The 144,179-nt window shown below is 32.3% G+C and overlaps 1 long non-coding RNA gene across 2 annotated transcripts; it reads left to right on the top strand.

Moving 5' to 3' along the window:
• The first annotated feature begins 34,969 nt into the window (after positions 1-34,969).
• On the top strand, positions 34,970-141,178 carry LOC119685718. Of its 2 annotated transcripts, none has more exons than XR_005252822.1 (7): positions 34,970-35,048; positions 60,027-60,064; positions 83,519-83,561; positions 97,238-97,394; positions 110,345-110,393; positions 124,366-124,652; positions 140,594-141,178. It is a non-coding gene; the product is annotated as an uncharacterized LOC119685718 (long non-coding RNA). The 2 variants fall into 2 exon arrangements; XR_005252821.1 differs by lacking the exon at positions 34,970-35,048 and adding an exon at positions 41,000-42,302.
• Positions 141,179-144,179: the final 3,001 nt, after the last annotated feature.

Here is a 144,179-nt window from a genome sequence, read left to right as displayed (position 1 = left end):
CATTTTTTTACATAAACTTCCCGTATATATGAAATATGTATGTAACACCATGGTAAGACTCCAGAGAAAATAATGCTGTTTCAAATTTTATATAATAAACATTAAGTGTGTCATTTTATATAATTTGTATTCACTGAGAAATAGCAGCTCCTGGATACCAGTATTCGACTTCATACTGCCGTCATATTAAAAGAATAATACATGATCAACTAATTTTCATAAATAACTACACTTGTAGTCTAACTCAATGAATCTCAGCCCTGTTTTTGTTTAAGGAAAACTTTCGACAAGTCCAAAACTGGGCGGTACGCTAGCAATAAAATAAGTTCAAAAGAATTTTACTTGCTTTTAAGTACACTTTGTAAAATAGTTTATGATAGAATGAATCCTAAGCAAGAAAAAAATAGCTTTTATCGTTTCTACTTCTAAAATTTGGATACACACTTCAAGAACACAGCGACACACAAAAGTGCTGAGGTACTTTTGGTTAACCAGATCAAACCAGAGAGCAAATAATCAAGATGAAAATCATTATGGCTGTTTTTAAAGTATCCTTCCATCCAAAGGCTTAGTTTCCCTTAACACTTTGAATAGAAATATGATGTTCAAATATGTTTTATATTTTGGAATCATAAAGAGGACCATCAAAAAGACTAATCTTTTTTAAAAATATATGAGTTCTACTTGAAGTTTTAACCTTATATATTAACATACATTCATTTACTTTAAAGCACTGCTTGGAATTAAGTAAGTTGATCCAAACTGAAAACGGCAATAGTATCATTCAGATTTGTCACTTTCGTAGATCAAACGGAACGTAGACCATTTGCGATTCATTTTAATGAAATAATAAACGTTAATAATATAAAATCAAGTCCTGCGGCATTTTATACGGTAAGTAACCAAATAAAATACAGTATTTAAGATCGCCATTCAGAAGTAAATAATTTCTGTTATGAAAGGCAAAGGATATGTATCGTTGGGTGTATGTATGCAAAATACATAACATATTTGCGATTTTTATTTAAGAATGAAATGGATTATTTGCTCAACCGAATCGTGCGAGCTTACGCCGCGGTAAATACGATTACGGCGGCGTTCGAGGGGTTAATTAAATGTTATACGTGATAAAAGTGTCGCCATTTGGTAATTTTCATTTATTTATTATTATTAATAAATTTTCATGTCTGTGTTGTTCATGTTGCCGTTGTTGTTGTTGTGTTTTTCGTTTTAAGTAATTTGCTTTTGAAAAGTTTTTTTTGCATCTGTGCACAAGTATGCGGTTTAATGCAAATGTGTGTGTTTGTGTGCGCAGCATTGACTTCCGTTTGTCGCAATGGCTTCGAATTTGTGTTGGCGTCTGTGCATGAGTACGTGTGTGCGTGTGTATTGGTCTTGCTTTATGTGCGTTGTTGCCAAATTAATGAGCAATTTTTTTGTTACTTGTAAGTTAAACATGCAATTTCAATTTTACGATATGTGAAATAATAATGATTTTTTGTAAATACACATTCGCCACGTATACGATATGTGCATACGAAATGATTGTGGATTGTGTGTTATAGCAGATCGGTGTAGGTTCCGCTTGTGGGTATTTTCTTTTAAGTTCCATCAAAAAACCTATCCGAGTACTGTAGTTTTTTTTTCATATGTTTAATAACCTTCAAGTCGTCATGAGTGAAGTACACCCACATTTCGAACGATTCGAGTAGGCATAATACTGAAGTTGATAATAATGCTCAACAACAAGGATAACAACACTGTTGAATATAGGCGAAAACAACAATTCCTACAACAAAACACAATTCCTTCTCGCTAACATAATGGAACGAAATGCCTTCAATTGTCGTAGTAGTAGTTCATATGTCAAATTCTGGCACATGTCCAAAAATTACCATAAAATATTCTTAACACAAATTTTGTTGTTATTAGCTACGTTACTGGAGTCAAGTATGTTCGGTTCGCAAGATGTCATTCAAGGAAACAAGGAACGATAAGCACTTTCTGGTGACAGTTTTTTAAAAGTTAAATGTGAATCTTTCTAATAATTTCCCATTCAAAACCATATTTCCATTCACCATAAATATTCCATTCCATAGATTTTCAATAATATGCGAGAGTTAAAAAACATTATTTGGTAAAATATATTTGATATCTGTCAAGGTCTGCAAGACCGACATCTCACTCATATTTCCATATCGTAATTATGTCTTCATTATTGTCGGTTGTTTGTTTTTGTAATTTTTTCTCAATTTCTTCATTTGTTAAAATTGGGCGAGCTTTATTTGCTTTTCTTCCGTTTTTTATTTTTATGCCAATGGCTTTGTGAGTAATATTTTTGTTGTTGTTGTTGCATTAATTTACCAATGCACTAACACATATGCACTGAAAATGAAGTGATGCAACGGAAGCGGAAGTTTTTATTTGCACTTTTGCATTTCGCTAAATGCGCAATTTTGTTATGCGCCAGTAAATAAATAAAAGCCATAAGGACTACTTAGAATATCCGGAAAATCCTGTAAAAGGCAAGCAAACAAAAAATAAAAGAAAAATAAAAAAGGTAATTGAAAACTAACAAAATAAAAGAAAAATCAAATTTCGGGGTTTTCCTTAGTGGAAGGGATGCACTATCCATTTAGATTTCTAATTAGCTGAAAGGATGCTGCAATTTTTTCTTTTACTGACGAAGGGCCTAAGGGTTAAACGTTTGTGGTACATACACGTACATTTGTGTGGTTGCATTTGAAGTGGCAAATCATATCTTTATTTTTATTTTGGATTTTTGGATATTACATATCAGCTTAATTGAAATTACGTTCTTGTAATCAGTCATAAATGTGCGGTTTCTTTACTTTTGCACTTATGAAACATTTTCAACACAAGACCATAATTCATCAAAAAATCTTTTAAGCCCATAGCATTCCTTTCATGTACTTATGTAACTTTTTCAATTTAATTGAACAGAGAGAGGTGCCAAATTTTACATAATACACTGACTAATAATGAAATTACTAATTGAACCTAATTTCTTTACTAATCTTGCATACCATAAATAACTAATCTACAATTGAACCGTCGCAATCAGATTTTTAGAAAACAGTTCGTTATAATGCATCAAATTTCAACAAATTCCTAAAACTATTATTCATAATCAATAATTTAAAATGTAAAAAAAAGTATGTTATAAAAAAGAGAAAAGAAGAAGCTTTGGATTTATCAAGACTCAATAGTTATTACGCAGACAGTTTTTTTATAAACCAATCACTTGCCATATACGTATTTACATTTTTCAGTTTTATTTCTTAATCCATATTTTCATTATTAATTACAATACAAATTATTTCAGATATATACTGATACTGTTCCGTGTGTTAAGAGCACTGTGTTGAGCTTTTACGACAGGTAATTGTGTTAAAAAAACTATGAACTCTGACATTACATAACTCGCAATAGCAGTTAAAAAATTTTCAAATGTGAAAAGCATGCCTAATGTGAAAGGTGACTATAATCTATTAGGCAGTATCTGTACTGTTTTGAAGTATAACTGGTAGAACTTGAGTTGACTATGCGACGTCCAAGCAAAGAAGAAATCTGGTACTATATCAATTTATAGCGGCAGAATTTTCTCCAATGGGACGTTTATTGGCTCATTAGCTTAGCACGTGTTAACAACATCTTAAATCCACTTAAATCCAAGCCGCGATTACTTCCTTTTTGCAGACTTTAAAAAATAGCACTGAAGGGAAAGAGACTTTGAACATATTTAGCATATTTAAAGCATATTTAGGACCTACGTATCTTTCAAGAGAGGTGTCGAAATCTTATAGAAGAGTTGGGATGATTGTAATACTATTCAAGGAGAGTACGTTGATAAATAAAATCAAATTTTGCCAAAATAATTTTTTTTAATGATTATCCTCAGGACTTATCAGAACATACTGATTGTATAATTATAACAATTTAAATTTTTAGTTATCCAAAAAGAATTGTTTATGTCTTTTAAATATGAAATATGTACCAGAGTATTCAAAATTAAGATATAAGGTTGACATTAATTGTCTTTGTTTATTGATCTAAATTTGAACTTTGAACTAAGAACAGAAACCATCAGATAACAAAGATTCGTCCCTTAATCGATAAATTGTACCTACTCTGATCACTTTTATATGCCCTTTAACTATAATGCCTAAAAAATTATTGAAAATATAATAATATTTATTAAACTATTGAGTCAAGTAACACTGAACTAAATGCACTCACTAAGCTTATTTTTTTTAATATAAATAAAGTTTTACAATATCAAAAATTTACTTTTTCCTTCCACCTTGTCATTATATAAATGTCAATATCCCAGATTCGCTTGTTTATGTAATTTAATAAAAATATATATATGTTAATTTTCTACTATTTCAATATTAAAAATAACATATTAATAAATATAACAGACAATAGCTCAGGTTTCATTAGTTCATAGATATATTTTTGATTATTCGAAAGTCATCATTAACTGCGGATAAACTACAGTTGCTTCTTTATATTTTAGCATTTTTCTTTTCTCTGGAATCTTTAAAGTATCTGCTTACTGCTTCTTCTTCATTTATACAAAAATTCCACACGTTTATTCAATTTATTTGGGAAAATAACTTTACGTCAAGATGTAAGCTAAGCGTGAGTTGCTATTTTTAGTTCACAACTTAACGGAATTAATGCTACTATAATCACTCCAGTACGTCCGCTTATCTAATGACTGTGTGTGCACGAGCTTGCGAATGTATGTGTGAGCATGTCTGCAGCTTTAACTGTAATTTACAGTCAAGTGCAATTAGACTAGTTTCTATGCTTTACTACAACTTTAGTTAGGCCTGTCAGTTACTGACATAGTTTTCTGCATAAAACAATTCTTATTGTTAATCTTTGATTTTTAATTTGCAGTAGAGCAACAAAGTGTGAAAAAATTAATTAAAAGTATATCTTATCAGTGATCGTTCAAGAAGTATCCGTACAAAAGTTGTTCCCAGCAATCAGAATGTTGGTTTTAGAAGACTAGAAGACACTGCAAAGATGTCCGTTAGTAGAGTTTTCATTGCATTAGTAATACAGCATTTGTATTATAAAGAATTCTGTTACATACATATATATAAATCAATAAATATCTACAGCGGTTTTTCTTAATTGTAGCCATTAACAAAAAATGGTTTAATCTCCTACAGAACTGCGTTTCGAATTGCTAATAAAATGTTAAATAATAAGAAATCTATATGAAATACACATTCGTAAATTTTAGTATTTCCATATACATATATCTTTTTATGCAACCTTATAAATAGAGTATGACATATTCATAGTCACTCACTACTACCGGAAAAATTTTATTATATCGTCCCAGCTTATTAACTGGACTTCACGCTTTGGTTGCGCGTAGATCTTTTTTTGTGTATTTGTGTGCATGTGTGTTGGCAGCAAGTTGAGTCTCTTCTGAATCTTATTCCAGAGTGCACACCAACTATAAATCAACACCAAACAGCTGCTGCAACTGAACTGCAACTTTGAATGAGCATTTACAGTTGCTTATCCCCATGCAAACTAGCGAAAATAACAACAATAAAAACAAGAGCAATATTGAGAATAAGCAAAAGAGCACAATCACATCCATACAAACAAGAAGAAAAAGAAGAAATCCAAAAAGTCAAAAAATTCTGATGATAAATAAATCAAAGCAAAAACAATGTGTGTCAAGTTCGTTTGGAAGCACGAAGTTACATCGCACTGTATATCGCGTTGTGCTCATTACAAAATTCCTACATTGCGAGAGACATGAAGCAGACAAAAGCTTCACTGATCAGTTTACGCTGAAGTCGTCTCTCAGGGTCTCACTCTTATGTGTGGTAGAGAAATACTTTTTTACTTAACAAAACAATTGTGTTTGCTTCATTAAAAACAGCTGAGCGAGATTTATTTTGATTTGATTTTGTATGTTTTTTGGAAACTGAGTTTGGGAGTCGTATGTGTGTGTATGTTGGCTTATGAGTGTGTTTTTAGTGTATATATTTTTCGAAATGTTTTTGATATGCTCGTTTATCAAATTAAACACAACTTTTAAAAGGTAAATGAACTTCCGGTTCGCCAAATTATGCTGGAAATTCCTAAGCAACTAAAAAACTAGCCGCTCTGCTTGTGTTGATCATGTTTCTCTCGTCTAATTTATATCACCGCCTGCCTAGCGACTGCTCTCCCCCTTTGATCCACTAACTCATTATGGAGTAAAACTCACAGCTGCTTTTAAATTTTTTCATCGAAACACATTCACACGTATCTATGGGCTGGAATAGTTTTTTCTATCATTTGCTCCATTTTATTTTATTTTCCCATTTTTAGTTCTACCTTGAATTTTGCACACAAATGGCGTGTGTCTTGTATATTTACACTAAACAAATTTTAAGCAGATCTATAAAGAATAACTTAATACAATTAACGCGCTTGAAAAAAACGTTATTTTTTTAAATGTAGGTAAAATTTAGACGATACAGAATGTATACTCGGAGAGAAAACGGACTGTTATATTATATTTTCAACGCCTTTAACGTCACTTAAAATTTAGAACATATTTAGTCTTCTTGCTCCTACATAATTATGTACAATCATCAAACACAAAATGAAATCAATTATATCAGATCACTATCAAGAAGTATTATGAAAACCCAATTGTACCATCAAATTGAAAAAACTGTTGTCTTTATAGAAGTACGGATTCGAATAGCAAAGAAAGAAAGGACAAAGACAAAATTTTATATCCTGTTTTATATTTATTTCATATTCATTTCATTTATAGTCAACTAAATACGTCATTTATTCACCTGCTCACATTCAAAAATATCTCTGTCTAAAAAAATTTTCGTCTCATCAAGTTGACCAAGAATATATAGGGCTTATATCTCTATAGTTTAATAATTTTGAATGCAATTTTCTGCCACTGACTGTGCGAAGGACATGAAAATAGGATGCTAGAGAGAGCAATTAATTATCTGATAGAAATTCTGATTATAAACAAATTCAGATTTCATCCAGTAAATGTAGTTATACTTTCAAAACGTAAAATTTGTATAAAGCTTTCATGGATTTATTGCATGTTTCTTCAAGCATATAATTTTTTCTGTGGGTGAACCCTTACTTATAATAAATTATGTGTATTAAATTACCTTTATATGATGTTTGATGTAGGTATCAAGAATTTATCCATATATCGCAATAACTTCCTTAACTAAATTAGATTTAGATTTTTTAGTACTAGAAGCGTATCAAAAAGTTTCATCGCCTAATCTTTCATGTACTTTTTTACAATGTCCATTTATAGATTCTATTAACGAGATGATTATTTTCATATATATTCTTATCATTATCTTTATCTTTATCATTATCTTATTGAAATGTTTAAAATTCATTAATGGTAATTTTGACAGTCTTACTATTCAACACCTTTGTGTACACACCTGATGGTTCTATTGCCTTATAAATGTGTGGATGAGTTTTGCGTTTTCTATATATAGACGGTAATCCATATATATACATATATAAAATGCTCTTCCTTTGGGTTTTATTTTGCATTGCCATTGTATTCTGTTATCTATAAATTTCTATAAGCTCTTATAAAGTATTTCAAATGCATTTACTAGTTCTAAGTACAGGTTGCTTTTTCATTTGCACACTATGACTGTGTTGGTGGTTCTTTTTTGGTATGTCAGCGTGTTGATATTGTACAGACTTGGAGATAGTGAGAGTTTTGTAGAAGTAGTGCTTCTATTCATCTGGTTATTAAAGATTGGTTTTCAATTCAATAATTTTAAGTTCGAATTGTTAACAATGCAATAATTCTAGATAAATAAATGGATAAGGTAAATAGATAAAATTATCTTCAATTTTGTAACTTATTAAGATGAGCTTAAGAACACCATGACCGTCAAGCAAATGTTTTGCAATCAGAAAAAATAATATTAAGAGAATTTAAAAAAATAAAGGTTCATAAATGAAAAATTTGGATGTGATATTCATATAATATGTGAGTATCAACTCAATATTGTTGAAAAAATCATTCTTCTTTGAAAACAAATGGTTTTTGTTTAAATTTAACTAATTGCCACCACCTTCAGGTAACTGAAATAGTGACAGTTATAGAAGAAACAAATATATAAATATAAACCAACTATAAATAATATGCTATGGAGAATAATTAGTTTTCAATATACGTGTTCTGTACCCTTCATTTTTGTGTCACAGCATAACAGGAGTAGGCAGTATCCAAAATTATGTGACTTTAATTGGAAGAGCCCACGTTGCTCTTTGCTTCATTTAGGAATAAGAAAACGTTTGAGTTCAATTCAGAACTAGTGTATCTCTGCGGTTCTATCTTTTATCTGCGCAAATAATTACTTGCTTACATAGATACTCGTATGAACGCGAAACTATATATAATAATTGGTATCTTTTATTGTATTTCATTTCTTTATTGTTATTGTTTTTTTTTTTTGTTTAACATGTATTTTATTTGCTTTATAATTTACTTAAGCTCTTACGAATATACACAATTATGTCGTGCACTACATAGTTTTTGTGTGTTTTTTTAGGTTTTTGCATGTCGTATTTATACATTTTTATCTCTCATTTCACATGAAATTTTAATATTTGGAAATTTACTGTTTTGTGTTGTTGTTCTACTTGCTTTCTCGTACAATGCGAAATGTGAAGTTTGATTTCGTGCACGAGTTCCTTTGTCTGTTGTTTTATTTGTCTGTATGTCCAAAACATACAAGATTTAACATACATACATGTATCTCTCCGTATGTTTATCAGTTTATAAGAAAGCACTCCGTCAGTCCAATCTATCGTCTGTTTGTCCACTCATCTAACAGTCCATTCGCATGGGATAGTACATTTGTGTATCTCTTATTATGGCCCACATGCGCTTCGAATTAACTTTGTTGTGTGTTTCGCATAGATAATGTTCGTACTCATTTCCTGCCCCGCTTCCCCACTTGAATTCAAATGTTAGCACTCTTTTAATGGCTTTGCATTGTGCTTCTAGCGTCTTACCTTTTCCATTTCTTAACTTTTTACTGCTTATGTGCCAAAGTGATAGCGAGTATAAGTGCGATTGTGAGTGCGAATCGAGTCGAATTCGAATTCATTTTAACTTCAGTTCTCTTACAAATGCCATATGCCTCCAATATAGCCATAAACTAAACGTTTAGGCTTATTAACGGTTTTGGTTTCGCTCCTCCCGCTAGCCATAAGCCACGGTACACCGTCACCAGATAAGCACAGTTACGATAACGCGTATCCAGCGCAAATATTTCATTTCGTACTCGCTTCTGTGGAAGAGGGAAGTTCGGTGTGTAGTTGCTTTTTGTCTGTTTGAAAATTTGAAGTCGTAAATCATAAAAGCGTCTACACGCACGCGCAATTCAAAATCATGTTCAGTTATTTTTAACATTAAGAAGAAACATTAAAAGCGAAGATTCGTAACGAAATTCCGCGGAAATTTAGATTTTCTAATTAAAAAATTTTAGAACAAATAACGCATTTCACTTAGCTGTTTAGCCGCCTTGCCGTTTCATTTTTCGTTGCTAACTGCCGTTTACCAAAAGTTATTTGATTTATGGAAACGGTTTAATATTTTTAAAACAGTTTAATTGCACTTTAATTCAAAAAACCGTTAAATTTCTGGATGAAAAGACAAGAAGCTACTGACATTACAAAAAGTGCAGCAATTAGCAGTGAAGATAGCATAGCAGAGTCAAAATAAATTCGACTAGACTGTACCAAATACACGAGTTTATGCATGCATAAGAGAATTCAAGCTCTGGAGATGAACAAATGAATCACTTGTACATAATGGCTTGTTGTAATGGTAGCACAGCTTCCTCTTTTATCCAACTGGCGCATAAGAGTCATTTCTTCACCACACGCACAATGAAAAGATTTGAGAAGAAAGTGTTCAAGTCAACCTGAGTTGTTTACAGAAGAGATTATTTTTCAAGAACTATATTTGGGATATTAGCCAAAGTTGCTTATTGACTATCAAATACAACTCCTTAATCTTCCCAAAACATGTAATGAGGCTAGACATGTAATAAAAATGGAAGATAATCACTCTCAACAGCGGGTTATAGTGGACAAAGTTTTGAACAATCTATATAAAGATAGTCGAAGCAGCCCGTAGAATGATTTCGTTAAAATAGATTAACGATAAATAGAAGTCCTTTCTAAGATGTAGTACACATTCGAGAGTGATAGAACAGCCTAATTAGCCTGATCTCATATTAAAGATCATCCGGTAACATATTACTATAAGATATATTATATTATACTATAAGACTAATAAAAACAAGTTAAGAAATTATAGCATTAAATGCTTTATGCTGAATTAATGCTTATTCATATAAATGCGAATACAATAAATACGATAAAATATTTGTACGAATATGTATGAGACTAGCATCTCTCAAAATTCAATCTATTACAATCAAACTATATTAACAATATATATCAGTTCTTGAATAACACTAATAAGTAAAGAATAAAGCTGAAAGTAAGTAGATACTTTTGACTTGTCTTTAATGTGATAGTAAAAAACAGATTTATTGAAACAATTTTTCTTCTAAAACTTGATACAAATTGAATCATTTCAGTATTTATGAACTTGAAATTAATTCTGATACTTAAAAATCAGTTAAATTTCGTTATATTATTTTTACTATTATGGTGAAATTAGCTGTATTGCTTCCACCAAATATACTTAAAAACTTTTTTACTTGAAGTTCCTTGATGCGATTATATCGTGCCGAACTTTGCATTACGAGATGCTTAAAGTGTTTGCAGAACCAGAAAAGATTCATGGGCATCAATGCCCAAACGAATAACCTTGCCAAGTAATGGTACTGCTAATAAATAAAAATAGTAAATTGTGAATAGAACAAAAGCAGAGAAAATATTGTAGTTAAAAATTCAGTAAAAAATTAATCCAACGCGAAACAAATCCAACCGCTGCTGTTGCGGTAAGTTTACCTCAGCTTCTAAATGCCATCACTTTTTACTGGCTTCCAAACCAATTAATGCCAACGCAGTGTTGTATGCCTCATGCTGAATAATAGAAAGCAATGAAAAAGCATCTGAAAATCCGTTTTCAAACGGAATTAACAGCAAATAGCGAATTCCGAATGTTTGCTGATAGCCGCAAATACGAATACCAGCGCAGATAAGCCGTAATACTCGTACGTTCGAAATGGCACAAATGCATGCAGTAGTTGCCACATGCAAAGAGTGCTGCATGCTGAACGCTGAACATGAAATGTTGAATGCTGCATGCACGCGACAATGCGCATCGCATCAGCTGCTGCCACTGCCACTACAAATGCCACTACCAATGCCACTACCACTGCCATTGCCAGTTATAATGCCGATTCTGCTTCTCGTCGGTGCAAAGTGAGCCAACGTTCCAAGGTGATGCGCACAAAGTGTCTGAGAATTTGTGCGCGGCCTACTTTCTCCACATTCCTAGCTTACAAGTAAAATAAAGAAAAACTCAAAGAAACCGCGCATAGACAAAACGGCGATGGAGGTGAGTATTACAGACCAATGCCGAAACTGTGGGCAATTGAATTGGCTGTACTCATCGCAGCGTGTTAGGCAACGCCGAATGATCTTCATATTGCCATTACTTCATTCGAAAGCAACATAGACCAGAACTCTGTGATTTTCAGTTTCTGTTTGGAATTCATTTAGTCTTTCATCTGTTGAGCTCTGTTTTATTTTTGGAAATGTGCTTTGACCCTGCTTATGAGCTGCTAAGCATGCGCAAAGGCGTGTATTCAGCCTCTTAATTTATTAATGAAGTAGCTCGTATGTGAGTACAATTATTCCAACCCAGTCACACTCCTAAGTTAATGTAAAGGTATGAGCCAGAAAAGAGGACAGCCATGAATACGCTACTTGCCTGTAACCATCAAAGCGGTACTTTGCGGCAAAGATTAAAAGACAGAATTTCTTTGCTTATGTAATATCATCTCTCTTTGCAGTTAGTCACACATTTACGTAGACCTATGAATCTATTGATCGATACATTCACTTCAATTTTTTGCGCACAATTGCGGAAACCCCAAGCGACACAGTTTATGATTTTTCTTTAAATTTTTTTATCAAATCTGAGCAAAGTATTCTCTATTATCTCATCGTATATAAAATACAAGTATTTTTTTCTTTAGTCTCTATGACATAATAGCTCTGCTACTTAAAATAATATAACATATAGAATATTTATAGAATAGCGAAATAAGAGGAGGAGCACATCACATCAAATAAAATATAAGTCAGAATAGAAATCACTGCTATGATTAACTAATTTTAAGAGACATCGTCTGTCTTAGCATTTATACTTCTTAGTCTATAACTATCGAAATTGACATCACAACCAGGGATAGGCATAAAAAGGCTACTGGTTTAAAACAGAGCAAATCATTGTCTCCATTGCTGCTCCTATAGGTCGCAACAAAAAGTCAATACGAATTCTACAATTTAGATAACATATGTTGTTTATATTGGAGATGCCTATAATTTTAAAGGATTGGGTTTTACTTTTAATTTTCACAAGTGAAAGAATTGTTGAATCACACTTTCAAATTATTTTAAGTTGATAATTATAGAATAAAAAATTATTTATTAAAACGTTTTAAAATGTGTCTTATATAAAGCTAACAACAGAGAGAAAGGATTTTTTAAACTTTTGACCGTTCAATTTATTTAATAAAACTGTAAATAAAAAAAATCTAAATGAAAAAAGGAGATATCCCATAAATTTAGCCAACACAAATTGGAGATGATGCTTTCCCAACAACTTTGTTGCATCGCAAATTCAATGAATTTCCATCAGGCACTGCGCTAAGAATGACTGCTCAACCGTGCAGGACATTAATGCCAAACAGCCATTTTGAATATTGATGGTAACGGCAGTCACAACAGGCAGCATCAGCATTGGCCATGGCACCGGCATCCGTATCGGTATCGGTATCTGAATCATCAACTGCAACAGTAGCAACATCAGGAATAGAAAGCCCAAGCGATTGATGCTGGCACTGTTGTCACTCAATCGCATGTCCTGCAATGTAGATGACATGTCAATTTTTGTCACAAGTGAATACTTAAATTTTTAAAAAATTTTTGCGAAATCGAATGGAAACACTAAAGAAGCCGCGCAAAGCAAAGTGAATTGGTGGTCATTGCCAGCAGGCAAGTCAGCTGCTTATTTCTCTTTTTAGTTACCATAAGAGATTGGATGTTTGTGTGCGAAATGCTCAGTGAATTTGATTAAAGAATTTTGGATTGTATGCGTTGAAAAGGGTTGAGGTGAACAAAAGAAAAAGGACAAATTAATTTAATATATTTGATACCCAGGCATTTTATATTTCTGTTAGAACAAATCTACATATTTGCTTTCATTGGCAGTTCTTTTAATTTTCATTGCTTCGCCACTGGATGATTAATAGCATAGCAATTGCAATTTAAATTTATTCCAGTTTTTCTGCAAAATTCTACTTTAATATTGACTTTGGTGATAAACAAACGCGAGGCACTTCATCATTTGTCAACGGGCTCACAAAAGATACTGTCGCCAACTGCACTAAATGAGCAAAATGGTAAAAAACTGCATCATCAAATCACTGAAATTTAGAGGAAAAAACACTACTCGTAATAAAGAATAAGGATTCGAAAACCACAAAGAGCTCAGCAGAAGCAGGCAGAACCCATTTATGAATTAAAATGCAAATAATTCATGTCCAAGTTAGAAACTCATAAAATATGCAACCAACTAAGACATTTCAATTTATTATCCTTTCAATTTACACTAAAGTACAAAATCGACAAAGAAATAAAAACGAAAACGAAAATGTAAATGTGAATGAAAATGAAGAAAAACGATTTTCAAATACACAAAAATTCTGCATATTTTTAAATGACAATAAATTTAAGCAAAAAAATGGAGCCCCATCCTTCGAATGCCAAAACATTCCAGAACTCAAAACTCCCCAGCACTCACACAAGAAATGAAAGTGTTTATGTTTCACATTTAAAATTTTAAATTCGCATAACCACAAAATAAATTCAGCTTTGACTACATTAAAGCAAATCAGGACGCAGGATTTGCACTTTCTTAAAAGAAAATTATTTGTTTACGCAAAATTCCTTAAGGACTGGCCAAGAAGGCACATACAAGCTAAACTTCATTTCACATCTGCACTTTCTGCAATTTCTTCAACAATAACAACAAGCCAACAACAATATAAAGCACAAGCAACAAGAAATCTATAACGACATCAGCAACAACAACAGCAGCAATGTTAAGCAACAATTCCCAATTGAGGTGCACTCCTAACAGCATCTTTTCTGGACAAGCTGTCAGTTTGGCAATAAATAAATCAATTGCTCGAAAATTTGCAGTTTGAACAACATTTCATTTGTGCATTCTGGGACTTTGTTTGGTTTAATATATCAAGTATTTGGTGCAGACGTAACCACAGCATCGTATCTGATTTAGGAGAGCGAAATTCTCTTGAAGTGGTCCTTAAATACTCGTACTCCTGAAGACACAAAATATCTTCTGGAAATCAATTACTGCACAAGTAGACATGAAATTTCATCTTCATATAGATGCGCTTTAATACGTGTTCATTAAGAAACCAACTAAATGGGACATGCGATCAATGCAAGTCCATAACAAATGTCTTGAACACAAAATCTATTATTGTCTCTACTATAATTGCACTCGAGCGTAATGATATCCTGTCATATACCCCAATCTTACTGCTTAACGCAATAATAAAATTATCCTTATTAAGTTTATTAGTGCCGAAAAAAAACAGTTCTAAAAACTGAATTATATACATATATATGCCTATATGTTTTTTTTATATGTTTTCATTTGTGGCAATAAGAGAACATTCTATGTTTCTTCAAACCGTATCATCTTATTAATAGAAAAGCATTGTCTTAAGATCATAAACGCAAAGAATCCTAATAATCATTAACTGTTAAAATTCAATCACAACACTTGTTATATGTTACGAGTATTTTAAGCGCAATGGACAATGTAAATGTGTCCGTATTGCGATGAAAAGATTTAAGTTATCAGGTTCTGTTAATGTTGAACCAAAGTCAGAGAGTAAGAAAGCTGCTCTTTTAAATGAGCGGAATACTAGTGTTCGTTGAAAAGAAAGTTCCTATACTAATACTCTCAAAACTTTTAACACAAAAAAGTTAAAACCACTTTCACTTTTTTAAAATTTCAACTACTTTTCTGGCTCTCAACTATGTATTATTGTTAAGGAGTGTGGCAAAATTGTGACCTTGCTTTATGGAAATCTACGGGCTAATGAGTCTGTCGTAAATTGCAATCATTAATTTCTCAAAAATAATCTTTAATAACTTTAGAATCTAAAGATCAGATGTGTAGTAACAAAACGGAGTCTATGCGCTTATTAAACAGAGCAGGAAGCTCTGTCACTACAAGAGTCTCACCCTAACAAGAGTCGGAGAGGACTTAGCTTAAATTGCACTTAACATAAGCAATAAATTAATTTCTCCCAGCATATATTGGCATCGAAACAAAAGGAGCATAATCTACATTATACAAAATATGCTCGTATATAATCTGTTTATTTCAGGGTTGAACAGACATTATTCTTTACATATTTATTCTATAAAAAGCTTTAATTTTGAATGCTTTAATCTTTAATACTTGGTAACGACAAGTGGAATGAAAACTTAAAGCAATATACAAATTACATTAAAATGTAAAATACAACAAATGAGAAAAGATGCAACTTCAGTCAGAGTATAAAATTCAATTAAGGCTTCTGTGGCCAGTATCAGGAGTGCAACTAAAGTGGACACACTTAAGGCCAAGTTTATTTGTTATTTGTGGTAAATAAAACAAAATTTGTTTGTTAATAATTTAAGCAATCGAGACTAAAAATTGACATCGTTGCAGTTGCAATGCACAGGACCTCAAACATTGATAAGGATATATTTGTTTGTTTTATGTGTTCAATTCATTAGAGGTCTAGCGAGCAGTCTAAGGTGTAGGGATGTGAATATATCAGTTCTTGGTATTTTAATTTGCAACTTTATATTTTGCCATTGAAGAGAAAAACATTGATTTAATAAAATAGAAAAATGGCAACCCAAGTGACGAAATGTGAAGTATTGGACATTGAACACAAAGTAGTGTCATTAGATGAAAATAGGTGGTTTTTATATACGATTAAAAAGGAATTCGAATTTATCATATATGTTAATTATTGAATCAAAAACTTTTACTCGTAATCGAACCGAGTCAATTCAGTTGTAGTGTAGGATAAGACTTCTTAAATTCTTGAAATCTAATACAGTAAATTTTAACAAATTAAAGCAAAAAATCCTAATACAATTTTATTAGTAATACAAATTTATTTATTAAATTAAATTGTTTAAATAATATTTTTATTCGAAACCTTTCTAGGAAAATAATTCGTTCATAATTCATATAATTTCTTACTCGAAACCACTTTCGGTAAACAACGTCCTCCAAAATTTTAATTTGTGGAATTTAACATCTTCAAGAGTATCGAATTCCATATTAATTTTAAATAAGCCATCAGCTAAGTGTCACTTGCTTGACTCAATGAATTTTATTCTATGCATTTCACTTTAAAAAATTTCATGAAATATTTTAAATATTGCAATTAATTATTACATACCCTCAGGTGAGTGTCAACACATCGAAACTAATGGCACATGGCAACATTTGCAGTTACTCCAACTACAGCAAGGAGTAAGTGTGCCACGCTCCTACCAAACGTACTCAGGCTTCTTTCAGCATATTTGAGTGATGTACCAGGCGCACGTACGTGGCGCAGTGTGCGAATATATTACGCCAGCATCTTTACAGATACCGCTAGATACGCTGATGATGAGTAATGATGTTACTAAGCAATGTGTACTAGAAAATATGTTAAAATATGCATGATGTCCTTGCGGCCATCTGCCAAAAGGCAACAAGCAAGAAACATTTTTAAAATAAATTTTTTGTGTAAAAATATACGAAATGGAAATTTGCATAAAAATCTACTCATGAAAACTTTCTATGCAGACACTGTGGGTTGTTTCACTATTAACAGCATTATTAGCAGCTTATTTCTTCCTCCTGGCTCTCATTCACTTGTAATCGCAATTAGGTGTATGACTATTGAGAAAACATAACATCACTTGACCTTATTTCCTTGAGCTGTATCCTCAGATTACAGAAGAGGCGAAAAAGAAATTCATGCTAAAAGTACAATAATTTTAACTTAATTAAAGCCTCGCTTTGTGCAAATTTAGTTCCAGTATAGAAGACGAAATGAAATATGTACACTTTAATTAGCATACATAAGTAATTGGAAGCCATTTGCTCAGTCGACTACAGACCCACACATTCGCAGTCTCTGCCCTAATCATAATATTCATTCTAATGATAATAGCTAGTTCCATAAGTGACGCAAAGTGCGTCCTCTACTCAGAAGTTTCTGTTCAATGTTTTCTTAATTTTCTTTAATTTTCTTGTTCCAACGCCAGTTGCAACTGAATAGAACGCGCCGTACAGCCCAAGCAGCAGCTCATGTTCCAACATTTAATACTGCTGGTGTACGTTCCTGTATTTCAACGAAAAAATCACTGTAAGAATGTGAAACCCTTCGTCATATTTAAAGGCGTCAACTAGTCAGTTGGGCAATCTCGCAGTCAGGCAGCCAGGCAATCAGAAAGCAACTCTGTCACCAATGCCACCAAAGTCAAGTCAAGAGCCGCTATTCATAACAGAAATTCATCACTCGACCCTGCAAGTGGAGTCGGCAAAACGTGAAAAACAAGAAAAAAGTGTTAACACTCAACACCGAAAGGAGAACATGTTCAGGAAGCAAGTTCAACATGCTTCCATGTCTGCTGTAGTCAGCAGCAACAGCATTAGTGGCAACATGCATGAGTTGCATCTTCTATTTAGGAAGCAGCACTACTTCTGCCCGAATAAGATGTGAACATATGGAAAATATGAAGCGCAAAATTTTATCAAAATGCCTTGATGAGTGCAAGTTTTCTGTTTAAAATTTTTAATACCAACAATTCTTCTCTTCTGTAACATCCCTTCCATAAAACTTAAGTTTCCTAAGCGGAGAGAGTGACACTTATGAGTTTTTATTTGATTCTATGCAATAAATGAGGGTCTGCAATTATAGATATACGAGTATGGATGACTGCTTCGAACAACCTTGCTTCTTATGCACTATAAAATTTCTGGCCATTATATTATCATGTTTTAATTTATATATTCTTTGTAGCTATCACTACACAAAGTCTCTTAAACAATTATACACAAATTATTAATATTTATCCTCTCTCAAATATCAAACCATATGTTTTTTTCCGCAAAATATGTGATCGATTCTTTAAATTAAATTTTTTTATTTAAATTAGGAATACTATATGTGGCCTAATTTCCTGGATTGAAAGATCTTTAAATCATATAAATAATTGGGACAACTATGATATGAAATACAATTTAACCATGATGAAATTTTATTGACTTATAAGGATGAAAATTTTTAAAATTCTTTTGTGTTTGATGTTTGATTTTCTTCAAAAATATAGAATTACGGATTCTAGAGTCGAAAAGTTTCTTTTTTAATGTTTTATTTGTCAAAAGGTAAAAAATTATTTTCAATATCTACAGTAAAAAGTAAAAAAGATTGATTAGCATTTTCGAAACAAGTTATTCTTAAGAAGGTTATTAACCTCTTGGATTTAAAGAGCAACAAATTTTTTTTAATAAATTGCTATTTTACTATTCGTAAGAACTATGTGTTATGTTCTCTAACTTCCGAGGAGTCCTCATTCACAATTACTTCCTCACGACTTATTCTCTGGTTCTCATCTTGCCTATCACATCTTCAAAAATCGAACGTAAGGCAAATGACTTATCGAAGAAGATGGTGGGATGGAAGGTACTCTATGAAAAGAGTAACGATTGAAACCTAGGATTCTGTGCTATAAAAGCGAGATGAATAAAGGACTTTTTCCAGCTTCCATTAAATAAAGGAACAGATATTGAACTTATGTGGAGAAGGCTAGGAGAATTCAAAATTTTAAGTAATCTCTATAAATAAAATACTGAACTAATAACTTATGAGCAATAGACCACTAATATTCGTATTGTAAAAAATTAGTATAATCACCCTAGTCAAAAAATAGAAAGAAAAATATCGCATGTGACAGAAAAGTAAGAAAAGTCAATAACGCTTATTATTAATGATGAAAGTGCTTAGAGCAAAGTTGAAATGTGTTAAGGTGACTTTAGTTTATTGTCTTTTAATGTTTATGCTGGCAGTGGCTAAAAGTTTTCAATAACAACACAGCAACACAGCAATACAAACAAAACAATAAGAGCAGCAATAAAATATTATGATATATATTCATTTAAACTTACATCTGCAACCGCGTGGCAACATCAAAGTTGGAAGTTTAAAGTTGGGATACTTGCAGCAGTCGGCAATCACAGCGAATAGCAACAACAATGAAAACAATCGCAATTGCAACATCATCATTTACGAATACTGCAGCGGCAGCTGAAACTTTTTTCTCAAACCACATTTTTTGTATTTTTTTTATTTGTTTAACTATTTATGAATTTTTTATTTCACTGCTAACCGACGAGGAATTCCAGTGAAGAATTTGGGTGGGTGTTTCTGGCAAAGGTGAGAATCACAGTCACTACAACAAATCAGCAAGTGCGGCGCAGTGGCAACAGCAAGAAAAAAGTGGCAAAGCAGACGAAGAAACTAGAATACCGTTGGTAACTGAATCAGTGTGTAGACGGTCGAGTTTGCCGAGACAGTCCAGGTAGTAGAGGCAGACGAGGTATACGAAGCAATCGTGGCACTTGTAGATGCAAATCTCGGTGCAAACTTATGCATGCTTAAGTGGCTCATATTTTTTAACAGTTGATTTGCATGAGAGCGTCGTAAGCGGTGTGGTGCTGCAAGTGCAGAAGGCTTGCAATTCATTTCGTTGAGCTACCAGCAATAAAATTGGTGTAAAGGATGTGCATCGGTGTGAAGTTGACTTTTAATTGCTTTTTAACTGATATAAAATACAAAGAAACGAGGCAAGCCACACTCCTGCTGAAAACTGCAACGAAAGCTTTATTGCTCTGAATTTGATTAAACTTGAGTTAAATAAACAAAACACAAAAAAATTGTTTGGTTTTGAGAGGTCGCAAGCAGAACAAGGACAGCTCGGAACACCGCTCGTTTACATTGTCCTGCGAAAATAATTCTGAACTTCAACAAAAACTCAAATAAATCATTTAATTTTAAAATAAATAAAAATAATCCTTTTTGTTTTTAATTGAATAAATTTCTGACTTCAATTTCCTCTACTTTACTCAAGACAAGAAGATAAGACTATCAAGAATATGTAAATAAAAATTTCTCAACTAAATAACAATCTGAATAACTAAATAACAATCATTTGAAAAAATTTTTCTTTAATATTTACTTAATAAACTTTTCTCCTAAGTTATTTTGCTAATATTGAGTGAAAACAATCTACCTAATTCTCAATTTCAACAGATATTGTTGATAAACATAAGACTGTCAAATATCAGATTAAATACTTTTTCCTCTCGACCCACTAACCATTTGCATTGGTCTATGGAGATTATTCTTCTAACAACAGCATGGAATTAAAGATATAAAATATTTTAACTTCGTATGATATTCGTATGATACAATTTTCCATCATAACAATTATATAAACTCATTATCGTATATTTCATTATAATTTAAATATAGTGAAAAAACCGAAAGAAATTTTCGTATAGAAAGTATATAAAGTACGTAAATACATTCAACAGGATAAAACGATCTGGCGAAGTCTGATTTTTCAATTTTTTTACAATAAGGATTTTTGACCACAAACTTTTATGTTTCAAATACTGGTTATTTATTGGAGTAACCAAAACCAATTAACAATTCTTCGATGAATATGTAGAGCCGTATTAAGCATTTATAGACTAAATACATAATAGACTGACATTTTTAGGTGGAATAGGCTAGGGTTGCTAATATGACGAGGGTTAGGAGAGATATATGAAATGTTTTAGAAATTTTCAATTAGTATTTCTGCCAGAATGTTTCAATGCGCTGATTGAGTAAAGACAATAAAATGTAGTAAAAAACCACAAGTACTCATAAAATTTACCAAATGAATCTAAATTTATAGTTTCAATTGCGACAGATGTGACAACAACAACTGTTCATAGACTCTTTTTACATATTTAATATGTAAAAATTCAGCCTCTAATTCGAAATAAGAAGCAAAATCATGAAGAAATGCAATTAATTTAATTAACGAAACTTAACAGATAAAAATTCGGACCCTTACCTGTATCGCTAGTAGTTAGACTTCACGAAGCCAAATCCACTTTCCCTGATTGTCGTATTTATTCCAACACTTCTCTGCTCCTTGTATTCTTCGTGCTAGAATTATATTTCACCTTTTTCACTGCCAGTGAACATTTTATACAGTTTAGTGGTTTTTATTAGACAAAACTTTTTCGCTGAGTTTTCGGTTGCAATTTCAAGTAAAATAAGAAAATGAGAATAACATCAGCGACCACAAAACGCGCTCTAACTGCGGTTAGGGGTCGCAGAAATACAAAAATTTACACTGCTAAAAATAATAGCGAAAATAATTACACCAGCCGTGTTACATCCGCTGTATCAACACATGCCGTTTAAAGGTAAAAACATGAATTCTTAACAAACATCCGACTCCACCTTCATTAACCCCACTTCCTTCACCTCCACTGCCGAAAGACAGCAATAGTATTTGTTATTGTTATTTGTACAGAAAGGTAAAGGGAGAAGATTAAATGTTTCCGCATTTATGGCACATTGTGGCTGGGCTCTACGATAATACTAGAGATAAGTACGAAAATATAAATAGAAATATTTTTTAAATATAATTACTTTGTGTAGAGGTACATGGCAAAGGGTGGTGTAAGTCTAAACTCACCCATTGAAAAACAACAATATAAAAACTGAACGTAAGACAACTAAAGTTATCTGAAAAAGCTTCCATTGCTCGTATACAGTCTTAAGCAACAGCTGATTTTCAAATTCAAATTATATAACTTAATCTACTACTTATTATTTTGGTACTTTTATTTGACATGCATTCGTATCTGTATCCAAACATCTATTCTTCATGACAGGAATAGAAACCATCTCCGTAGAGATCAGTAAGATTTTTCCGTGTTATTCGGAGTTGGATTAAAACATCACTCATCAAGAACTTGATAAATTTGTTTTTCTGTATTTATATTATTTAAATATTTATTTATAAGACAAATTATTTTTAATTTGCCTTTCCTATGTTTTAAGAAATACGAAAATATAAAAATGTCTAGATCAAAAATCTAAGGGTTTCAAATGATGTGATCATGTTGGTAAAAAGAATTAATACAAATAATTGTGATTGGTTTAAATTGCGTCCGTTATACCCGTTATAAAATTTTGTATATGTAAGTACAGGTTGTAACGACACGGATTCTCCCGTTTCATTATAATGTATGCTGTCTCTTCCAGGGGTCGCTACAATAAATTTGTATTTGCAAGAAGAGGACTTCTCAAATTAAAAGTGTTATGTTTAATGTATTGTTTATTTAAATTATTTATTATTCATTCAAAATAAAATTTATTCATGCCTATTTATTTAAAATTTCATAAAAATATTATATAAAACAAGAAAAGAAATTAATTAGGTAAAGCTTGGATGAACAGGTAATTGTTTCTTGACTCGGATGACACGTTGACCATGGAGGTTGATAATTTGAAATTGATGGCGTGGCTCCTAAAAGAACGTTGGCAATATTGATAATTTGGGATTGATGGTGTTGGTCTTATATTCCTGTGATGTGACTTTTGATTCTACCTGTGTGAAATAAAAGGGTTAGCAAAAATTATGTTTTTATTTATGGAATAATTATATAATATGACTTTTGATTCTACCTGTGTGAAATAAAAGGGTTAGCAAAAATTATGTTTTTATTTATGGAATATTTATATAATGGTGTTCAAGTACGTTGACTTAAAATCACCTTCGTACTTTTAAACAATTATATAGATATTTTTTATGTACTATACACCTAGGCTTAAAACCGCCAGTGTGTCAGACAACTTTTAATACTTAATTAATTTATTTTATATGTTGACATATAATGCCACTGAGTGATCATACAAGACTCACTAAATTCTTAGAAAATTGCGCCGTCTTTTATATGCATCCTCTTGAACTTTTTGTGTAAAGTATACAAAGCTTTGAGTTGATCTTAGTTAAACTTAATGCAATTTAACACTTTTGCACAAAAGCTTCCTTGTGCATGTTTTTGCAGCGAATTGCATTCTGACGTTTTTTTACGTTTGCAAATGTTTGTTTACATTTTTACTTTTTACATGTGCGCGTTTTTTAAATTGAATAAAATTTATTAAAATAAGTAAAATTAATTAAAGATATCGGAGTTTTAATAATTAATTTAATAATATTATTTCTATAAAAACCGCGTTTCCTTTTTATTTAAATTACTCCAAGTGACGTGCGTAAAATGGTAGTGTCAAGGTATTTATAATTGTTTTCCAATTTTCTAAATGATAATTATATTTAATAAATTCATTTATAGAAACATCCAACTATTGAAGTATGCTGTAGACGGTAACTATTTATTTATTATCTCGATGTAAATTTTAATGCACTTTATTTCTTACAGATGATTCACCAATAACAATAAAGTCATAATATGTAGGTTGAAAATTTGTACAAAATTTCCATCCTTACAAGGTATCACAATATTTTATTGAGTTAAACTATATAGCAACATGGAAATTCTTGCATTTCTACCTGAATTAGTTTTAGATCCCAATTTATATTAGGTATAGTGTCAACGCCTATGCATTACAGTTCGAACTCAAGATTTCCGAGTCCATTAAACTTTTGAGGTTACTTTGCTTTGATATTATTCGTAAGGACACTGTTTTTGAGTTTTGTTAATTCTAGTAGTGTTATTACTGTGCTTCTTAATGCCCGTTTCATTTACTTTCACAACGATGAAGTTTCAACATTTCTACAGCTTCATGCCCTGACAATTACTCTTGTTGCTTTACACTCGGTTGGCGGTTCTGCGAATAGCGCTAAACCTGACATCACTTTCGTTAACTCATTGAATTCAATGATTTTATCTAGCTTACGATTTCACGATTTACTAACAACAATACAGTGTTTGCAAGTGCATGTGTATGAATCTAAGATTTAATAAATATTTTGTATGTGTGTGTTCGATAAATTGACAACGATGTCATTTTAAGCCTTTCGGTACGCACATATACACTGCAACGTGCGTATATATGTGTGTGTACACTTAATTTAGTATTAAATGGCGCCTAAATCAACGCATTAGCCTTGGCTTTTGTGTGGTTGCCAAAATCCACTTATTTTGGCACATGAGTTGCCATGACACTCATTATCATTTGTGTTGTTGTTGGTGTTGTTGGTGTTGTTGGTGTTTTCGTTTGTGTAGTTTGTGTACTTGTCATATCATAGCCACAATCTACAACTGTTGTCCTTACTTTTGCCATCACTAAATTTCCTTTTTCAGCATTGGTGGTGTTGTTGTTGTTGTTATCATTGCTTTGGTGGTAAATTTTATTTAAGACCTTTTCTTTCTGAAGGCTTTAACGGGTTCAAAACATTTGCTAAGCCCAAAATGCGATTTAATTTAATTTTATATTTGAATTTTCCATAACGCACAGCGTAATCCCGTTCATTGGGATGTAGGGCACCATGATCCCGCTTAGTATAAAACTCACCTGCGTGTGCTTTTGTTGGTTGATTTTCATGGTTCACATATTTCCATAAATTTCCAAATTAACAACGCGGAAATTCCCAAATTTATCCACAAAATTATCTTCGCTAATCAACAAATCAGTTCGATGCCTTTTGGCAGCATTTGTTAAAATTGTTATTTGGACTTTTCCCAATCAGCAAAAATATTGCTAAATTTTTTTTCTCATAACATTATTGAACTTGTATTTGTATTTGCATTTGAATCTGCTTTTGCCTTTGTTGTTATAATTGTTATTATAAAAGTGGTATAAGTATTAGTAGTAGTTGTTGTTGTTGTTGCTGCTGATGTGTACACGAATTGGCTCAGCTGATTAGTGATGCTAGTTGGTGGAAATTCTGTCACTCATGTATTCACCTCAATGGTGCCTTGGGAATAATCTGGTTCGCGTATGTACGTGTGGTCAAGCCTTTTACACTATTGTGTGCAATTAAATAAATGCACATTTACACACCATGTATGTAAAGATGTGTATGCAAAGTACGCGGTTGCATTTCATATGATTACGTTAATCCTTTGCGTATAAAACTAATAAGAACACAGTTTAATTTAAAAATTCTAGTTTTGCAATAATTTTGCATTTTGTTTAGGCAAATATAAATTAGTTTGGTACAGTTAAACTCCGAAAGCATGCATTTCGGAATTTACTGAATACCCAGCCACTAATAACAATTTTTGCAAAAGTCGCAAAAAATCAAATTCATTTAATTTTGTAATTTTTCCTTAATAATTTTTAACAAACCACTGATAAAAATGAACACATCACAAAAATGAAACCTGTTTATTAATGAAACTTAACTTCTAATATTGACAAGATTACTAGTTCTTTCAGAAGTATCTTAGGCCTAGAACAGTAGTGAGGCGGTATATCCTTAACTTAAAAGTATGTGTTAAATAAAAAACTGCTACTATCGCATTAGTAGGTTGCAATCTATAAGATATACTATGCTGTCGCAGAAAAATTTAACCTCTTTCAATTAATATAAGATTATATATGGTTAACTGACTGTTTTACTTTCTTCTTTTAGTGCATATAGCATGATGCAATTTCAGAAAATTTTTGTCTAAGTAATTCAAAATTGCACAACTTTAATAGCAGTCCAGTTTTTTGAACTAATTAGGTGTTAGTACTTTCATATCACGTACTTATATATTATATGGCGCAGTATTGTAAGGAAGATATTTAAATCTTGAACACTGTATTTTTTTAATGGAAAATAGTACTTAATTGCTGCTACCATCTTATCTAATTCTCTTTATATAAGGTCCTGATAAAGAACTACCATTCTTTGTAGTATGGATTTATATAACACCAAAATAAATCAATTCCTTAATTGGCGTGATTAAACCAAATGTCTATCTTGAAAACAAAAACTGCTTATATACAATCACAGATATATATATATATTCCCGACACTTCCCGACACTCCAAACGGCTCCCGTAGCCTCCCAAACCACTTCCCGACACTCCAAACGGCTCCCGTAGCCTCCCAAACCACTTCCCGACACTCCAAACGGCTCCCCTACCCTCCCAAACCACTTCCCGACACTCCAAACGGCTCCCGTAGCCTCCCAAACCACTTCCCGACACTCCAAACGGCTCCCCTACCCTCCCAAACCACTTCCCGACACTCCAAACGGCTCCCGTAGCCTCCCAACCCACTTCCCGACACTCCAAACGGCTCCCGTAGCCTCCCAAACCACTTCCCGACACTCCAAACGGCTCCCCTACTCTCCCAAACCACTTCCCGACACTCCAAACGGCTCCCGTAGCCTCCCAAACCACTTCCCGACACTCCAAACGGCTCCCGTAGCCTCCCAAACCACTTCCCGACACTCCAAACGGCTCACCAATACTTACTTGCCATGCATCAATACTTACCTATGCTCTATGACCTGATCTATAACCTGGCCTATGACCTGATCTATAACCAAACCTATGACCTGATTTATAACCTGACCTATTACCTGAACTATGACCTATACAATAGTCATCAGTCATAGAATTTTAACAAACAATAAAAAATAAAAACTCTGACCTTATTTGACCTCATTTAACCTCATTTAACCTCATTTAACCTCATTTAACCTCATTTAACCTCATTTGACCTTTGACCTCATTTGACCTATGACCTATGACCTATAACCTTTGACCTTTTTTAGCTTTTTGAGCTTTGAGCTTTTTTGAGCTTTGAGCTTTTTGAGCTTTTTGAGCTTTTTGAGCTTTCGGAGCTTTTTGAGCTTTCGGAGCTTTTTGAGCTTTCGGAGCTTTCGGAGCTTTCGGAGCTTTTTGAGATTTTGGAGCTTTTTGAGATTTTTGAGCTTTTTGAGCTTTTTGAGCTTTTTGAGCTTTCGGAGCTTTCGGAGCTTTCGGAGCTTTCGGAGCTTTTTGAGCTTTCGGAGCTTTTTGAGCTTTTTGAGAGCTTTCGGAGCTTTTTTGAGCTTTTTGAGCTTTTTGAGCTTTTTGAGCTTTTTGAGCTTTCGGAGCTTTTTGAGCTTTCGGAGCTTTTTGAGCTTTCGGAGCTTTTTGAGCTTTTTGAGCTTTTTGATCTGATATATTTATTTGATACAACAAACCAGTTTGTTTCTGTTATCTTCTAACTGAATATACCTATATTAGTTGTTATCTATTCAGCATATGATGTCATATTTAGCAAAATTCTTATATTTCAGACACTCCTACATTCATCTGCCGATCATATTCAACATGAACGTTTGCACAGTTGCATCGAAGACGAATCACGAAACTAATGCCCAGAATTAAAATATCATGTAATTTGTACCCCGAAATTTACACTACGCTACTCAAATAGTTCTTTTTAAGCGTTTTAAGCTTTTATAGCACACGTAAACTTCGGAAATTAGAATGGAAGAATTTGAATCCAGTATCAGTTTGTTTTCAACTAACAGGATTATTGACAACAAATAATAAAATGTGATTCATCAGTTCTTTTAAACATTGTTATTATCAATTTTCGTTATACTGAATGTACTATAAATATTGAAATATTTCTCATTATAATATTGAAACAATTAGTTTCACTAAAGATAACAAATTCTAGGAGATAACTCTCGTGTATAATCCTGCCCTAATCCTAAAACTAAACTAAACAAACATTTTTTGTTTTCGAACTCATCACTGTTACATAAATTGTACTTAAATCTAATCATAGATAGTATTTTAAGCTTCAATATACACGGTTTTGTGAAGTTTATTCTTTTATCTGACACGTTACGCACATTTTGCAACGAAATTTTTTCAATGATATTAATTTCCTACGAAGTTCTAATGGCTGCTGTCCCTCACATTTGCAAGCGAAAACCAGTGAGGAGGTGGCAGCTCTGGTGCCGCAGGTGCTTACAGTCGAATATAATATCGTATTTGTTAATATATATGCTTCTATTTATGAGTGCCTGACTCTGTGTGTGTGCAGACATGTAGATGTGTGCGATTGTAGTAGTTCACCTTTACATTTATGCGTGTTGTAAACAGGAAATTTATATGACAGCAAACATTTTATTTGCTGCAAGCCTCCGATGCAATTGCGATTCGATTGGGTTTGCATTGAATATTTGCGAGGAGAATTTTTATCGAAAGCCATTAAAATGTTTAATAATTTTCAAATTTTGGAATTAAGCAATGGATGACATATTTAGCACGTAGTTTTGTACTAAACATGTCATGCATATATCACTTGAGGAGATGCCCCACAGTTCAAACCAAAATATTGCAAGAAAAGTCGGATGAGATATGTAGAATGGTAAAGAACATTTGTTAAATGATTTCTTGATTATATACTTTTATATTTTATATCTATAATGCAGAGAAATGTTCATTTGAGTAAAAAACTTATAATAGATAGTGCTCTGATTCTTCCCTTGTGGGATTATATCGCTTAAATATGCTTTCAAACTTACAGATCTTTTAATCCACAAAATAAAAATTTTTGAAAATTATTTTAAATTCATCTGTTTATCTGTAAAAGATCTTACAAGCGTCTTTTAACTGATGTAATATTTTATAAATTCAGGATGCGACAGAATCTTTCTCTATCATATAGACATCAATATTTTCTCTTTACATCGATATATATGTTGATGATACTTAACTACCTAGTGAGACCGAAAAGTTTTTAATATTTTAGTCTGCGGCCTGAATCAGCTCTGATGATGAGTTACAAAACTTCTTAATTTTATTTTGATTTAGTTCAGTTTCAGAAGCTTCAGCTAATGTTTGTCCAATGTGCATCTATGATGACTTTATACCTTAACACTTTGATTTGTATGACGACACAGGTTTCGTAATTTAATTATAAGTGAAAAGTTTATGTAGTTATGATAACATGGAATACCTGATAACTAACCATTGTATGTTATTATAATTTTAGTTAGACTTCTTGTTGGTTCGTTTTGACATGTTCTTCCAAGGTTAATTTGACGTCCAGAGTCATATTTAACACATATAGGGCAGGGTATTTCAACTCCATTAATACACAGCGGTAGACATGTCTATTTGTCTTTCGTGCACATATACTGATTGCACTATCGGCACAGGGATCAAAATGAATTTAAATTGATCTTTCTTATTCGGGTGTTGCTGTACTATCAGGGAATGCTGCATTTTTAAAATCAACCATTATTGGAAAGTATTTCATATACAGAAAATCAGACTGTACACTAGAAAGTTTCTCTGTCGAACGCAAACTTTATTCTGTAAGATTAGAATCTTTCTGCTCAGTTTTCATTAAAGTATTTTTGTGCATATCTGTCGTAGGCCTCTAAAATATTTGAGAAAATATTTCTCTTCTCTTCAAGCTATTTTCAATTATTTCGGTAATTAACTAAAAAAATTTTTAAGTGTTAAGCAAACAGCTCTTAATTTTTTTTTGAGACCTTTAAAAACATTTGTAGTTATATATAGGTCTGTATCTTTATATAGAGATTTAGTAAGTTTAGCAATCGGTATTAGTTCTCCTACTATGATTCGGAATACAACTTTCAACACTACTAAAAAAAATTTGAGCAATTTGATAAAGTAAATACTATTAAAAAGATTTTTTTAATTAATTTCAGTAAAAAGTTTTAAAAAATATGTTATATAAAATTTAAGATTTCCGATGTGGTTATTACAATATTTAGATAATATAAAATTAAAAAGCATTGTAAACATTATCTTTAATATATTCTTTTATTTTATAATCGTCACAATGATGACTTAATGGATAAAAATTTAAAAAAAAGGAAATCGGTGAAACAAACTTAAAACTTCAACTAATAAAGAATAATGAGTGATTCTCAAGCAGTACTCAATCTGGTTCACTAATCCTTAATACTTGTTGAAGATCAAGCTGCTAATTAAATATTTGCATTAAAAACAGATTTTGCAGTCCCGAGAAAATCACGAACACGAAGAAAACTACACTGAAGTGGTAATTTAAGACGTACACCACTCGATGGTGCACAAAAAATTTGAGTACACTTTTCATTCAACATAGTCGCGAAGAAGATGTAATTTCAAGGATGAAAGCCTCCAAAGAAATGAGCAAATAATGAACTCAGCACGCGAATCAACAAAAATTATAAGGATAAGTTCAGTTGCATAAGTAATAAAAAAATACAAACACTTAAAAGGCGAAAACGAGCAGAAACTTGTCGGCGACAGGAGAGCGGTGTGGAAGAGATTCAACCAAAAATATGATTAATGCAAAAATAAGCTTAAATTGTGCAAACATATACCCACTGGTATTCGGATGCGAGCACAGCAGATACAGTGAATACGGCAAATACGCCCACAGAACAAGTTAAAAAAAGCAGTTCAAGTTTTTTTCGGCGCATACCTTTAGTCTTCGTTCTTCGCACACTGAAGAGTTGAAGCCCTGGCCAGCACGCAGCGCATCTTTGTCGCCTGTTACGAGTTTCTGTGCGCCTAACCATTTTGCTGAAAGGAAACTTTGGATGTGTGTAGCAGGCAGGAGCTAAAGAATAATTGTCGCGAGGCTTTCATACCGTTTTGTTGCCACCACAAGGCTCTGTCTCCAGCAATCAGAATAAGTGGTGTCTTCGCAGCTTCGCAACATTCGTCAACGGAAAGACGCCGCCGTTGAGCAACGCACCTCATACGTATATTTACTTTGTAAAGACTGACCTGCCCTAATCGAAAGCGAAGTGAAGCTGCATTTATTCGGGTTTCTATTCGGGAAGCCCGCATAACAATATTGCATAGCTGAGCGCAGAAGAGTGGAAGCTCCCGATTTATTCGTTGACTCACACCAGTTCCAGTTGTAAATGTGGTTGCCTACTCGTTTACAATATACATTTTCTCCTTTCAGGTGTACGTTTTCTCTTTAGTGTACTCTTTTTTTACTCTGTAAAATATGAGTCATTTTGTTAACTGCACTCCTCTTGTTCTGTGGTTAAGATACTTTTGTGCTCTCTTTGACTGATTTCTTTGTTACATGCCCATTATTCCGCACTGGTCCTGCGTTGTATATAGAATATTTGAATTAAAGCTAAGCGGATGTAAAGTGAAATGCCGGCTAAATTGAAGTTTTCCGTGTGTTTCCGTTTCGTTACATTTCGTAATTTCATTTCAGAAATTTGTGCTTCATAAAATCTTCGCTTTGTGTGTTGGAATTTTGAAAGGGTTCACATGATTGCAACGCAAGTGGAGAAGGCTTCTGGCAAATTACGTGGAATTTTAAAACTTTTGTAGTTTCATTTCCTTTGTAACTTAACCTTCTTGCTGATATCCAAAATAATAATATGAGAATCAGAGCAAATCTTCTCCAACTTAAAACTTACGATATTGCTGAACAGATTTAAGTCAATTTCCAATTTTTCATATAAGCTTGAAATGCGTAAGGAACATGATTAGTAAAAAGGGACTTTAAAGAACTTTTTAGATAAAATTCAAGTTAAATTTACCAATAAAATAGAGTTACACTGTAACCACAATCCATGTATTGAATTGATTTAATATTCACAATACAAAATATTGATTAATATTATAAATACAGATATTAAGTAACGAATGTATATGAACTCAAATGAGCTATATATGCAATATATATATTTATATCCTCCAATACTATTATAATTTAAACGGAACAACTACTTTTACATTTTTAGACGTTGTCGTATAAATAAAATTATTTAATTAAAAAATAAATTTTTGGTGCTTACAAAGGCATAATTTTGAATAAAAATAAGTCTATTTTAGCATAAAAACAACTCATATTAAACGTTAAGACAATATATTGACAATTATTTTAAATTCCAGTACAAACTCTTTTCAGAACTTTGAAAAATTTGCAATAGTCGAACGCAGTCCGTACCACGGTAAGCATTGCGACACACCAAAAGACCTTGCAGAGGTAAAAGCAGTGCAGGAAGGAGCTTATAAAACCTATAAAGGCACGAAATGGCAACACAATGTATTGCTTGCATACACTTAAGGAAGAATGGGCACTTCTAACCTACACTTTGCAGTATTTTAGTGTTAAAGCCATATTGAGGAAGGACGAAAAACTAAGGCGTCAAACCAAAGTAACAAAGCCGAACAGCAAACACAGCACAGCACAGCTCAACTCAGCACAGCTCAGCTCAGCACAGCGAACACAGAAAAATACAGTGCAACTACACAAAAGCAACGTCCAAAATCAGAAAATTTAAAAATACAACACAAACATTTAAAATAAAACCAATTTTAAACAAAAACAACAGTAAAAAAGTGCCGTCAGCTGCATACGAAGAACGAACAGCAACAAAAATGACAACAACAAAAAGACCACAAATACAATAATACCAACAACAACACGAGGTCCAAAGTCTATTAACGACGCTACATTTGGGGGAATTCCTTTGTAATCGGGTTGCAGACTATGCACGAGACAGTAATAATAAGTACTAGTGTAACAGCAATATGGGGCAGCAGGGTGCATATTTGAGAAAAGAGTGAGAGCATTAAAGCAAACTATGAGCAAAGCAGTAGTACAAAGAGATTAAAGAGTAAAAGAATTGCTATTTACTTGGAAGTAACAAAAACATGAGATTATGCGCCTGTGCAACAACAATGCACGCAGCAGTGCTACTGCGGATCAGCTTCAGAGGAGGTTGAGTAAACAGCAAAATAAATGAAATAAGCAAAAATAGAAGAGTTTACTATGCCAATGCACCGTAAATTTTGCCAATTTAGGCGCCGACTCATGTCGGTAAAATTTCGTGTAAAAGCAACTAAAATTGCAACTGAAAATAAAATGCAAATGTAAAATTTTTCAAATTATCTAGAAGCTGCACTAACACATAATAACTTAAAATTTAATACACAACTAAAAGCTATGCACCGGCATACAAAATATGCATGTGCTGCCTGTCTGCTGCTTGCAACATTATGACCACTGCTGCTGAGCTGGTGAGCAATATTTCTCCAAGTATTAAGTACGTACTGCGCTTGTCACGCCAAATATTGCTACGGATAAGTATATATGTATGTATGTGTTTTTAAGTTTGTTTTAAACTGCAAAATACAACCAAACAACAAAAAGCAATAATAAGGGAAAATAATTCACTTGCTCATTCACTCATTTAGCCATGAAATGTGAGTTGGCAGTACGCCGCACCTGCCGTTCGACAACGATTGTAGCTACGGCGATAACGACGGCGACGACAACGGCAACGCAACGGCAACGATAAAGATAAATATTTCCCCTGCTCTGTACTGCGCTATACAATATTTTGTCTCATCGGTAGTTGAATTCTGTCAGTTAAACGAAGCACAAAGTTTCTCGTTGAGTAAGTCCCAAGAAGTTGAAGTTTGGCATGCAAGCAATTCAGTTAAAACGGAACTATCACATCGAACAGTTCGTTACAAATGTCCGACATAGATACCACACCACTGAGTATACAAATCAATAGACAACTTCAACATCATTTCTTGACATCAGACACATTAGTCACTAAGTCAGTCAAACTCAGTCGATTTGTCCTTAAGTAATCAAGTCATTAGCCTGACAACAACATCAACAACAACAACAACTGCACGCAAGTCAGTCAAATAACGGTCGTTGAACGCATCCACCAATTGTAACAAATTTTAATGTTGGAATGGGGCGATAGGTTGTACCGCCGCTACTCTACTTAAATCAACTTGTCTTAAAGTTAATTGGGACAGAGAGCTGAGCAGGCTAATACAAGAATTTAACTGATTAATAACGACAACTACCGCTGACAAAAGTGCAATAAGCATTCGTTGCCGTAACGTTTTAATTCGTTCCGGTCGTTAATTTGCAATCTTGCAATCGTTGCCGTAATTCTATTCGCACATTCCGCATATCAAAGTCCGGTATTTTGATTAAACGTCAAATAGACAATTTAATAAGACAATCCTTTATGCGTATTGCTTTAGCACGTTTAAGCATTACGAATGCAAATGCCGAACTCACTCGTACTATGCTCGGCTAATGTCGCGGTTTTCCAACAAACGAACATACATGTTGGCCGATGCCAATGTGTTGGCGTATGTTGTAACGTGTGGAGTGTGGAATGCGCGTAACGATCGTCACTCAGTCAAATTGAGTTCGAACATGTCTTCTTGTTAGCTGAGGTTTGTAAGGCAATAGGCCAGTAGTGCAGTAGTGCAGTGGCAACAGCCACACGAGAATCAAGAAAGAGCGGTATAAGTGACAGTTTTCAGTAACGGCCGCAATGCCAACCCCAAAATGTGTGTGATTGTGTGTCCATCAATGTGTCAAAAGAACGCCAATTTTTTTAAAAATACAACACTAACAAAACTAATTGGCCTTTTCTAGATGGCCAGACAGAAACATTTTTAGTGCTTTTACGTTGCAGTCAAGTGCTATATAAAACATGGCTTGCATAGAATACAAAACAAATTTAGAAAAAAAGATTTTATGAACTTTTAGTGCAAATTATATATCAGCAAAACTTGAATTAACTTTTCTGGCAAATTGATGTTCATTTGGTACTGAATCCAGTGAGCTTGTGAATTTACCTGTTTTTAGTAAATGATTTATCAAAGGTAAGTGGTAATAGTAGTAAGTATTTAACATTAAATTAATAGACACAAATTTACTTCGAAATTCTGAAATCTTAATAAGTGGTAATCACATTTTTGTTTTCTGGCAAGAAAAATTCACTTCTTCATGTTCACTTAAACGTGACACCCTCTCAGAAAAATGTCACACAAATGCATGACTAAAATATATCTTAGTTCTTAAATCTTGTTATCATAATTCAATGTATAAGATATTCTCACACGTCCATGGCTCCTTACGGCTTAAGTACTTATAGTATAAAATGATAAAAATAAGTTTAGTCTAATTTTATTTAAGCCGAAGATCTTTTTTTGATGGAATAGAAAGGAGGCACATTCTGCGATAGAAGTATAATTCAAGTTGTTTACTGCCAAAATTGCATAGCATTGGGAAAAAGCGTTTTCTTTTCAAGACTATAACTTTGACTAATATTTTGAGATCTGTTATAATGAACAAAAGCTAAGTTCTTATCAACAATATTAGTGATTTTGGCATTAAACACACATTAATATGAAATTAGAATTAATTATATTCAGGTTAAGTCTGTGGGATTAGATATTATTATGACATCAACGTGAACAATTATCAGTTATATCAGTATTTTGTTATAAAAACCAAGCTTAATATAACTAAAATGAGGTCTACAGAATTACATAAGCCTACTGCTTAAATGTAAAAAATTCCTATTATATTCTTTTTAAAATATTATTTCATTAAACACATCCATGAAATCATACCTGAGGAAAATATATCACAACTGGTAACAACTCAACCGGAATTACTTGTCTATATTATGCTTTAGATCTAAGGGTTTACACAGATTCTTAACCTACAGTATTCAGGTTAACTTCTAAGAAAAGTTTTCTTAATGATATAGTAAGCCAAATGATCTAACTATATCGCAATTCCTTATAAAATTACTGACCCAGCCATATTTTGTGACATGAGTTACCTACTTGCCTTTTTATTAATGTTATTCTATCTTTCAATGGATTTGTATAGTGACTAAAACGACACTACGGGAAACAGAAAATAAGTCCTGAGCAATAAAACGTTCATCTGTGCGTCTTTTTGATAGCAAGCCAGATAGTTTTAAAGTTCCTAAGCTCAACAAATACAATTATCTACATGAACTATTCCTGAATCCAAAAAAACAATTTTATAGAAAGAATATAATGGTTGACTACGTCATAAATGCCAATTACTTTCAAGTAACTCTACTTCCATTGTAGATATTTATTTGGAGAAAATATCACATAACAGGATATTGAAAGATATCATCTCATTGTTTTACAAAATATCATGTTAATAAAATTTAACTTATATTGTATCTATTTATTTCAAACCAAGTTTTTTGAAAAAAAAACGTCAGAGATGATTGTCAAAATAATAACTTGTGTTTTCAGTGGATTTATTTATTTTGAGATATTTACTCGTGTTTTCTAGTTGCATTGATTGAAATTTATTTCTTAACTTTCTCACTTTTTTTCTCCATTTTTTGGGTCTTATCTTAGTTCGTAATATCGTTCATTTTCCTGCTTCGTATCGTCAGGTTGTTAATGACATTTTTGGCTTTCTTACATATAAATTATCATCAACCATTTATTGAATATAAGAAACATTGAAACTTTGTGATTTTCTCTAGAAATTTTAAAAACGTTTTGCATTAACTAAATCGTAAATACTTACCCATATCTAAGAATCGAATATTCAAGATACAGGGTTATTGATTTTATGTTTCTAAAGCAAATATAAATAATTGTACATTTATTGATTTGTAGTTTGTAGATTAGTTTGTAGTTCGACTAGTGAAAAACACATCATCTGTACAAATATCTTTTATTTTCGATTAGATCGATCAGAATTGAAGAATTAAAAAACGTGCCTTTCACACTTTCAGAGAAAATACAATATTATAGGTAGACCGGCTTTTTGTAAATGCAATGGTTTTACAACAGTTTCTTGTGGATGTACTCAGATATCATAAAATTATGTTTTGACATATCCATATAGCAAATAATAATCATCATCACTAAAAAAAATCAATGAAAAAAGTCGTCTTCATTTTTATAGCAAGTTTTCACAATTTCACCTGGTGCAGCTGTTGTTAAACAATCCATATAGGAATATGGTCAACCTCAAACTAAACATATGATGGCTTGAATTGTGTTTGCCATATGGCATTAAACAAGTGGTACCAAAGAAAAACTAAGAATTCAAAAATAATATTAATTATTATTTTTAATTGTGTTTTTAATGTCTGTTTATTAGATGTAAGTCAACATGGCGACAGCATAATAGAATATATTTTTATAGGTCTTAAATTGTATCTATGTATGCATGTGATTCTCCAAATTTCGTAGATTGTTATTGTTGTAGAAAACTTATACATAATCCATTAATCTACTGAATTCTTAATTAATAACGTTCATCATCTAATAATACATATAAGTACTTATACTTACATATAAGTAATTAATGAATTTCTAGTTAACATGCTCTTAAAATACTCTTATCCTCATATACCTTGATATGAAAATGTCACTTAAACTTCTTTTTTTGGAAATATTTCAAGTTTTTTAATCTTATCTATTAATACATATAGAATTATATAAACCATAAGTTCACGTAACTTTTACAGTTCTTTTTAAATTTTATAACTAAAAGAAAAATTTATAGAAAAATGTCTATGTTGAAGATTGAGACTATATTCCATACCTGAATGCCATAAGTTGTTATTATTAATTATTAATTATTATTAATTATTAATTTCTATAAACTAACGCTATATGAATTTATTATACTAACGATTCTAAATATTAATATATATGAGTATGATTGCGATTTCTCCATACACCATCTGCCGAGACTTACCTACTTATTTATTTACTTACTCACTTCCCAAGATATCCAGGTTTAAAATTGGGAACTATATACATTAATCACACTAATAAAAATCACACCATTTGGTGCAAATTAATACATGCAAATTTTATATTTATTATATTAATGAGGAGTATCAACTAATGGACATGCCATATAGCACAACTACTTTGTGTTAGTAGTTAGTTAAAAATTTTTATATATTTACCCATATACATGGATATTTAAAGTAGTAGGAGTGATATTTCAGATCATTGAATCATTGGTTGAAATGCGGATATTTGTCTTTGTCAAATTTGAAAACTTGCAATAATTTAAACAGAACGTATTTATCAACAAATTTTTTTATTTGCATTATTTGTTATCCATACTTTGGATATTCGATCCATGTGATTCAAATACGTCTATTCGTATTCCCCAAATTCGAATAATTTGGATTACGAGTATATTAACAGAACATTTTTATACATGTTAAATTAGTTAACCAATTAATTGACTAAACTCACTATTATGATTAGACATATCTGATTAATCAAATTATCTACATTTCAAATTATCTAAATTTAAGTTTTAACTGAAACTTTTCAGTTAACTTTAATATAAATTCTTTTTAACCAATTCGTTAGTGAAGTGTAAAATGTTTATCTACCTTCTTCATATCAAATATGTGAATGATTAAAAAGTAAGTATCTTAAGCCTTCATTATTTTATCAGTAAACGATGTGCTGGTAAGAATTTCGAGTGTTCAGCTTAACGAGAAATGAAAAGTTGTGCGGCACGGAGGAGGAGAGATAAATATTAATAAATATTTTATTATTGCACATTCATGTCACACGGTCAATAACTTTTTGCTATTTCGCCAAATCATTCCCGAAAACTTTTCTTCTACTTCATTTCTTTTTGGGCAGTACTAACCGAATCCATTTACCAACTTACGTGACTTTCTAAACGAATTTTATATTAATAATTGGACCGAAGGTATGAAAATACTACATGTGAACACTCATTAAGTGTGAAGAAAGCTGGAAGAAAAATTGAAAAAAAGAAATCAATAAAATAAACTTTAAATAAATGCTTAAATTTTAAAAAAATATTGACTGTAAAATGAAGTTTTTATGATGTTAATAGCGTTTGGAGTAAGACTATCCTTATTAACACTGAAATGATCGTAAACAGTTTAATTATTTAACTAATATTTATACAAATTCGCAAGAATATATTTAAATCGCGCTTGAATTAACAGAAAAGTGCAGTCATAGATCACTAAACCTTATAATGTAATATACAAGTAAGTTGGCAAGGGATTAATTAGGACACACATAACATATAGCAGTGGGAAAATCTATATTTTGAGAAACTGAAAAGTTGCTTTTCCAAACTCCATATTTTCGAACTTTTTGCAATAAAATTATATACAATTATTTTTGAATATGTAAAGAGATTTTCTTTAAAAATTGCAAAATTTTTTCTTCTCCTTTCATTATTTCATTTTTTTTTTACTTATTTCCTTATTTGGTGTTTAGTACATTTACCTTACACTTTGACTTTTGCTTATTCTAGTGTACATATATTTTAGTCTTTATTCGATATTTAGTGGTGTTAGCTGATATTTTGAGCTGTTTTACCTGTTTTAGTGCTTTTTTTTTTATAAATAGGACGCTATTTACATGCTTAATTAGAATCAATCGTTCAGTAGTGCAATTTAAATGCAGTTTTTAATTACAAATACATGGGTTAAGTCATCTATTAAGCTTAAATAAATAATGTTGAGGATTTTTCACGATCTATTTTTCATCAAGCAATGCCATTTTTAGTTCAAAAATCAGTAATAAATTAACTGGCTGCATTTGCTGCTCCAACTAACATGTGATTTAAAACTCTACCAGAACCTCATATACTGATGATTTTTGAAATATTTTCCAGCAGTGCAGTTCTGCGTTTAATTTTATTACTTCCAATTATTTTGCTGCCTGAAATAACGAAATAAAGAAATCTACAAGAAAATACTTAAGAAATTAACTAGGAATTTAAATCATTATGAAGTCTCACACAATGAACAGTGAACGCTACTCTTTATGGTTAAAATGCCAAGAAACAAGCTAACTGAATTCCAAACACAAGTTAACTGTGTCTACAGAGAAAAGAAATAAAAGAAAAGAAAACACAAATAAAAAACAAAAATCAGCTTTTCTCTACTTTTTTCGTAGACCAACTACATTAGTCAAAGAAAGCTGAAGATAGAAGAAAAAAACAAAAACCAAAAAACAAAAAATTATTCAAAACCAAACAAAAGACAACGAAGTTGGATAAGAAATATGTTTGGTGGGGTTAGACGGGCTGTTAGTTGTAAACTATGTAAAACAGAAATTTTTAAAACCATTGCTGCGACTATTACTGGTGCTGCTACTGCCAACAACAACACCAGCAATCATACCAACATTCTTTCATTGGTACAACGACCTCTTGCTTTGCAGTTTTTTCGCTCTAGAAAAGTTGAGTAATTTTTAATAAAGTGCTTTCACACAATCTAGAGTAACAGCGAGTACCGAAGAGTATGACCAATATAGTTGGGGAAATCTAATTTAAACACAAAAAAATTTTCTCTCGCACAACCGCTCTAAGATTGCTTTTCTGCTTTTCTGCTTTTATACAAAGACAAAATATGAATGACTAGGTTTGGTCATAAAAAAGCAATACAATTTAAAACAAACGTACATTGCAGGCTATTAAAAGCTAAGAACTTTGCGAACGGCCTTTAGACGACCTACGCTTACACAAGGCGAAACTATGCGATGCAAAGCATTGAAATGTGCGCATAGGTGTGTGTATGAAGAGAGCATATATAAACAGATGCTGCCTCCACAATGTCTCCGAATTATCTTTGATTCGGCATGTGCTTAATGCGCTCTTTTTGACTTTGCAAATTGCTTATATTTTTGCCTTTGCCTTTGCTTTTGCTTTTACTTCTGCTTCTGCTTTATTTGCTGCTCTTCATTTTAGCACATACCAAACCGGTATGTGCATATTACGGTTTTTCGTATGCTCAGTAATACAATAACGACGTTGCTAACATCATCGTCAAATATATTTAGCTCTGCGTATGGCTGGAACACATCGTTTCTATTCGTTTTTGTGTTGTCGTCGAATTTGTTGCTTCATTCATTCGCGTTTGGTTCGTCCGTATGTTTCGGTTGATTTTGGTTTGGTTGGGTTTCAACTTTTCAGACACTGGCATTCCGTTGCTTCGATAACACAGTGCAAGTGCCAAGGGTATAAATATAAATATAAAGTTTATTATAAAACTGAAAAAACAAAAAAAAACTTGAATAAACAAAAATTAATTTTAACAACACAAAAAATAAGTAACAGATAAAGTGTGAAATATGAGACTGACACAAGTGCTGCAATGCTAAAATTTAAATAAAGAATTTTAAAGACTTGTTAATTAAGCGCTAGACTAGTCCGAATCGATGCAATAATGGACCTGCATATATGTTAAATTTACTAAAAATTTGCAGTGTACGAACTACGAAATAAACCAATTCGAAACGCTGAGTTATTTGACAAGTTGTCACAGTTGTCATAGTTATCTGTTAAATACGAAAAGACGGCGCTAGACTAATTAGAAAAAAATTGAGAAAATCACAAAAAATTATCTACAAAATTATTAATAATTATAAGTAATCACAAAGTGGTTAGTAAGTCGCTAATTATGAACTTGTTTCGTTTACGAATTGCATCTCGTTTGCCAGCGGTTCGAATAGAGCTCGTGCTCAAACAATCAACATTAGGCACACTGCAAAATCTACTGCAATTGTAGTGGGATTTTCAACCTAGTGTATATGTGCTAAGTCGGACTCTGCTCTAGGCTAGCCATGTCTATCGGGAAACTTTCATACGCGCGGCATACTTTAAACCGGATGTGAACTTGGACACTGCAATTCATTAACAATGATTAAAATCGTACTCTTAGACAAAATAGCGTTTGATTTCTAACAGTGTATAAATTACACGTAAAATGAAAAACTTCAAATTATAAAAACAGAGTGTATCGAAAAATGCATACAAATTTCATAGCCATCCACAATGTGCTTCTCGACAAATCAGTACTAACTCTACAAATAGACCAAGTAAAGACTGCTAACGGCATTTCCCTTGCCAGGAACGCAGGTCTTGGCTTTACTTTTTCTTATTAAATCGCAGTTTAATCTGCGCATTTATTTAAAATTAGAAAAAAAACTGAGCCGCTCACGTTTAAGTTTTCATTTAATTAAGTCGTAAATTAATTCGCAGCTTAATGGATTCTTTTCCGACGTTTTTGTATCCGAACGCTGCTACTGCCGAGCTAATGAAAGGTAAATAATACAATTAAAATATAAATAAATCTAAAAGATATAGAAACGAAAATGTATGGAAATCTACAGAACTTTACATGTAAAACCTGCTATACACACTGGAGTAGTTAAAATTTAAAAATTCTTATTTTTTGTTAACTTTAGTTAAGCATATTAAGCAATTCATTTATTTAAGTTTTTCGCATTTTAATACATATTTCAATTATTCGACACTTTATTTCCATTTATGAAATATGATACCAGTTTGTATTTAACACAATCTATGTAAGTTTAATTCAAAAACACAAAAAGTGCTTTGGAGGTAGTCAAGTTTTGATTTGCTGAACTATTTTAATGTTGTTGAACTTTTTATCTAAACTTGACTCTTTAAAGGTTTGTTTTCAATTACTTACAGGTCGCTTTTTCTTACATTTTATGCCTCATAGTTTTCATCACATGAATGCAAATAAACATGTTAATCGCTTTGTCTGTTATATAAGATTCAATTGTGATTTTCTGCTCTGACATTTTTCGAAGCTTTACAGATCTACCGCTTTCATTAGTAGTGAACCATAGAAAATATCGAAACTGTTGTTGCATACTATAATCGCAGCATTTTAGATAACATTTCATATAAAGTGTTTAGCTTATTATTTACATTTTGTAATTTTTCATTCTTTTATTATATTCGAACATTCTGCGGAAGCATTCAATACCCAAATACCTATATACTCATCTATCTACGACAGACGAATGTGACATTTAATGCCTAAAGTTCTTAGTGAAAATGTATTAATAATATAATTAAATAATAATTTTTGTAACGGAATGAAAATAACTACTAATACTATGTATATAACGATCTTCACTAAGCAATGTGTTTCTTTCTATTCATCGTTAGCGTGAATGTATTTTTTATAAATTATTTTCAAAACTCCCTTCTATATGAAAAACTTTCTTTTAACTTCAATTTCAATTACAAAATTAAATTTGAAATAAAGAAATTTCATTTAGCAACAGAAATCATTACTTCCCCAAATACCTACAGTGTGAGATAAGCGAAATGCTCCATTGAGCCTATCTCTTTGAAGATCGAAATGCAACAACCTGTAAATTGAAAACTGTTATTATTTATACAGAATAATTTTAATACATATTTTATTTATATTTATGTTCAAATAAGCCGTTCAAATGTACAAATAACCTGGATTAATTACAAACTATGAGACTGTTCCTATATTAGATTGAAATCGGGGTTTCCCCAATATTATTTTATTTTATGTAAAAATATTGCTTAACGACAAATTTTATATTTTAATTGGCATTAATGAAGTCAAATTAAATTCATTTAATTTTCTAGTTTAGTTTTATATCTCACATCTTAACAAAACAAAGTTTTTGCAAGTAATACTCTTGACTTAAAATATTCCACATGGGCGCAATTTATGTGGAAAACCCCCGCTTTTAATACGCCACACGCGTACAATTCCACACCTGCAGTTGTGATCAAATTACTGTGATTGCTCACTTGTTCCAATTTTATTATTCCTTATCATCGTCATTAATCATCAGCGTCACATTTTGTCATGCGTTAGCAGTGATAATAACGTAGGCGTCTCTTCGAATGTGACAACTAAAATGATCCAAAATGCATGATGTAACATTGCCCAAATATTTAACCCCTTCACTTATTAACTAGATAAATTCCAGCCCATATGAAGTCACTAAGTCATTTGAGATATGTTTTAATTTACATGACAGTTGATTGATTAAGCGAGAAAGATCATACTTGCGTGTGCGAAGACACAATTTTGGAAAATTTGATTTGTGAAGATTTTCGGAAGTTTATTTTCACGCAAGGAATCTTTACAGTTCGTTGGAATTTGATGTTGTTTTTTTAAATTAAAATTAGGTATCTTAATAACTTCGTCATCATTAACTTTGCTACCTCAACGGTTCTACTTGAACTTTGACCACGTGTAACGCTTCTCTCTTTCTGGTTTTGGATCTTCACATTCACATCTTTTGCGTGTAATTTAACAATGACGATCCCTCTCTTCTTCGGGGTGAGTGGAGAAGATTTGTTTTCTAAGTTTCGCTTTCGGATATGAATAATGGCGGGATTTTATATATACAATATATATATATAATAAATGCAAGAATAAAATATAAATTTCCCACATGAATTTCTGATATATACAACCATTTACACATTTAAAGTATTGAAAAAATTTCACTATCACTGTAAGACTGTGAGGTTGCCAATACCTTATGGTCTAGATGAGATAAGAATAAAACAATCAGCATTTTGGGCTTCAGCACACCTGCAGTTTATGTACTTACTGAAGTAGTATCGAGGCAGTCCACCATGGCATCAATGCTTCAACGGCAGGCAGTGTATTCCGACAAACTGTGCAAGAGCTGCAATGATGACAATGAAATATGTTAGAATCTGGTCATCACTTGCAATGTCTTTACTTGAGTCCTACACACCGTTTCTTCATTGGCTTGACACAAATAATAAAAGTATCTGGCAAACTGAATGGTTTAACAAGTAGAATACCAGGAGATAACAACGGTAGTTACCGTTAAACTACCGATCATGCTTCGGTGGTTCTCGTGACTTATCTCTACGCTTGTGAAAAGACTTTCTTATATATTCTTATATATGCCAATGATTTAATCATCAGACGAGCCTTGATGTAAGGCCTTATACAAAACAAGTCCTCTACTATTTATCAGTCCAGTTATGATGTTGTTTATCACCGCTGCCTGGTTGTTTCTGAGTGTTAAAACCAATTTTTTAATTTGTTGTAGGATTAGCGAGGATAATGTTAGCTCCTAATTTAATACAACATAATTTTTTGGGGTCCCATCTAATCATGATTTTAAATAACTTGTCCGTGTAGAGAGCCTTTTATAATTAACATACATTTGTTTCCTGTTGTGTGTGGCCTTTTTTGCTGGCGTGAGCCAATGTAACGGCGGTATCATTTTCTCTATTGTGACCCAGACTTTCAATTGCGGAATCCTTCCTTTTACAACCATTATGTTTTTACGCTAAAGCAGTATATTTGGTAGTCTTCCTTTATTTTGATATAAATTTTGATGGAATGTGGTGTGGTTATTTGTATATAATTTAGAGTACTGACTTTAGATATCTATTAATGTAGTTTTCTGGGAAAGTTATGTGTAATTATTGAAGAAAGTTATTTGTATTAGAGTTCTTTGTAAAAATAGTTGTGAAAAAATTGCAGGACGATTACTTAATAAGTGCAACACAATAAATGAAATTTTTAAAATTAAAATTCTCTGAGCCTCTCATCTTATACTATATATATTTTGAAATATTTGATTATTTATTCATCGCCCCTGTATTAAGTTACTTAACAAAATGTTTAGATACAATGCGTTACCTGGGTATTGAAAATTTAATAAAATAGTGTATTTAAGCTCGTTCTACAGATCTATTAATGATCTTTAGTCAGACAGTTTAAAACTATTTGAGACCTTTAGAAGAGCAATAGCGAACTTGCAGTAAACTAACTTGCAGTTGACATGTTTAATTTACGGTAAAAATTGAAATTATGTTAAATTTGACCCCAACCAGAAACACGCCACATCTATAGCACTTCGACAGTTTCAAAATATTTAAATAAAAAACAAAAAACCAAGGAAATTTTATACGTTTTTTACATTTAAATTGTTAATAGAAGAGATACATAAGGCTACGTTTAATTGTATCTGCAATAGACGAACACTTAGGCACTTACCAAGCTCATCTGCATATTCATGAGTGGTAAGCGAGAAAAAGAAACCTCAACTATGAATTTACTGAATCATGGCAATGCCGAAAGAAGCTCAAGTAAAAATGCTAAAAACGTACCAAAAGCAATACAAAACGCAAAATTGACATTTAATTGAACAAAACACTTTTGTGGGCCACAAAGCCAGAAATATGCAACTAATCCACGGATATGTAGACTAGTTCCGAAACAGTGATAACGAAAGCCCGCATGGAACTCGGCAATTGCAGAAAATGGGAAGTACATAACAGATGGAAGCTCACTACGTTAGTGATTGACAAATAGACGAAGCGACGAAGTGACTGACAATCCGGGAGGCCGTCACATGGCAGTTAGTGAAATATACTACAGTAATGAAATGAGAAGGAAAAAAAACTAAAGTACTTGCAATGCTGAAGCCGATTTCCATGCAAATGCCGCAGTATTTTTATTGCTTATCGCGTTCCCGAACCGTTTCGGAAGCGGTAGAACGCGCAGTAATGAAATACAAAATAGTGCCACAACTACTCATGTATACTGTAGGAGTCGTCATTGGTGCCAGATATTGGAAGCACTCAAACATAAGACGAAAGGTGAGGTGGAGTTGAAATTGGAATTGTCACTGTTGCTGTTGCTGTAGGTGTTGTTATTGTTGTTGCTTTTGCTGATAATAGCGGGGTTGAAGGAGTTTTACTTCTGTTGTTGGTGGCAGTGGCACAAATGTAAATACAGTAAATGGAAATGGAAATGGCAATCGAAAATAAAACGAAATAAAATTAAGAGATTTACATACACATCCGACAGACACCATTGCACTGTGGAACCAAATTTAACTGTAAAGTGCCACACACCAATTTTTTTCGATTTCTTTTTTTTTGTTGTGATAATGTATGGGAACGACATGAGACAACAGACGATTTCATTGAAAATGCATGAGCATGAAACCGATACAGGACGAAAAAATGCTATTAACATGTCGAAAAAATTAAAACAAAAGGGAAGAAAAAAAATAAGTTAAAGACTCGAATAAATGCTAAAAACATCTGAAAAACTGAACGAATTCAGTCGTTAATTTGAATGGCTGTAATTTATCTTTATTGGTTTGGGAATACTTTGAAAATATTAGTGGGGAATGTACGTTATGCAAAGCAGAAACAAAAACCTACGAAAAGAAATTCCTACAAACTACATTTTATCAAGATATTCATATTAAATTTCCAAAGCACTGAAATCAAGATTGGAGTGCTAAGTTTAGTACGTTAACTTTGAATAAGCTAATGTATTTTAACTACTGATTCGCTAATTGCATCACAATAATACTCACAATAATTCAATCAAAAATATCATAACTATCGAAAAATTCACTTTGTTCAAGGGAATACTGGTCTAAACCATTCAAATATGACAATACATCGCATAAATAAGCAAATTCAAAAAAAAAACAAAAAGGAATTAGTTCAAAAAAAAAAACACAACGCAAAATTAGTTCTTATTTAGTATCATTAAACTACTTTATTATTAATTGTAAAAATAATATAAGTAATCAAATTTGATTTATATAAATTAATTTTTCTAAATTATTTGCTCTCCATTTTCGGTTTTTTTTTAATTGACTTTTCAGTACTTGAGATGCTATAGTGTAAACACTTCTTCTAGTAATTAAAGTTCTTAAGATTAACTTATTGTGAAATGCAAACACAGTATCGGTTAACTAACTATTTTTGCTTTTATGAGCCCAAGAAGTTGAAAGATAATTAATTTTACAATAGCCATAGAATTACAGTGATTGTTTCTCCTCTTGCATTTTTGAATAAGCTACCAATATCATGCGATTTGTCAGCTTTGGACTTTGTTTTATAGAGTTACCCAAAATACTGCGCTTGTGCAAATAATCGTGAAACTTTTGACGCTTTGAAAACAAACATCCGTTAACTTATGGCCGAGCTATTACTGACAACTCGTCGAAAATAAACTCAGAAGAAGCTGGTGTTATATAATATCTAGGGGATACGTTTTGACTAATCTTGAATTTCACACTTAATGGCAAGGTTCAGTATATTGAAATAAAACATAGACTTAACTCACAATTACAATTATGTTCTAATTACATTTACTTTCGGAATCACGAAAGTGGATACCCTTATGTACAAAAAAAATAATTAACAATTCAAGGTAGAACTAGACAAAAATTCGTTAATTACATGGAAACTAGAGATCGCTAACTATAAACATTAAAAACATTCGAAAGTTTTTTATTCACAAATGGAAATGTGTGAAATTTGAAGTGTTGGTTTAATTCATTGTGCTCTTTATTATCTTTATTGCTTATTTTCGAATGAATCATTATCTGCATTACTTTTCAGAATAGAGCAGCATCTGTACGTACTCAGCTGCTGTCTGCGACAAAACCCAGATAACGAAATCTGCATTACCTCAAGTTTCTGTTGCTGTGCCTCCGAACTAAAATTATCAAGATTTGCATATATGAACTCAGACGAGAATGCTTGACACATCATCAAACACAAATACAATGAAATTCATATTATATGTGTGTGGTTTTAGTGCTGATATAATGCACATTAATCACCTCAATTGTGATAACATTTCGCTTCTTTGACTTTGACTCTGAGTGGCAGTTTTTCTTCTTTCTTTGCTGTGAAATAATTTAGTTAAATAAATATGTTTTTTATTTACAAATTTATATGACTCTGCTTACCTAGGTTATTTATTTTCGTTTGAGATACTTGCTGTCAGACTCAAATGTTCCATACCAAAAACAAAAAAAAAGCAAAAAATATAAAAGTTAGCCAGACTTTGTACTTATTTCAGCTTCAGTTTTATAATCATTTTCTGTTTATACTCTATACTTTTGCAATTTATAGCCACAACAACAATAACATTCTCAACTACAGCTGCACATTTTTGCAATATATAAATCTGAAATTTATATAAAATATTTAAGTTTTGTTTTAATTTATTCGTAGTTTTTTCGATTATTTTTGCGAATGGAAAAAAATCCAATAAAATATGAAATACGACGAAAAAACATTAAAACTACAAGTACAGCACACATAAAAATATTTTCCATTGATATATGAAATTGATACATTCAGTAATAATAAATTAAAGGCAGAGCAACATCGATACATGTAATAAAGTATCTACAACCAAAGCGAACTTCATAATTTATTGGGAAAAATTGCAAATTGTAATATAAAAATATTAAAACTGACTCGCAAAATAAAGAGAATTAAACAAAATACATAAATATGAAATATTTTATTTTAGTCAATATCATTAGTTCTATAAAATTAACATAATTAATTCTACGCTAATGTCAAATGAAGTGAAAAATGAATACAGAATTTTGAATTCGAAATTGGTTCTAACCATATTTAAGCTTCTTATACTTTCACTCATTGAATACATTTTTATCAATCTTCTAACATGTTACATACATATCTTTGGTCAACTAAGTGGATAGACATAATTTTTGTTAAACGATTACTGATGCTATTAAATTTTAATTAATTAAGACTGTTCTTCTGGATCGGAAAACTAATTTATTTCTTAAATACAATTTACAAATACCATACATATTGCCTTAAAGAACAGAAAACCCAAAGTGGTTAAACGGGGCGGGGTAGTGTTAAACTACAGAAATAGTGTTCTGCCTGCTACAACAATAATAATTGAAAGCAACATTCTTAAGCAGTCTTGGTTTATTGGTAATTGTGATATCAATTTAAAAATCTTCGATATATAGCTCTACTCTATTATACATAATTGGAAGTGGAAAAATTTCACTTTAAACCACCTAAGCAAGAAAGTGTAGAAAATCAATTCTCCAGTAATGCCCCCAACTCATTTTTATTAAAGATTTTCATCAATATATCAGCTCAGCACACAATTAAAATTCCAACTTTTATAATCCTGCCATCAATGGCAAAGTACCACTGGTTTAAGGAAAGCAAATTTCTTAATATTCGTAACGAGAAAATGAAAACTCAATCAATTCTACGCTAATCCTTGCGGCAATTTTCATTGCACAATATTGCGCCAAGATATGCCACAATTGGTGAACGCATCGTACCGCGTCCGTTTAAGAGAAGCCTGAAGTGCGAAGAGGCAACAAGATGAAAATTCGATTCGCGGGAAATTGTGAAGATAAATACAAGCAGTGTGTAAGGCTGAAGGATGAAAACAGAAATGGAATAAATGGTAGCAGTGTTGAAATTTTGGTGACTACTATAGTCATGAATGTTTCCCCAATAGCGTAGCTACACATTATAAGCGGCGCTATTCCTGATAACAGTTCCAGTAACACAGCTGGGAATGAAATTGAGTTGAAGAGAACGTGGTTGTGGAAGAGGGAATGTACATGCTAACAAGTAAATGGCAAAAGCTGAAGAAGCTCTCAACGAGTAATCAATTTTGCTATAAATCCTTTTTGCTTTCACATTTTCAACTTTGCCGGTTTTCAGTTTTTATGTGGTTTTACATTTGATTTGTTGGCGCCTAAACGTCTGCACGCTTACTGCCAAATTCCAAAGGTTTTATGTAGTGAAATGGTCTGCCTGTATGTCTGTCTACATGTCCTTTTGTTTTGATGACGAGTTATTTGTCCGTCTGTTGTTCCATTTATTTGTTATATTTATGTATTGCTCGCTGGTTGCTGGTTGCTAGTCACTCAGTTGCGAATAATTGTTTCAAATGTTATATTGTTGTTTTGTAGGAAGCGTCCAGCTTACAGCAATCGATGTGCCTTTCAACCAAGGAGAACCGTGAATAAGCCTTTCCGCTTTTATGTGGCTTTAAGGAAATGTTTGCTGTCAATCACAGATGAGAACGGCTTATTTTTGTTGCTGCTTTTGTATTGCAATTGTGGGCGAAATATAAGCTTCCGAAGTTGTCAAACTCGTAGATATTATTTTTGCATTCTGTACTAGTTCACTTTGCTCTGAATTCTGAATTCAGATTTCATCATTCACATTAGTATCTTTCACATTTATAAGGAAAAGTGGAATCAAAATGACAATGAGTGCACTTATACACACCTTTTACTTCTTCTTATCATTTGAAATGTATCCACAGTACGAAACAACTAAATGTGCATTGAAAGCAATTAATCAAGTTTCAGTTTCTAATAAATATTAATTATTAGCTTTAAAAAAAAAACTAAGTAAAGTGAACTACTTATATAAATTAGGCAGTTAAATACTACTTCTAGGAATAATATTGATAACATTTTCCCTCTCTAGAGAGCACTTAAGTACACATTAAAGAACAGAAGAACAGTAATTTTAAATGTTAAATGTATCTTTTCCATACAAGCCGTACAAACATTTATTCAAAAAGTTTTAATGTATTCTCTCTGCAATGCAAACGCATACATTCGCCAAGTCATCAGACACTAGTACTGAAAATTTATAGCTTCAACGTGTATGCGGCGAAAACATCTGTCAAATGTGACAGCCTCAGGTGAAAAGTATCTCTTAGATATCATAATGAGATAATATGAGCGCTGTGTCCGCTGCTACTGCAGTTTCCACTGTTGCCGTCGCTTGTGTACTTACATCTGCGACGAGGGCATTGCGGTACGCGTTCACGTAAAGTCGAAAAGGTTTAAAATGTCGACAGCAAGTTGGCTAATACGATTTTGCAATGTGATAAAGTTGCCGTCGTATCTATGCGTTTGCTTCATAACTTTGCACACATTTGGTATCTAACAGATACTCTTTCAATGTAAACATTTTCGGTCTTTTTTTGCAAAAATTTTAAACTAAGCGCAAAGTACAATCAAAAAAAATAATTCACTGCCATTTGTTGACGTAATTTAACCAAAAATAGCGAGAATTTATATTTTATTCTCCAACTTTTTGGATTTTTTGGACTTTTTATGTTCGTCTTGTTCTTTTGTTGGGCTTTGTAGTCGCTTGTGTATCTCAATTTGTGCGTATTCGGTGCTCTATTGTGTACCGTACATTCTTCATTTTGTGGTGTTTGTATGTTCCGACAACATTTCTGGCTACTTTTTGGTATTTTTATTTTAATTAGAATTTCAATTTCTGGTCTTAAAAGCTTTTCATGTGATTTCATTACTACAGCTTTTTTTTGTTTCTTCAATACAACTTTGAAATAACTATTAAATTGGATTTCTTTCAGATACTTTATTCTATTTGTTATTTTGAATTATGGGACATCAGTTGAGTTTTTTGATTTAATATAAAAAATGAAAACTCGTATCTTGAATAGCAATCGGCTTCCGATAGCCAGGATCTTATAGCTTCTTTCAATTCAATTCCAGATAATGTATTGATTTACTGCTGGTTATTCGGTCTTATCGTCTCAAGCATTTTAAAATGTGAATTCGCTGTAATTGTAATCAAATTATATTATATACTTTGTGTTGTAAGAATGTTATTTGTCGATTTTTAAGGTGGAAGAAGTTATTCTTAAAACCTTAATTTAACTACTGCAAGAATATTATAACTATTCTGTATGTAAGAATAACTTCACCTATTATCTTTTAATTTGCATTTTACGAGTAATGAATCTTTTAAACAGTTATGAACGTAGTCATCACTAAAAATGATTTCATTGAAAATTTTAGTTAAAAATTTTTAGGTATTGTTTTTAAAAGAAATTTTAGTTGAGAGCAAAATGCCTTGAAGGCCATTAGGAAAGCTAACACTGCGTTTTTTCTATGCTGAAAACTATTGGTAAAAAATGGGTGTTATAACCATACATAATTAAATGGCACTATTTGGTTTTAGACGGCGTGTAACTTAGAACTGCACTCTGTATTTGGGTCCATTGAGTGTCACACCATCCATTGCGTTTGGCCTTATGATTCACTTAATGCCATTGATCTAATATTAGTAACTGGCGGAATCATCTGCTCTGAGACTAACTTAACGCTACTTTACAGTGGAAGGCTAGTGACTACGGCGATGATTCTTTTCTTAGACATCGAAGTGTAGAGAGGGCTAACTTTAACAACTCAATATAAAAGGCATTTTAAGCTTTGTCGAAGCTTCAAGATGACTTTCAAACCTCTGAGTTTCTTATATGGCAACACAATGAACCTAAAGCTAAAAGTTTCTATACAAATTTTTTAGGTGCATGCAATTCTTCGTATTAGCCATGATCAACAAATCAGCCCAGCATCCCTTGTTAAATGGTTGAAAAGATTTTTTTCGTAAATTTGAGGCCAATGATTTTTGGTTAGTAGTTTTTTGACAATGCTGCCACCTTATATGTGAAGTTATTGACAGCATATCGAGAAAATGTTGGCATAGTTAATCTGTCGCGGATCCGGTCATTACTTTAAATGAGCAATATCATGAGACGATAAAGCTTGAAGAAGCTATGTGTGATACATCCTTAGCTTTAAATCCCATAATTAAAAATATTTGCGCTTAATATCCTAAAGAGATATCTTGTTATTCAAATAAATTAATTATAAAATATAAATATTAAATCATTAAAAGTCATTAGAATTTTCTAAAAGAATTAAACTAATTTAATAAAACTAATTTCGTTCAATCTTTTCATGTGGAATTACTGAATATTCTCAGCTTTTTGAATGGATTAGGAATACTTTTTAATACAGATCACTTCAATGTGTTTTATAATTCAATTATTGCACCTCACATTGGCCAGTGCTGATTTTTTAATTCTTTTTATCTGTAACATTCACAAAAACTGCTGCAAATTGTTCTATTTCAATTAAAGCTACAATGAATGTTCATCACTGCTAAATTAAATAAAAAATAATATAATTTTCAACCATTTTTTGTAAATATTTTAATTTGAGCATGTAACTCAGCTTAGTACAAATTTCGGGAATCACTCTTTTTGCAGGCAACGGCAGTATTTTACGATGTGAAAAAATTACACTATTAGTTCACGAAATTGGATTTTGCTTTAATAGCAAAATAAAATTACATAAGAGTTACCAACACACATGAGCCGCGCAATAAACACTTTTTTATGCATTATTCATGCAGTCAACAAAGCAAATAAAAAAACAAATAAAGCAAAAATAAACAAAACATTTGAAAATTGTCAACTACAAACTAATTTCTATGTAAAAAAAAACAACAAAATTGGGTAAAACTCTCACTATCTCGCTCTGATTTTACTCTTCGCCGCTACGGTGATTTTATTTACTTTCTTATTTTTTAAAAATATTTAGAGAAATAATACAACAAAATCAAAGCAACAACAACAGTAAGCAACTACGCTATACGCTAAGGTATGCGAGCCTACAGTTTTTACTTTAAATTGTTTGAGGCTTCACAATAAAAAATATGACATTGCACAGCCCAGCAGCGCAGTAGCGCAGCGAAGTTAATTTTCAAAGCGTATAACGCAGCAGAGATGCACCGTTACACCTACCATGAGCAACAATAACAGAACACTTGCAGCTCTCTATATTTATATGATTTTCTAATCTCTTTTTTTAACTCTGCTACTTTATTTAGCATTAAAGCGCATTGGGAAAAGGAGCAATTCGAATTCAACTTTAATGTTATTGTATGCTTTGTGTCGCCAAGGAAGTTCTGGTTGTTAAAGCTGCTATAATGAGGCGAAGGTCCCTTTCATGTAGAATCCAACCCGCTGCTACTTGCTTATGCCCCGAAACTTCTCATATTGCTGTGGCAGTGCGGTATACGTTTATGTGGGGTGTGTGTATTTGCCGTAGGCGTTCCCTGGTTTCCTGGTGACCATTTGCGTGACCAGTTCTGCTGGTTCATCGCTTGTTTTTGAAGGTGTGCAGGGCTCTTTGTTTATTTTTGACTTAAGCTTTTTCATTGTGCATTTTTTCTTATTTAATTTCTGTATAAATTTCATTTGTAAAACTAAAAATGGATTTTATATTAGAAAACGCACAAAAAAATATTAGAAAACACACGGAAAAATATTAGAAAACGCACGGAAAAATATTAGAAAACAGTTTATTTCATAAGCGTTTATACGGTTATCATATTCTGCAGAACGACCTAGTACATTTTTGAGATGTTTAAGTTCATCCGTAAAAGTGAGATTATACGTTACTCATTAATGCAAAATCTAATTAGATGAATACGAATCTCTACTTATCTATAAATAACTAATAAAAATGACTTGTTTACTTTCGAATACACCTTATCGAACTAAAAATACATATTAAAACTTTTAATTTTTTTTTGTAAATACATATAATAAAACTAGAAGAAATAATTATTTATTTCAAAATTTAAAAAAATTTTCAATGTATCTCAAAATATCTTAAAACATATTTAAAGAAATTAAAATGTCTCATTGTCTCCCGCAAGCTGCACCATTATCGGTTGATATGCCCTCTAACTGAAATTTAAGTTAGATCCCTACGAATGACTATTATTGTAAATGAAGATAGAACAAAAATTTAAATGAAGCTGCCTCATATTCAATTCTCTTTTGAAAAATTGAACTGAATACTCAATATGCATGTATGTATGTTAGGTTAATCAGTAAGTCATTCTGAAAGGCAAAATTAATTCATTTTGCTGATGATAATACATATTAAACATGATTTTTATTTTATTTAGTTAAAATTATAGTTATATTTATTTATAGTCTTTCAGAAGTGGCATCCGACTTGTCACAGCGTTTGTCACTGGGCATTGCGGAGTTAAAAAGCATCTATCGAACCTAGATATAACTAGAGACTATAGCTGCAGACTTTGCTGCGAAGAAGAGGAAACAGCAGAACACATTTTGTGTCACTGTGATAGTCTCGTCAGACTCGGACTTCGGTACTTATCCACGTCTATTCACTTATAACGGAATTAAGCGCATCTCTTTAAAGAACATAAAGGCGTTCTTAACTGCTACTCGTCTATGGAACTAAAGTGGATATGTCACAATAATCCTCAAAAGGTGCAGTGTCGGGTGACAAATTCCCAACCCGTTTAAAATATAATCTATAGTCTTTCAATTAAATAATATAAATAATAATAAGTTCGAAAACTAAAACAAGATCAGAAACGCTAGAACTAAAAAGTAATCTTCATGTGATAAAATTGCATGTTAAGAAATCTTAAAAACTTGTACTAATCATTTTCATCGGTCATACATTGTGACCGAAAAGTTTTCGGAAATTCTCATTTAAAATTCGCGCGCTGTATATTTTTCGATATTTTAAGTTTATGTAGTTTGGCAGCACTGTCCTTAATTACTATGCCAAAAATGAGCGCGATCTGTCAGACAGTTCGTTTACGGCAGCTGTTGAAACCAGTTCACCTCAGTAGTGCGTTGCGAAAAAAACAATGGAAAAAAATATTGAACAAAGAGTTTGCATCAAATTTTGTTTTTCGAACGAAATTTCGTGTGCAGAATCGTTGCGAATGCTACAAAAGGCTTATGGGGAATCAGTTTTATCGAAAACTCAAGTTTATGAGTGGTACAAAGCCTTTCAGGACTGTCGTACGACCGTCGAAGACATGCCGCGTTCTGGACGACCTTCGACCTCTACCACCGACGAAAACATTGAAAAGGCAAAGGAAATCGTGTTCAAAAATCCTCATGTGAGTGTTAGAGAGATAGCACGAGAGCTAGGCATCGGTCGTGAGATGGCTCGTTTGATTTTGGTGGACAATTTGTGTATGCGACGTGTCAACGCCCGGCTTGTTCCGATTCACCTCAATTTGTTCAACATTATCAACGATTTTAAGGCCAAACATTCAATAAATACCATCGAACAGCCACCGTATTCACCTGATCTTGCACCGTGTGACTTTTTCCTGTTTCCCAACCTCAAATTACCACTCAGAGGAACGCGTTTTGAATCCATAGAAGACGTAAAACAGAATTCGCAGAGGGAACTCAAAGCCATACCGGAAAGCGCCTATAAAAAATGTTTTGATGATTGGAAGAAACGTTGGCATTTGTGTATCGCTTCTAATGGAGCATATTTTGAAGGAGATAAAATAAATATTGATGAAGATTAAGAATTTTGCGTTTTATTTAAAATTTCCCGAAAACTTTTCGGTCACAATGTATGCCAAAGAAATTTGTTTATTTTCTACTACTTCTGACAGTTAATTTCCTACAAATGCTTTTTATTCATTAATTTGACAGAGTCTATGTTTGTGTTTGTATTTGTGTCCGTATTTGTGTTTGTGTTTGTTTGACTGAGCGCATATGTGCAGTTGGCTGGGTGTACGTGCATTCATGTAATTATTTTTTTTACTTTTCCAAATATTTCGTCAGTGTAATTAGATATTTCATGTTGTCATGCTTGGTCTGAGAAAACCGTTAGAATCATATTTGTTGCTGATATCAGGTATGGAAGTGTGAGGCAAGAAGAAATGCAAACACAGATTGCCATGCTGTTGGTCTTTTTGACCGAAATAGAAGGAAAATCGGTATCTCAGCAACAACAGTGCCACTGGCCTTCCCATGACGGCTAAATTAAATCATTTGATATGCATTAAAATTGCTTTTTCTTTTCTGGCATTACGGCAAAATTTTGGGCTTATTTTCTATGTTACTTTTTCAGGATGTAGGCGGCATCTACAAATTTCTAACTTGACTCGGAAAATTCCTTTTTGTGTGGCAGGCAAATTACAAATTTTTCTGAAAGTTAATGAAGCTCATTTTAAAAGATTAAAGTATAACATTTTTCGGATTCCGAATAAGATTTTTGGACACCTGGCTAAAAATAAAATAAATCTTAACAGAAATGTTTATGTTGAGCTTTTATTATTATCCTGGGGAAAAGTTTTCAAATTCATTGTAAACTATTAACAAAAATATTGAGATTAACTTGCGGAAAAAAATTCTGTATTGTGTTCAAAAATGTATTAGACTTTCCATCGTCTACTAAAAATTTTTTAATGGACTTGAAAAATATTCCTTAGGTATATTATTTTTATTTCTGATAAGTTCCTGTTCCTTTCCCGTTAAATCGTTTATGCATGTATCTACAATTTTGTGAACCAGCTAAAAGTTAAAAGTCATAATTTTGGCGTATAAATTAAACTACTTCACACTTTTCACTTTCCACTAGAAAGCAATAAATTTTAAAAATCAATAGCCGAGGTCCTCCGAAATTATCAGGCACATATTTTAACCATTCTTTCGAATCGCTTTATGTGTTTTCCGCAAAAAGTCTTTTATAAAAATTTCTGTTTTTCACTTTATTTTTCCAAAATAATGTAAACAATTTTTTGTTTTTAGTGTTGCTTTACCACTTTTACGGGGAACCTCTGAAGCAGGGAAAAATTCTGATCCTTTGCCCATTTCAGAGCAGCTGCTATTTTTCATTTTGCATATTTTTATTTAGATTTGATTTGTTTGTTTTTGTTGCTCACTAAAAATGATAATAATAATAATAATTCAGAGGAACCGAACCGAACTAAACCCCTCGAAACCCCATCGACAACTCAGTATATTCTTCCACCTACAAACGAAGGACTCAAATAAACTTGAACGACTTATGCTGATATGCAGCAATGGAAACGCGTGGAACGTGGAAACATCTTCACTATTTGGTAACAAAGCAGAACGTTAAATTTTTCAGCATAAAAACAAATTCTTTTTGCCTTTGCTTTTCTTTTTGCTCATGGAAACGAACGAGTTAATGTAAAAATAGTTTGTAGGCTTTTAGGTGTTTGAGATAGGTTGGAAGGTAGTGTGGTGTGTATTGTTGGCATACTTTAATGCGGTTGTTAGAGGAATGCTGCTGCTACTGGCAGTATAAAGGGAGGGGGATGTTTGCATTGCAGTAGTAAAAGTCATAAACTATTTTTGGTATGTTTTTAGGCTAGCACCACGCCTACTTCTTCCGTTGTTAGCGCACATAAAATTTAAGAATGGTAATATTGCATTTCATATATGTATTTATTTGTTTGCTCTGCTTCGGCTGCTTAGCTGCTTCCGCACTTCCGCACTTTGTCGAGAAATTTTTCCACAACGACGACTGCCTGTAGTGGCGAATTTCTTTGCATCAATTCGTGTTATTCTTACTTTTGACTATGTTGTTGCTGCTATTGTTCTTCTTCTTCTTCTTGTTGTTGTTTTTAGGTTAAACGTTTATTGTAGCCAAAATACATTTAGTGTTGTTGCTGTTATAGTTGCTGATGTTGTTTGCCTTGTTGCTTTGTTGCCTTGTTTTTTACTCACGATAAGCGTACATAAAAATAAAATTGAGCCTAAAAGATGCAAAGTTTCAATGCAAATATATTCCACATACAATTACAACAAAAGGAATATGAAAGAAAATAGAAGCAGAAAAAAAACATTGCTTGCCTTCTTATTCATTTGGTTCATTTTGTATTGTGAAATACCAATTTTGTGGGTGGCTGAGTGAGACGAGGGTGTAATGCAAATGCTCGCGGGACTACGGTTTCATTTTTTCGCCTTCATTGTTTTGCAGTAGTAAAAACTTTAAAATATTTGGCGCGCGAAATATAATTTCAGTCAGCATTTTATTCTGCAATGTTCTTTTGAATTATTTCCTTTATTATTTTTCTTTTGTTTCTTCGCTTTTTGTTTGTAGTTGTGTTTCCTTTCTGTATGATTTGATATACTGGCAAGGAAAATGGGGCACAGCATGTGAAATTTCTTTATGTTTGCTTACATATTCGATTTCTTTCCGATTTAATATTTGCCCTGTTCTGCTAATACGATTTGTTGTGTGTATACGTCATTATGTGTGTATGTGTGTAGTGTTTGTATGCTTAAGAGTAAATTGAGCAAAAATAGGATACTTTATGCTTGACTTTATGGCGCGCGTGTCGATTTTCCTCATCAACAACATCAAATCAAAGCCGAAATTAATGGCAGAAATTTCATTTCATTTAATAATTTTATTTTATTTCTCGTTTTATTTTCGTTGTGTGTCTGAAACATCAAAGTTTTTTCATTCATTCGTTTGTGTACACAATTTTAAATTGAAACTTAATACAATTTTCATCTTTTTTTACAGTACCTAATAATGGGGAATGGGAAATATCCACATAAAAGGTAAGTCATTCACATGGAAGGAAAATCATAATTTTTGCACTGAGATTTAGGGATTCCCAGTGTGCCGATGTTTTCCAAATATAATGAATGTAAAGGAATGTACGATGAATGTAAGGAGTATACGAATGTACGAAAATATATTATAGGGAGAAATATAATTACGACTGACATTTTCAATCAATTTTATTAATTTCATATTTAAATAACGCATTTTTTATGGAAACTATAAGAAATTATTTATTTTCTTCGGAGAATAGTCGATCAGAAGATGTAGAATGAAAACGGGCTCGGCGTTGTGCTTATCTTATCTAAGATGTCACCTAAGAAGACACCTGAAGTTGTGCTATGTTGACTACGAAGAATTTATTTACAGATTCTAATGTTCGGTTTATTATTGATTATTTTGTTAATAGTTTGGAGTTAAATAGTCTTACTAGTAATTAAAAAAGCAGCGATATCAGGAGGGTTAGTGTTACGAATTATTTATTTATTTATTTAAAAAATAGGCTATGAATGCACCCCGACCTCAATGATCTATTGTGCGCCTAAAGGCCTAACTAAAACAATTCTAGAGTATTTATAAATCTCGTAATTGCTCTGGGCTTAATTTTACCTATTTGATTTGGGACTAAGATTCCTTTTCCAGGGTAGTCGAGTCTACGTCTTGCCGCCGCTGGGCAGTTGCATAAGATATCTTCTGATATGACAGAGTCGACAGGAATCACTTTCTACCGCATCTACAATCTTCATGTCTCCTTGAAGAAGTTCAGTGTAGATTTTAATATCGTTTTTGCTAAGGTTAAGGATAGCGTCAACTTTGATGTGTTTAGGATCAGTGAATCTTTTTGACTGCCATATACATAGGATAACTAAATTTTTTAAATGTGAAATATTTATTCTAATCTGTAAATCGAATCCCAGAGAATACACACAGTTTAATAAGGCTAGAAAAATTAAGTGTTTAAGCACATTTTATTTTTGCATTATTTCTTAAAAATTTCTGTTACTACAATAGTATATTTTTATCTATTAGGAAGACATAAAAACGCGCTCTTTATTTCGGTGACTGTAATTATTAAGGCGCCAATATCAGACCAAATCTGAGACTTTTCATTTTTGGTTACTAGCTTTAAGAGTTAAATTTTATTTTTATTTTTGTATTTTCGGTATTTATAGTTTATTTCACTTTCAGCTCATAAAATATAATGAAATAAAGCCCAAGCAAATGATGAGGTCCTTAATTTCATCCGACTTATTTATGGCTTTTAGCATCATTAAACTTAACATTTGTCAAGCAAGATTTTCGCAACATAGAAGAGTCCTCTTCACAAAGTCAATTCAAGGCTTTGGTGCGCACGTCTGTTGCAATGTCTACAACAGACAACACCAGTAGACCTACTGCATCGACACTCCTAATTTATTTAGTCATGTGCAGCAATACCACTTGGTACCGCTATTCCTCTTCTTCCCTCACCTTCCTGCTATTCGCCAACACTATTAATGTTGGTTTGTGTTGCAGATATTTTCCCCGTCGCAACTACAATTTATCTCGCATTGTCGCATAAATTACAAAAAACAAAGCATAAAATTCAATGGAACTTCAACAACCCTGACTTCTAGCTGCATGCAACAAAATACATAAAAAATTGTGGCAACAACTAAAAAAGGGCATAAATGTTAAAAATGAATTTTCAGGGCGCCTACTAATGACTTTGCGCAAAATAGTGCTTCTTCTTCGAATGTTTTCGTGCCACATGAAAAAGCCAAAAAGCTACTACTTGGAAAAAAAAAGGTTTAAAAAGAAAAGCGGAAACGGAAATGAAAGCGACCGTAGCTTAAATGCAGCATAGTGAAAGAAATACACGCAGCAATTGCGGCAGTGGTGGGAGTGGTGGCAGTGATGGCAGCAGTGGCAGTAAACAGCCAATGCGATTGTCATGCAATGACCTCATTAGAATTTACAGCTGACAACGTACAACCGCTATGCTCAGAGGCTCAGGACAGCTACACGCACATATCTCTCTAAGGACACGCAGTGGCTGCAACATAACCGCGCGTGCAATTAGCGCAAATGTACGGTTGTCATTGCTTCATTCAGTCGCAGGTAGTGCCATTGCCAGAAAGAAAAGAAAGGCGGTTCAACGGGACGCGTTGTACTAACAGACGAGCGGCAACATGTTCATGGCGCAACAGTGACAATAATGTTGGTGGCGAGAACTATAAAGATAATAATGATGATGATGATGGTAATGGCAGTTGAAGATGGTAAATTGGTAGAAACCTTGATGACGCAGTTGATACTACGACATGTGTGGAGTGATAAGCACGTTTTTGCAGCAAATTCGAGTGCATCCTGCGGATGCAGACATTTGTCTCAAAAAAATGTCACATAGCATTGCATGTCATATCCGTCACATTTGAAACATTCGCACTCGCTCAACATAAATACTCATTTATTTACACAGTGCCGCACTTAAGTGCAGCTACTAAGGCTGCATTACCAAGGATACGAGTACTCATTGCACACATTTTTATTCCTTCTTGGTGAAGCATGACCAACAATAACAAAAGCCATCACAAAAAATAGGAGTGACTTGTAAAAGGCAAAATTCCATGAATGAATTCAAGTAGAAAACGAGGTTATATGGATGATTTGTTCCCAGCTAATGCGCCCGGTGTGCAGTTGGTGCTGTGGTTGCTGCTGGTCCTGTTGCTGAGGATGATGTTGTTGATAGTTGTTAGAAAATTGCTGTTGCTGTTGTAGTTGTTGACTGTGAGCTGTGAAATTTTTGTGACATTCGGTTTGAATTACTCGATGATGACAACAGGACAATGACATTGACGCTTATGTTGTGTATGAGTGCATGACGTCTACTGTTGCTGCAGCTCACCAAGATCATCAGCTTGAAATTCATCATAAATTGTACATTTGTTGTAGTCTTATTGGCTTAAATTTAAATTTCATGTCAATTTTCATTCATACTTGAGAGTTTTAAAATTAACAACTTTTTGTCAATAGATTTTTTGAATAAAAATTTTTTGAAGAGCAAAATATTTCACCTCTAGATTGTGGGATCTCTCACATTTTTGGATGAAAGATCTCTTTAATTTAGATAACCAGTGCTAAATGTTACTTACTTATCTACTTAGGAGGCTATTATTGATAGGAGTCGTCCTTAACCGTCGACCAATAGGTACCGAATCAAACTTCTTTCTAACCGGAACAGATTCTTCCATTCACACGATATGACCAAGTCAGCGAAACCGATAAATTTTTATGCGTTTTCCTATGTCAATTCCGCGGTATTGTTTAAACAGCGCATCGTGCCATTTAATTCGATACTACTTGCGTACGCACATCTTCCGAAAAAGTTTTCTCTTGAATGTCCTAAGTATTAGATGAGTAGTATTTATTGACTTAAAATGTGTTTATAAATTAAATTTTGTATATGAAATTTTTATTAAATACTTTATTCTAATAATCATTTCAAGAAAGACTTATTTAGTACTATATATTTCAATTAACATAATCAAGTTCTTATTTTTTATTAAAAGAAATTAAAAATTAATAAATATTGTTATTTTGATTAAATATTAAAACAATTTTAATAAGTAACTTAAGAATATCTCGTTAGACCCCGAATAAGAGAACCAAGTCCAATATTCACATAAACCCTAAACCTAATTCAAAAACTGGCTCATTTTCTCCTCTAAATTTCGTATAAAATATCTACTATTTTTGTGGCATTCTGCTTGCCTAGACAGGATGTTATCCTTAAGCTTTCAAACTTATTACTTTCAAATGTGAAATAAGAACAAGTAAATAGGTTTCATAAGAAAACATAATAAAATATGCAGGAAATATTTTCCTCTTTAAATAATTGCACATTAAAGCTGTTGTTATTATGCTTTCTCCTTATTTAAACGCATGTCGTCCTTATGAGCACATAAAACACATCCACACAAACTACCATAACTATGAATACAACTACAAATTTGGCGTGACATTCCCTCTTCAAACACAGCAAGGACTCCAGTTCAGCTTTTTGTCCACCGTTGCTTTCTTGAGACCCATGAGCAGATAGACAAGCACGCCACTTTTTTCATAAGTAAAAAGGACATAATGTATTGTGTTGTGCGCCACAAAGATGTTGTCATACTCGTGTGGGGACTGTTAAGGACATAAGAAAAAAGCCAAAAAAATTATAAACAATACTAGAAATGTATAACAATAACATAGTAAAAGGAAAAAAGAAAACAAAAGGTAAGCGAAACAACAAACATTAAAATGCACAACTACAACAAAGCAACAAAATATAAGAATAACTAAAGGAATTTTTAAAGAAGGATCCTTCGCACGCCTGTAATATCATATGAATGAGCTTTTTGCTATTTAGAGGAAGCCAAAACTGAATTTATATATTTTCATATCCAAAAATTTCCTCGTTCACTCCGTGCATAAGATGCACACCTAGTAAACGCACAGCTGGCGGAAAGTATCAGATTTGCAAGGAAACTAATATGGAATTATGAGAACCCCTAATTTTTTTAGTAGTATGTAAAGTATATCATATCAGGGTTTTCCTAAAACTATCGATAAGCTCTCTTATAGTTTGTTCAAGGTCGTACATATATTCTTTACAAAGTTCAGCAGACTTGCTTCATTTATATAATCAAAAATATTCTTAGGATACCTAAAAATGCGTTTGGGTTTTTAAAAATATCTTATTAGTATAGAGTGCAAAAATGCAATTTTAACGCACTTTGTAATATCAACGATTCCCACTGAAGAGTTAGTTATATTAGGAAAACGAGAATATATCATGATTGTCAGAAAAATATCTCATCCATTTTGTATCAAGTTTAATGTAAGTAAGAGTAAGTGCTAGGCAATATTGTTACGTGCAATTTCTGGCATACTCTAAACTGATTTCCACATTATAAATGTAATAAAGAAACAAGAAACTAAATATTTGGTATCTAAAGTGTATCTAAACGAGACATCGATGCAGTTTAACAATTCTCTATTATGAATCCTGGTCATAGGGAATATTTTGGGCAACTGCAAGACAGACAAGCTAGCCAGAGAGGCTACAGCTAATCACTATGAATACCTTAACAATCTTGGCATATCTTTGCCATCATGCAAAGATTTGTTTAGTTGTTTCTGTTTCTGTATTAAATGATGAAAGACTTATCGCTGTAACATATAGGCATATGTAAAAAAGTTAGCTGCGGTCTTTTAAGGAAAAATCAAGTACTCTCATTCAGATGCACCTTACAGATATCAGTGTTGAGGTACGATCGGCTATCGGCCGCAGCCGATTTGCGAACCATGCTGGAAGATTGAATCTCCCTTTTAATCATTCCTGTCACAGTAGAGGATGATGGAGAATGATAAAAATGCCTAATATCTTCTTTATTACTGTCCAGCTCATGCTTGGCGCGGATTTACTATTTTAGAGCTTTGTTTTTTAAAGACTTTGGTCCACTCCAGGATTTACCTCTAAAAAACATAAGCTTTGCCAAAGGTTGAAAGTGTTTTTCAAACTACTGAGTTTCTTGTACGGAATAATCACCCGTGTAACCAAACCTAGCCTAACAGTGAAATGTAATCCTTTATTAAAACTCTGAGAGAGTTTCGAATCTATTAAAAATGTGCTTCCAATATAACAAAAAATTGCTTTTTGGATATAATATCATCGGAAAATGTATGTAGCATTCATAGTGTGTCAAAAGAAATTTAAAATACAAACTCAAGATGAATGATATCTTCTGATATCATCACATATATTCACTGTATATGGATTAAAAGCAAAGTGTGGAATAATCTTTTAGCTCAGAGAAACACACAACAGGATCTGTCACACCGTTGGTGATCACTATGGACCCATAGAGTGTAAATGGCGTTGAACAATTACACCGACTGCCACACTAACCTTTAAGATTGGTAGCTCTTTATGAGAACGTACTAGAATAAAAGATATGGCCTTGCATAGGAGAAAACTCCTATGGTATTACGAAAATCTTAGCTGTATATCAGACTGTTCGAAAATACTATTTGTCGTGTTGCACACCATTTCCCGGATAAGAGTTCTGAAACTACCAGCCACGGAATGAAATGTTTTATAGTATTCCGGTTCACTCTACTCTTACTAGTTAAAAAATATCCACAATAAAGCTTGACATTTCGATGGTGTAGAGTGAAGCGAAGTACTCGTATTACGAAGTAGGGTGACTTTAGAGTGAAATACTCAAGAAGGTGACACTTATTTTTACGCAATGTACTTATAAGTCGCCATTTTGTCTACTGTTAGAAATGAATACGAAAGCAATAACAACAACAGCACCAACTACAACAATAACAACAGAAGCAATAAACGACAGAATGCAGCAAATTTAATTTCATATATTTTAGTTTTGCATTCCATGAGTAATTTTCTTCTTTTAGCTTCTCGCCTTGCGCCTCCTGCTTCGTTCACTTCGTTCATTATTCCATTTCGTTTTTAATATAAAAATAAATGTATTTTGTATTTTTATGGCCGTTTTTTGTGCCAAAAGCGAAATCTTTTTCAGAATGAAATGGCACGTTGCAGCAAGAGTCGAGTATGGAACGGTGAACGTAGCCGAAAATAATGGCTTAAAGGCTTCCGTAGGGTTGGGAATAGAATGCATGGAAAAGTGTTGGCTGCTGCCGCAAACGACTTAAGCTACTTTAAGCCATGGCGCCATTTGAAACAGAGAAAAAAGCATGAAATGAAACAGCATTTAGTTTAAAATAACTTCGCTCACTAATACCAAAATAATTTAGAAAATACATAAATTCCAATGCTGGTATCAAAACAAACGTAACACACATACGCATGTACACACGTACACATACACATGTGCCTACATATTTGCATGTGCACAGAGGAGTAACACAAATATATGCAAAATTATGCTTGTGTCATGCAGAATGTTTGCTCCTCTCTAACTTATGCTAATTAAAAATTTGCACTTTCTGTGCGAGAGTGAGCTTATCCTTCCGTGTGCCCGTCCGTTTGCTTGCCTGCCAGCCAACTTGCCTGCTTGCCCAGTCGTCTGTTTGTTGGCTCAGTTATTTGTTTGTTTGTTGGTATAGGTAATTTGTATGCGTTCTAGAAGTTAGTCTTGCAGATTTGTGCTGGGGTATGTAGCAATATTTGTACGTATACGTGTATGTAGTAACATATATGGCAAATAATGAGATATGCGCATACAGTAATTTATACAGTGTGTGTGTGTGTGTGTGTGTGTGTGTGTTAGTATTTATTTAGGTAAGTGTGCTTGCAACTCTTTACATGCCACAAAATGTAAAGGAAAAGCAATACTTGTAATGAACGTTTTGAGGTAAACCATAAATAATGAATGAAATCAACACAAGCCGGGATACACGCACCTTGGCATACTTGCCTGAACGTGTATTCGTCTGATGGTGAGCGGAACTGTGGCAGTGTGGTGCACGTAGAAATTTCCATGTTAAATATAACAAAGTAGTGTCTCTGACATTTTCAAAGTATTTATTGGATTTCTGTTGTGGTTCGTACAACATTCACAAATATTTGCACTAAATTAAGTTGCTCAATCCGTCTGTGTCTATGTTTGTCACTGTCCTTAAGTATAAAGTTGCATATTAAATTGTGCTTATCCTTTAATTGATAAGCTAGTTTGCCATCTAAATATCGTTTAAATATGACCAATATAAGGGTCTGGCAGAGTTATGAGGTTGCGATATGTAATTGGAATTAATTGGTGAGTTGATTATCTAAATTGAGTTTAAACAGCAACAATTAACGAATTCGATTTGAATAATGCACAGTTAATGAGCTGTTGCAATTTGCCGACAGTCATTTGTTCGATATAGTGTGCAGTCAAGCAATATTTTTTTGTGTCCCGTACAAATGAATACCTCAATGCCATCATGTTTAGTAGTCAGATTTCCACACAGATGCACTACAAGAAGAGATCACGGCTGCACTACAAGAAATCTTTTAAAAGTGCCCCGCCTAATATCTCCCGGAAAAAACGGCACCTCCAACGTGCAGCAACAACTGTCCTAGTTCAATTGAGATCAATATATAGCCATGTGCTAAACGATTACTTATCATACGTAAATGCGTCAATACTGAATTTTCATGATGTGCTCATATTTTTTACTGATCCAATGTACACACTAACTTGAGGCCAATCGACCTTTAGATCCACTCCATTGAAGTGGCTAGGGTTCTCCGACTTGATGATAGTTGACTTTAACTTAATTCGTACGTATACTTAATCTATTCTTAATCCTAAGCTATTCCTTCTCCTCTCACACTACTCATAGCTATTTATATCATAACCCATGCATATGCCGTTGAAATTATTTTTATGTTATCTACTTTATAGATCTCTACGGGCTACAACAACAACACTATATAGAATACGATATAAGTATTTGAATATTATATGATTTCAAAATAGCTTATAGACAGTTATAACATTATTGTACCATAAATTAAAACTATTAATATAACACTTTCCAACAGAACTGAATTTTTCAGGTACTTTAAAGAGTTGTGTGCTATTGAGCGAGATTGGAAAGTTTTTTATAAAGCTTAAAATACTATTTCATTCGTGATTTATTAAATTCTTCAGTTTCAATTATACATTTTCACATTATATTCTTTTGTGTATTCATTTTTACACTTTTGTTTTGAATTTACACCATTTCAACTTCACGTAACTTTTGGAGTAGTTTTCAAGGGAATCAGAGAGAATCCGACCAGCTTTCAATAACAGTATGAACTATAAAACAATATCAATGCAAGAAAAGTAGTTCCATTCATAACCAGCACAACCAACATTACAAAATATATTTTTTTCGCGTTCGGTTGCCTGTGAAATTTCAGGGCACGGAAAAGTTGCAAGCATCATTGGCCTTTCACTTGAGTGGCTTCATGCAGCTCCAAAAAAAAAAAAAAAACAAAATAAATGCAACACTTTTAGTTGCAATTACTTTTTTCCTGTACACTTTTTTGGCAAAAAATTGTATCCTTTTCCTATCCGAGTTTATAGCTAACAATGTATTCACATCCCATAGCAGACTCCCTTTTGCAATTTCGGTACGCTTATTTACGATCGCAGTTATAATTATTATTATTTTTCTTCCTTTCTTCTACAAATAGATAAAAACACATATATATATATATTTATTCGTCTACATTTTTATGTTATCTCCGTGAATTGAATTAAATTGCATATGAATTTATGATATGGACAATAAAAAAAGGACATACAATAACGCTTTGTAAAGATTTAACAGCAAATCTGGACTCAGCAGCAAAACTGTAACGCAAACTCGTCAAACTGTTTTCAGCCTAACCCAATTGGCATTTAATGAATCGAATTGTATGTGTGCTTAATATTGTGGCATTATAGATCAACTAAATAACAGATTCCCAAGATTTGAGCATAGCCTTAAAATGAGAATTATTTTAATAACCATCAAAAATCAAGACTAGTACAATATTCGAATAGTTCCAAAATACGAAAGAGAGATTTATTTCTCCACATAGATATTAACTAATTCATAATTATTTCACTGACTATATTTATAGTCGAAAAATACAAAACATCTTCTAAATGCATTATCAAATAAAAAAGTATTAATTAATTATCGTTTACTTGACTAAAACAGCCGTACTTCCCGTAGAAGTAATACTATATGTCACATAAGACTGCTTCTATATGGAGATTTATCAACCTTAAGAATTCAGGAAAATAAAGAATGTATTGAGGTTGAACTAATATCAATAAAGATAGGTGTTCAATGTTCAAAATTCTGAAATTTGTTGAAATGCTAAAGTGCATCAGATATGAGCAAAGATGAGGGTCTACTAAGATGACTGTATGTGACGGTTTAACTTAACTGCCATAACCTAGATGTACTTGATTTTTAAACTAAATTCTACCTAAATGAAAGAAATGAAAATAATCTTTTGTATTCTGGACTTTACTGTTCCAACTAAAAAATGTGATAAAACACATAGCTTGGTTTACATGTTTAATAAAACCAGCAATATAGAAAGAAAATGAAGAAAGAATTCTAAAAGTTATTTGCACTAAAAATAATAAATATTTTCACAAATCAATGTCACGATTCACAAATGTTCATAAGAAGAACGCGTTAAGCCATAAATTGCACAGCTGCGTTTCGTTGTCTTGAAAAGTTTCATAGTTTCTTGGCTTAACCCGAGCTATTCAGTTTAGCAGTAAATTTTGATGAACGACGCCGGCAGTTGGGGCTACCACTGCTCTAGCCCCAACTGCTGGAGCAGAATAGAACTGCTGGAGCTGCTGCTGGATTTTGTGTAAATGAAGGCGGCGCGCACGGCGTGAGAAAAGATTAATAATTGCCTTGCTTACTGAACTGGAAGACTTTGTGGTGCCACAATCCACACACACATGACAAACACACACGCATATCTACACTTCAAAAAATACAAACATTAAAGGCGCCCTTGTGCCAACATACTTGATTGTGGGATGGCACACTCTTGTAAAAGCTACAAAGCAACTTCATTCATGACACAGTAATAGTAGAATCAGTTGTGGGAAGTATTTTTAATAGATAATCTAAGGAAGATACGAATATTTGTTATAAGGACTAAAATGCCTAGTCACGCCACTGTCGTTTGGTTTATGTGTTTTTGGTCAAATTTGTTTATTACTAAAATGCAGAAGCATTAACTATCTAATTTTAACTATAAAGACAAAGGCATTTTCATCGAGATTTTTCGCTGTAGTAGAGGTCTGCTTTGCTGTGGCGTCGTAAATAGTTTGGAGGGAGACAAAGAAGTAATGTTCACATATGCTGTCGCATATGCAAAACACTACCACTACTCTATATTACTTTTTTTATTTTTGGTTTCAATTTACATCACTGCTTTTACCTCTGCCGCTGCCACAGCGCAGCTGCCTCAACGTTGACGCTAATGCTGCTTTTGCAAACAATTTAAATGGACGTTTTCTACCGACATAAATAACTGCTTTAGGAATATTTTTGCATAAGTACTGACACATTTCCTTCCATCAGCTCTGCCTGTTGGCTTTTTCCTTATTGTTGCTGGCTTTGTCTATTGTGTTGTTGTTGTTTGTGTGCTTCAATTATAAAAACCTCAAATATTTTAATGCAGTAAAATAATAAATATAATGTGTGGATTTTTAGTCTAATTTTCTTGAATTGCTTCGCTTTTTTTACTTAAATGTTCTACTGGAAGTAAGGGGCGGAGTGCTGAACTTCTAGTAGAAGCTGCTCATCAGAGTGTTCAAGTGTGTTAACCCTCTAGTTGCCAAGAATGCCTTACGGCAGTCAACAATGTAAAAAAACCAAACATATTGTTTACCACCATTTGCTACTTATAATTTGCTGAAACCTCTAATCTTAAATAAATGATGCCGAATTTGATGAACTGCATTTATAAATTATTTTCTGGAATAAATATTGCTTATTTATTTTAAAACTATCGCCAATACTTGTTTCAAACATTAATAAACTTAGGAACTGAAGGGTTAATTTAACAGTTTACCTAAATTATATTCCTCACATTTATCCATTTATATCACATATAAAACCAATTAAGTATTACTAGTTATCTTCCCATCTACATATATTCCCATGCATATATAATATAATATATTATATTATATAGTATATTATATATATATTATGTATATTTAAGTTTTAAAAATATAATGTATAATGTACACAATCTTATAACGCTCAAATAAGAGATTCATTTTCGTCTAATGTAATATCTTTTGATCTTTCGTTTGAAAATAATAATATCTTTAATATGAAAATATATCGAAATTTTATCCAATAACTTAACGAAACAGGTTATCTTTCTAAAACAAATTTTCTTTGCTTCTAGAAAAACGTGTTGATATAAGGAAAAATATAAATCCATTTAATTTGATGTTTCAATTTTCCTCCGGCGAATGAGTTCACTCCTCCTAATTATCTCTGGGTGCGTAGAACGTGCATAACATAGTTGCATGTTTTAATGTCTGTTATCTAATATAAATTCATTGGTGTTTAATCTGAAACTGTTTGAGTGCTGCACGTTATGTCATTAGCAATGTTTCCATAATCTTTACTATACGTTTTATTGTTTTTCGTGGCTATCGTAAATCTCAATAAGCGCTGAGTCACAAATCACTTTTAAGTCGCGCACCTATACTCTGACATTAAGATCAGAGTATAGGAATGTCACAGAAGAGCTCACAGACATGAATAGTTTTTCAAAGTTTTCTGTTTCTTCGTCCATATTCTGTGACCGCGTGCAATTAATTAAAAACAAACAAATTTCAAATTGCACATCAGGCACTGCCACACCCAACCAATAACACATCATACAACATAGTCAAATGTTCTTATCCACTCTCGTCAACTATCTTCTGGCCATCAGTTGTGACGTTGTACGCTTAACATATTAAAGAAAAGGACACGTCTGAGGTGAAATGAAAAAAATTAAATCAATTGAAAACTGCCCACACTTTAAACGTTTTTCAATTTAAGCGCTCACTGCAAGCAAAACAAGCTCAAAGATCCTTTCAAGCTGGCTGACGTACTGTCCGTGTACATGAGGATATGTCACCGTTGTTGTTGCCATTGCTGTTTCGCATTAACCCTTGACGTTTATCAGGTTCGTCGCTAACCATTCAAGTGACTGAGGAGCTGTAGTTTATTTTTCTTGACGTGCATGGTTTTTCATGGCTTGGTTGTTTTTCCATGACATGCAATGGCTAAATATACTTTGTAAATATTAAATTACAAAGAAAAATGCACTAAAAATACTGTTTAGTGGAAAAATAAAAAAAAATATATAAAATTCCAGAATGAAAAGATGTCGGCAAGTGTTTGAAAAAATTTTCGCAAAAAAGTTTGTTGGCTATAGAAAAATTGGTATTCATAAAGCTGAAGAGAAAAATATCTTTGGTTCCATTTCAAAGGTATGGAAGTGAGGCGCGTGCGGCCGACTTCTCACTTTTCTACTGCCAAATCTACACCCCGACGGCTGTGCTTTGGGGTTGCAGCAGCAGCTCCACAGCTACGTACTTTAATAATGTAACTGCAAAATATTGAGTTGGTCTGACAACCGCAACACATAATCCTACTCAGGTTTTTCGGGTGGCCCGATGGTTGTGTGAGGGGTGTATATAAAGGTAACGACACGGTTTTGCCAGTACTTCTGCCGTGGCCGTGTTATCGTTGTGTGCTGTTATCGTTGAATTTAATGTTTTTCTGAGAAGAACGTGGTACTAGCATGCAACGTGCAATGTAGAACGTGCAACGTGCTTCTTGCTTCAGTCGTGCTGCTATTCTGATCCATTCTTCTATAATATTTTTGCCTGGTGCTTAGCTTTATTTTGTATTTAAAAGCAATAAATGGAACAGTGCACAGATTTTCCGTGCCAAAGTAGTAAAAACATACAGTAGCGCGGCAAAAATGCAAGGCACGACCAGTATAAGATCCTACTGGAGTAGAAAAACAAGAAAGAAAGCAAATTCAAAAATGAAAAAATGGAAAGACTACAGGAATAATAGACAAAATAGCATATTTTTGTAGTATTTTATAAATATAGTTTTTATTTTCCTTTCTACTTAATATAAAATTAGCACAGAGAAGACCAGCAAATGGTTTACTTTGTGCGAGTTTTTCTGCCGTAAATTTACTTAAAATACATTATTACTGTATTTTACTTGAACACTTCAACAATCGCTGGTAACTACGTAAAAATTCCTTTTTACCCTTCTTATTATATATGTGCTTTTATAGTAACACATTCACCATAATCATGCATATCCAAAGCGGCTCCGTTTTACTCTAATGACTGCAAAAACTAAGCTCACTTCAATTGTGTTTTATGCACTCACTTAATATAAAAACTAACATCCTGCCACACTCAAAGACAAGTGTCCATTTTGCGGATACTACATATACATTATAAATAACACACTTAACTTACTTTGCCCCACTCGTCTTTACCCCACTATAGCCAACCAACAAATGCTGGCACTACTCAACTTCATTTGAAGGCATTTAGCCAGTATGTGGTACAACTGTGCTCCCTATCGTCGCCCTTGACACTTTACCTATGGCTTCAAGTATCGGCTTACTTGGCCCTTTTGGTATGCCAACCTGACGCTTGTATTTCCGTATCCGCTCGGAAGTGACTACGTTTATTTGCATTTTTCTCCATTTCCTTCAATGGTACTTCCCCGCTTCTGTGTTTGTTAGCAGCTATTTCGGTCATAAGTGTAGCAGAAAATGAAATAAAAGTAAACAAAACCTACAGAATTGCAGATATGCAGAAATGAAAAATTTTATTGTCTTCCCTTCTTTTTATGTATTAAATAGTGGCGTAATTTAGTTTTTATCTAATAAAAATTTTGAATAGAGAAATCTAATGGCTTCTCATAGTTGGCACAGGTTATTGCAATCTCAGCTATGTACATACTTGACTTACGTCACCTTCTTTCGGTATCGTTCCCAATAGAGTCTTACACATATTTTTCAAAAAATCAAAAATTCCATTATGCTCCATTTGAAAATTGTTCAATCAAGTTTTTTCTCGTATTTTGGATTCTGTACTGGTTTAAAATATATATAATATGGGGTGACCCAGCAAGGGATCGCGGATAATCTGTTTATCAGATTTGTTAGTTTGATTTGTACAGGCACTAATGCATTTATTAAAGTAAATATCTCTTGGACAATAAGGCATTTTCATACTTTCATTCGGTTGCTCCTTTCTAATAATTCCTTATTTAAATTACTGCATTAAACATTGAAACATTTTATCTGATGATTTCTGCTCATCCAAGTATGTATATATTGAACGGAGTTCTATTTTAATCATAAAAATAAAATTTGTTTCTGTTCGCTTTTATCTGCGCTTCATCAGAAAAGTAATAGCAATCAATCTTTCTCTACTCATACCAAGAAACCATAATCCTTTAAAAGGATGTAAACTTATAATATAGAAATCGTGGTACACATATATTGTACGAATAAATGCTTCTTATGTTTTAAAAAAAATGCTACGAAAATCCTTAAACTCGCCAACTTTTATTATCTCATCAATTTCGTGATTTGCAATGACTCTGATTTATTTCATATTGTGCGATAAAAGTTTTGTAAATCTTTTTCTGATGCTATCCTGCAGGGCCAGCAAGTCTTTGAAAGTTTTCGGGTTAACTTTGTTTTTTCTCTACGCCATTTGACCATTTTAATGTGCCACTTTAAAAACTACAAACTACAAACTACAAAGGGGCATGTAGAACCAGAGCAAGAACACGTCGAAGACAATAGCCACATAGCTTCGAACAAAAAACTGCAAAACTAAAGTCACAAAGGACTTAAAATACACAAACACTGATGTGAGGTTGTATAGACGGAAAGACAATTTAATAAAGCTGATTTAATACAAATACTCACACGCTTACTCGCAGATACAGGAGAACGAACCCATATTAAGGAGCACAAATATGCTGTCATCACGATTATCCACACAACAGATGTTTGGCAGTGTCACTATATCCTGTTCCGTTTTCGTAACTCTTGATTGTGCGGATGTGTTTGAATCTAAAAGAAAATAATTCAGTGCAAATGAAATTACATATACGTAAGGATAGGCTAGTAAGGATAGTACAAGAAGTGTAAGCGTTTGCCTTTTCATTCGTATGGGGCTGCCCTATTGTTGGACACTATATTCCGCAGTAATGTATGGAAGAGACTTCAGCTATTAAACCAGCAGCAACAGCAGCAGCAAGAAAAATGTGAGTAACTACAAAAAAAGTCCTGGTAGCGCAAAACCCCAAAAGTACAATAGAAACCGAAACTTACTTTTGGTTTTGTTGTTGTGGCTTGGACAAAGTAGAAAGAACTTCACAGAAAATTGAAATTTAAAATTTATGCAAATGACGTGGCAGAAAAGGTGGTGAGAAAGTTCCAACAAGAATGGATTCGTAGTGATTTAAAAAGTTTTGGAAATTTTAAATAAAACTAAGTCGTTTCGGTACTGGATTGAGCTGGGTGGAGTCGGCTTCAGCTAAATGTGCAATGTAACTGAAAATATTTGTATGGAAAAGGAATTAGGAATAAAAAATCCTTTATGAATTTAAGGCATTAAACTTTAGTATTATGGACTTGCAGGCATATTACGGCCTTTGCTCTTCAAAATAAAGTGCAGACTTTGAATATAACTGGTTCCTACTCATGAAAACTTGAAATGTGACGTTAAAAGAAATATATGCAATGCAGTGAAATAATTTGTGTTTTCAAATGATTACAAAGGCTTCTCCGAAAGGAATAAATGATATTTTGAAGAAACCAAATGATTAGAGCAAATTTTTTAAAATTAAAAATTAAATTCAATTGGAAAACTAAAAGAACTTGTCACTATGAAATATAACGAACTTTAAAACTGAAAAGTCTTATTATCAATTATAATTCTACCTCCTCATGAATATCATATATTTCTTAAACTATACCTATTATTAAAAGAATCTGCATAAATATATATATTAATCCTTTTTTTTTGAGGTAGATGAAAAGTGTTGAAAACCTGACTGTAAAATTTGAGAATGCATTGAAATTGAGGTTCAGCACTTAGTCTGTGAAGAACAATATATATCTACCCCATCCCAATAATTAAATGGAAGAGAAAAAACTGCAAAGATTTAGTATTAATATAGATAAATTTATCCAAGTCATAAATAAAGAGGAGAATTACTTAGCGTTAGGGTTAACTTATTTGTAGGATGGAGTTCATGTTAGAAGTATGCTCTGTCCAGACGTTTTTATATCCGCAATTGTATAACGAGATACTAGAATAGATGTGCACTAGCTATAATATCAAGCAAGAATAGGGGTAATACAACTTTCATACATATAACTTTCATACATATAACTTTCATACATATAACTTTCATACATATAACTGTCATATTAAGGAGTACAAACGTGTCAATTTTATAATACCTCCTCCTTTTAGAGACACAGTGTTGATTTCTCATTTCAGTTAATTTTCCACTTGGTAGAAAACAATTTACCTTTATGCAATCAATTCAGAACCTAAATATATGAAAAAGTTTTATAATTATAAATTTATTATACAATTTTATTTAAATTTTGTTGTTATTATAGTAAATTTTTTATGGACTTAATTTGCGAACGAACGAATTAAAACTAAAACAAAGAGAAACTGTTTCACCGCATATGTTTTATTTCTTACTAATTTTCACCCGCAGGATAATGAATTTCTCGTTAATTGAGAAAATTCAGTAAATCAAAATAAGTTGTAATACATTTTGTTTATCCGCCAATTCCCTTAAACTAACAAATTCCATATAATCCTCACCTACTCATTTTGTCTTCATTTGCATAATGTGAATCCCAATTTTGATGGCTCGACTGGAGAGAAAATCATAAACGACGAAATTTTATGATGACTCAAATCGAAATTGAATCACAAATGTCTACTTTGGCTTAATTGCTTTCCCGAGAAGAAGGATAATTCCAAGCAGCTGCAGATAAAAGCGATAAAATTTTTATCAAGGGGTGGCTTGGGGAAGAGATGTAATGGGTTTTACATTAATAAAATCAGCAACAAAACAGTCGCAAAGCTCGGAAGCGTGAAAATTAAAATTTAAAATTAATTTGCCGCCTTTGAAACAATTTTATGTTTGTTTTCCAAACAATGCATCTCTTTACGCTGTGTAAATTGCTTAAGAGCATAAAAACAGCAAACAATCAAACAAGGATTTTTTCCAACAAAAACAAAAAAGTTTATACTGAAAAAAAATCACAAATGTTTGCGATGTAAAAAAACGCAACGAAACACAAAAGACGAAACGCACATACACGCTCATACACGCAAATGCACGCACATACACGCCAACAGCCGCTCACTGAAGCAGACCAACATACACAGGACACATTCGGGCGGAAGTGCGCATTGTTTCCGCTTATAATAAATTGTGCACATTTTCTGAATGTGTAATTTACGCACTCGTCAGTAAGTAAATTCCAGATTTAAGCATTTATGTATTGGTGTACGTGTGAATGTAAGAATGTGAGAATGTGTGCGAATGTGCAATTAATACGAAAGTTGCTCCATTGAAATTATGCGGAACACACACAACTGCGGTTCGATTGTAGATACGAAAATGCCAGCAGATACGCACAGAAACACGCGTTTAAACGCAACTTCGCCGTTGAATAAAACGCATTCGATTGAATGTGTCGTTGAATATATCATTGAATATATCGCTGAATGTGCCGGACAGGTTAACAATAGTGCCCGGTAAAATTAAAATAATTGATTATTAATTCAAATGGAAACCAGCACAACAACACTGCTCTGCATATGCTTCAGGACTCTGCTGATGTGCTGATAAAGTGTGTAACAAAAAGCTCGTAATAACAGTGGGAGTGGCGGTGGCAATTACAACAATAAGTAAAATTATATTGTATAACACAGAAGATCGCTTATCTCAGCTGCCGTTGCTTTGCTTTCTTAATGTAGTCACGCAGTGCGTATGAGTTTTGGCTGCGCCCACGTTTGCTATGTGTCTTATCGCTTATCTTAACTTAAAGGCTTTTGTTCAAACGCAGACGCCTGACCGAGATTACCTGTGTGCGCTGAATTAAATTAAAAGCAATGAAAACTATTTTATGTCTATTCTAAAATAATTTCTTATCTGACAAAGTCAGTGAACCAACATATTTCCTGCATTTTATTGTTGGTCTTAATATGAAGTCGAAACTTTAAATTATCAAGTACGACTACTGGCTCGGATGACGATAATTTGGCAATGGAAATTTAGTACCCTAATTAAACCATTAATTTTGTATTAATCCTATCTTTAAACGTGTCAATGAGGCACATTTCAAACATATTACTTTAGAAATTAAAATGAAAAAATATATTACTTTTAAGTTATTTTGATTCTCAGAAACATGATTGTTAATCATTTCTGAGTTGAGTATGGCTTGATTATTACATATTATGAATAATATTTAGCAAAAACAATGCTGAAAACAAACAGTACTAAGTACTAAGATCTCTCCGAGTTCCGACTTCCTTAGTGATATCGACCAGACATGTAGTTGCTAGAGTTATGGATAACGATCAACTCATTAAGGTTGACTGCCGACCTAAAACTATTCTGATTGAGTTTCACGTTTTCAAAAATTCATCTTTCGATTAATGAAAACGCTTTGTTGATGTAGAGGGCATCCGGAATATATCAGTAATGAATAAATTCTGTTCACTTTAGAATGCATCCCGTATATATTTTAATTTCATTCAAAGTGTTCAACAGTATCCTTTAACTATTAGGATTTGAGGTTTAACGAAGTAAATTTAATTTTGAAATGATTGTTAGGTTAAGACTTATTTTGAAATCATGACCTTAAAGATTTTTAACACTGATGTGTTATATTCATTCATCAACAAAACTTTGTGTTCAGACATTTAATTCTCATGTATTATTTGTACTCCTTAATCATAAATAGAATGGCTCAAGCTGGAATGACAACTTTGTGCAACAAAGTTCACTTGAACACAAATTATGGCCTTTTGTGATACCTCTGATAAGACACTATCTTTTCGTCAACTTAAAGGAACATCTTAAAATAGAAATCAAAAATATCACACACACGAACAGCATCCTTTTGAGAAGCCATGACTATCCCATTTCATTAAGAATAAGCAATCTAATAATTATAATGAAAAACAGAATTGTCAGGTTATTTATTACTGAGCTATGCCCTTAAAAATTTTACATCCTCTCCTAGGCAATGATGGGACGTTACGGAAGTACAGTTTCTTTCCCAATAAAAGTCGTTAGAGGCTCTATCAAGCCTTTCTAATATGCAATCGCATGTCAAACACTCAATATGTTAATTTAATATGAATATATTATAGGTATGTTGTAAACTGTTACTTATTTACTGTCAGTTAGTTTGTTTTAGCTCATGCTAGCCTTTAGGTTCGGTTGAACCAAAGAATCATTCTGAACATTTGTTAGAATTATTAATCAGTTCATTTTATTCAAAAATTTTCATATAAATTGAATAATTAAAATGAATTTGTTTTTTATTATTAAGAACTTTCAAGAAACTACGCATCAATTTTAGAATATTAAATTTATTACTAAAATGGGTTATAATAATATATAATAATGTACCTGAAATAAAGTCTACGGGATCAGATAAAAATTCTTGTGGATGAGAATTTTCTATATCAATGAATTTGTGGTAACTTTTGGGTTCAGATAGGTTAGGTGAAGTAAACGGAGGAACAAATCCTCCAGATATGCAGTTATGTATAGTTAAAATTTTAGGCGATATTAGAAATAGAGTCGATCAGTATTCATGTACCTAAAATACAAAGAATTGATATAGCGCATCGACTTTTAACGCATATTATCATTTATTTATTCATTACAGTTGTTGAGCGAATCAAACTAAATAAAGTATCGATTTTAAAAATAGTATTAAATCTAGTATAATGCCCCTCGACTTATGAATTTATTCTAAAAAATTGTTGTTGAGAAGTTTTGAAATGATCCGAAGGAAGATTATCTTAGCTTCGCAAATTTCAAAGCTAACTTCTTTAGCGATTCGTAATTATTTTTGAGTTATTTTTTATTAATTATATATTATTGCCATTACGATTAATTACGTACTCATGACTGACTGCAGGTAATAACTTTTCTGATGTTGCTTTAGTGCTTTTTACATAATTGAATAGTGAAATTTCTGCACTTAATTGTTGACCGCCTGCTGTGCTCGATGTAGTTTATAAAATGTTTTATTACAACGAAACAATCTACAAAAACAATGCAACATACTTTTTCTAGGACTTATTGCATATTTCCTGCCACTGAACTACACACCCTACACACACACACAAATATGTCTTTGGCTATAAATTATTGCGTGCAAGTCGTCAATTAAATAAATTTACTACACATTAATTGTGCCAAAAGTTTTCGAACATCGTCGCTGGCTGGCCTTAAAGGCAGGAAATAGTATATACACCTCACCGGCTGACTTATTCCGTAATTTCTGTTGACGCCCATTAACCTGTGAATTAGACATCCCCTTTTGCTAGGACACTAAAAGTTTCCCTACTCATGCATAATGAAAGGAAATCTGCTGGCAGAAGTTTAAAGGTGTAGCACAAAAAAGATAAATAAAAGTGAAAAAAGTGCAAATCTGCAGTTCAATGAAAAACCATGTCAACTCTCCTGCTGTGTTTTCCTGAGTGACTCTTGGCCAACAATTCATGTCTTTTGATTCTAGTACAACTAGTACAACATGCCCCTCTAATGTTTAGCCATAGTGTACAGCAATTGGTCTTGACTGTAATGCATTAATGTGGCTTTAAAGGACCTGGTAACTTCACACCATTCTACACCTGTTGTAAGTATGTGTAGAATTATTTATGTGAGCTCCACTCTTGATATGTTTAGTATGCAGCAATTAAATAAAATACATAATGCAAGCTCTCGTTGCCTCAGTTAGTATAGGCACACTTTTGTCTGGTACTATTGTTCCTGCATTGGCATGATTGAATAAATTCTGCCAAAGCTATTCTTTTTTACCTCGGCTATTTTTTACGGGTACAATTCATTGTGTTGTGCACTCAGCCTATCACGGCATGACCGCCCGCCTATTGATGCGTGCTTATTGATCAGCTTATGTGGCAGCTTTGCGGGAATGTCTTACTGCTCAAGTACACGTTCGCAGTGGGAAGAATAAAGCAGCTGCACTTCATTACTGGTTGGGGCACAGCAGGTTGAGTATGCATTTGAACTAAACTACCCTCTCTAAATTCCCTCTCTTCTTTTAAATGTCTCTAAATATTGCATAATAACATCAGTTTAAGGAGTCAAAGTCTGAACCCAAAATGATTGGAGTGTTTTTATGAACATTTGTGCATTTCAGAACATTTCTGAAATTGTGCATTTAACTACTTAATTTTACTCATAGATTATAAATAGATATAAATATCAAATAACCCTTTTACTATTTATATAGAATATTTTTAAAAAAATATTAACAAATTCCAAATAGCTAGTCAAATATGTACATAATTAGTATACAAAAAGGAAAATTCAGTTCAGAATTGATTAATTCTATATAAGTTAATTCCGTATATAACAACACCGCTATTAACATTACCATAACCTCTATAAGGACATTAACGCGTCTAAGAATAAGTCAAGACGCAACGCATAAAATAAAAATAAATAATTCCAGCCATAAAAAAGCCATCATCAATTGTATCCAATACTGGCTTTCAAGTTACCAACTTAACTAACCCTCGGGATTTCACTAATGAATATAATAAAAGACAACCTTAATTTTTTCCAGATCAACAGTGAGGCATTCAGAAATCATATAAATATCACCTTAAATAATAGAGTAAACAATTTAGTTTTCGTTTGTGTTTTGAATGCATTTAAATTTACAATAACAATAGCGAATCGCAAAAAAAATGATTTCCAGAACCCATAACCATTAGTCATTAAGGATGTCAGGGAAAATACTGACATCCTCACATATCGACAAGTGTTGCTAAGCAGTCTATCAATTGACAAAGAATCAGAAAAATGCTGACGATAAAACAACAAGCAGAGTTCGTCAGAGTGAATCGCAAAGCTGACATAAATTCGACTTGGCAATCTTCACTGTGTCGCTTACTTATCCCAGCCGTTGCTATTTTTATTTACACTTTTTCCAGAGATGTGCCAATGTTAATGCGATGTGGGTGGGTTGGATGCGTTGGCATTATGTTCATAATCCAATTTCAATTTGTTTTAAGAAAAATTATTATTACTAGCAAATTAACACAAAACAAAAACTCAACGGATGGAATATATTAGAGCGTCGTTGTTATGGGAAAGCAAATATGGTCCTCACTTCTTGGTGCGTTTGATGCTTGGTCGGATTTCAATCAGTGCTTCAATGTGTATGCGGCCCTAAGCAAACATTGCTTTAGGCAAACACACACAAAACCTAAATGAATTGTCTGATATGGCGGCATGATTCGACTTTCCTCTGCAAGGAACCTATTTGTACAGGGTGCTTTAGTGTGGGACATATTTGTTAAGAGAAAAATCATATGTGAGTTTTTATGTATTATAGGTACGTACTAGGAACTAAAGATAAATATGTCATAATTTCAGATTTCGCATTGTCAAAAATCACTTTTATATGGATTAATTGCATATTTTACTCTCATTATAATGTTACAGATTTTCTTAGATATTTACGTTATATTATATTTTATATTAAACTAGTTTTCATATGAACAAAAGCTCTAATACTATTGAATGACAGCCACTAATATAGTTCTCTCTTCTTTTTGCAGCTACGTTTTGTGAAATTTGTAAACTACTTATGCAACTACTTAAGTAAGTAAAATGATTTCGTAGTTTTTTAGTAAATTAATTCAATATTTCTATTCTTCAAGTATGATTTATCATTGATAACCAATAAAAATAACATATTTTTTCCACATTTTTTATATATTATATATATATATTATATATAAAATAAATATTTATATATTTATTTTAGAGAGACGTTAATATGTAATTTTAGTGTAATTTTAGTAAGCAGAGAAAAACAATTATCTATTTTATACAGAAAATTATCATTGAATTTATTAAAAGCCAAACTGATTTATGATTTTTAAGAAAATGATGTTATGGTCAAAATAGTAATTTCTGAAAGTTTTTCTAATCAAAAAAGATGCATATATAAATTCTACACACGAACACCGTAGAACCCTGTATTAGGCATATTCGTACGTGAGCATATATTTATTTAATAAGATGACATTTTGTTGACAATGTGGGCGTGTAAAAGTGGATGTCCTGGCGTTTATTCAATCAGTTTACTTATTATATCATTTTTATGTATATGAATCCATACAAATATATATTATATGATTGTATATCACTCCCTGATATGAGAGTCCTTATGCGGATTTATATAAACGACGTCAACATTTACGTCAGCTGCCTTGACTGCATATGACATGATACGACACGACAGAACCAAATCAAATCAACTGAATACACTTCACCTTATTCTTGTTCAATACAATTCAAAATCATCCGACTCTGCCCAGTTGAGTTTGAATCCATGTTGCTTTGTTGTCGCAACACGATTCATAATGCATTGAGTCTGTTGAGTTCGTTGAATGAAGTATTTTAAAATTACTTTGTGGCATAAATTTAGGCGCATATTTGCATATCTCCTGTAGTCCAATGTATGTATGCCTTTGTGTGTATATTTTCTGCGTTGACAAGTCAATCAATACCTAAAAGTTATCATAGTAGCTTATGTAAACTAAATTTTAACTGCAAGTCAGTGAAATAGTATTTTTTCCTTTTCTTTCCGTCCTTCTAAAATGTGAAGGCTTTGGTTTAAATCATATGCAAATCCTGTCATACTTCTAAGTTTAGATTTTATTTACTTTTTGTAGGAAAATTGTGAGAGTTGTCATCGGTAATACATATCTGTTACGGTGCTTGTTGCAGCTGCTGCAAGATCATAGAAACTTGTAGTTTAACAAAATTGGATGTCATTGCTAACGAATTGCGATTTTTTTTTAATTTATCTTTTTTTCTTACTATCTGTGGCTTCCTGAAATGCATATTGTTGATTACAATTTCACAAAAATATGTTAAAATATGTTAAAAATATTCGGTTACTAAATGATAACGTTATGTTACAATGTATTATATTTCTTTTGGAACTATGTCTTTCTGTCTCGTATTAAAAAAGTCAGTAATGAAGATTATACCGAGAATATGATATGGTCCACTATTACAGGTTGTTAGTCAACCAGATTGCTAAAGCTTGCAAAAGAGATACTATAATCTTGTGTCGAAATAAAATATTTGGAGATGAAGTAAAACTTTCAATTATTTTTATAGTTAAGCAGCTTAAATAGATGGTTTGAATGTTTAATCTGATTATATTGCATCGTATATTCTTTATTAGCTTGTTTAAATGCCACTGCTCTGTCAAATGATAAGACAATATTCTGTTGATACATGTAACGTTTTAGTTGCTATTTATTCTCTTTTAAACAATGTAATATAAGTAATTCTTTAGGCATACATACATATTTTTTAGGTGAAGTTCTGCTTTTTCTCTTTAAGGAAACATTCTAATCTTCTCACCCACACTGGCTAGGGAATTGTCTTTACGTCTCTGAACCATTATTGCAAGTATTTCAAAAACCATGAATTTTATTTTTAATTTAAATAAAGAAATACCATAATCTAATTTTCACAGCAAAAATAAAGTTATTATTTTTGATTTTGCACTTTAGTGTCATCATTATTATAAGCACTACAACGGATGTCCCGTCCTTGTCTTTTTCAACAAATCTTTAACAAGAATTGTATGGCTGTAGACTTTAAAGAGTTTGATCAATCCACCTGCCACTGCAGTCTTATGGATTCTAATCGTATTTAGTTTGAAACTGTAACTTATTTCGAGTCGTATTTCATACATTGAAACCAAACGATTTCATAGAACTATTAGCTTGAAGGCAACTAAGCGGTCAGATACTAAGTACCTAAGCCTCAATTCTCAATATACTCAATATACTAGTACATATAAGACCATAGTTTTGTAATTATGGTAAGGATACAGTATTAGCTAATCTACAATCCTATTAATTGTGCGCCTGCTCCTCTACGTGTGACATTAATAGCAATGTTTCGGCAATGTTTCGATGTCTTAATAATGATAGGTATTGTTATTAAAGCCAGATAGAAATGGAACCATGCAAATATCTCCGTACAGGAGCTATCGACTGATTTGGATACTAACATGGATTCTGACACCGATCACAGAAAACCCGTATGGTCATATCAGTTTACTAGGGATGCCGGTTTATAATTCAGTTTTAACTGGAATGTTCAATTTCTGCCATTTTTATATCTCCACTCTTAATGGTTTTATCAATCAATTTCTGTCGAATTAATTATTTCTTTAAATCGTTATTTTTATAAACTTCCACTTGTTAATGAAATGGAATTTAATTTCACGTCATCCTTCAACTAATATCTAACAATACCGTTTGCTTAAGACGAGGAATTAGCTATATGGCATACTAGAACATATGCCAAGCAATCTAGTATATACGTATGTAGTGAATACTATATATACTTACAATTCCACCCAAATAATATTCGTTCATGTACTTATAGCAACAGCGGTGTAGGTGGCGTATGATGAACTCTCAGTTCCGAACAGAAATGTTTGCAGTGTAATTGCAATTTCAACTGAAATCATTGTTGTTAATATTTTTCACACTTATTTAACCCTGACAGCTGCTTTATTGACCCATCATAAATATTATTAACTTTTTTCCACTCCATTGTTGGCCTTTGTTTAATATTATTTTTTCATTGATTTTTTTTATATTATTTTTGTTTACTTTTTGCCACATCGTCAACTGTTAAACTTTTGCAGTAAATCGCATCGAATCGCATCGAATGCACAGTCCTTGTGGTTGCCGATGTAAATTAAAGCAATTAACAATTCATACTTCACGTATTTAATTTATTTTTTATAAACAAAATTTAATTTTTTCAATTTGCACTCTGCAAAACATTTGTCACATTAATTAACAATTAATTTTTTAATGCAAATGCATTTTTAATTAAAATAATTTTTGACTTTGCTGAGTGCAAAAAAGATACTTTGTTTATTTAGTAGATACATTTTTATTGGAAACCAGTCGGCCAACCAGCCAATCGGCAAACTGGTATGACCCGTCATAGCTTTTGTATTTTGACAATTGTTTATTGCGGTTCTGTTTGCGTTAATGAAATTAATAATATTACACAATCTCCGCATTTGAGTTAAATTGGTTTTTAAAGTGTTTTGTTTTGTTTTTTAAGTTTTTCATATTTATGACGTTTTTTGTAAAATGCGGAAATATGTCAATTGGTCTTCGAAAATTTTGGTTTGCAATAATTTATGTCAGCGTTTTGAACAAAAATTCACTTGAAACTTAATTGAAATATTTATAACGATATCAATTGCGATATATTAATATTATGATTTATTTTGATAATAAATCTATTTTTATTTTATTTAATATATTATTTTATTTTATATTTTTATTTTATTTAATGTTTTTATATTTATTGACAATGAATATATTCATGTTATTCTTAAACACATCTTTTAATAACTTTTATGGTACTTTAATGGAAGACAATTGGTGCACTGGCTAACGCCAGCTGATGTTCCCAACAACAGACTGCAACCTCAGTTTCTTTTGGCTCTACATTTTTTAATTTAAAAGCATAAACGTATGGTTTGAGGGAAGACGGTAATTTGTTATCAAAGTACGCTTATCATAAGTGAGATTTCAAGGTCCATTGTATTCTCATCTAAAATTGTGCTAAAAATAACCATGTAATAATAAATATGAATTACCTTAATTACCTTTAATGCCTTAAACATTGCAAATATTCAAACCTTGGTTTTCTATAAAAACTTTCAAATCCAGTGACACTTTTATTTTAAATTACGCATTTCATTTTCTTTTTTTTTAAATCTGATTTGTAGTTTTTATGTACAGAAAGAAGTAAATTTTTACGCCTTATAAAAGTTTGTTTGAGTGTATAAAATTGACTTGATGGAATGATAGAGATTGATAAATTATTTATTCAGTAGACATTTTAAAGCAGCAAGCAGCAATTAAAGCCCCTCAATTCTGCATCATAAAATCAAAGCTAGTTAAAGCATGTAGAGAGGCAAGTGACGGCAAGTGAAGTACTTGCCTCCATTTTCTTCAATGGGTTATGTGTAACTTCTCGGTTAACATGGACCTTATATAAAAAGACTAGATTTTATGAATTCAACAAAAACAAAAGCGTAAACTGTAAGCTTTACTGTAGTTCTCTCTCATCACTTGTGTATAGAAACCTATGCAGAGAAAGTGTGCATTCCATATAGCACTCTTTGTAGACTGTATAGTTGTTGAAACTTACAGGAAAAAGAAAAAACTAAGCATTTGCTCTATGAATTTACAGGAAGTACTTTTTTCACAGTTTGTCAGATTGTTCATAAGTAATAATCTCAGATCTATTAGATTACTTGAATTCGACGGGATGGATTAAGCTTTTGCCTTTTCATGTACTAAGGCAATTTGCGTGGAATATGAGATAAAAACGACAAAAAATATCCATACCTTATCCATACCTCGCAGTGTTTACCTTATTAAAATAGCAGAAAAAGTTAAACCTTTGCATATAGATTGGGCACTTATGTCATTTCTACTGCAGACATATGTGCCTCTATTACGATTTTGCGTCGACGGTGCGCTTGTTACTCATACGCCAGGCGCAACAATTCTATTTGATTTTGTGGTACTTGCAGTTTCTGTGAAAATGGCGAATATTTTTTACAAACTCAATGTGACTTTCCAGTATCAATTTACGCAGCTAACGCAACTTCCAAGTATGAACGCACCAACATCGACATGACATCAGCTGCAATTGCTCTTGGCAACTTTAATCGACAACCAAAATAAAAACTGTTTTGTGTTTTGTTCTTGTTGCCACAAAAGTAAAGTCCATAAAAAATATCAAATAAAAACAAGCATTTTATGTATCGATGACTTCAGTTAAGAAAAATTTGCAAACAATTTCAATGGTCGTATAAACAAAAAAAAAAATAAATGAATAAAGAACCAAACAAAAAACTTAAAAAATCAAAATAAAAAATGACGCAATTTTGTTTTATTTTTGTTTATTAATAGTTTTTTTTGCTTTTTCATTTTTACTTTTGTCTTGTCATTGTTGAAACGCGCTCAAACTAACGTGCACTTATACACGCACACTTGAGAACATACGCTGCGTTTCTTTAAAAGGCAAAAAACTGCTGCTACTTACAATTATTTTTTTTTTTTTGTTTAAAGTATGAAAACTAGTTTTGTAAACAAAAATAGAACTTATTTTGCTGATTGATAAATGACCGATCAAGAAAGCTAAACAAATGCGCTATACTACGACGACATATATATAATGAGCAAAATAATGGAATTAAATAACATATATATATATTTTAAAATGTTAAGATCTTCACCTGCAACTCCCGCACCAGCGCCCACTCTCTCTCATTGTCATTTCTCTCTCATTGCATCATAATTTAGAAAAGTAAAAATAAAATTGCTAACTGCCATGTGTTGTCTGCCTTGTGCCAGAGCTGACGTTTGTATGAGGTGAATGTATTTTAAACACCTTTTGCAAGTAAACAGCACTGCTGCGGTTCAACTGCGGCTCAGCTGCGGCTCTGCCGCTTCTATACATATCAATTTACGTTTGCTTTGGTTAATCTTATAATTCTGTAGTGACAAAATAAACGTCAACTTTTTCCTATTCTCCTCTGCTATATTCTATATAAAAATATATGTGAGCTAACGTGTAGGCGACGACTTACCTTTACTTCAGAGAAGATTTTCAGTGTGGTTGTAGTAGTCTGTCTCTGCTTCTGCTTCTGCTTCTGCCACTGCCACAGTTTTGGCGATAAATTTAAATTAGCTCCCGTTTGACTTTTGTTGAATTTTGTTACCACAAATGACTGTGAAAGGCGGCGAAGGCGCAGAGGCAAAAGTTTACTTTTGGGATTTAGGATGCTAGGCTCAAAATTTTCAATAAAAAATTTACGTGCATAAAAACTTTTTTACTTTATTAGCAGCAAATTACTTTTGTAAATAATTGTTTGAAACAATACACAAAAAACCAAAAAAAATATATAATTAATGCACAAAAAAGGACACTTTTTACACTTTTAATGAATTTGTAATTAGCCTTGTGCAGTTTAATGAGTTTTGTATTTTGATTGAACAAACTCTAATTTACTTATTTCAAGCAAAAACAAATATTGCACTCTAATTTATTTATTATTAACATTTCGCACAACCAATGGCATTAACTAACTTAATTAATTGCATTGAAATCGGTTCATAAAATTTAATTATTTAATTATTAAAATTATTTATTATTATTTTATTTTATACCTAAAGATATTTACCACAAAAAATGAATTGTATAAAAATGTTTTTTTGATTTCGTTTATTATTAAAATATTCTACTGGAATAACTTCAATCAATTTATTTATCATTTTTGTGTAATTTAAAATATTACTACACCTGAAACTACCCACCAGAACAGAAAAGAAGGCAGGAACCTAAATTAATAAAATTGTTTCAATAACTATAATCGGAATAGTTCATATATAAATTAAAAATAAATAATATATTTTTCTTAATTACACATTTATTAAGTTACATATTTAATGCCTTGTATACTGATGTTAAAAAATTTTTTTTAGTTCCGTTCCATTAACCATTAATTTTATAAATTTTAGAAAAAAACTACTTCAATTGTTAACATATTTTCACTTATGTTATATATTAATTTTTGTGACCCCCAAATTGATACCATCAAAATTGTTTAAAAGAGGAACTTCCAGTAGTAAAAGTAATTTGTGAGGTATTAACATAACACCGAAATGCAAACATCTAAACATTAAGATAAGGATATATACATAAATACAATTGCACATATACATTCCATTTTATTTCATTTTAATATTTACAAAAGAAAACAACGCCAACAACAATAATGGAAAATGTTAAATTGGGATATGTCAAATGCAAACGAATAATTTATTGACACAAAAACGTAAGGCGGAAGGGGATAGGCGGGTAAGAGGGTAACCTGAAGAACTTCACATGTGTTTTTATTATTATGCTTGCTATTGAAGCCCCTACACTTGTGGTGGGGCTGATGTCTACACTTGGAAGCCCTTTTGACACAATTTGTTGTTCACATAAATTGTCAAATTCATGCAAAATTGTGGCATCTTCAGATGGACAAATCAAAGTCATGGTAGCTAATACCACAATTTCATATTTTCATATATTTATTTATGTGTCATGCATCTCTACCTCTTCTCCACTTCCTTACAAGCACCACTTCAAATTTTCGCAAATGACACCATTGCACTTTGCCTTTTGTGGAATACCCATAATATTGAGTTAAGTTGTTGGGTTTGTCGTCAACAAACACCCAGAACTAAACACTTTCATTCATTTTAACTGCATTTTCGTGTTTTTATTTTATTTTCATAACTTCTTCTTGTTTCCTCTTTTTTTCTTTATCTTTTTATGTTACAGTTTTTGTCAGCTCCCTTCGTCTCCAGCCGCTCCACCAACAAGGTTCAACGTAGATTAATTGCTTTTTTGGCATTTATTTTTCTGCCATTTAACAATAAATCCGAGTGAAAAGAGAAAAATATAAGAAATATAATAAAAAGTTTAATAATCGGAATATGCATAGCAAAGAAACCATTTTTTATTCCATTCTTTTTCTATTTTTTGCAATTTTTTTCGTTGCTTTTCCCAATGTTTTTTATTTCAGTGTCCATAAGCTTACAATATTTTGCCTCGTTCAAGTCCTGACATGAAATATACATTGTGACCGAAAAGTTTCCGGAAATTTTAAATAAAACGCAAAATTCTTAATCTTCATCAATATTTATTTTATCTCCTTCAAAATATGCTCCATTAGAAGCGATACACAAATGCCAACGTTTCTTCCAATCATCAAAACATTTTTTATAGGCGCTTTCCGGTATGGCTTTGAGTTTCCTCTGCGAATTCTGTTTTACGTCTTCTATGGATTCAAAACGCGTTCCTCTGAGTGGTAATTTGAGTTTGGGAAACAGGAAAAAGTCACACGGTGCAAGATCAGGTGAATACGGGGGCTGTTCGATGGTATTTATTGAATGTTTGGCCTTAAAATCGTTGATAATGTTGGCTCGGTGCGAGGGAGCATTATCGTCATGAAAAATCCATGAATTATCCTTCCACAATTGAGGCCGTTTACGGCGGATATTTTCACGCAAACGTCTTAAAACAGTCAAATAATAGGCTTTATTGACTGTTTGTCCTTCAGGGACGAATTCATGATGCACCACACCACGAATATCGAAGAAAACAATCAGCATTGCCTTGATTTTCGAGCGACTTTGGCGTGGTTTTTTCGGTTTCGGCTCGTCTTTTCCTCTCCATTCCGATGATTGTTGGCTTGTTTGCATGTCGTACTCGTAGACCCATGTCTCGTCACCCGTTATGATGCGTTCCATGAAAGTTGGATCGGAATTGGCACGATCAAGCATGTCTAACGAGACCTGTCCACGATGGTGTTTTTGGAACAAATTGAGGTGAATCGGAAAAAGCCGAGCGTTGACACGTCGCATACACAAATTGTCCACCAAAATCAAACGAGCCATCTCACGACCGATGCCTAGCTCTCGTGCTATCTCTCTAACACTCACATGAGGATTTTTGAACACGATTTCCTTTGCCTTTTCAATGTTTTCGTCGGTGGTAGAGGTCGAAGGTCGTCCAGAACGCGGCATGTCTTCGACGGTCGTACGACAGTCCTGAAAGGCTTTGTACCACTCATAAACTTGAGTTTTCGATAAAACTGATTCCCCATAAGCCTTTTGTAGCATTCGCAACGATTCTGCACACGAAAATTCGTTCGAAACACAAAATTTGATGCAAACTCTTTGATCAATATTTTTTTCCATTGTTTTTTTCGCAACGCACTACTGAGGTGAACTGGTTTCAACAGCTGCCGTAAACGAACTGTCTGACAGATCGCGCTCATTTTTGGCATAGTAATTAAGGACAGTGCTGCCAAACTACATAAACTTAAAATATCGAAAAATATACAGCGCGCGAATTTTAAATGAGAATTTCCGAAAACTTTTCGGTCACAATGTATAGTGTGAGTGAGCATGTTGACGCCTAGGATTTAACCTAGGTGAAATGCTGATTTTCATTTTGTGCGCGAGAACAATAAGTAATAGGGCGCCTTACTTTACTCCAGCCCTTCTCTTATTCGGATAGCCCAATTGCCGCATGTCGCTGAAGTGTAGCATATTGTGAGGCGCTACTGGCTTTAACGTATAAATAGTGGCAGCTCGTAGTAGAAAAGTTTTGTCAAAAAAAATGCAAATACTAAATAGGAGTTGCAATGTGAACAGCCTGTACTGCGCTACAACTACGTATCTTGCATTTTGCTGACAATAATGTTGACTGCAACTGACTTTATTATTAAGTGAATATGAACTCCATACCGGAGGTACAAATACAATCGTTTACTTTTTGTCCGTTTCTATTTAAGTTTAGTAATTTAGTTTATGTAAGTGCTGGAGTAACAAACACTGTCTGTAGTGTGCACAAAATCTGCTTTTTTAAAGGCATTAGCACACAATGCCATTACCAACTCGCATACTCTCGCACATACACATGCAAACACATACAAACGCTTAGTCTACTTACTGTAATGCGATTAAATCGCTTGTTATGGCTGTCAACACGAATGCTTCTTTTGTAATTCGCTTAAGTGTCGCTTGACGGCAACCAAAGCTGGCAGCAACATTTTATGCTGCCCCGAAATTCGCAACTACAAAAGAACTTTTCTTTGAAGACATTTTTATTTAAGTAGTGCAAATAATATTATTTTTCTATTTCTCTGCTATTGTCAAATCTATGCACACGCAGTCAGAAAAGGACACACTTAAGTGGAGCATATTTCTGCTTCCTTACACATTCAACCAAATTGGAACTAAGCAGAAAAAAATGTTGGCACCATAATTTACGTTTGCACCCAAGTCCCTTCCAACCTTTTAAGTACGAAGCAGCTTCATTCTGGTATTAGCGACAGTGTGAATATGACTGCAATTGCGGCTCTAAAAGCGTCAAGGGCCAAACGGTTGAACATATTTTTTATCCCTGGGTGACATAAATTTCTCTTGCATTATTGTGGCACCCACATATGTAGCGGAAAGGTGTTACACTTGTCAAACACACAGATTCGACCAGGTTACACAAGAAAAATCGTTTAAAATTTCTTCTTTTTGTTTTTGTACACCAACAATTTTGATGTTTCACAGCCTTTTTTAAGAAATTTAAATCAAGGGAAAATCATATGATAAAGAAAAAAGAAATATTTTTAATCAGGTCACTATATTCTATGATTTATTTCAATCATATTTAATGTGTTGAATTTCAACGGTTACCTAAAGAAACTAGGGAACAGGAAACAATATTGAAATATACCAGCGGAATTTCTTGCCCAATATAGAAGCAGCTGAAAATCTTCTGCACTGGTAGAAGAATCACATGATATAGTTAAGACGAATCTTGAAAGAGTTTAGTTCACTATAGGTTTTTTGTAAATTTGATAAAAACAAGGAAATAGCACAAAAATCTACTATTTGTTGTAAATATGTACACATTGTAGCCTCCTTTTTGATTAAAATAATGGCTTTCACTTTCGAACTCAAAGGAACTAACTAGAAATGACTAAACAAATTAGTTTTGTATCCATTTTAGTTTAAATGTAAAACTTCTTTATCGACTTTCATCTCTGCCTGACAGTTTTATTACAGCAGGACCTTTAAGGAAACACCTTTCACTATCGTGACTTTTTATTTCCCTGCACGCCATATTTTACAAGTAGTTTAAATACGGTATTCACATGTTCCATCCACACTTGCTTACATGTGTTTAATGTGTGTTACCCTTTTCGGAATGTCATTATTATGTCATTTCGGGGCGTTAAACCCATTTGACAGTTGTAAATTTCATAGCTTGACACGCCTTTATATCCTGTTTATTTATTCAGTGCCTGCGATTCTTGATTAGTACGTCGAAACGCATTGCCGTTGGTTTGTGAATTGAAAAAGGAGCAAAAAATAAGAAAATGAAATATTTTTCTTTCGCTTTTATAAAAATGGACGAATCATTCTTGAAATCAGTTTCTGCTTGGCTCAGTATTGCCGTTGGCTTTGTTCTTGACTTTTATTCTAATATTTTATATTGCTTGTTTATTGTTGTAATTATTTGTTTTGATTATGGCACATACCAGTGTTGCGTGCTCGAATACTTCATTGCTTTCACTCGGCACTCGTGAAAGCATTTCACTGTGTGCTAACATTTTTATGGCGTTTTTGTTAGTTGTTTTTGTTTCTAATGCAATTAGTTTTTACTATGAAAATTCTTTCGTAGTAATTGCGGATCATAGCTAAAAACAATTTGAAAAGGATTCCACCCAAGCGACGTATTCATTCATAAATCTTAAAACTATATTAAAAATATGAATATCAGATATTTCACCAAATAATATATGAAAAAGTCTTGTAAAAGCAGATTATTTTCAAATGTATAAAACTCCCTATATAACACTGGTAGTAGTTGCCACTAGTGGTTTCATCAAACAATAAAATTACCTGACTCAATCAACATCAACGAGGTGGAATTTGAATGTGTTAATAACTTTTGATCAATAAAAAACTTTAGATTACTGTGACAATTAGAAACTGTTTTTCAGCTTTCAAGAAATACAAATCAATGTATGATTAAAAAAATTACTCGTCTACCACTCTTAGAGACACAGAAAACACGCCTTACCGTAGTTGTAAAGAAAAACATGCGTTTTAATCTGAAGTTTGCACCAAAAGTCCGACCAATGTCGGCTTTTTTCGAAACAGTACACGATAATCAGTAACAAATTAATTATAATTATAGCATCAGTTGTATAAATCATAATAATCTTCTCAAGAGAGCAAGTAGATTATGACACGACAGACTAACTCTATAGCTACTAATATTTGCTCTTAGTATTGAGAAACATTTCCATTTTGTCCTCAAGTGTTGATAATATGGTATACGGTTTCAATGTAAATGTCATCATTGAATATACTACAGCATGACATTTAATATAACGACAATACAGCACATGACAACCTCGTGACAATCATCTACTACGTTATTTATAAAACCGTTTGAGAGCAAGAATAAGAAAATGAAGAATGACTCGTATAACTGCAGTGATGGGAACAAATCCAAATGAAATGAATGAAAGATAACTTTCGAGCTGTCCTCATTCAATTTACGAAAGTTGCCACCAAATCCACTTAATTTTCGTACGTGTCACATCACGCAGGGCATCGCAATAGCTCAAATCTCTCGTCAAATGCCATTTTAATGAACTTTGGAATTAACAAAATAAAACATTTTGGTGTGCTTCACCGATATCAAAGTTTGTTTAAATTTGTTAATAAAATATCATTTTGTGTTCAACAAGGAAAAAAGCAAAACTTTCTTAATTGCATTTGCCATGACTAAAAACTTTCCGAAACTTTCAGTCAACTTTGTTACTTTGTTACGATTGCTTTAAGCATAAAATGAAGCCATTTCAGAAATTAAAAACGGAAGTGGCCTTTATCTTCAATGGATATACACAATGAAAGGAAGAAACTGCATTGAATATTTTGCAGAGCATTAATAGAAGTTTATATTAACGAATTAAATAAAAAAGGACCCGACAGAAGGATGGGTTCAAATGTACCTTACGTGAAAATGTTACTTAAAAAGTTATACTACACAGTAGCAACATAAAGGGCAAGAACAAATTGAATGCAAATTATAGCCATATTTATTATTAAAGTAATTATCGATTTAAGACAACTTATACTTATATCTTCCCTTAACACCTAATTAAGATAGTGTTTAAGGAACATTGATTACGTCAAGGAATCTCTTCAAGCAAAAATCCGAATGATGTCGGGTTCCTTTTAAAATCTATTGTCTTCTAATTCATGGTGTACATAAACTGCAGACGAAATAATTGATTTATGTTTATATGAAAGATACTAATAATATTTCACTTTATTTTTGTTGTTTTCAAAATTACTTATCTTAAAATTCAACTAATTTACAAATAAGTGTACATTTACATAAATAAATTAAGGATCTTAGAATAATTAAATAGTCATGAAATAGAAAATTGAAACAAAATTTTATTGACTTTTGTTTAATTAAACTTCGAATTAGAAGCATTAACAGAATATCGTTATCGTCATATCGTCGTAACATAGTTATCTTAATTTAATTAGCATTAAAGTCTTTAAATTACGAAGCGTACTCAAGTAAATAATATCTCAAAGCATTTGCTTACATTTCAGATGCTCGCATTTCACAGAAAAACGTTTTTTGATGTGTGGCCATTAGCACAGACGAAGGCACAATTGTGACGTATGCGGAAATTTGTTTAGTAAACAAAATAAAGTCAACAAGGCTTCATAAAAAAACAAACAAAAGCCTATTTTCATATCCAAAAAGGTAATTATGCATATTTAATCAAAATTTATAACATTGCATGCCTAAAAATGATTTGAAATACCAGAGCAAAGCACAGCACAGTAAAGCGTAACAACCGAAAAGTATGCTACGAAAATCATAATTTATTCATTTCGGCAACTTACGAGTTTGCTTTTGCATAAAAGATTCCAGTGTTTGTGGCAGCAACAGAAGCACAAGAAACATGTTAATTTACTAATTGGTTATGTAGACATATGTAGGGTATGACACACCCACAATTTCTTTAGCTTTTACATATAGAAAATTTGTTTACCATAAATTCGTGCAAATCAAATTTCAGATTGAGATACAAATATATTTTTCAGATTTTCTGATTTTGCTGACTGTGTAATCAGATAGCAAGTGACATTAAATAGAAACCGAGAATAGGTTTAGTTGAGTTTGTGGAAATAACTGAACATTTATCCAGTTGCCTATGATATGTCAAAACTGCAATTTACACAGCAAACAAAAACAAATATTTGTAAATAAATTCGCTCATATTCTCGCACAACATCCACTTTCCGACAACTTGGACATGAAATCATATCGCACTTAAGTACTCCTTCCTGACAAATAAGCTCAGTACAGAATAAAAGTGCTATTAACAAGTAAATTTATTTATTTTTTCTTCGAATTTATTATTCGTTCTCACTTTTGTTTTACGTACTCCTTTAACTGATTTTTACTCTGTGTATTTAATTTCCTTCTTGGCAACTTTTGACACTTGGAATATGCCAAGGCAAACAAAATTTTGCAAATCGACCGCTTAAACTCTGCCATAAATTCCAATCTACCAAATTGACCTCAAACAATGTTTAAGACTACAAGTAAACCTCTCATCAGTGGCAACAACCTAACTTGAAAGGAGCGGAGGAATTTCGAACAAAACTCAACACATACGGAAGGAGTCAGTTAATTTATTGATTGGCCGCAACCTCAGCACAATTTATACGAATGGCCTAAATATCGCAACAAACTTTTGCAACCGCACTAAACGAACTAACCGTACCGCCCGAACATTCGAGCACTTTGTGCCATAACAAAAGCTAACAAAGTATCTGTGCTGACTTTCAGATAGTAATGCGAAACTTTGCCTGACAAAACTAACTTCAAAAAAATTATATTAAAATAAAATATAAATTTGAAAATCAACTTGACTTTTGTTTTGCCCACAATGGCTGCATTTCCGTATGAGCGCCATTTAAATAATATTTTCAGAACTGTTTTTATATAAACCGTAGACAATGAATGGCAATAAAATTAAATGAAATAAATTTTAAAGCATACTTGGCATACTTTTAGGAGTATACAATAAACCAATTCAAGCCAAAGTGATACACAAAAACTGGTGAATGACAAAGCAGTAAGCAAATATGAAAAAAAATTATTTATTCTGAGAAAAAGTGGTTGGAAAAAATTTTTCTCAAAGCAGGCAGGCACACATTAAAAATGTAAAGAAACGTGCATATAAATTCGTTTTAGTAACTTGACATAGTAAATTGATAAATGGCCATTGAGGAAAAACAAGGACATAAATCAAGCAGACAGTTAGCGAAAAATATAGACACATAACTGGCTGATATATGATGCCAATGTAACTCTGACGCCTTGTCTACGTTTCAATTCTAATGGTAAAGGAAAAAGCCCAGGAATGTATTTTAAGGCTCCACAACGCCACAGAAACACAGTGTGTTAAGAGGGAAAATAGTGCTGGTACATAGCACGAGACATTAAACGCATAAACAACCGCTACGGTATTAATGGTGCTTTATTAGCGACTAATGGCACAATTGGTGACGTAAATGAGCAGAACAAACTTTATGATCTCCTGTGACAAAGTGGCTAAGTTTTTCGTGTGAATATTTGCATAATATTCTATTAATGCTGCAAAATATTAATGTGCGCTTGGTTACAATACTGCCAACTCCAAATGATTATAAATTGCATCTGTGGGTTTCCATAATTCGAAGAATACTGAAAATATGTTTTTTAAATAGTTTTCTTTGTGGTTCGCCTCTTTTAGCATAATTTTTTGCAAGAAGCTCCTTAAAGGACACTTCACATTTTAGCAATGCGAGAAATAGTAACCAAACGAGAATGTAATATATTCAATATGAAATGTGAAATAAACCTATTAATGTATATATAACATATTATTATTTACAGTAATAATGACACTTTATCTATCCATTTCAGATAAAGCATTAACTACTTAATATGACTTAAAACTATTCCACCGTGCTGAGAAGTTTCATTAGCAAAAAATAAATCATAAGAATGAAAAAGAGAAGACCACACTTTGCTTGTAGTTTTTATACATATGTAAATAATGCATGCGCTTTGTGAAACATAAAGTAAATTCTTATTTAATTAGTTGCAAATTTCGGAATTTAAAATAAGTGATGTATAAATTAGAGGCACGCTTTTAGGCGTTTATTTTGACAATACAAAAAAAAAGAGAAGCAGAAGATGCAATAGCAAATGTAAAACAATACTAAATAATAAAAAGAAGCAAAAAGAAACAGAAAGAAAAGGCAACGCAAACGGAAGAATGTTTCTCTAACAACTTAACACTTGCGGCAATTTAATTAAGTTAACTTAGGCGCCCGAAAGTATACTTTCCAAAAGCACTTTAATTGACATTTAAGCTTAACGCTTAAGAGAGATTTGAAAAGTTTTTTAACAGTGTAAGCGGCGAAGTGAGAGGCAATCAAAGCAATTTGAATGAAAAGAAAAACGATTGGTGGTTAAATTGCGTCAGAGACGTTGGGGTGTATGGAACAATGAGTCTGTGTCTAATAGAAAAAGTAGCATAAATTACAAACTCAATTTCCTTTTCAAGTGTATTCGAGCATTCATTCGCAAAATCTATACTTAGAGAAATGAAAAAATGAATAGAAAGTAAATCAAAAAAAAGTTTGCAGAAATAAAATTAAGAAAAATTATACAGAAATGAAAGAATTAACAATATTCGGAAAAGTTTTGAGCAAAGTTCATAGGAGCAAGTTTGTTGGTAAGCGAACTATATCGGAAAATACATTCAGCAAAATGCAATAAGCAGCGCAAGGGAAGCTGATGAAATGATACTGAGATAGTCTGATACAAACGTAGGTAAACATATGTACAATACAGATAGACAGTAGATGCAATGGTGTAAGAAAACTAACAAAAAAATCTCATGCAATGTCGATTCGCATAGGACATGTTATTTCAGTTTCTTTTTATTAAAGTAATTAATTAGTTTGTACAAATGTATTGTTCAATGTCGCTCCATGCCTTACAAATTTGCTCTCAGCGCAAGATAATTTTAACAGAATGGGCAGCGGAAATACACTAAACTCAATTTAATTTATTCTTTAAATTTTATTTTCGCCAAATATTCTAATTTATATTTAAACAATCACTGAGTTTCAATAGTTTCTGTGCTGACGTTAACGAACTGTGACGCGAACACAATATTTAAGCCTCTAACAAATGTTATTAAAATTAACAATCACTATGAAGCAACAATTGCCACAAAGTCCTTACACAATTCAGCAACAACATCAACCAAAATGAACCAACAATGCGATTTGGTGTTCCTTTCGTTCCCCTAGCAACAATTTATGCCTCATCACAATGTTTCTAAGGGCCCTGTTGCTTTTCGGATCTTTGTTTTAAATTTTCAAAAAAATATTAGTCAATTCTTTTCTTAAGCAGCAAATTTATATTTAAAATAACAGAACCAGCTGCTTTCTGGGAAATCAGTACTCTTCTGGGTTACCTGCCGCACAACTCTACGTATGAGTGACTGCGGCGCTGTTAAATATGCCGCAAAGTGCGTTGTGCCTCTTATCGTTCTTTTCCATCCTTTTGTATGTTTAAATTGTTTTTACGAAATTTTCTCATTTGGCTTTATAAAATTTGAATTCAATTTTAAATAAAACGGCAGCATTTTAAAGCGTCTATAATTGAAAAAGTTCTTTCTTTAAACTTAACCGCATTCAAAGTCTACCGGTACTTTATTTTGGCTTGTTTGTTTACTGCTAAAAACCGATTCAAAATAAGACCTAACAAATCAATGGCCACAAAAGAAATACTTTAAATAGCCACAAAATGCTAGTAACTCAACAGCAAATAACAAATAAACCTGCAACTAGAACATAATTAAAAACGAAATCCTTTTTAGATTTCGAGTTGATAAAGGCAACCTCAATTTGTGCACAATTCCGAACACAATAAACACAAAACTGACTTACATGTTTCCTGACCCATCCGAACTATAATAACCCATAACATAAGCTGGAATATCAGCACATAGTACAGGTAAGTCTGTGCAATCCCTGGAGCTAAGAACACCAACCACACTCCTATACCAATAAAAGCATCTATCAATGTTTGCCAGAAGCAAATATCGAAAATAATAAAAACACAGAGAATTTTGTAAGGTATTTAGAAAAATATATTTTAATAGCAGTATTTGCTGCAATGCAAAGGTATTGTGACAACAAATTTATTATTTTATTACTATTAAGCTAGTTTACTATATATTAAGTAATTGAAAATTTAAACATATATTTTGCGGTGTCTTTTTTGTCCTTTCTTATTACGTGTATAGATCACTAAATGTGAAGGCAAATTCCATATAAGCTAAGAAGAATTTGGATACCTAGAGTCTTGAATAAATTGAATTAAATCAATCACTGCGTATGAAAATTATATCAACAATATATTTCCATTTTTAAATGAGTGTATATCAATAGAAAGACATTTCGACAAAAGTTTCCATTATTCAGTGAAATGAATTAGCTTTCCATTATTTGCGAAACAGATACAGAAAAGGGTTAATAATTATGTTCTCCTTTAGAAAGAATACCAAAGACTGCAGATACTATTCAGATTTCCGAAACGCTCTCACGTTTTCATTTCATAGTTGGAAAAAACTCTTTGGAAGCAATTCACAAGGATAACGGCAAAAGTCATGTCAATGTTTTTTTATTTAAAAATTTAGAACTGATTTCGTTATAAATTTAATTTCATTAATATTCATGCTTTAAACGTTGAAAAAACTATTTATTCCTTAAGCCCCAAATTTTAATCTACTTTTGTGTATATTTTAAGTCAAATATCTAATGAAAACTGAGAACTACTTTCTTTTTAATATCACAATAAATTAATTTGTCGATGAATATCGGCCCAACAACATATCTGGCGCATAAAATGCAAAAAAAATTATTTTCAATGACTCCAGCTCTATTGCCTAGTCCGAGTAATTTTCTAAATAGCCACCGGAAGCATTTTACATTTAAAAGTAAATAAAAGTGTGGATAAAATTTTGTAAATTCCAAAAAAAAATGAAGGAAAATCCAACTTCAATCAGATTTCAATTGCTTTGATATTACGTAGTTGCCACGAGCCACAAATGTAATTTTGTCACAAAAATCAAAGTACAAAGGAGGGGAATCGTGGTTCTCGAAATTTGAACTACTATCGCATCGTTTTACTTTAATTTTCAAAGATATTTGAAACTGTTTAAATTATGAGTTTGTGTTATTTTGAGATTTAAAATCACTTTAATCTGACTCAGTTGTTTTACTTTAATTTGTTTAAAAACATCCATAAACTTTGCACTTCTACTATATGGTAGGTGTAACTTTTTATTGCATATTATGTTTCTATAAAAGCAACTCCAGGCATTAAAAAATATATAGCATTTGCAACTGACAGCTACAATAGTTTTTGGTTGTTTATTTACAAAGAAAGTCATACAGTTTAACTACACAAGCTTTTAAACTAGACTTTAAGCAATCACGCCCTCGAATCAGACAAAAGGGAAAAAATCGAAATCATGAATAAGTTAAAAAGCACTAAGTTTCTATTTAAAGGGAAGTATTGTTTCAGCAAAAAATTTTATAAAAATCCCGAAAAACAGCTGCTGTTGACAGACTATTGGGGTGTGGAACTGAAAAACAAAGTCGATGTGTCAATTTTGAATTGCATGAACAACACAGAACACGTCAATTGTATTCATAAAACAAACAAAAGAAAGCACAAAATGACATTCCCTTCTATGACACCTATTGATATGGAGGAATACAAACAAGAGCTCATGAAAATTCACACAAACCATCTTCCATTCTACAGAACCGACAACATTCTTCACATATGCATAAATATTATTGCATACACACAGGCGCTTTTTTCGGTGCTGGGCATTATTACATGCTAAATATTTTCATATTTCCTTCTGCACATTGTAGACAATAAAATTTAAAAACATCCATCAGTACAATGCGATTCGAAATATTCGTTGCATGTCCTTCAATTGGCTTTGTACTCCGAGCATATTTGCGCCTATCGATTGTAACAGAGATGAAATAAAAACCATTTAACTATATAGACCTATGTAAACGTAGAGAGTCCATTATGCAAATTGATATTTTTTTGAGCTGTGCAAATAACTCGTAGGAACTACAGATCTATATATGCCCAATTCATCTTTTGATTTGCATGTTTACAGCTTTTTTAGTTCACATAATAGCTTATATTTATTGATTTTGGTGGACATAAAACTTAATTTACATAAGTATTGTACAACATTTAAAAAAAATAATAATTAATTCGTAAGATTAAGTATATCCAAAATATGTTAAAACCACGAACAGTGCAGTTTTTATAGAACTGCTTCATATGATCACTTACTAATGTTTCCATTTTACATCTTAGATAGAATGAAAACTTCTCTTTTATCCAAATATATACATATATATAAAATAATCTGACTTATCTTGATAAAAGAGTTATACTATAAATTACAATTTTTTAAATTATTTCAATTATATGTACAGGAAATCATACACATAATTTTATTTTATAGCTTTAACATAAGTTTAATTATGTTCAATGTTAATATTTCATTTGCAAATAATTAAAAAGGTGATTGTTCGGCAATTCTTAAAAGTTTGCGATCACAATATTATGTCTGCACATATATGTATAAGAACCACCTCCAGGGTAAGGATCAGCAATAGTCAACGTGAGTTGCGTGGAAGTTACATTAAGAATGCCTCGCATACTGGTGGCGCAGAAATTATCCAGAAGTGTTCAAATCTTTAAATATTCAGATAAATAATAAACGTTTTGTGAACCACAACGTGATTTCTAATTATTGTTCTCATTATATATCTTCGGATATATCACACATTTCACTATTTTCTTGTTACACTGATTATTTTCTAAAAAAAAATTTACATTTTAGCTTTATTGAATAAATTCTCGTCCACTTTGTTGTACGAAACTATTTATGAAATTTTCTGGTCTTACCTCATACTGTTCCCTCGTCGCTCAGAATTGCCAGTTTCTAAGCACAACTAAGAGATTTGAAGAACTTTTCATATTTCTGTACTTTTCATTCATTTTATTTATCAAAATTTAACTGAAACCTCTTACCGATTTCGAAATCCGTGTTTTGCTGGAATAATTTTATTCGTTCGTCTATTTTTCCAACAAAAGTCTTTCGGTCCTGCGAGGCGTACAGCACTTCACCAGCGTTCGGTGCAAATCGTATGCACGTGTGGTTCACGCCTGACGCAAATGCAGTGTCAACATCAACACACCACGCCGCCTAGCTTAGGGTAAGCTTGTGTGTGGGTCTGTTTATGTTGACTGAACACACTACAACACCTTCCGCAAATAAACGAGCACAAAATTTCTAAGTGAATACGAACCCGTTGTTGCGTGCTACCCCTCTTCCAAACACTGTGAATAAGTGCATTTGCATTGTCTCTCACTCTACTGTTGTTTTCTTTTTCGTTGTTGTTGTTGTTGTTATTGTTGTTGTCGTTGTCGTTGTGTTTTATTTGCCCATTTACTTATTTGTTTGTTGGTTTTGCAGTTGTTCTTGTTCTCTTTTACTAAATTTTCCTTTTTATTTATTGTCGCTTTGCATGCATATTATGCCAATTTTATTTATGCCTTTTTTCACTATCGTCAACTTGAAGTGCGCAAATTAACATGCTACACCATTAACAGTGACGTTGGCAGTGACTGCCACTGCTGTTACCTACAGAGTCTATTGCAGGTAACAGCTTTGGTTGTTAGACATGCCTGACATCGCAGCTGCTCTGCAGGCACTGCATTTATCTGTCTGCTTGTCATAAGTTTACTGCTGCTACTCAACTTAACATAAGCTCTGATTACAAAAATAAACACTCTGAAGGATTTCTCACCAGCCGACAACGTAAAGCGTTTGTTAAGTTGTGCAAATTATTTTATTAACGTACTCCGCTAGAGTTGCCAGGCTACCACCAATACTAATAAGACTGTGCGTGTATGAAACTTCCCAGCGGGACTTTCAGCGCTGAGGGAATCGATTCCCTCAGCGCTGAATGGTAATGCCTAGCGCTGATTATTCAAATGAAACTCCTAATTACTTTAACACGTGCATGTCATTGCGGGCAAGCGCTGAATCGTTCGATTACCTTTTCAAATTTGTAATGCAACATTTCAGCGCTGACATGCTCGCTTACCTTTTCGAATTTGTAATGCAACATATCAGCGCTGACATGTTCGCTTACTTTTTCGAAATTGTAATGCAACATATCAGCGCTGACATGTTAGCTTACCTTTTCGAATTTGTAATGCAACATATCAGCGCTGATATGTTCGCTTAAATGTTCAATTTTACCTATGCTATTGATTTTTAAATAAAATACTATAAATTTTTTTGGATAAATTATTTTTTATATTTATGTTTTATACAATTAAAATATTAATATTTACATAAGAAAATATAACATACTTATATATATGAATATTTTTCTGGAAATTGTTACTAAAACCTTGAAGAGATTTCCAGACTCGACTCGATCACTTGTTCCGGCTTACCATCTGAACTTAAAGCATCTGTAAATACAAAAGTATGTTATTGTATACGCTAAAGTTAATTATGTACAATATACCATACCAAAAAGTGCTGCTGTCACATTCTCTAATGCTCTTAAGAACTTCTTGCCTTGGGTACCATTCTCCAAAATTCCAGGAAATTTTTCGCGTAATTGATTGTTTTTTAATAACGCGTCTCATTGATGCAGTCTATAAATAACGTAATAGATGAAAAGAAATGTATGAATTAGTAAAATTGTTACATGTGAATATATTAATAAGTTGAAATTGAAAGTAAGAAACGTATATAATTTAACTTACAACTACTTCAACGGCAGTGATTTCTTCATTAAATTGAATTAAGTCCTCCTCAGTTTGAATTGTAAAATTTTCCAATTGAATCAGCTGACTACATTTTACCCCTTGCTTTAGAATGACTCGTTCTTGACGCAGTAGCATGTACATAATACAAAACAAAAATTTCAATTATCATTTTAAATATATTTACTTAATTTTGCATATACTTACAGTGAGTTTATGTGAAATTACAAATTATATTTTATTTATATTTTTGTTTTTTATTTGATTTTAAAAATTAAAAATTGTTCACTGTTCGCACTTCACTAAAATCAAAAGCAGACTAAATGTATACAATGTAGGCAAAACAAGAAATTCTTAACTCATATGCTTTTCTTCTTCATTCTTTTATAATTTCAACCCCGAAATTGCATATGTCGAACACAAATGTCGAAAACAAAGAAAAATAAAAACGAAGAGCTATTACCTCCTCGCTTACTTTTTCAGCGCTGGCATAATGGTGCCGCTGGGTTTCAACCGTACTATGCATCAGAAGAACATAACTCGAAGCTATTTTTGTTTTGCGGGTACCACAGTCTGGATTTGCTTGTGTATTTAATTTCTTGCTGTTGGCAACAATCTTCTCAGCGCAGGTACGTTCGTACATTTGCATATTTATGCATTTGTTTTTATTTGCACAGGCTTCATGTCGAATAGGTGTGAATGTAAGTGTAACTTAAATGCTGGTAATTAAGACTAAACAGTGTAGAGTGCATAAGTCACAACTTGAAAATATTTACTTTGCAATTACAGCTCAAATTGAGAAATCATTTGCTATTTAATTTATTAAATAAACGCAAACACTCTAAATGCTCATATTAATCTATTTAAAATCGTTATTGCAGTCAAAGCAATTCTGAGCAATTCTGAGCACATAAATAAAAAACTATCCGATGGTTTGTATTTATTTGATTTTAATTATTAAAATTGCAAATTAAAATTATTTCCATATATTTTGAAAAATGAAAGATACGGTAAAAGATATTTTGCAGCGTAAGAGTGAATAAAGCGACGTTTGCTACTTACTGATATAAAAGAGCAATTGACTCCAGCTGGAGTAGTCAAACTATAAATATACTTTGATTCTACCGAGCTATTATTGTACCTATCCTTCTATATGAGACAATCTTTTGGTGGGAAGCATCTATTAAAATAAACCGACATTTTGGCCTTCATTCGAAAGGCGGAATGTCTTTTGTTCAGTTAGGGTCTGTTGTAGCACAAAAGATCAATCATGGTCACGGTGCTCTGCTCAAATGGGAGCTAATACCCTGTTCTTTCTTATCTTATCTGTTAAAGTTAGTTGGCTAACGTAAGGGTTGGATTCTATGCTCCACTGCCACAAAAACTCTATTCACGTTGCTTTATTTGTGGACTATGTCTATTCATATCCACAGCTCTTGGTTAGCCCGATCGCACCTTCTCAAAGGGACGCTATAAGTACGACAAATGATTTGGACTTGTACCTCTTAGATAGTTCTTCAGATCTTGCGTACAAATGATGGCTCATCATCCATAGTATTACAACGGGCCATTATTTGTGCTTTTATGTATTTTCAAAATATTTATTTCATTATTTTAAACACTTTTCTATAATCCTGTAATCACATCTGTTTTATTTAGATATGGTGTCTTTATTTAGAACTTCAAAAATATCTATGTGCCCATACTGATTTTTTGCTCTAACGGCATGTTTCTTAGCAATATTTTAACATAAGATAAGCAAATTAATGATTGCTTATATTAAAATATGGATTATCTGCAGTGAGCAAATAACATTTAAATACTGATGGATTATTTATGTTGAAGCTATTTGAGCCAGTGCACTTGAGCACTTTTACTCTTTCTTAACTCGAGGTATTTTTAAAACCCCTCTTTACGTCTTGACTGGATTATTGTTTATTACTTCATCAGATTAAGCAATAATTGACCTCAGATCTGCATACCACCCGGAGGAGTCTGTAATCATTCTGAGATTTGATAACGCGGTGTTGGTAAGTCTGTCCATTTTCGCAAATAGACCCTAATATTGTTTGGGAATTCTAAGCCAACTTTTTTCCAATCTTCAAATTTAAATTATTATACTCTTTTCACAGTTCAACACAAGACTTAAACAATCAAATAAAAATATTTCAAAAACTGTATGAGCGGGTATCAATGGCAAAGTGTCTTAGCTTAGGCACCACGAAAACAAAACAGAATAAACTATAAAAGCAAGAAGAGAAACAATAGCAAAAATCCAAACTTTGTAAGCTAAAAATGTCAAAAGTTGTCTTGTATGTCTTTCCATGTTCTTTGGATACTTCCATTTTTTATTCTTTCATGTCATTTGCTAAAAATTCAGAGTTGCAGCAATCTTTTTTATATTAGCATATTCCGCAGTTGTTGCAAAAACTTCGACAGCAAAAAAAGGAAAAGCAGCAGAAGTGACGGCATGGCATCCGCATCCGCATTTGCACCAATATCTGTGTTCGCATCGAGTATCTGCATACACGCCGCCAGCTTCGACTCCAGCTCAGCATCTGTGGCAGTGGCAACATTTTTCAACTCAATTACTTAACAGCGTAAACGTGTAAAGCATTCACAAGTGAATTTTCGTTGATTTAAGCTACCGAAGACATGACAATATCGCATGAATCCATGAGTTGAGTTTAAGTTTCATGGCATCTTTCAGTTGGAGCAATTGTTTGCTGCTGCTTCTGTTCTGCTTGTAGTGACTGCAGATGTTGTTATCAAGTTCTGACGTTATTGACAAGTTGCTACTTTCGGCATATGCAGATGTTGTTGCATTAAAACCAAAAGCGTGCAACGCATGCAAATTTTTCGTACAGAATTTTTTGGATTTCGTTGTTTTCACAAAAATTTCTCAACATTTTCTGTTTATTTTTTGGCATTATTTTTATTGCCAATAGTGCCGTTGGAAAGATTTTTGTTGCAGCTTTTGACTTAAAATAACATTGATCTTGCAGATTTAGCAAAAAATACTTTTTGAAGTCTAAAAATTAAAGAAAAAACTAATTGGAAGTGCAAACGAAAATAAATTAGTCAACATATTTTATTAAAAATTGCTTACATTAAAGTAAGAACTGTGGACGAACTGTGTAGTGTGATTCTTGCAATTGCTATCAAATCCTTAAGTGCAATATTCACCTCACCGCTGCCTTAAGCTGCTTTATTTCCCACAATTAAAAAAAAATACAGTTTAAAAATAGAAAATTCATATTCCGTTCACACGTAAATAAACAATAGACCTCAAGCAGTCAAGTAAGCAACTGCAATAACAAAACAGGACATTAAAAAAATTATTGCATATTTCAAGGCGCACTGGTATAAAATATTTCGTGAATTTCAGTTCTTCATCAGAAAAACTATTCGGTTGCCAAAAAATTAAAAATATATTAAAAAGTACCAAAAATAATTAAAATAAAATGAATTTACTGAGAATTTGCAAAAATGTTGATTAAATAAGAACCTTGAGTGCGAAATACAATATCTCAGCTTGACTGACTGAAACACCCCAGCAAGGCTGAACTATTTTCTGCTGAGTTGTTAATTTGCTGTAATTTTCTGCAAACAAAAGCAAAAACTATTCATTTTAAGAATATTATTTTTGTTTTAATAATTTACATAAAATTTGAACTTTTAGGCAATAGTTCATTAAAACGAAATTATTACATGCATTTCTTTATTTGTTTTTAATGTATTTACAGCCCTGCTTGAACTGAAATCATTTGCCGATTCAGCTAGTGTGACAGCAATGTAAGTTTACATCCTTTATTATTCTTCCAAATTCTACATTTGATATATATTTTTCATTAAGTTTCTAAGTTGTAATTTTAATTAATTTTAATTAGCAAATTTATGCCCCCGTCAAGTGCAAAAAGTTACAACTTTACCAGTTTGCAACATTTTCTAGTTCTAATAGTTTTGAACGTAATTCCATTTTATTTGCACACATTTAAGAATTTTTCAATTAAGCTGCAGCGCAAGAAGAAGAAAAAGGATCTTGTGGCCCTTGCACAAACACTAATCAAACACACACCCACAGGCTGCGTGCCTTCGCAACAGCACTAAGCCAGTGAGTATGCAGTCATCCAAGCTAAACTGGCAAGTAAACAGCTTCAGCGCCTAAATGAACACAAATATGACTTCCGTTCTTTGTCTAATGCTGAGATCCTTGTCCTGTGTGTGTGCACATATGTGTTCGCCTCGACTTTCGTTTGTTTGAGTGTTGCTGTCAGTTCCTTAGCCATTTATGCAAGTTTGTGTTTAATTTGCAGCACTAATTTTCATCTCAAAATTTCATAAAACTTTGCATGCTAGCGAATAATTTTTTTACTAACTTAAATCGTAGGGCCAGTACAAAAGGATATGGACAAATAAATCAATAGCCTCTCAAAGTAATTTCAAATTTTAATATGTGATTAGTTTTTTAATATCTCCAATAGTCGCTACCGAATCGTTCGAAGACAGCACTGCAGACTAAAAGTAGTTATCATTTTAATAGGATTAAAAATTGAGAAAAAATAGACCCATCGATAGTTTTTCTTTTTTTTTTTTTGTTTGTCGCAATTTTTTAACTCAATCTAAAGCAGTTTAATATATTTAGCTACTGAACATAATTAGCATATAATAAATAACAAATTTGATATTTATCCAATTTATTATAATGAACCAATTATAATATCAATTTTGAAATTTAAATACGATTAAAAAATATTACATTTCATACAAAACATAAATTTTGAATTTATTTTATCGGCATTAAAATGCATTTAATCGAGAATCTATCTAAAAAAGCAACTAATTTAAATCATATGCAAATTTTATCGAAAGTATATGGGCGTCCAACTAGAAATTTAAATAAAATTTATAATGAATATTATTTACATATGGACATACATATGAACACATAAAAGTAGAAATTAAAATAAATTTAATTTGGTTAACCGCAGTAAAACAATAAAAATTCCGCCAAAAAGTCCAGTCGCAAATTACGTAGGAATCGTGCCGTAATTGGCAATAAATTAGATTTTCAGCATAAATAAAGTAGAAAACTTAGCGATAAAAGTGCAACATAAATGAAAAAAAAAAACAAAAAAAGAAAAAAACAAAAATCTGTTAAATGACAGCAAATTCCGGCGTAATTGCCAAAATTTTTTTAAATTTATAATTAAACAAATGAAATGTTAGCCTCACTCAGCTCAGCCCTATGAATTCAATAAAAGTTTTTCAAAATTTGCGGCTACCGCATTTTAGTAATTCCACATTTTTAAATTTAAAGGCCGTTTAAATGCATTTCACATGCAACATTTAAAAATAATTTAAAATAATTTTCAATTCTAAACAAAACAACAATAAAATTTGCCACTAAACCAGTGAAAAAACGTAGCTGGCTGAAGCGAAGAAGAAAGTTTCTGTGCAACTGCAAGAAACTCATTAAACTGCCATCGATGAAGATGGAATCTTCTTCCCAGTCAAAATGTTTACAAGACAAGCAGAGCGAAAACTTTAAAGTTTTGCTGCGAAATATAAATTTTGTGTGTAAAAACTTTACAATCCAAAAACAAAGAACGCTGAACAATGCAAAATAACCCATAAAATTTCTATTGGTAAAGTTTTTCTTCAACTCTCGCAAGGATATATAAACTTTTCTTCCTTCTTTGCGCTTTGTTTTCAACTTTTTCGATGTTTGGCGTTCTAACAGCCAAACACGCATGATAATTAAAAAATCAGTGCATACTTTTAGGTACATTTTTCAACCCGTTATTGACTCTCTGGAAAGATTGCGGAAAGTATTATAAATAGTTTCCGGTATTCTTGGTTATTTCTGGTTTTTTTTTTCGTATCCGTACAAACGCCTATACAAAAATACTCGTATTTGAACAGTTTATTAATTAAAGAATTTTAAGATATTATAGATGAAAAAGTTATTTGACTTTTAAACATTATGTTAAGTTACAGTTTAATCTATATAATTCAAATATATTTAAAAAGCACACTAACTTTGTTTATTTACAATATACTAAAGCGCACTCCAAGCGATTTTTGAAGCCTTAGTTTACAAGTAAAGAGTAATGTATAAAATACTTTCACATATTATTACTATTATAGTTAGGGCTATGTGTGCAATACGGCAATACAATATGAAGCGGTACCCGCTTTAAAAGTATGACTGTGACTCTAATAATATTTCAATTATTTTATAATGAAAAGAGAGTTTTATATAAGGAAACCGATTCATTCCTAAGTGTGACATATCGATTGCGAACGAGCAACGTGTGGGGTACAGTGGAGTACAGCAATTAAGACCAGATTTCGATATCATCACTATTTTTGCAATATGGTTAGAATTGAAGTTCATTGATTAAATCAATTTTTCCGCCACCAGTTTTGACAAAAATACATTTTTAAAGAAAGAAACTCAATTAAGACTTCGCCAATATATTTTAGTTAGTTCTATATTAATAAGAAATCAAACATTTGCTGTGAATGAAATTTTCGTTAAACTACGAAGAATTTAGCTTCTGAATTGCTAGTTGCAAATCCTCTCGTCTAACTTATAGGAATCATCGCCATTTAAACCAATTTAAATTAGATAGTATTTATTAGATCACCACTGTCATGCAGATTTATTGTCGATTTATATATCTCTGCTCCTGCTATTTGAAATAGTTTCCACAATAATGAGTTTAAATTTGATTAACTTGTTTATGGCCATTAATTAGATTAAAAGGTCTGTATTCTACATAACCGCAAATTAATTTTATTTTACAACCATTATTTAGTCCAAAAAACGATCAAGGCTTGGGATATTTTAGGTAAGCTTTATTTTATTAACTACTTCTAGGTATAAGTTTTGTAAAACTTCTTTTTACCTTTTGGCTATTATCTACTAATCAGTAGATGTCGAAGAAATACCTAGCTCATGATTACACAACTGTAAATTCGTCTCAATTTCATGGTAAAACTTTACGGGAAAACTCATAAAATTTAAGTTTTTTTAATGACGGCCACTGAAGTATTGCCAGAACGCAGTTGCTAAGTTATAGGAAGGAGGAGGATGCACTGAGATCATTCGGCAATTCTGAAAATGCAAACCTTAGAAATCTGACTATTTCGTTTAAATATACAAACCTAAATATACGCAGTGAATTTTTAATATTGCTTAGGTTAATTTCATTTGCAATGCTGGCAGCAAAGCAGCATAAAATCCAGTTCTATACAAAAAAATTATTAAAATGTCAACAATAGTTTTTAATTAAGAACTTCTGCACTAACAAGTCACTCAAAAGTTAATTTACATTTCATAAAAGATGTAGTAGAAGCAGTAGGAGTGGCGCAACTTCCAACTGCAGCAACAATGAGCTCGCCACCTACAATGAAACTTTAACAAAAATAGATGATACGAAAAGATATTTAACTAAAAAGCTCTAGCGAAGGCAGCATTAAAAATGGAAACAAACTCGGCGTCAACAACACATGTAACGACATGACTGAGTGCACGCCCACAATTACACACATGACACTTGCAAAAGGGGCGTTCAATACACAGTTCTAGTACAATGTACGCTAGGCGGCAGTGACACTGACTGTTGCTGCTCCATGTTGATCGCTGTAACACTGCCATGTAGTAACTCTGTGGTAACTCCTCTAACGAAACTACCAAGCAGTAGTGAAAGGAGCAAAATAAATAAAAATTTATATCCACAATTGCAGCGTAAAAGTTGCAAATTATATGACGGAACCATAAAGAGGGAACTACGGAGTCCTTCCAAAACTAAGTTCAGTTCTTATTGAATTTGTTAGCCTTTCTCTGTACCAAAAAGTTTTTCTAATTTATTTCCATTCCGAAATGATCTATGCTTACGCTGCAAATTCCAACTTCGAGTAATAAAACTGCAATTGCAATGCAAGTAAATTCCCGCAAAGCGAAAGATTTGTTTCCTTTCGCAGCATAAAAACACATGTGCATATATCAGACCCTTTACTGCCATCGTATCTGCAGACGCACCCACATATCAACAGTCATCCCACTCCGTTGTTTCATGCGAGCTATGTCGTGTGTGTAATAATGACGTTGATGTTGGAGCGCGTTCGTTAGTGCAAGGAATCCGTATTAAAATTCCAGGAAGAATATTTGCAAAGTCTTCCAAATATTATGCACAAAGTTCTATCGAAAATTTAAGCTCATTAAGCATTTAAAAGTAGTTTCGAGAATTTTGTTTCATGTTCTTAACGACTTTCAACTGAACAGAAAAATCAACAAATTTCAAGAGATCAAACGAGTGCAATTTGAAAGCGGTAAACTTAAAAGGTTCCAACACCTAAAAGAGCTTTTGAATAGTTGAATGCTCGCATCATCCAAGGTGTTTATTTTACATTTCACTCAGAATAGTTCCTATTTGTTTTCACTGATTGAAGTTGAAAAATGCAGAGCGGCGCTTTGCAAAGTAAAATTTTTTATTCAAAAATTAGCAATGAAATTAATGAAAAGAATACAAAGTGATTCCAAAAAGGGTTTTGATGAATAGATTTTTAATAAAAATTTAAAGGGTTCTAAAAGCAGAACTGAATTAAGCCCTTAGCGAAATTTGAAAATAATGAAAAAGTCAACATTTTTTACTCAATGCGCTTTCTTTAAAGATTTCTCACTTTTACAAATTACATATGTCACTGAACATTAAAAGATTTCTGCCATTTTAAATTTTTAATATTTTTTAATGATTTGGAGAACAGAAGAGATGTAATCGCCTAAGGTTAATAAAATACTACACACTTTCCTTTTTTATAATCTTTTCAGCATTTCAACTTTTCTCATTGAACGAATAATCGCATAATATAGATATATGCATTATAACTTTTTTTTATTTTGTCTGCAGCCAATTGAGAGCAATCTGCTGACTTCCGTTTAGTTTTCACACCGATGTACTACTCTAATGGTAATACAAAACGGATTCAAAGATCCCGGTTTTAATAAAAATAAAACAGAATGAAAACATACATCAAAGGATATATCGAAAAGCAGATCAGAAGGTTTCGCTTATATCATATTGACACTAATGATAGCATACAATTTTCTCTCTGGAATATGGAGCTTCTCTAAATTTCAAAGACTCTAAATTCAGAGACAGGCTTTTCTCATATACGCTTGGTATCAGTTTTACCCAGTATCTGGGGTTATTTCATTGCTGTGCATAGTTCCGTAAAGGTGAAGAAGTCAAATTGCTTGCTATTGCAACTTGTACACATTGTTTTGAGTCAAGTTAAAGAAAACAATTACACAGAAACTTTGGCAAAATGCAAAACTTTTTGAATTGCAGTTACGCATCGACTTTAAAGTACATAAAATTTGATATGTTCATTCGCCGCAATTGCAGCTTTAGTTTGCGTTTTTATCGAAGCAACTTTGTTTGCCGCGCTTTATTTCAAGATGCAGAACGGGCATGGCGTACAGTCGCATAACGTACCGTGTGGTACTTATGTCAAAACTCATAGAAACAACACCCTAACCAACACCCATGCAGGCAGCCCGCAACACTAAGAATATGCACTAAGAATTTTTGAGTTTAATTATTTAGTTGCGGCAATATAGCCGTTCAAATGAAATATAATATAAATAGTTACCACTTTGCGAAGTTGAAAAGTTCTAGTAGCAAACTACTAAAATAGTTTCTAATCGTTGACTGAAACTGCTTGCATGCTACTTCAGACGCTTCAAAAACGCTTGACTTGTGAGGAATATGCCATTGTGCGCAACCCAACAGCCCCACTTATTTCACAGACCTACAATCGCCTATTCGGTTGAAGGTGAAACTCCCATTGTTTCATTATGTGCGACTTAATGCATTGCAGTAAAAATTAAGCTTCATGTAAAACTTTGCCTCATCATAAAAATTTCCAATCATTTTGGTACGTTGGTACTTTGCCACAAGCCTGGTTTGGGTAAGAAGTCGACACGAATGCACTACGTCTTGGTACGACTCTCCCTTAGAAGAAAAAACTTTTGCTATTCTTGTGTATCTTCAGTTATTTTCTCGGCTAGCATTATTATTATCATAATTGCATAAACTTACAAAAACTGTCTTTTATGCATTTAAGTTTTTCCTTCCGCTCAACTTTTTGCATAACTCAAGTTATTTCCATTTTCATGAGAATTCGAAAATCTATTTTAAATTACAGAAAGAAGCAGGCGGGGACACACGGCATCTAAACGAGCGGCGCGCATTTTAATTATCAGGCAACATTGCTCAGTAAATCTCCGCATATCCTTGTATTAGCGATGTCGCTGCGAAGGCGGGTGTCGAAAGGAAAAAGTTTTAACTTTAATGTAGGCGATAATTAAGCCGAAAACGAATTTTGCACGCCGAAATTACGCCTGACTTAATAAGGCAAAGTGGTGTTTCGGGCCACTTTTACTTGCAATAATAAATTCCAAGTTATTAGTTCCAAATTTTGGTTATGCAAATAAAGTGAAAATGAAGACTAGCCATGTCATTATTTCAGCATAAATATTTTGCACGGATCGCTTTATCAGGCATCTCTTTTTAATTTCACATAAATTCTCATGAAATAAAACTGGTTCCTTAGACTGAAAGATATCGCAGAAATGCAAAAGTACACAAGTCAGAATAAATTTCTTAAAAATCGAATACAATACATGTACGGTCTTAACAACGGAAACGGAAAATGCGTCAATATCTGCTCTAAACAATTAAACAAACCAGCTCGAAGGTGAACTGTCAGTGCTTTATTACGTTCCCTTAAAAAATATTGAAACTTAAACGTTTCCTATACAATAAATACGAAGGAATTTATGGAATCAGGACATTGAAGGTAGTCGTTTTCATCTTCTGCATGCCAACAAATAATAAAGTGGTTAAGTGCTTTTATTGGGAAATTCTGTGGAATTTTGGTTATGTTTTGGTAAGAAAGTATTTGAGTTGAGAAGTAACATTTGTTTACATTTCTGTATAAATGAGAAGACATTTACTAACAATTCTCGATGCATATAAAGAAAATCATGAACAAATTATGCGGCTTTTGTGTTAAAAAGAAGTCTTACCCGTTTTTGAGAAGCGTTGAATAGAATTCAAATAAATACAAGAAAGTTGAACTCTTGTATCTTTCGTAAAGGAATTGTAATTAAATAAAACAAAATCACTAAAAATATGTTACTTTTGCTTGAATTCCCAACAGCTTTTACCTTTCACACGACCCGAGCACGTTTCGCTTAATTGCAGGAAATTGATTGCTAATCGCTATCTTTTGCTTCCATAAGTTTATTTGCATTTGAAGTTCTTTCCGCAGCTTTAATTTCGGTAGTTACTTTTCTAAATTTTGTTACCTGATTTCGACTCATTCTTATTTAGATTTCCGTTTTCAATTTATTTTCATTTTCATTTAAAAATACTTAATTTCTATTTTCTTGTGTTTTTTGTTTTGTGTTTGCTTAAAAATTTATCAAATGTTGAAGCGCAAAATAATATTGCCACCTACTTTCTGCGAACGCCTCACTAAACAAGCAATTGATGAAGCAATCAACCGGAAACGGATGCCTTACTTTGTGCTGAATTGTGCTGTGTTGTACACAATTTCATGCTATTTGTTGCGCCATCATCACTGATTCGGCATTCACGTCTAACATGGACATCACTACTCAGAGAAAGAACAGCGACAGCAACAACAACAAAAACAACTGCAAGATGAATGGAAAAGTGCTATGTAATCAACAGTGTTGCCACACCGTCGTCGCCATATTGCGCACTATGATTTATTGTGAGCTCAGCTTGCACCACATACGCCCACTTTAAGACATCTCAGTTGTGTTAGAACGCCTGCAACATAATATCAGATACTTAGTATTAGTTGCTCGCCCTGTATCCTGTTGCCAACTTTCAAATAAAAATGTCAGATTTAATTCAAGTGCTTGGCTGGCTTGTGGACTTTACCAGATTTTTTCCATTTTTTAGTAATGACATAAATATCAGTACAAGTGGATATTATGCAGCTATAAATGCGCTATATCTTACTGGAAAATCATCTTGGCGCTTTTCTTATTCTATAAATATTGCAACTTTTTCATGAACGTGTTGTTGTGGATAGTAACAGAATTTATAAATATTTTGTAAAGTTGATGGTATCACAGCTGCACATTTGGAAAGACCCATAAAAGGTCCATTATTCTTGTAGATTAATTCTTTTTGTTTACGACTACTGCATACCTGTGTTCACCACAGATCGGCAGTTAGGCTTATGACTGATGTTGTACTATTTCCTCATTTCATGCATCTTTTGACTCGTACAATATTTCCTGGTTCACATATGTCGAGTGTTTTCTTGCTTTAAATTACTCGTGCTTAATTCTTATATTAAGCTAAAAAATAATACAGTTCGAATATTTTTAAACTAAATGTTTATTCTACACGTGTCATAGAAGCACAAAAGTCAGAGATAGAAAATGAAATTGCAATCACTTGATGTACTGCTATGCACTATACAATAGTCATATCAGTCTAAACAATTTTGTTTGTTCATTTTAATAGTCATAGCAACCCATAACTGCATTTCGGCCAAACGCAGCAGTCCTCTCCAGTCGCCTCCCCTGTTTGTTCCTGCTGTTCATATTCCCTCAACTTGATCACTACGATTTCTTCCTGTAACTGCTGTTTTAAATACCCTTCTCGCTGGAGCACAGTCATCAATTCTCAAGATTTGACCGAGCCAGTGAAGCCGCTGGATGCTAATTCTCATACAGCTTGTATAAAGCTCATACAGCTTGTAGTTTATTTGGTTGACGCAGACGACGCCAACTCCTAGAATTCCAAAGATCTTGTCAAGAAGTTTTCTCTCGAAAACTTCCAGTGCTACTTCAACATGTTGTGACAGCGTCCTTATTTTTGCGGCATACAGCCATACAGAAGCACAGGCAGGGGCAGAGCTTTATCGAGAGCCCATAGGCTCATACAGCTTGTAGTTTATTTGGTTGACGCAGACGACGCCAACTCCTAGAATTCCAAAGATCTTGTCAAGAAGTTTTCTCTCGAAAACTTCCAGTGCTACTTCAACATGTTGTGACAGCGTCCTTATTTTTGCGGCATACAGCCATACAGAAGCACAGGCAGGGGCAGAGCTTTATCGAGAGCCCATAGTAGCACCTAATGGTAATGGTAACTCTTCGCCTATTTTTCGGCCTGGCATCGTTGTTGTTTGTTACGGCGGTGGCAGGTTAAATAAAATCATTTACATATTCAAAAGTATTGTCGCCAGATACACAGTCAGTGTCGGAGAACTCACAATAACCAACATATACTTCATTTTGTTTTCATTCACCATTAAGTATGATTCTTCAGAATAATAGTAGCCGAATTGTATGAACATTTAGCTGGAACCTATCGTTCTCACTACCTATGAAAACTTTTAGGTGTTCTATGTTATTTATATAATTTATGATAAAACAAAGAATTTTATTACGCTTTCATCGTTTATAACTTAACCGCTCAATATATATGTATTACTTAATTATTTTATGAGCCAATTGTGGTGCATAAGCCGCTATCATACTCGCTTTCATTGTATATTAAAAAATTATATCTAACACTTATACGACGGGGCGTACGGCCAGCGTGCAATGCGGATGCCACTTTACGGTTGTGGTATTTATTTACGTCAACGGTGATTTGCTTAAATATAATAATTTTTTATTGTTGTTTCTTGCAGGCACAACAGAAACGCGCGTTTCATATTTATTGTTCTATAAATATTTAAGCGGATGCTTTGCATGGCATGCAAAATATTGATCATACGCTACGTTGTACGTTGCAGTCCTACGTTGGCTGCCGCGAAACCCATTTAATTTCCCGCTTTTCGGTTTAATTCGGCAAATAAATAAAGTATTACCAATATTAAAATGCCACTTAAAATTCTAAAATAAATCATTTAATTGATTTTAATGTTTGGCATAAAAATACGAAAACGTGGAAGCAAGTTTCGTTTCACGTTCCAAGGCAAACAAACAAAAGTTATTCTTTTTTTCAATAAATGAAAACACGTTCAATTTTGTGTTTTTTCATTGAGATTTTGTATTGAGTTTTTGTTGTGGAGTTTGTATCGCTTGCCGTAATTTTATTGTGCCACTCATGCAATAATGCAATAATGCAGCTTAAATGCATGTGTGCATGTGTGCCGTCAGTGACATTAAAACACATTTAATAGCTTTACAAATCAAAGGCTAAAATATTGCCAGAAATTGGTAGTTTCGCTACTACAACAAAAACACAAACAACAATAACAACTACAGCGATTGCACAGCGTTTACAGGAACGGCAACTATTTTACACAATTGTCCCAGGGTGAATGTGGAAGAGTGTTCTTCACCGCACCGACGTGTATGGTTAAAGTGGCAAAAGGACATTTCATTTATAATTTATCGAAAATGAGCACAACAGCGCATTTGTTGGCATTAACCCTTGTGTGTCGTACAACGCCAACTTGGCAGTTTTACGATTTTTACAATATTTTATTTTAAATTGGTATTGGAGTTGGTGTTGGTGTTGGTGTTGGTGCCACTTATATATAGGCAAATCCATTTGCATGCCGTATCCACATATCATGGCTATATGCTCATTTATATTTTATATGATAATAAGCTACGAGAATATCTTTTTAATTTTCATTTAAAATGCATTGCTTGAACCTGTCGTAAATGTGGCTGCTGCTTCTCCCGTTGCAATTCAAATTACAGCTGCACTTACCGCTCCACTTGCCACTGCAGTTGCAGTTGCAGTCGCAATAAAGTATCTACGTGCCACATGCATTCGCACATATCACAGCATTTAAATATATGAATAAAAATGGCTCTTTGTTATTTTTTTGTCACTGCAACGTGTAAAACGCGTAAATAAACAAAAACACGAAAATGTGTTTATTTGCGAAATGAGATTTAAATTAATGTGATTTGTTATTTATGCCGCTACGTGACTGCTTTTGTCGTAGCTGCTGCTCTGCTTTTGCCTTTTAATTACTAAATTAGTGTTAAGGCATAGCCGAATTGTAATAATTTAAGTTTATCCCTTACATTCGAATTCGAATTCGAATTCACTTGTTTAAGAACTGTTGTTTGTTTGCCATTTTGCTTCTGTTCTTTAGCAAGACCCCTCATCCTTTCTATCATTCATTAACATCATTAAAACAATTTTCTTGCTTCCTTTTTTATCCCACGCCAACTCAGTCCAACATTTTAACTCAATTTCAAACTCGTTTAAAATTCTAATTGATTTCAAATACATCAATGCGCTGTCGCTTTCGGTGTCCTTCTGCCATTTTGATGCAATTTACAAGCAAATTTCCCAAACTTAAAATCATTTTATGCCAAAATTTTATCTCGAAATCCCTAGTGTTGAGCTGACAATACTGTTGTATTGTTGTTGTTTTTCGTTATTGTTTTTGTTGTTATTGTTGTTGTAACTTGTAACATTCAAATACAAATTCATTGAAATTGATTATAAATTGTTGCTGTCAATAATTTTAATACACAATGTCTGTCATTCAAACCTTCCTCCACAATATCACAAACACAATTCACAACTAACATCTTACGCCTAACCCCTGTATCCACAACTACTACTGCACACATCACATATAGTGCACAGCCTCGCAGCGCCCTTACACTTGCTTAATATTCGAACTAACGAACTACACAAATAAGCATATGCAAAGCGATTGGAAATGCTTTGTCCCCAATACAATTTCCATTTGTATATGTATTTGTTTAGGGGTTCTTGTATATATGTATGTATGTATATGTTATATATGTAAGTAAGTGTTTGTATTTTGGAGTGTAGAATTAAGCTCACACAATCAGTGATTGATTGGAATGATTGATTTTTGTTGAAAAAATGTTCAATATTTATTTACTGTACTACAGACACACATACTTTTCGTCCGCCTTCTTTGGTGACACTCTGACACTCTTTGGTTCTCTTATTTGAGTTGAAATTTTTTTGTATGCTGGTTTTTTCATGCTGCTTTTGATCTTCAACTGTTTTTCGTTACTTTTTTCTTTTGTGCTGTTGCACAGTCATTACTTATTAACTAAGTACAAGGGGCGTTTAAATCACTCTAACTTCTTTAAAAGCAGTTGTAGTGCTTCTAAATTTTTATTTAAAAGTTTGTTTATATTAATACTATTAAATGTCAATAGAGAGACTATGTATTATTTAAATATTAAGAGGAGTTCCATTAACATTCAGCAGTCATCTTCACTAACTAAGGATTGTACGTATAAACCCTTTCCTTATTGCAACCTCACAAAATAGGTCAGTGATCACAAATTGCATGATCTTCAATATCAATTGACATCATCAAAACACGTAGTAATAAAAAAATGTGTATCTAATTAAAACCAAAACAGGACGTGATTGTGACACCATCCAGTTAAAACCACATAGTTTCCGCAAACCTGTCTTCAGTTTCATACCGAAAAAAATGAGAAATCTTATTACTAAAATATGTTCTTACTTACTTATTTACTTAAATGACTATAACAGCCCATTACTTACATACTTACATTGTCTTCTTTCACTAACCACCGCTTTCAATATTCTTTTCTCTAGAGTATCATCATTCATTTTCACTACATGATCGAACCAGTGATACCGCAGATGTTAATTCGCTGAATTATACCGACGATAATTTTGCGACGAAACAGTAATAATATAGTTGTTAAGAACGCGTTTGTTCTTATTAAATCGCAAATAGTTATACCACAAAAATGTTAAGAACGCGTTTGTTCTTATTGAATTGCAAATTATATCACGCTTCCAAACACTCACATAAACGCGTTGGATGATATATTTTAGTATTTTTTGTTGACTGATTGTAAACTGCCGAGCACTTAAACTCGTAGTTTTGCTTATTAATCTATTTAAAGAAATGACTACTTCAATTCTTTTGAATGTAATTTAGTCTTTATTTATTTGTATTTGTTTGAGGAATAAGTTGTTACCAGTTGCACGAGTCAAAAACAAAGAGGAAGTTTGTTAGCTTAAACCCAACACAGAAGCTGCTCTCATTACTCTAATCTAGCTTAAAGCTTACTTCATTCTCCTTTTGTTGCCAAACAGCTGTTTACTAGTGTTTGACAACGTTAAGTAGATGAAGTCTTTTATATAAATACTAAAACCAAGATTTACGTTACGGAGATTTAACAATAGTGTTAATCCTAATTATTTCCATGATTTTGATTTAAACTAAAACGAAATAAATGTAGCTTTGCTTTTCCTATATATAAGTTTCTAATACTTTTACTAAACTTTTTCGAATGACCAACATAATATAATTTACAAATTTTATTTTAAGCATTTTATCCCTTTCTTTAATAATAGTTTCATTTATTCTGAAATTTTTAAAATAATAGTTACATGTACTTTATTGATGATCTTACAGAAATAACCGATTGCCAGTGTCCTCATGCAAATCTGCGAAATTTCTTCTTTGGCAGAATTAATAAATCCTTTTAAAATTGTTATAAAAATGTTATCAAATTTAAAGAGTTATTATTCTTACATTTTATTAATAAGACATTATAACGTAAAATAATTTTAAGAAAAATGCTGTACTTCAATAATCTTATAGGATAAGTGTTCGAAGTGTTCGAAACTTATTGATTTATAAAATATTATAAGACTTAAGTATTTATATTAAAAATTCCAATATTTTGTTTATTTTTCAGGTTATTAACTTACTCACTGTAGTGCTTTGCCAAATTGACGGTATAATAAATTCTTGGCTGAACTCATGCAATAAAGAATAGCAAATCAAGAACATCCTTTGATAAAATCTGAATGATATTGTAAGAAAATGGAAAAACTGCCCAAAATGTACAAAATGCCAGAAGACGTTATGCTTAAAAGAAGAAAAGAACAACAGCTACAAAGACCTTAAAGGTGCTTAACTTTTGCGTTCGTGCATTCGTGCGTCTCTAGACGTTGATCAGGATACTCGCCAGAAAGAATTTAGGTAATAATCCAGCATGTTTATTTTTTTACTCGCTCAACTTTACTAACAATCGCATTCATCTATTATTACATATTCCTGCACGATTATTTACATGTAACAATTCTATCTTGATTTCATTTTGATTTGATGCCATGTACGCATCATTGACTATATAACAAAACGAAAATGAACCACTTTCTCTTGTCCCTCATCAGCTATGAATATTTTCATTCGGCATACTAAAACTGCCGACGCACTACGGCAGTCATTAATTTCAATTTTGCACTGCCAATTGAGCGCACAAGGACTTAAGATGCAAACACTTAAAGCAAGCCACGTACGCACTTTTACGCAGTAACCCAACCGAGGATACTGCATTGGAACACAGAATTGTTTCCGGACAAATATTTTTTATTAGATTTTTTTTCCTTATACTTTATACCAGTATATAAACGACAGCACATACATCTCCATGCTTCAAAGTAACATCATGTGCACATTTTTATTAGTGCAAATAGTGTACACTTGTGCGCGTGTAAGTGTGCCGAAGACAAGAATTATTTATTTACAAGTCAAGTGAGCCGAGTACGTTTTTCGTAAATTTATAGCAAATAAACGATGAATTAAATTACACACTTTGAGTGCAGCGCATTATAAGGCTATGTAGATCCAGCACACACGGCACACACCGCTTCCATCTGTGGCCCACATAAAGCGGAACCAGCAGGCCAATTTACGCAAACAAGACGGCACAAATGAATACATTATGACAGCCAGGCTCTGAGCAGGACGTACCAAAAGCAATAAAAAGAAAATTGCAGAAAATTGCCTATAAAGTGTATTTGAATTCGTGATACATACATCCACATTTGCAACTTTTATCCTACATTTTAACAGAACTTGCACTCAAAATTTAATATACAAATTATGAAATACGCAAATTATTCAGAAGAGTAACAAAATTTTTATGCATTTTTGGTGTTTTGATGAAACCTTGAATCAGTTGAAATTAATTACAAGAATCGACTGTTTCGATTGTAATTCCTTAGCTGCTAGCATAGCCAAAAGTACTGTACTGCTCCCTTACTGGTATTACTATAAATTCTTTAAAGGCAGTTTATACTCATATACATAAATTTCATCTCAAAACATATTTGTAATAAAAATTTTCATAAATTATTATTCGTGCATAAACAGAAATCAGCTACCGACTACATGGCCATTCCGATTACTTAAAGGACATGCTCCATGCATGTCAGGCATGTGGTGCGTGCATGCGACGGGTATGCTAATGGCATAATTTCGCTTAATAGCATTGGTGAATGTGGTGTCCGTGACGTGAACATTGAGTGCATACTACACGCAAACACAAAATAAAGGTCTTTCGTCCATCATAGCCAACATTATAATTTCTTAAACATTCTCAAGAATGTCAAAAATCTAGTCAGATTTTTTTTATTTTTTTCTAAGTTAGCTGCTTAGTCCATTATTAGATCATGCTTAGTCATAATTACTGGGGAATCCATAAATGGGAGTCCAGTAATCTTATTGTTGAATTTTGGTTAATTGTATTTTGTGAGAACAAGAAAAAAGAACATTTTTGACAATAAAAAAAAATATCTGTACGTACGTAGTTTACAAATTTACACATTATGAATTATTAGGAACAATATAGAAAGAGGACCGCCTCTGCGATAACTCTCTTTAGGCAGTCAAAGCTCTTTTTAATAGTTTAAACCATAAATGCAAAGAAGCAAGGGAAGTTTAAATAACAGTGTTTATTTATATAAAAACACTCTAAATTTGCGTGTAAGAAATGTTTTTGTTACTTAGACAAAGATTTTTATTAATGTGTTTGTAGTGCTTTTGGCATAATATAAGCTTTCATTAACTGTATTTTTCGATATTAGCAACTAATATTGTCAGAAAAGTGGCTCTAGATGGCTCTAGGATTAAAGTGGAGTAAATAAAAGACGTTAATAATCAAACAAATAACAAGAAACATAAGAAGGATATAATGTATTTAAGATTTTTAAGCAAGTCGAAAAAATAAGCATAAATGGGTGTCGATGGCAAACAATTACTGTGTGTGTAAAGGCAAACTTCCTACAAATTATGGTTCTGTATTTATACCTCATTTTTTATGATGAAATTACATTACTTATTGATCTCATCAAATGCAAATTATTAGTTTTTTTTAACGCTAACTATTCATCGCCGTACGGTTTGGTCCTACAAAGGGTTTTTTACTCTCACTCTAATGAAACTGAAACGAAAACAAGTCGTCTCGTTGCAAATAAATTTTAAATTACTCAATTGCAGTTCAAGCGAAAAGTGTAGCGTACACCAGGACGAGTGCTGGCTGGCAGAAAACCTGGAGAGATGCCGCCACATAAACCCTGCAGAAAGTCGTAAAACTGCGACTGCACTGATGCTAGGCTTTATAATTCATGCAACGATTTACAATACCCCACAACCCTCGTGCAGATTCACACACACCCATAAGACGACATCAATGAAAGGATACACAGAGTACATAAAAATCAAATTTAAATTCCATTGTAGTCCTTGCGAATTATTTTGCATTATGAGCCACTGTCATGTGTACGTATGAACATTTTCCTGCTCACACTCCAACTCCTCTCGCACTCAAACTTGAATACACACGCACTCGCACGTATACAAACACACATATACGCATGCATATGTGTTTCTTTTCATTTTCAAATTTTGCTACATTTATTTTTTGTTTTTTGTTTTCTATTTTTTATTTTTTTATATTTTTATTTCTTTTTTGAATTCGGCAATATTTTATTTTTTATTTGATTTCAAGAAGACATTCTTCGATTTTAAATGCGATTTCAATGGTCGCCGCAGATGAAAAATGTTCATCATAAATTTTAGCGCAACGTGTCAGCCCCCCTCAAAACGCTGCAGCTTATGCATATTGTATGTGGCTTGTATCCTTTTAGGGCGTTTCTTATTTATTTTCTTCCTCAAGTTGAGACATGTTTGCATGTAGCGGTTGTGTTCAAGTTTTTTGCATGACTTTTTGCGTGTCATACCAAACTTGTCTTGTCCGAAAAGGGAAAGGACGAAAACATAGAAATTCAATGAAATGAAAAAATACGTATCGAATTGAAATTGTGTTGTCATCATCAAATTTGTGCAAAAGTGCCCCCAAAAAATATGTCATTTATTTAGTTGAGGAGTTTAAGATACACTCAAAAATTACTTTATTAGATTAAACTTTTATTGAAACATATAAGAGAAGTTCATTTTCAAGAAATGAAAAATTTTTCTAAGAATACTATACAACTCCTTTGAAGTGTTATTAAAAATCTCTTTCTTAATGCATTGAAATTATACAACTACGTATTGAAATTCTACGGACTAGTTTTCAGTGAACCTATATTCATCACCAATTTCCTAGTGATATAACATAACAACAGTGCGTCATCTGGGTCCTTCAGCACAGTAAAGTAAGTCTTAACAAATTTTACAAAAATGAATGTTTCCTTACTTTTTTGATATCAGAATACAATCACCATTAACCTAGTTGTGATGAGTAAACATAAATAGTAATATAAACCAATGTAAATGTTAGTACTTTACAATCAAACCATCGTTGGACATACTCGAAACAAATGTATGGTGAGCCATTCATTTAATTCAATTAATTAAAAATAATATATAAAATGAATTTTTGTTGTTGTACTTTACTACTTTGCGAACTTCTATTTATTTCTGCTGTTAATATAAAACTATTAACCATACACACCATATCTCTTGAATTATTTGTAAAAATTGTCTGGCTTGCCCACGATTAACAAGGCTCTACTGTGCTGTATACTTTAAAACATTCAACGAGGAGTCTATATATAATAGTTCTATAAAATGTCAATTTATTTTTTTCTTATGTGTTCAGTGGCTCAAAACTTACATTAATAGGCTTATGATAAGAGCAGTGTAATATTCACTATACAGTGAACTATACACTGTACCAGACTTACAGGTGCTAGGTAAGTTTTTATTCATTTATAATTAATTTGAACCATACTAAAATTAAGTTAAACCTTTAGGGTGGATCTCTCTACCTTCTATACTATTACACACAAAAAATCCCCAAGCTTTGATTTAATCTTTGTTGTGTAGAAATCGTGATATGAGAGATATAGGTATGCTTATGTGATATGAAAATCTATTCTGTGGTCAAAATTTGTACTTTTTTTAATATTCCCAAAAAAAATTTATAAAATGAGACTCATTACTCATATTTTTTGCGCATTTTAGCTTGAAAAAATTTCGTTTTATTTCAAAGTTTTTGCTTCTACTTTAATAGAATTTTGCTACTTTTACACTCACCTCTTCAATGCAAGTTAAAAATTATTATTTTGTTAGTTAAAAGTCGAAAGTAGGATGATTTAATATCAGAAGAACAGTACCAAAAACTGCTACTAAAAGCAACTTTAAAAAAGATCAAAAACAATAAATTTTCTCAATAATCATGTCAGCATAAAATGAAATATTTCAGCTTTTTTAGTGATTTTTTATTCCATTTTTTATGGTTCTGTACATCTTTTGTGCAAAAATTTGTGTAGAAATTTTCAAATTCAACTCACGTTTTGGCAGTTTGCTACAAAAAGATACAAAAATGCGCACATACATCAAAGCAACTAAAGAAGAGCCAAATTTCCTCATTCTTCTCGGTGACTTTTTTGTTGGAAATGCAGTCATGCAACCAAATGTGCAATATTTGTATAATTTTACTGCATTTTAATCATATCAGAAGTAAGCAACATATAATCTTGTATCGAAGAGTTGCTCTAAAATTTGCCAGCAACAGAGCGCAAGGAAAGATATGTCCTTTCGCTGTAGGAACAGCAATTGCTGTTGAAATGCGAATTGAAGTGGTGCCAAAACGACGAAGGATTTCAGAGTCATACCAAATTGAATAGAATTAAATTTAAAAGATTACATAAATATTTCGTAAATTCAAGTTAAGTAAGTAACGTTTAAAGTTTGCCCAAGCATAATAATTTCTTAAAATAATCCGCAGATTATTAACAAAAAAAATATGTGTACATTATGTATTCTCTTTTGCATAAAGCCGCCACTACTTCTGCGAACACTCCCTTCTATTGGAGAATCTTTTATTGATGCCGTTCTACATACGACTATTGTGTCTAGGGCTCGTTTTGCCTTAATTCATTATTTTTCACATTTTTGATGGTGCTACTGGAGAACAAATACCCTAAACGTTCTAATTGAGGATCTGTCTAGCTATGTATGCGCTCGACTTTCACAGTGTATGTCCAACCAATTGAAGTCCTTCCATACTTATAAATTAAATTGATCCACAAACGAATATTATAAAACTGGTAGTATTAGTAGAACAAGTTAATTTCTTGTATTTTCCAACATAAAATTTTATTTCATAGTTTAATTGTCCATTATATACAAAAATGTAATTTTGTTTCTTTTCACAGTTAAAATATTTATTTGTTTACAAGTATGTGCTTGCTTCAGGTATTCATTAATAAATTGGATTCGTCAGAAAATACAAAACACACTGCATTCATGCGAAAACTTATATAATTTTTTCTTAGTAAAATAAGAAAATTATTTATTTAATAAATTATTTGCAAATAAAACTAATCTCTTAGACAAATACCATGTCAGGTAGACCAAGAACAAGGGATGGGCAAGACTCATAAATAACAGACACAAAAAATTCTACTCAACTTTGGCAGTTAAGTTTTGCTTCAATAAATAGATGGACATATATTGAAATTCTCTGCATTTTATAGAATCAAAGAGGAAACTGTTTTAAATACAACCACAGGCGCACATTTGATCAAAAAATTAGTAAATCTCACAAATTAGGGATTATTAAATTCATTTGTAATCGTTTCTGGGAAAATAATTATAGACAAACGAATATTCATATGCATGCAAGAACGCATAATTTAATCGGCTTAATTGTCCCAGTATAAGTAAGAGAACTTCATTTATTTATGAAAATATTACTTTTGTATTTATATAAAAGGAAAGCTATAAAATTTGAGTTCAATACATATAAATTGTTATTATATTCGCAATGCTTATTTTTATATTCTTCTAATATTTAGTGTTAAAACATGTATACTTTTATTAAACATTAACATTTTCTTAGCAACTTAATTATATTTCTTTCAATCTTTCTGTCTCTCTCTTTCTTCATCTCTCTCTCTCTCTCTCTCTCTCTCTCTCTCTTTCTCTCTCTCTCTCTCTCTCTCTCTCTTCGTGTCTCTCTTTCTTTCTCTATATCAACCTCTCCCGTTCTTCTTGTTTGTGTTTGCAAACTAATCTTTAAATTTTTAAAGAAATCAAATTATATATCGTAAACTCTAATAACATCGGATAACTTAATTGAAGCTTTATATACCATTATATATAAACTGAATAATAAAAGTTAATTTCCTTTATTATTTGAAATTTGAATTTTTGGAAAATTAGCTCATTGTGAATAAAAATATGTCATATACAATGCATTTATCACAATCTCGAATATTATTTTTGAAACATTTTCACCAAATTTGGATTTGAGTAATACAAATTGTGTTACAGGAATATGATTTATAAGAATTGGATTGACCGGTGAAAATATAGGCCGCTCTGGCATATAAATTGAAATTTAAGATAAAACATCATATATGGAAAATTCATAATTGTCAATAAATTTATTGATATCATTGAAGTATTTTAATATTCAAACTATTCAGCGAAGACGAATAAAAAGAAAGCGAAATCGAAATCGACCGTATAGATAGTTTCATATCAAATAGCTTTAATATTCAAGAAATAAAAAATAATCATAGTTTGCGTTTGCGGTACTTTTAAAGTAATTGAAGTTATAATTCGTACCTGGTTTGTTCGTTTGGAATCTTATTTTATTTTTTTGTTTAGCAATTCGATAGACAAATAAGATTTTTGTTAATTTTCCTTTATAAGGACTGAATTCTATTTGCATAACAATTACATTGATGTCTTTTAGTTTGAGTTTACTTATTATCACATTCATTAGTTTTTACCTATGGGTCATCTAACACATGCAAGCATCCTTTCAATTATATCCCTTGAAATTTTCGTCCTTTCGCAACTTTGGTTGAAAAATCTACATCTTAAGTATATATGTGCACGCCTCTTCCCTTTCAATGTGTTTTGTTCATATTTTGATTTGTATTTATAACTGTTTTTACTTTTCTTTCTTTTCCATCCATTCATTTGTGTTTAGGAGCATAAAAGGATAATAAAACACCAAATTAGCGAAATTAACATTGATGATGATTTATTATGTATGTGTCTAGTAGCAATATATAAATCATTTTGCTCTGTATGGCATTTGTATGGGTGGAAAGTCCAAATAGTAAAAACATCAGGAAGGCAATATAAGACTCTTACTCTGTACTAGGAGAAGCTTTGCAGTAAATCAAAATGCAAAAGTAGTTCAAATGGTAAACAAGGAATAGGAAGAATGTCCTTTAGACATAGTTAAACTGATTGTAAGAAGGTGGAAGTAATTTCCAGTTCTTATAATCAACATTTTTATTTCTTTATTTAATCATTCGAAACTTTTTCAATGTAAATTTAAAATATCTTGCAGTATAAATTTGCTCACATCATTTTTCTAAACACTGAACTACTGTAAAATGAACTGAAATATTTAGAGAAGTAGGAGAAAGTCTTTTTACTCATTTATTTACCTATCCTTATGCAAATAAACCCAAATGAATGCATAAATTTCATTGTTCTTATACCCGTCCTCGTATATATGGACTTCATGTACATGTATTTCACATGAATAAAAAAATATAAATAAATACTGTAAACTATAATTTTAAAACATATAAAATTTGATTTATTATTCTACGCGGTCATTGTTGTTGCAGTTATTAAAACCGAAATTGTTGCCATTGCCAACGCATTTTGTAGTATAAATGTTGCCTCATTTGCCGTGGCACTTGGCCCAGTTAGTGCCGTTTTGCCACTGCAGCTACCACAGCCACAGCTGCGGCTACAACTGCTAGTTATATTTATTATGGTACATAGTGGCAGAGGTGCACATATCCTTGCACACATCCTCATACAGACCCACGCTGCTCGCAGTTTACAGTAGTCGTAATCACATAATAATATTTGTTTGGCTTAATGTACTGATTGCATGACTGCGAGTTTGTATTTGCAGCCATTTTTTCATGTTTTTTTTAAATTTTGCCTTTTAAATACACAGGTTCTGTTATTAATTTCGTATAGAAATAGAGAAATCCTTTTTTGAAATTTTTTTAACCTGCCACAGTTGAAGTGTGATGCAATTACACTCGAAATAATGCCTTTCATGAATTTAGTTACTGCAGTTGTCATAAAAATTAGGTCTACAGAAAGTGCATTTATGTAATATTAATAAATTTGGTTTTATATGCACAAGCAACAGCGACTGTAGTATAAAATAATTATAAATAAATTCATCATTTTAGTTAAATAAACCATTAAATGTTATTTTCATGAATTAATCGATAAGAAAAAGTTCAATTGGGATAAATTGATTGATACCTAGATTATGCAAAACATTCATTCAGAAATATTTTATCATTTACTGAATGGTGAACTGCTTGCTTAAAGTACCTTTTCGAGTAACACTGCAAACCCTTTATTTTAAATGCTGACTTCATTATCATTTATTATCATTATCATAATACTACTTAATATACGTAGTATAAGGAACTTCTCTAGTAAACTAAAAAAACATTATTCACATTATCATCGCTTTCATTATCAACCGAAATTTCTTCTCTTAATTAAGATTAACTTTCGAATTTTTCATATTAACTTTTATTCTATGCATTAAGTATCTGCTTGAAAACCACAACAAAAACAAAGTATCATTTACAGCTTTATGTCATCTTAAGTAGCTTAAACAAATTCATATCATTACTTTCTCTCGTCACCTTAATCCTCACTAAAATACCGAACTAATTACTTCAAACACTCAAATCAGAGTATTTAAATATTCATTAAAACTTATTTACCTTCTTAGGCTACTTTAACGAACAGCCACTCCGACATACTTCGTCTATAAATTCATTTATCTGCATATCTCACTTATGCTTCTTCTTCGACGAGTATCCGCCTCAGCTAATCTTCATTCATAATTTTATCTCTCACTGTTGCGTACTTCAAAACTACTTAAAAAGACATTTAACACGCATTCGAAACACTTTAAGTTGTAGAAAAACACATAACGCAGCAGTTAAATGGAATAAAAGAAAATAACGGCAACGGGGTTAGAGATGCAGAGATATAGAGGGGTTGTAGGTGCTTTAAAAGCTGTTAAGGCTGTGAATGCTATGGAGGCTGTAGAGGAATAAGAATCAACTAAAAGGGAAATGATGCTAATTGTTTTAACAGTTTCTGTCAAGTTAAGCACAATACATAATGAAAAGCTTTTATACCACATTATAAACTACAAGTCAAAGCAACCTCTTTCGCAACGTTCGCCCGCCAAGCATTCATTACCTACTCACACCCACTACTGTCTGAAGCCATCCACAAATACAACCATGAAGATTGCGACTACCCCCGCTGCAAAGTTGATGCGCGTTGTCAATGGCATTGTCGATGCTTTCACTTTGACGTCCCACTAATCATTTGTAATGTCATGTCACAGTTTATTTCCGCTTCCGGTAGCACACTTCTTTGAGTCTCTTTGTCTATGGTCTTTCGTTTCATTTGGCTTAGTTTCTATTGCATGGGGATGAGTTTAGTAGTTTGAGTAAATTTTGACTCAAAGATGTTGGCATCAGGTAGAGAAGGAGTTGAGATCTTTTTCAATTCATTTTCTTTGTTTTATTAAACCTTAGTGTAAAAGTTATTAGCAACGTGTGACGTTAAGTGACAGTTGTCAATTAAAATTACTGTTCTTGTCAGCAGGACTTACGGGAGGCATTCATCATAACTTTTTCTTACTAATTTCGTCAATAAAAACAATTAAGAATTTTAGTGCGGCATTTTGGCGTATTTAATTTTTTTAATTTTAGTATTTTAAATCTAGGAGATTAAAATATATCGTTTTTTAAACAGCCTTAAATAATTATATTACGATGTCTTTTTAGGATCACATTTCAAAAAGAAGTTCATTATTTTGGAATATAAAACAATAATGATCTTATATAGAAAAATTTGTTATATATTGCCTTAAAGCAATATATTACCTTGTTATATGTTATATTATATATATCGCCTTAAAGCATTAATTTCAAAAATTGCATCAAATTATTCGGAAAGTTTGCGTTATTTCAATTAAAAATATTTTCTTTAGCATTTAATTTAACGAGGTTCCGAAGAATGAAAAATGATTTTTCATGTTTCTTGTTAAATATTTACCCCAATTTTTCGCTACTGCCTGCTCTTAACATATGTAATTTTTATTACTCATACGCCACGAATACCAAAGTAATTAAATCCATTTAGCAAATCTCGTGCCAAAAAAAAAAAATAAAAAAATCCTTAATAAAGAAATTGCAAACACTTTTCTGCAAATTACATATAAGGATATATTATGTCAAGTGGCAGACTTCGAAGCAACAGAGAAAATACAAATAAAAAAACAAGACTGCAAAGAAAAAAGTCTTGAGAAAGGAAAGGAAAAACTTTTAATCATATTTCGTACATGTTAATCCCCACCAGCATATTTCGAAGATATCAAGTGTAAAAATTTGTGAGCCTTAGAATATTCAGATATGCGTCCGCACTCTTCCAACGCAGTCTTACGTGGAGACCATTTCTAGGGTATTGTGTATGTTTGGGTAGTTCACATATGCCTTAATTCCGTGCTTTCATGCTCTAGGCTAGAAATTAATTGAAACAGCAAGGTATCTGAGTTAGGTCATGCATATCAAAAATGCATTCTTTTTTGATATTAAAATGGTTTTTCATACAAATTTTATCAAGCAACTAAATTTTGAAAATGTTGGAGTCGATTGCTCTCAATCACCAATTTAGTTTATTCTTTCATCTTATCCTAATTTGAATTAAGAAATGTATGAAAATTAATAAAACATGATACGGAATCACATGGAAAAGACATTTTCAAACAGAATAAATAACAAATTTTTGAAAATGCTTGACAAAAATAAAAATACTATACTTCCGCTATGGCATATCCTTTAAAATATCATATTATTATATAACTATAATAATACTGTTACTATTATTAATATATCTTTACAAAATGTTAAAACCGTAATTTATTGTATAATTTGTGATCATTTTGATTTGTGGTTTTCCTTAGCTGCTCACTAATTTAGCTGCCATAATGTAAACACTAGTGCAATTATGTTTAACTGAGGACTATTAATAATGAAGTGAAAGTATTTAGAAACTGAACATATATTTTTTATATATGAATTAATATTGAAAATGGTAAATATAAACTTTTGAAATTTGATAAACATGCCGCAAACATAACTTTAAATAAGCAATTTTTTTTACCACTACAGGTATTTAATTTAATCAAAAATATTATTATTGGACAGAAAACATTATGTAAAACCGATATCTATCATTCAAACTTCTTCGCTTATTTTGAATCGCAACAATGAAATCAAATCTAAAATATACTAGCTTAATTAATTACTTAATGTATTTTCTATGGTACTACTTTTGAAGTTTCACTTATAATTTTTAATATATAATGTATTCCTTAAAATATCTTGCTGAATTTTCATTATATAAAACTTGCTGGCAAAAAGTATACAATATCCCATATATGGGAGTTCGTATATAATTCCCATACACTCAGAACTTCTGCATATAAGAACTCTGTCATTAAACTGCCAAGTGCCCAAATTCCTGCAGTAGCTCTTAAGTAATAAACAGTAAAAAAATAATCGGGATACACACACAAACATGTTATCTGGATAATATGCCAGAAAATCCTCATAAAACTGTTTGACAGAAAAATTGAAAATTGCAAGCTAATCTTATAATGTGTAAAGACTACGCCTTTCATTAAGGCCAACAGAAACACCAAATCCTGAGAAAATCCAAGCTTACATGGCTTTATCTCGTTTTACAACTGCTTTAGCCAATTGATTACCAGAAAAAGCAAATAAAATGAAAAGAACAAAAAGTACAAGATATCACAGTAAAGAAATTGAAAGGACAAGCAATCCGTAGTTCGTCTTCAATGGAGGAAAAAAGGCTGGTATTACTCATGCAACCTAAAATCGCAGAAGAAAGCGTAGAACACATGCAAAAGACACACGCATACTTAAGCCAACTCACCCCACCTAACACGCCTACACAATCGCACATGCTGACAAACGAAGATGTATGCATGAAAGCAGACTGTCAAGCAGGCAGCGTGCAGTGCTGAAGTGCATTTGAAGAGCACTTGATGCACGTTTCATTCTATACTTTTGGGCGAAACGATGCACCCTGAACTGCTTCCTTTGCTGTGAGCTGCAAATTGTTAGTTGCCTGTATTTTTAGTTGCCTGACGTAGGCGTAACACAAAAATTGTTAATTCTTCTCTTTTGTATTGTTTGGATACTTGCTTTGTATTGTTTTTTCATATTTTTTTTTATATTGTCTTCACTGACTTTTTCCTTGCCCTAATGAAATTGTTTAATTTTTATGCTAAAATCACGTTCGTCGGCGTTTAAAAGCAATTCTTGTTGTTGAAGCATTCATTGTCTTTCAGTTTTTATGTATGATTCCTTTTCGTGTCTTTCTAAGTGTTTCTAATGCTCCACAACACCCTACACCATTATGAGATTAGTACTATGAACTTAGTGGTACCAAACAAAAAATAATAAGCCTACGCAGGTTAGGAATTCAAGTATTACTAAACATTTTTAACGAAATATTTTTCATGTCAATCATTTTTTCAAGCATAAACATCTCGGACGGAATGAACACCTTTACGGGTTACTTGTCTCCAGCGACTGATTATTAATAGCTTCTCTGATATCACTAAAGTAACGAGTTAAAAAAATAATCATTATTATATCTTGTAAAACGAAGACATGGATTCTTTTGATTGCATCTCTTGGGTGTAAGTGTTGGCATATTCTAAATAATACAAATACAATACAAATAAATTTTTAAACAAAGGACAGTAATAATAAACCCAATAGTTGTAATAATTATGTGGGGTTTGTTGGTTATTTTTTTTTTTTTTTGCACAAAAATATATAAAAATTAAATAAGATAGTGGAAATCAGTTCACGCATTGTAACTGCTACTTACTCTGTATTTATTATTTAGTGCTCTAAGGACTCTTCAAAATGATACGTCCATAACTTAAAAGTTAATATTTTTTGAAAAAACTGTATTTATCCTCTAAAGAAGCAATGAATTTAAAAGGCTTGTAATTGATGCCAATGAATTCAATTTTTTAATTAAAATTCTTCACTTCTGATACGTCACTGACATAATATAGACATAATCACATATTCTCCTATATTCTGTAGTTGTTTTTTATTTCTTTAATTACTTTCTATAATTTATATCAAGAATAAATCCAGAATGACATAATTTCAACTGGCTAGCTTACACTTTCTTTGTAATGAACTATACAATAACCACATGTCGTATCCTTCTTTATACATTAAGACCTATTTTTAGCCCAAACAAATTGTTATTGCAATTGATTCCGAATTTTATTTTTTCTTTATCTTTTGCTTTGCTGCTATTAGCATTAAATTTTGATTTTATCCTTTTGTTATTTGTTGCAATCCTCCACTGAAATCAATGACCCCCGAAATAATCAATACAGCAGAATGGCAACAACTGAAAGTACTTCATGTGAAACTATTCCACCGCATTCGCCGCTCTTTTCGTGCTATTCAACTACTTCAAAGCGATGGGAATGATTTGCCAATAACGACGAAAAACAGTTTTTATGACAGCCATAAAAGCACTTGATCCTTGACCAGGCCAATGCTGTCGTCTTTCTCTCATTCGTGTGCTGCCGCTGTTACTTGGCTGTTGTGTGAATGCGTTTCATTTACTTAAAATGCCATAACGACCGATCAAGATATCCTGCTACAACAATTTAAATGCTATTTTCCTTATGCGAGTCGCTATCTTAATAGACGATCACAATGACAGATTCAGTATTAATGCGGATTTTATCTCGAAAGTGGGCAAACATGGACAAAGCGTGTGGTTTGCCTTATGTGGAGTGCTTATTATTTATTAAGACTTGGTAAATTGCTTTTTAAGCAAAAATTGATGAGATTCTGAATTGATAACAGCAAAGCCAAATCAAATTTTAACAGCGCAATAAAAATATGAATTATTAATTATTTTCTATTGAAAAATGGAACTAGAAGCTATGTATTATGAAAAGATAATATCATTATGAAAGTTTACGAACTAACCAGTAACCACTTATGCACTAGTTGTACAGAGAAGGAAACACCAGCGCCAATGAAACCCATAAACTGTGTGTAGAATGCGAGCATAATGCTCTTTTCTACATACTCATGGACATTTTTTCTGGCAGCAACAATGTTTTTATATTATTTATATGCAAGTTTCTTGAGAGATCGATTCAAACATATTATCTGGGCATTTCCGCCAACGTAAGAAACATTTACTATAACACTTAGAACACGATTAAATTAATCGAAATGAGTTAATCACTATGGTCAGATGTTCAATGAGTGCCGTCTTCCTCTTCTCGTTGCTGTAGGCACAAGTGAGTTCTACAATGGATCACATTTTTTTTCGTAATTATTGGCATTGTGTTTAGTGGCAATTATCTTATCAACAATTAGTTTTTATCTAGGCTTTTGATAATATTTAATGCTCTTTTCTAGCACTTTTATTCTTTTTTTTTGTGCTGTTTTTGTAATATTGTTCCTGTGTCTATATTTATTACTTACTTTGCCAGTTATTGGTGGTGTTAGCATCGTTTTTATTTATTTTCTTAACATCTTAAAGATACTTATACTTATATATATCTATACTTATATATAGATGAGCTACCTTAAGAGTTAGAAATGTTTACTGTGTAACTGAATTTAGTACGCCAATTTTTGCAGCCATGTATCAACCTAATATGTTTGCACTGACAGTAGGAATGCAAATATTTAATATTATTATTTTACTTAAAAATTTTAAATATATTGAGATAATAAATATATTCAGTAATTGATTGATTTAAATAAAAATAATCATTATAACAACAACATATCCTCATCGATGATACGATTTGACTATAATAAGTCGAAATTAACTAAGAACCCTTTAAAATAAATAACCCATGCAAGCCATAAGAAAAATTTAAGATTTTTATATGCCACACCAAATCAGAAAATAACAAATAAAATGAAATAAAATATAAAAAAATTTAATTGTGAATGTAAAAACCCAAAACAGGACCTCATTTCGAGGCGCTTTAGTCCTTACGGGCAATTTTAACACAATAGGAGATGATATAAAGCCAAGGGAGACTGAGTACCAGAGGTCTTCAGCACAGTACAAATAAAACAATTTTATTATTATTTGATTTCTTTTATTTTTGTACGTCTTTTTGTGTGATTTCTTCTTTGTCGAATTCTATGAGTACAAATGAAATTTATTTGCCATTTCCGTGTCATTAAAGGAAGCATGGAGCGTTCATAAACACACAACACTGCATCGCATTCGAGCAAAGCAAATATGAAAGCAGCGCAAGATATTGCAACTGCAGTTGCATTTCCGCCTGAACTTCGCTTTAAGTCCAAAACAGTAAACCATTTTGTAATTGTTTGACCATACGTTTGTGCCCCTAAGGTTCGCAGCAATTATTGACGTTTAGAATATTTACTTTCCAATTAATTCTTAATATTTAAAGTCAAGAAATTATCACTCTTCGCAATCTCATTTTCACTCTAATCACATTTTAAAAGATTTTTAATTTTTTATTTCAGCTCGTAAATGAAGTGTGAATCAACTGCAGTAGCGCTACTGCTTAAATTGCTGTCTGTCTGAGGCCTGCGCTGTTGCCTACGCTACTTGTCACAGCAAATGTTACATTCAACGGTAACTTTTTTGTGCTTTATTAAAGCGCTATTTTTGTACCTTATACTTTTGCACTATACTAATGGATATTTGATAAGAAATTGCATGAAAAAAACCGGAAAATTTTAAAAAAATACTTCGAGAGCTGCAACGCAAAATAGGCTACCATCAAGTCACCACTCTACAACGACACACAGGAACTAAAGTCCTCTATACTTCATGTTGACACACGTGGTCTTTGATATATTAATATTTGCTGCGGCCAGCGTCATGAGTTCAATATCTATCCGAAGGACAGACGGACAGGACAGATGGGTTTCTGTATGTACGTAACTGCATTTGTTTCCTTTTCCGTCGTTTTCAGCTTTTTAGTTTTTAATGCATTTTAAATATTAATGGCTCGGTGCGACCGGATGATGGTCTTCAACGACCGTTTTTTCACACAGGTCGGTGGGACTTTCGTCCGTTTGTAACGTCATTTGTCAGCAAAGAACAGCAAAGTGAAATGTGCAAAAATTCATTGAAAATTATGTAAAAATCACATTTTAAAATTTAATGTAAAATAAATTTATTAATTTAAACAAACATATATTTTGTCACTAATCTAATGTAAAATAAATTTATTAACTTAAACAAAAATATACTTTATCACTCTAAATTTTAGCTGATATGATTTCTTTGCCTTATGTATTTATGTGTATATGTAAATATATTACGCGAAATAAGGTAGAATATGTATAGCATTATCGAAATGTTTATTTTGTTATTCGTTTTTAATGTAGCACCGGCTATTGGATGATTTCGCTTCGAAACTTTTAATAATAAATAATAATACTGTGTACTTAAAACACATTATTCCAATTTTGTACACATGTTAATAAATATTTCCTATAATAATCACCTCAAATACCTTCAAAGTCATAAATAATTGATTGAATTGAATGAATGTTAAATGAGAACATAATTCAAGAAATAATCCAATTTCTTGATTATCTTAAATGAATATACCAAGCTGTCATATCCTTGTGTTAATTCAATACTATTAAATACAATATGTATTGAAATGTATGATTTTGACGATTAAAAGCTGTGCATAGTTAATATACTATAGAAGAATTTTTTTAACTATTTATGAACTGATATCCATTACGTGATCCTGATTTGTCAACACTGACTCAATGATATGTAACACGTACAACTGTCACACATCTGTATGATATATTTAGTTTGAGGTTTGATATTTTAAAATGTTTATATCGTTAAACAAACGCTGAAAGTGTTAAAATTATGGAAACAAAGTACAATTTTTCGCATCCAATTGGGTTCAATGATGAAGCTTATTTTTTGGTTGGTGAATATATAAACACACAAAACGGTGGAAAATGTGACAATAAAACTATATATTTTAATCTGCAGATATAATAAGCCCGTACATCATCGGACTTGTGATCAATGCAACGACCTGATAAACAATTGGTGTGAAGTTGAAAATATGAATATAGAAATTATGTGGTTTTAATCAGACTACCATAAGTGTCAAAAACCATACACGTGACACCGTTTTGCCTTTATTGTGCGATAAATTGTCAGAACGTGTACTTTCATGTTTCGGTGATGTAAATTAACTAAGTCATTCTATCTGTTAAACGAGATTTTTTTGTGTGAATACTTTAAGTTCATGTTAATGTTATCGTGTTTATCTTTTAAGTTATGGAAAATTACCACAAAAAGATCTAATACTGTAAGGGAACCATGGAGAACATTTGAAATATATTGTATTTCATTCGTAGTAACAAGGTTAAAACAATATGCTGAATTAAAAATGAATTAATGTTCTAAAATATAATATATATAAAATATAGTAATAATATATATATAATAATATAATAATATATAATAATAATAATATATGGGGTGTTCAAAATTACTTGTTTAATTACGTTTCACTATGTATACACTCTATGAAGTGTATGCGAAAAGCCTTCATATTCAACGTTTTATAAATGCATATATTTGAAAATCATTCAACAGTACACATAACAGATCATTAGAGTATATAATCTCTCTTATAGAGATTTCACCTAATAGACTCCAATTTTTTTCACACAGAATTTATTGTTGATATTCACGTAAAAATCTTAAATTCTCCACCATTTTATAAAAAACTTCTACAAAATATCACGCACAGCTAATCCCATCTTTATAAGTTTTTTTGAAATACATTCAAAACTTTTGTTTTTACTAGTTTCTTATTAAAGAAATATACTCAGCTTAGCATTCATGACCATTAGAACTGCTATTTCGTAGTTTTTTCGTAAGTTATTATTTACCTATTGTAATAATCGTTTTTAATAACATTTTGACTATGGGGTCTACAATAATTAACTTATATACGTAAATAATAAACGAAAACAAACTGGAAAGTACAAACTGTAATTATATACTACAGGTAGTATATTTTTGTTATATATAGGTATACTAAGTATATTTAAATTTAGCGTTTGCTCTGACGAATGTTATTTTCTTCAACATAAATGGTTACAATAAAAACCAAATATTCCTCCGCAATAATCTCAATGTTATATAAGATTTTCAGAAATTCTTAAACATTTGTTATTGTTTTATACTGTATTATAGCATATATAAAAATTTTAAAAATTTAGTTTTTACCTTTTATATACTATGTTGAGGCTTGTTGAGTTGAGTCAGTGCACCTGAGCACTTTTACTCTCTATTAACTGCGAGGTTTCTACAAAACCCCTCTTTGCGCCTTGACTGGATTTTTGTTTATCACTTCATCAGACTAAGCAATAATTGACCTCAGATCTGCATACCTCCCCGAGGAGCCTGTAACCATTCTGAGATTTGATAACGCGGTGTTAGTAAGACTGTCAGATTTCGCAAATAATTTCAGGGCTCTATCCTTTATGTATTTTTTGATGGGTTCAATCTTGAGGTCCCTGAGGATGTCATTCGTCCTAATGTACCAAGGAACTTTGAAAAGTCTTCTCAGAGCCTGGCTTTGTGCAATTTCTAACTGGTGAATAGTAGTGTTTGAAGCTTTGCTGAACGCTACACAACCATATAGAAGTGACGGACAAATTATTTAGTTATATATCAGTTTCCTGTTCTTAGCATTGAGGTTGTAACGACACGGATTTTCCCGTTTCGTTATAATTTATGCTGGGGTATCCTCAGTCTTTTCCAGGGGGTCGCTACAATAAATTTATATTCGCGGAGACAGGACTTCTCAAAATAAAAGTAATGCGTTTATAGTTTCAGAACTATTTATTTATAAAAAAATTCAATGACATATAAAGAGTATTTAAATGTGATAATTATTATTATTATTAATGGAAAAAATTTTTATTATGACTGGGACGGCACGTCAGTGGCAGTTGATTCTTTGGAAAACTCTCAAGGGGATTACTTCCAATGACTATTTCGGAGGGATTCTAAATGGTCTATTCTGGTCTTGTAATTGGCTTCTATGTT

This window comes from Teleopsis dalmanni, chromosome 2, assembly GCF_002237135.1.
Source record: "Teleopsis dalmanni isolate 2A chromosome 2, ASM223713v2, whole genome shotgun sequence".
NCBI classification, from domain to species: domain Eukaryota; kingdom Metazoa; phylum Arthropoda; class Insecta; order Diptera; family Diopsidae; genus Teleopsis; species Teleopsis dalmanni.
The sequence above is the reverse complement of the archived record's forward strand: the minus strand, read 5'-3'. Positions and strand labels throughout refer to the sequence as shown.